Source organism: Tamandua tetradactyla, chromosome 5 (genome assembly GCF_023851605.1).
Source record: "Tamandua tetradactyla isolate mTamTet1 chromosome 5, mTamTet1.pri, whole genome shotgun sequence".
NCBI lineage: Eukaryota > Metazoa > Chordata > Mammalia > Pilosa > Myrmecophagidae > Tamandua > Tamandua tetradactyla.
This window is the reverse complement of record NC_135331.1, coordinates 186,645,989-186,790,167: the sequence shown is the minus strand read 5'-3', so window position 1 is coordinate 186,790,167 and position 144,179 is coordinate 186,645,989. Positions and strand designations below refer to the sequence as shown.

Here is a 144,179-nt window from a genome sequence, read left to right as displayed (position 1 = left end):
CCAGTGTGCCTGGAGGGGCCTGATGGATGGAGAGGACAGTGGCGAGAGCAGAGAGAGAACATGCCAGGTGTCCTAGTTTGCTAACTGCCAGATACGATATACCAGAAACAGAACAGCTTTTAAAAGGGGGGTTTATTAAGTTGCAAGTTTACATGTTTTAAGGCCATGAAAATGTCCAAATTAAAGCAAGTCTATAAAATTGTCCAGTCCAAAGCACCCAGGGAAAGATACCTTGGTTCTGGAAGGCCGATGAAATTCAGGGTTTCTCTCTCAACTGGAAAGGCACATGGCAGACATAGAGACGTCTGCCAGCAGAAATCTCTCCAGGCTTCCTGCTTCATGAAGTTCTCATGGGGGTGTTTTCCTTCTACGTCTCCAAAGGTCTCTGGCTGTGCAGGCTCTGGGCCTCGTGGCTCTGTTGCCATTCTCAAAAGGCACTCTTTCCAAAATGCTTCCTCTTTTAAAGGATTCAGTAAACTAATCAAGACCCACATGGAATGGGTGGCGTCCATCTCCGTCTATTCGAAAGTCAATACCCACAGTGGGGGAGTCACTTCTCCATGGAAATAATCTAATCAAGTTCCCAACATGCAGAGCTGAACAGGGTTTAAGAGAAGTGGTTGCTCTCACAGGATTGGATTAGGGTTAAGCCATTGCTTTTCTAGGGTACACAAATCCTTTCAAACCAGCACACCAGGTGAGGTAGGGCCTTGTAGTGCATGGTGAGGACGTCAAGGTCTCCTCTGAGCCAGGTGGGAGCTCCTGGAGGTTTTGAGCTTACCTTAAGCTCTGTAAGGATCACTCTTGCTTTTGTAGGGAACAGGAATACAGCAGAGAGACAAATGAGGAAACATTCAGTATTCAGGCAAGACCATGTTGATAGCAGGGCTCCAGAAAAGAGCAGGGAAGAACTGAGTAATGTAAGCTTGGGTTGGTGAGAGGGAGGCATATAGAGGCTAAGTGAGTTTTCTCATTTATTTTCCTTTTGATTGTGTCTAGCATGCATAGGAACAATGTAGAGATTTATAGTACGATGAGTACTTGAGTATCCATCATCCAGATTAAGATATAAAAACATCACCACTGCCTTAAAAGGCCCCAAGTTCCCTTCCTCAATCACATCTGTGTGCTGCTTCCTTGAGGTGACCAACGTCCCATCTTGTTTTCATCATTCTCTTGTTCTTTACAGACTTACCAGTGTTGTAACGGATCCCTGCACAATATATTGTCTAGTCTTGAAAAAGTCTGGAACAAGCACAAAACTAGCTGTGTAGGGAAAAAACAATACTGCCGGTGTTAGATAGCGGGTCCCCAGAGAAGATGAGGAACAGAATTGTGTGGTCACATCTGACTTCAGCTTCTGGGAAAGCTGACAAGACCCCCATCTGGCGAAGCCAGTAGGTAAGATCTTAAGTGACTCTTGAGAAGCATTGGGCAGTGATGCTGGCAAGCAGGATTGTGTTTGGGACTAGGATTGCGTTCTGTGTCCAGCAGGAAATTGGTAGAGGAGTGGGCTGGTCTTTATGTTCTGTGTCTACATGTGGGAGCTGGCCCTCTTCCAGCTCACTGGAGCAGGTCAGAGCAGACCTCTTCTATGGCATGAACTGGTCTAGGCTGCAGGCATGAAGTGGAGAGCAGGTACTCCAGACAAGCCAAGTATAAATAAGAGTCTGGGGAACTCACTCAAGCATTCTCAACTCATGATCCAAAGGCAGTCCGGTGGCAGCCACGGACTTGATGAAACCCTCAGCATGGATCTGTGTCCTCAGCCATGTCGCTCCAATGTGGACTGGCTGCTTTCTTTCCCTGCATCTAGCTGTCATCCTGGGATCTCCTTTCACCATCTTTCTTGGGTGTGTCTTCGTTATTATCCTGTTTCCCGTATCCCATGTTCTTCTGGATAGGAGCCATCATCATTATTTGTTGATACTCAATAATCCTTTAGGTGAGCCTAAATAATTTGCCACTTCTGATGCTCCTTATTCCCTCCTGTATCTTCATCTTTCCATTTGGAACCATTTTCCTTCGTCCCAGAGAACACCTTTCAGAATTCCTTTAGTCCATGTCTCCTGCCAGGGAACGCTCTCTGTTTTATCTTTTTTTTAAAAAAGCCTTTATCTTGACTTTAATCTGTACTGAGAATCAGCAGTAAGTTTTATTTTATTTTTTTAAATTTTCATGTGAGCATTACTGAATTGCTGTGGGCCTGTGGCCCTGCCTGAGCGGCTCTTTTGTGCCTTTCAGCCCTTCCGCATTCAGGCATCTGGCGCCACTGAGAACAAGGGGGCAGCATCTCCTCTCCATTCCCACTCTCTGTGCTCCTTGCACTGATCTGTATAAAGGAACTGCCCCCCAGATATCAGTTTTGGGGCCTTCTCTTCCTCTTGCCTCTGACCTCACTTCACATTCTCCTTACAGTGGTCTTGCTTTGCCCCTTCAGACCATGCTTGGCTCAGTTTCCTTGTCTGGACACGTGGCTGTCCCTCAGCTGTCACCTGAGTTCTTTCCCGACTCTGTTGCTCCCAGCAGCTCTGGACAACTCTCTCTCCTAGTTTGACTTGGACCCTAGAAGCCCTGACTTCAGAACAATTTCTGTAGGTACAACTTTTGGTGGGTTGATTAGAAAAGTTCAGACTCTGGTGATGACACATTTAATGGAAAAAGGATGAGAGAGGCTCTGGGGAGGTTGGGAAAATGCCATCATGATTTATCAAGGTAGAAATGTAAACATAATTTAACATACATATGCACAAAAACCTTGTATAAGTAGATGGGAACTTTATCTGAAATATTTAAGCTGTTTTCCTGTGTTTGGGGGTTAAGGAAATATTTGATGATTTTTAAGTCTCGCTGAAAAGAAGTAAAAAAGCTATTCTCAGAATAATCATATATGATTAGATTTTGAAACTTTATTGAATCATCAAAAGTATAAGATGAGTTGATTAATGGAAAGAAGTACCTCAAATCATTTCAAATTATTGCAAATGAAATAAAAATCTTGGTTTAAAACACAGTTTGTTCTACTCCCTTATATCTTGAGTAGTGTTATGATAATTGGTCATATAGTAGATTTTTGGGACTATTTGAATACTTTTAAGTGAAAGCAAATTTCTTTTTGAGAAAAGCATGCTATCAAGAAAGTAGCTTTTATAACAGGTTGTGAAAAAGAAGTTGCAACTCAAGCTGCAGCTCTGATTTTCTTTATTGGCCTAGAGCTCATTTCCCCTGGCTCTGAAATGGAGACACTCATTGTTGTAAAGGTATTTTGAGAGCCTTAAATAAAAGATAACTCTCAAAGTGCAAAGAATAACCAGATATTTTACGACAGGGTTCATGGTGATCTTATTTTGAAATTTGTGTTCTTTTTTCCAGCCTCATAGAGGAAACACCATCTGCAGCATTCATCCTGTCGTGATGAATTATAAGAAGGGATATGGAAATCAGCTCTGAATTTCCTTTTCTTCTGGTGTGTGGAAACCCCGTCTTTAATGTTATTGCCCTGTTGTTTTTGTGGTTTCCTTTCCTCTACGTCAGCTGCATTCGTGTGAAGGGTTTTTCTCCAAGATTGCCAGCATTTCTGAATTTTCAGCTGGCAAACTCTTCACATAAAGCAGAAGGCATCAAGGCAATTCTTTCCCCTCCAACTGAAAACTTGAGTGTGTCCTGGCACCTCATCACTGTCAGAGCCTCGGCAGAGAAGTCAGGCAACTGTCAGCAACTGTTGGCATGTCCTGAGGACGATGATGAAGGGAGGGAGAGGGGAGGTATGGGGGGGGGGGGTGGCGCGGAGTTCTTTCTAGGAATATTAAAGAAAAATTCTTTTCATGTAGTAGTTTCTGATAGATTAGAAAAAAGTTGCCCATGATTATCGGTGTGGAATTGCAAATGTCAGGCGAGCTGAGCAAAGGGGATGGATTTGGGGTGTTTCTCAAGTCAATAGATGAGGTCATTGAGGGCAGGGGGCTGGAGAAGCATCCATTGTGCCTGTGAAAGCTCAGTTGGACAAGTCTCCATGTAACTCCTGGCCTACCTGTGACCTGGGCAAGGCCTTGCAGCATTAGGGGCTTCAGTTTCTCTGCATGAGGAAGGCCCTGCCTGCTCCTCTGCATATTCCCTTATAACTTCAAACGAAGAAATTCTAATATTTCTAGCTTGGAATTTTTTTTTCCTGATTTGAATTAGAATCTCCCTCTTTTCTCCATGTCTCTCTCTTTCTTGATGAATTTCTTAGGAGATCAAGATTTTTATTATCTCTAGCCAATAAGAAAAAAAACTACTGAATAAAATACTATTTTTTACATTGTGTACAAGTCATGGCTACTCTTCAATTAAGGTGACTACTTCCTGTCTCTTCAGATGGCTTATTTTCCTCATTTGTCAATTTAATGATATTAAGTGATCAAATAAAAACCAATAGCTGGCATACGATGAATTGAGCTAAAGGAGATTTAACAAGATAAACTTTTCTCATCAGTATACTGATATGTAATTAGTACTTTTCTTTTTGGTGTGGGCAGATACCGGGAATCGAACCCAGGTCTCTGGCATGGCAGGCGAGAACTCTGCCCCTGAGCCACCATTGCCAGCCCAAGATAAACTTTTATCAGTGATAAGTTTAAGTTGTATCTAACTTAAACTTCAGATTAAATTCAGATTAAATCTAACTGAAAATGAGCATTCCTGAATGGTTCAATTACATTTTACTTCTAGTCTGGCCAGAGAGATGTATAAACTTTTCCTTGATTCCTCTCCAAACCCTGTCCACATAAGTCATAAAAGTATCAAAATCAAATAAGTATCATATAGGACTGACTCTGTAATGCAACGTGAAATGATGACATTTATAAGTTTTACATTCCATGTTCCTGCTATCTTTTAATGTTACATCAATATTTTTTAAATAATAAAGACCATATTGTTAAATGGATTATGTGTCTAGTTATTTTTATTAGGAAGGAATCAGAGGGATAAAAGATTGAAATCTGTATGTCCCCATTTACACCTATATGTTTAAAACAATAAGAAAAAAGGCTTAAACACTAGCTCGGGTAAGTCTTGGGGAGCTCTAGGAAACTTTCCCAGCTTTTTGAAATGGCAATAACTAAATCACAGTTAATATCTGTTCCTTCATGCCTGTATTAAAGTGTACCTCTGCGGGCAGAGCTATAAGGGAAAAAAAGATGAAGAAAATTTAATATAACTTATGGATGTAGTTTTTAAACCTTTTAAAAAATTACTTGTAGCTAGAATTCGGTCTTATTTGATTCTGCATCTTGGATATAACCTACCACAGAGATGGCTTCTAAGAAAGAGCAAGAGCAAGGCTCAGGGGTCCTGGGATAGGCAAACCAACTAAGCCATGTCACTGCTTTGGGCCTCAGTTTCCCAATTATAAAATGATTGCCGAGGCCCCTCCTGTACGCGCATTCTGAAATTCCTTCCTCATTTGGGAAACCATGCTGAGAGGCTGTTAAAAGCAAATTTGCTTTAAAAAGGTTATTTACGTTGCCTTGTTTAATACAGAACCAACAATAAATATGCACATTTATATAACATGTTCCAATAAGTCAAGGATCACCAACCTCAATTTCAAATGAGTGAATTGAGGCAAGAACAGCTAAGTGGCCTGACGAACCTCATTATAGCTAGTAATAGAATCATTTTCAAGAATTCAGGTCTCCAGATGTCCACCAAAATCATCTCTCTTCTTGAGCACTCACACAAATAAAAATACCTGGTCATTTCACTCCCTTATAATTTACCGTAAGAATCTCCCCTACCAGCTACCTACAGGTTTTAGGTACACTGCTGGTTGTTAGTTGGTCAAGACCCATGGATTGGGGTCCAGCCTGAGCGCCCTCAGAAGAAAGACGTACCTCTGTGAGGTATGTGTGTGTCTACGTGGCCTGGGTATGTTGTGGAGTCCTTGAAGTCCTGAGCAAAGGAGAAAGAGAGGTTATCATCTTCATAAATAGGCTCCTACCTACGTTTTGCAAAAGAAAGAGTGAAATTTCCAATCCTTGCTTCCTCAAAGCCATTTTGACTGACAGCTCTTGGCGGCCAAGGACACAATAAGGTCCTCAAGTTCATTACCACGTTGAGTCTCATAGTCCATTCCCCAAACGGCAGAGCCCGGGTCATATTCCTCGGGCTAATGGTGTAGACACAATAGGAGACTTCCAAATGTTTGTGGAGCTACCAAAACACTCTGTGCATTTTTCAAACACTGAAAATTACAAAACCCAAACTTCTTCTATAGCCAAAGGTTTTGATAGGAAAATTTTCTGGACTCTAAATTAGAGCTAAGATTTATCCTCCAGAGCTTTCAGTCTATTTTGACCACATTTTTTTCTATGCCCCCTTCTTCAACCCACATGGGGAAACTGATCAAACGTAATCCACACATGCCAGCTGGCCCACAGCTTCAGCTTCCCAGCAGCAATCCTAACCTCCCCAATTCACCAGGCCATCTCCCACTGCCCAAAGTGGGGCGATGTTATTGACTTGAGAAACACCCCAAATCCATCCCCTTTGCTCAGCTCGCCTGACATTTGCAATTCCACACCAATAATCATGGGCACCTTTTTTCTAATCTATCAGAAACTACTGCATGAAAAGAAGTTTTCTTTAATATTCCTAGAAAGAACTCCGCGCCCCCCCCCCCCATACTTCCCCTCTCCCTCCCCTCATCATGCATGGGTTTTCACGTGGAAGGGCAGCCAAATCCACTGCAGAGAAGGAATGGAACTGTCGATGGCCCGTGAGAAAAATAATTGCTTCTGGAAAGGGATTAAGGGTTTCTGTAGAACCCCTTATCTGTTTGCTTGGGGTGAACTGCCTGTTGTTAGGCAAAAGGTGGTCTGTGTTTGGGCACCATGATGGAGCCAGCTATGGAGAATATTGGCCCACAACTTGTCAGAGGCGGGCACAAGTCCTTCTCAATGCTGCCATAAATGGTAACTTTTATTCCAGTTATTTGAAGCTTTCTGGACTATAGCTGTTTGAAAGGGAGCCAGTTAAAGCAGCATTTGCTTGGACTTATTTCTACTGACAGAAAATGTGGTACATAGAAGAGCTATGCTATTTTTCTTAACTTTACTTTCTTTCTTGGCTACTTAGCTAGAATGAGGTTCTGGAAAATATTCTCCACATGCCGAAGGGTTGGAAAAATGTGTATGTGTGTTTGCATGTGTGTGTGTGTGTGTGCAAGAGAGAGAGAGGGAGAGAGGACTGGGGGGCGGGATGGGTGAGGAGAGAGACGGAGAAAGGGCCAGCTGCCCCTGGGTGTGTTAAATGGCAGTAAGCGTGGCTTGTTAAATAGACCAAACCTGCTAGGGTCAGCTTTGACACTGGCTTAGGTCTGCTCAGTAAATGTCATTGCAGTGACGTGGGTACTGCATAGCAGGTTCTGGAAGGTAAATCATGGGGGGCAGTGGTCAGCACTGTGTTATCCCCGTGGCAGGAGTCAGACTTCATCTCCTCTGGAGAGCTTGTCTCCCACAGTGCCGGCTGCAGCCACACCCAGAGGTCTGGCCTCTGCGAGGGCCACGGTTATTGGGGACAATAACAGCAGTGAAGATGGTCATTGTCAGAACAAGTGGACAGGGCAGCAAAGGTGACCGGTGACCCTGGCTTCTCGATGGTGACTCGAGGTAATAACAGAAGCAATTTTTGGTAAAGATTGACATGTCAGGTAAAACTTGCAGTAGGAATGTCAAGGAGTACAAGCGCTGCTTTCAATAAATAACCTTAGAAATGGAATGCGAGTGTTAGAAGTCTTATCATTTGAAAATTTTAATCATTTTAAAGAGAATTACTAGGTCCTTAGGCTTGAGGGCCACAAAACATTTTCATAGCTGTGTCATACACTTGGGTTGTAAGCAGTAGCACCAAAAACATTAAAAATGTCTATAAACTTGACTGAGCAAGTGATTCTAGGAATTTATTCTAAATAAATAATTAAGAATAAGTGCAGATGATTAACCACATGAATTGTTTTTGAAATTTGTTCATACTAGTTAAAAATCAGAATAAATTTAGCGCCCCAAACCAGGAATTTGCTAAATAAATACATTACGGTGGCCCACATCACACTTAGTCATTAAAAATGATGGGAGAGAAATAAATATATATATATTTACTTTGAAAGATTTCAAGTTCACAGAGAAGTTGAAAGAATGGGACAATGGATATGTTAACAAAACTTGCTACTCTCTCCATGCATCCACATTCTTCTCTTTTGCTAAGCCTTCCTGCAGTAGGGTATAGATTTCACAGCATCGCACCTGCCAGTCCCTCAGCGTGCCTTTCCCAAGAGCATGCCCTTCTCTTGCACCCCACCACCATCACAACAGCTCAGAAAATCATCATTAACCAATTCAATAACATCATCTTCAAACAGCCTACTCAAAATGTCCTAAAAATCCCTTTATAGCTTTTTTTAAAAATTCGGATCCGAATTCCATTGACGTTTCATTCATGGCATTGCTGTCATGTATCCTCAGCTCCCTCAATGCCCCGCATTCTGCAATAATGTGATTCCTCATGACTCGACGCAGGTGAACCTTTCCAGGGCACGTGCTGCACAGGGGCTGCGGGTGCATCACATCAAGAGGCTGCAAACAGCAGCTCCTTGTTCCTGGCAAAGCCAAGCTTCACCATTCGCCTAAGGGGGTGACTGCCAGCTCGCTTTATTTTAATGGAACGTCCTCCTCCCACTCAATGCAATAAGGTGGGGCGATATTTTGAGATGTAAATGCATATTTATCAATATGGAAAGTTGTTCATGCTCTATTAAATAGAGGTAGAAATGATGAACCGTAGGGATCTCAAATTTTTAAAATTATGCACACCTAGATCAAAGCCTGGAAGGGGCTAACCTTCTCAGGGGTTTACAGTAGTTGACAAGGTGGTGTGGTGTTAGGTGATTGCTTTAGTCTGCTAACGCTGCCAGAACACAGCACACCAGAGATGGATCGGCTTTTAATAAGGGGATTTATTTAGTTAATGATTTATAATTCTTCAGTGGAAAGGCAGCTAGCTTTCATCTGTGTTTCTCTGTCACACGGGAAGGCGCAGGGTGACATCTGCTTGCCTTCTCTCCTGGTTTCCAATGGCTTTCCCCAGGGCGATTCCTTTCTGTATCTCCAAAGTTTTGGGCTGAGCTGCAAGTGCTGAAATGAGGTATGCTGAGCTGCTTGGGCTGGACTGTGTTGAGCTCCCTTCTGACCTTTCTTTAAGAAGCCTCTGGCTAATTAAATTAAATGTCACTCATTGCTGAAGTCACTCCCTTTAGCCAACTGCAAATGCAATCAGCCATAGATGAATTTCACATGCTGATGATTTAAGTCCACAGAAACAGAAAGGGGCATCATCACCTGGCCAAGTAGACACCTGAACCTAACTCTCACAGTGATTTTTATTTTTCTCTTTATTTGATTATTTTTCTTAATTTTCCTATAATGGCTGTTTGCAATTCATATAATTTTAAAAGTTAATAATCTGGGTTGGGATGCAGCTGATGTTTTACAGTCTGACCATTTTAAATAGGTGAATATAGTATTTTTGTTCTCCTTTTATCCCTCCCTTCTCTGGTGAGGGATAAAAAGCACATTTACTGTTAAATGTACTGTCTGCATAGTTGGAGCTAGTTTTGTTTCTGTACCAGATCCTACTGGGCATATTTCCCTTGGAAGGAGCAGTTAAATTAATTTAGGAAGGAATGTGCTCATGACTTTTTTCTCCAGAATTTTAATATGTATATCTTAATAAGTCCAGTGTGCCTGTCACGTAATTTAAAATAAAGTCATTCCAGAATTCAAAGCACGAGTTTCTTCCTTGCACCAGAATAGTGTTAAAATGCCATAATTCTGCCCAATATTTATGCATTCTGCCCCGCCCCCCCCTCCATAAATGGCCTTGACCTCTTTGCAGATGTTCTCTGGCTCTTTCCGTGAGGAAGTAACCTCCGTGCAGCCTAGTTGTGGGGTTCTGATGAGTCAAGGACAGGGAACCTAGGCTCCTCTTCTCAGCTGACACACAAGTGTAAGCCAGGAGGTAGGGTCACCCAAGACCGGAAGTGTAGCACTCGGGGACAAGGCTCTCGGCAACATCACGGAGCTGAAGATGGCCACGTGACAGCCTCCTGCTTCCTCGTTATGGAAACCCAGCTGTTGCTGCTGGAGGCAAAGGCACTCCACGGAAGCCAACCAGGCAGGAGGCAATGAGATGTTGGGTTCTCTCCTTGGGGAGATCTTCATTTCACCTCTTGGAAGGCAGACAAGCTGGAGCAAAGGGAAACCCACACCTCGTAACTGATACATGGCACTGATGCCTGCTGCGAGATCAGGAGAATAGGGAGGGATGGAATTCTACATTCCATTATCTGGAAGCAGGATGTGAGGATTTAAAAGGGAGCTGCAGTAGATAATGAAAGACTAAAAATTACCCCCTGGAGCCACTGATATTTTCCCCTTAAAAGCAGAAAGAGCACCCTTTGCATATACTTGTAAGAATAAACCCTCTGGAATGTAATTAGGCAGCTTCTGGGCAAAATTGGCGAGTCGGTGGTGTGATTTTACGGTGCGTTGCTTCTTCTATTTTAAATCCCCACCAGCCCTGGCACCTGCTCTTCTTACTGTTGTGTTTCTTTCCATTTATACCCTTGAAATCAAGAAGTAAAACCACCCTGATAACCCATGTGGAATTGAAAGAATTCTAGACTAAGCATTGGACCTGAGTTCAAGTTTCAATTCTATCACATACTAGCTGGATGAACTTTTAACTTCTCTGAACCTCAGTTTTTTTTGTTTTTGTTTTCGTATGCTATATGGCGGGGTCATGTTTCATTCTTTTTCCATGTGACCATCTCCCCATTTGTTGAATCTTCTTTTGTATGTGTGTGGTGGGAGTGGGGGAGTGGGGAGGGGGAAGTGCATGGGCCGGGAATCAAACCTGGGTCTCCCACATGGCAGGTGAGAAGTCTACCACTGAACTCCCCTCACACCCCCTGAACTTCAGTTTCACCATCTGTAAATGGGAATCATCATCCAGTACTTAACGCAGGTCTTGACATAGAAGAAGAAAAGAGAAGGGATGGGAGCTAAGACGTCTTGAGCATCTCCTAAGTGCCAGGCTCTGCGCTCTGGGCTGTCTCAGTGCAAGCCCAGGTGTGGTTACCACCTGGACTCTGTAAAGCGTAGGCCCGCAGGTGGTCTGGTAGGCTGGGCCTCCCAGAAGCCTCAATTTGTTGAGGAGTTTATGAAATAAGTTCATTAAAAAGAACTTATTCCAGGAGAAGGGCAAGTTCTGTGGGCAAGCCTGGTTCTATCATAAGTTCTTACATAATAAGTGGGTAAGTGAGAAGTGTACATTAAAAAAACAAGACCATTTTCATTAAAACATTGTAGGAAACCTAGGCACAAACAGCACAGTTTTCACACCTTTGTGGAAAAACCTAACAGTAAAGAGAGAAGCATAGGCTTCTTGCTTTGTGGTAGTTTGTATTCAGGATTCCCACCATCAATTCCTTCCCTTCTGAAATGCCATCCCCTTGCTTGGAAATGGACTCTTTCCCTCCCTCCCCCTTGAATCTGGACTGGCCTTAGTGACTGGCTTGACCAATAAATAGAATGTGGCAGATGTGATGTCCAGAGATTCTGAGGATCGGTCATAAAAAGCCTTGCAGCTTCCATTTGGGTCTCTTGGAATGATTTCTCTTGAGCTGCCATGTAAGAAACCCACCTGCCTTGATACTGTCAGGATGAGAAGTCCCAGTCACATGGAGAAACCCAGGAGGATGAAGCTCCACATGGAGAGAGCTAGAAAGAGGTCAAGGGCCACTGAGGTACCGGCCATTCAAATGAAGAGTCATCACAGAAGAGGACCATCCCTTCCCAGCAACCCCACTGGGGTGCCATGGGGATGAGAAAGGAATCATCCAGCCAAGTCCTCCCCTAATAAAGGAAGGGAAGCCCGTGTGTGCATGCGTGCACCCACACACGCGCACGCACACACACTGGAAACTGTGTTTGAAAGCTGCTCTCTGAAAATACATAAAGCAAGTGTTAAATGCTATTTCTGTTAGATAACATAAAAAAGTTAAGGGTGGGAGTCTGGGGGTGTTAAGTTTGCACACTAAAGGGAGCAGACAGAAGGACTGTTATTCAGGCTAAACATCTTTTAGCCATGACCTTCTGGTTATGCTTGAGGCTTCCATGGGAAGACATTTCAAGCTAGGTCATGAAAAGGAGATGCCTTGGGAAGTTAGCATGAGCTCCCACATTGCTCCTTGGAGTTCAGACCAAGAAGATTTCGAGAGAACCCGGCTCCGTCATGTCCAGAATTGGTCCTGGCATTCCGGGTCCTGGGTTTATAGTGGAGTGGCTTTGGTGTACGGGACCCTGGGGCAATAGAAACATTCTTTATGTGCTGTTTTGGTTTTCTGAGCTGCTCAAGCAAATACTACTCCATGTGTTGGTTAAAATGATGGGAATTTATTAGCTATGGCTTTGAGGCTAAGAGAAAGTCCAAATAAAGGCATCATCAAGGCGATACTTTCTTCCCGGACTGGCATTCTGGGGCCAGCTGCCAGTGATCCTGGGTGCCTGGTCCCCCTACCACGTGGTACTGGACATAGCATCCTGTCCTGAGCCCTCTCGTCAATTCCGGGTTCCGCTGAATTTCAGCTTCTTGCGTCTTGTGGCTTTCTCCCTCTCTGTCTGAATGCCATCCCGCTTAGGAAGGCTCAGTAACAGTATCATGACCCATCCTGACTGGGGAGGGCCACAACTTAACTGAAGGAACCTCATCAAAAAGGCCTATTTATCATGGGTTTGCACCCGCAAGAATGGATTAAGTTTAAGAACATGTTTTGTTCTGGGGTACATACAGCTCCAACCCCCCACGTATACCTGCGACTTATTTCATTTGTTCAGAAGAAATGTTTCTTCATCAAGCAGGAGACCGGGCTGAATGTGAGGTCTGCTTCTGTGGGAGTCACAGTGAGAATGAAAACCATGCGGGAATGACTGAGTATAAAGAAGGACGTCAGGTCTTTTTGGCTAATGGCCATCAGGTCCTTTAGAGCAGACACAGCCGGCCAGCATCCGGTCACCTGTGACCTACGTGACAGCTGCCCTAGCTGACAGTGAGCTGACCCTCAGAAGGGGGGCCTGATGTTCCAGGGACTAGAGGATTCATGAAGTGATAATTCGGCTGCGACGTGCGAATTACAAGGGAGTGGCTGTGCTGGTGCTGAGTGGAAGCTGACCTGTCTGCAGATAGGGCGATACGTTTATTCCAGGGGTTCTGGAGAGGTTATCACAGCTCCACTCCATCACAGACTTACATCAGACGCCTTTTCAGGGAAACACCCTCTTGCCTGCTGGTTTCAGTGTGCAGGTACGCGAGTCCGAAAGCAGGAGACAGGTGGACACAAGGAGGGAATTATTCCTTGGCATATTTCTTATTTTTGACCGTGCCTTGCACTCTTGGGTGTGGCATATGTTGAATCACTTTTTTCTCATTAGCCCAGAAAATCATCACTCTTCGTTTGGGAGCCATTGTGCTCTATTTTTCTGTGGCTTTCGTTTTTTTAAAGTGCTTTTTTGCAAACTTGAAAACAATGTGTTTTCAGGCTCCAGGCTGTCTGCCCGCTTGGGAGGTCGCTCAGACACTGGCAGGAGGCATCCCTCACCTGCGCCGTGGGCTGCCATGCACACCCGCGCCAACGGGAGGTAACTGTAGAGCTTGCTTTTGTCCGCTGCGAAGAGCAGGAAACCAAAGGTAACAACTGCTTCCTGACAAGTTCAGCCCTCCCTTGCACTGAGTAGATCCTCGTTGGATTACTTCAACACTGAAGGGGAAAACAATCGCCAGCCTCTGTGGGCGTGCAGCTACTAGGATGCCATTTGAAACCTTCCAGGGCCTCTGGTGGGGCCTGGTTTTCACCTAAGTCCATCGCAGTGAAAGAGAATCTTCCTATAGGAAACCAGGAATTGAATATGTTCATCGTCAGAACGTGCAGGGGATTTTTTTAACAAGCACATGTTAATGAAATAAGGGCCAGTCAAAGCTGGAATTTCTCTTTATGCTCCGCGCTCCCGGGGTTGGTGCTTAGAGCCAGGGCAAGCTTGGGCACAGTCCTCGGCCCGGCCTTGAAGCTGCAGGCTGTGCCCCTCTGGGGCTCGGGCTCCCGGGGAGGGGGGCAGACAGAGTTGGGGCTGTGCGGCCCAGCTGAGAATGAAAAGGCCCCATGTGCTCTGTGCGCGGCGCCTCTGACAATTTGGGGCTGAAATGCAGATACAATGTCTGAACTGAGATGGAAGACTGAGGCTTCCTATAACAAGGAGATGGGCGACCCCTTGGGCATGCCAATGGAGTCCCGCGTGGGCAGGAGGGAGGTATAGAAAGGATGCAGGCACACTTTGCAGGGAAGGTCAAAGGGCAGGGCCTCCAATAAATCTACCATTAGGGTGATGTGCTGAGGTTACAGCTACAAAAATTCAAGGAAAGAAAATCAGAAAGCAGTTCGGGAGAACTGCATGAGAGAGTGCCAGGATTCTGAACTAATTGGCATGGCACCAGGTGGGGGATGCCATGCCACCTTCCCATAATCAAGCTCTCTCATTCCAGCATGTTCCACACGCATTTTAGGGAGGACAAAAATAGTTCTTCTGGAAGAAAAAGTGTGGGAGGAGATGAAAGATGAAGAAGGACAGGGAAGAAAAAAGGAAGCTGCATTAAATTCTGCCATTCAAGACTTAGAAGCAGAGTATGTGCACGAACTATATCTGAATCCATCTATCCAGCCCTCCTTCTTCACATCTGTACCTCTAGGGAAGAGAATAAGAGAGACCAAGACTTGCTGCTACATACCATCCTTTGAAAGTGCTTTGCTTTATTTTAACGCTTCCCAGATGATGCTTTAAAATATTCCTATGTGTCCCTTGAAAATGTAGCATTTCAGTTGTAAGGGGCAGGGGAAGAAGTGGATTCAGTCTGAGGGCAGGTCCTTCCAGCCAACAGCTCCTTTGCTGCCCGGGAGCTGTAAGGAGAAGGAGTCGAGGCGTGAGGGGCGCAGACACAGCTTTCCCGCTACTCTAATGCCCCGACTGGGTCTACCTTCGGTAAAACCCGGAGGGGAAACCATCCCTGCCAGCGTGTGTGGGTTGTAGGGATGAATAGAGAGCTTTTGTCTCTTCCGATGCCCGGCCGGTACCTTCCATCAGAATTGGGTTCACTAGAAGATGTAAAGCACCCACCCCCTACAACCACTCGTGCCTTCCTGAAGGATTATCTCACTGCTGCAGAGAAACGCCAGCAGACGGGGGCAGGCAGGCACCGGGCTCGTCCTCTGGGGGAGCAGTGGGGCTCTGTCAGGTTTCCAGCGTCCCGGGGAGGGAGACCCCATCTTTGCCGGGGAGGCCGAGCCCTCACCAGCAGCTGTCGCCCCGGGAAGCCTCCTCTGACACCCATCTCCAGTTTTCCCTTCTTCCGCTGGGCTGGGCTGCAGGTTGCTCCGGCCTCCTGCTGCATGCCCCGAGCCCCTTCCGTGTTGTTGGCGCTCCTTCCCACACCCGTCCTCAGCTCGGGAGCAGCCAGGCTGCTCTCTGGAATTCGCCCTACCCTCGCATCTCTCTGCATATGTGAACTTGGAGCGGACCGTCTAATCTTCAAAATAAATCCGGGTGTTTTTAAGAACTTGTTTTTGTATTTTTGTAATCTCCCCCACCCCCCAAAATAAAAAACACACACAAAACTAATTATCAGTTTCTCGGGTGCTTCCCTGGGGCTTCACCTCCACAGGTTAGCCACGTGGTGTACACGACAGTGACATATTAGCGTGCTCAGAGACTCATGCCACCAGGTAAAAAGTCAGCTTTAGGGGGAGCCTGCCATGGCACAGGGCGCACCGACGAGTTACAGCCTGGCCCAGTTCCTTCCTCCAGCAACCTGGGCAGATGACGTAACCTCACTGCCACTCAGTGTTCTCATCTGCAAAAGGGGACAGAAATCATACACACCTCACAGGGTTTCAGTGAGGATTGAGGTCACGCTGGGAAACTATAGCATGGTGTCTGGCATATGTAAACACTCAGACATGCCCTATGTTTGCCTAGAGTATATTCCTGAGAGTGGAAAAAGGGTTTACCAAAGTTATCTATAAGCATGCCCGTTGCAATATTGTTCATAACAGTAAAAAATTGGAAATAACCACCATTCCAACGGTAGGGGAGCAGAATCTGGAAATTTTTATTAATAGATTTCATTAACAAACAATTTAATTTACAAAGTCAGAGCACAAAGTTGAATAAATAGTGTGGTCGCAATTTCAAACATACATGTGTGTATATACACCTGCATATATATTCCACGCAAATATACAATATATACACATCACCAAAAAGATTAGCTGTAAATGCAACAAAATGTTAACAGTAACTCTTTAATGAATTATGTTGATTTTTTTCTTTAATCAATTATGTTATTACCAGATAATATTTTTAATTTTGCTGTTTCAGTTGATGGCACGTTTTACTATCTGGGGAGAAATGGCCTCTGTGAAATAAACTCAGATAATTTATGTTTTAAAAACAGTTACAATTTAGGTGGAAAATCCCATCAGCCTAAGCCTCTGGGAAACCCTGCTGCCCCACGCTGGGCGTTTAGGATACTTTCATACTCAGCCCAGGGGAGAGGCGGAGAACGTCGCTGAGTAGCGCTACCCATCCAAGGTAGCAGGTCTCACCCGGGCAGCCTCATGGGCTCCTGCGGCTTCCCAGCCCCTGAGCGTGCTCCTCTCTGCTCTCAGCACAGGCCCAGAGTCCCCTTCCTTGAGCAGGTCCGTCCTGTCACGCCCTCCGCAGACAGAAGAGAACTTATTTTATTGATTTCAAAATCAATGGCTCTGAATTTGAATTCTGACCTTGACACATGAGCATCTCAAGATGTGCGCATGGGGAATATTGTATTATACTATACAATAAAAAAAGTTAAAAATAAAAAAAATTGAAAATAAAAATAAATGGAAAAACCTAAACAGCACAGGGCTAGAGGTCAGGAGCCCTGGTCTGGTCTAAGGTCTGTCACTACTTTCCTGTGAGCTCATAGCCATGACCTCATGCCCATTAGTCCCTCCTGTCCTGCCCTGAGTCATTTGTCCTGAGACCGACAGTCTTCACTTAGGACAATGCTTTTTGTCATTTCCATAAGTTACCTATACCATTTTTTGCTATATTTTTCATTATTTGGCTCATATTTTCACTTAAGAAAATTTATATTAAAAGGAAACTTTATATTATTGCTATAAATAGGAAACTAATATCATAAATTGTTGCCTTGAATAGAATGATAACTATAATATTTATTATGATAAACATAAAACGATATAATAATTTTGTCTGGATATTGTTGTCTGGCAAAGGTTCTCAGTCTAAGGTCTGCACTTTTTTATTGAAAACAGAGATGTGTTCCAAGAGTGTTACAGACAAAAGAAAAAAGGGAAGCCCAGTCGCCTCCGACAAGCTCACAGTTGAGCGGCTTCTGATGTTCTTTCGGCCTGCCTTGCTGAGTATATTTAGATGACAGAAGCAGCATGCATGGTCAGGCCTGGGTCTCTTCTACATTTTGTCAAACCCTCAGGGCATCTGCTGGAGGCTCAAAGCAGCCAAAGCTCAGTCCCTACTGCAGTGTCCCAGTGGGTGCCTGGGAGCCACTGCCTTAGGCCACGGTCAGCCAGCTCCACCTCCCCTTCTCAGAGCAGGAGACAATGGACAAATTATGTTTTGCAAGTGGATTATTTTAAATAGCTGAGATGCCATATCTGATATGGACCATGGTTATGATATTTATATTATGGGCAATATCGCTTTTCTCCTTTTTAAATTATGGCCCTTTTCTCCTGCCAGACCTGAGGTGGCTGAAGGCGCCCTGTGCCTCCCGCGGTGGCTGAGTGCCCCAGCGTGCTTTGTCTGTCCCTCTGGCCTCGGGAACACCGGGCGGTTTCTATGGAGTCTTCTGTTTCCTTCGAGCGTCATGCTGGGTCCCTGCTGTTGACCACATTTTGAATGTTTTTCTAATGACTTTTCAACTACTTCCTTGAAAAACACGTTCATTTCTTAAATCATCTGTTGGTAATTAGGGTGAATACCTATTTGTCTTCTGTTATAAGACCTAGGCCAGGATTCTAGGAGCAGCAGTGTTCAAAGTCCCCTCTTCATGTGAAGCACTGCTCATTGGGAGGATTTTGGTATCACTTTGATTCTTCGAACTGGGCGATGCCTGGAAGTTGTGGATGATGATAATGGATATCTGATTTGCAGTTCCGCAGCAACCCACGGCAATAAGTAATTCGTCCAACAGACCCTAAGTGTCCACTTAGGACAGAGGCTCAGGATTTAAATATTAGTAGTGCATGGCCTCCTGCATGAAGTTCATTGGGAGGTAAAGTACAGTAATTTATTTGAACAATAGCCCTGTGAGGCTGGGTTTATTTTTCTCAGATATGAGTATTTTGGCTGGGAGGAGTTAAGTGGTATGCCAACATTTTCACAATCATAAATTACGCTTTTAGCTTTGGTCTGCCCATCTGTAAAATACTTCTGGTCGCTTTCTCATGGTGTCGTGCACCTTCTTCCTCGTAACCCAGCACAGCGGGGTCCTGGCAATCCCCTGGAAGGTGTAGGCTTGTCCCACACATGCAGAGGTGGGGCCCGAGGGTCACCAGGGGCATTAGGGCTGAACTGTATACACCCGGAAGAGCTGGAACCAAGCCCCTCCTGTAGTCTGCCTGGAGCACTGCCCGGAGCACTTCCTGGAGCACTGCCCAGAGCACTGCCCGGAGCACTGCCCGGAGCACTGCCTGGAGCACTGCCCGGAGCACTGCCCTGCCTCAGAGCCCGCTCATTCACCCTTGCATTTCTCTCTCTGGTCTTTTCCTCAGAACTTGAAAATGTGTAATCGCTGTCCCCACCCATGAGACAAGGGCACTGAGTTCCACGTAAATGGCGTGAGACCATCACTCATTTCCTATGGCTGTCTGGAATCCTAACCTTCAAAATCAGTTGAAATGAAGCAGCCTGTATCCTCTCTGTTCCGGGTTGCCCTGATCACCGTCCTTAAGGGGTGCGTTTGACCCGAGTCCTTCTCGAAGGACAGACCCCTACACAACGTCAGGCGGTACCAGCTCCACCAACTGTGGGGTGGGTGGGTGGTACCAGCACCTTGCTGGGGTGCCGCCTGGTGTACATGCTGCCCACCCCAATAATGCTCTCCGGAGGTGGGGGCGAGGTGGGGGTGCCCACCTGTTTACCGTAACCCCGGCCCAGCTCTTTCCAAGGTCCCCCCCCCAGCGGCTTGGCATCGCCGCGCATGCTCCGGGCACCCAGCTCAGGAAGGCTCCTGGCGCTGGGGGTGGGGTGGGGGAGGGGATGTGTTATGTTTGATTGGAGGAGTCTCAACCAACCCTGTCCATGAGCCCTAGTTTTAAAGCGTTGAAAGAAGGGACGCTCCCCCCACCCTTCACTCGTAAGCCTCTCCCTTTGAGGGTTGGGGATGGGTGGGCAGGGAGGGAAACTGAGTCACAGATGTGCCCGCCCGGTCCCTCCCATAGCTGGCGCTCCTCTCAGGCTGCTGCTGCTCCTGGGGGCTCCTGCTGCGGGCCGAGGGCACAGAGGCTGTCCCCACCCTGTGGCCATGCAGTCCCAAATGTACCTGAGGCCCACTTAGACTCCGCCTCCCTCTTGACTGCATGTTCCCACGTGGACAAGAAACTATTTATAACTACTTTGAGGGAAAATCACTTAATGGTAATGTCAGGGATCTAAACACTGTCACATGTGACTGAAATGGTGCCTCTGTGGGCAGAGAAGTGAAAGGAACTAAAGCATTCCTGAATTTCTGGACGATGAAATAATGATAGTAAAAAAAGTGGGCAGTTCTGCATTCCGTTCAAATGAGATTTCTGCTTAATGAGAATCTCAGTGAAAGCCCACATATCCTTACTGCCCACGAACAATTACACAGGAGATCGACAAGACATCTAAGCCCAATACTCTGATATCTACCGCCACTTACAATCTGTACAGTTCAGAGAGCAATGGAGAATGAAATGAATCACGGGGCAAAGTGAGGGAGGATGTTTTCACAACCTGCCCCCCAACCCCCACCCTGTGACCTGTTTTGGGAAATGGTCCTAAAGGATGCGCCGGGCGGACTGGGATGGTGTCAGCTCGTGCCGGGAGGGCGTGGATGAGAGGGACAGCTGTCCTTCGTGAGCAGGACTGAAGCTATTACCAGGCAGTTGCCAGTTGAAATGCTTTGGTGGCTACTCCTAAAGGCTCAGTATCCGTTCGGAAATGAATTGCATTTGACGTTGGCAGCAGGCATCGTGGAGCTCATGTGCATGACACTCCTTTGAGGGCGGTGATGTGCACGGCTGGGCTGCAGATGTGCTCAGACCTGCAGCTCCAGAGTGTAACTGGGCTGACCCAGTCCCTTACAGCCGGCTGATGGGAACCAATGACGGGGAATCAGGAAATGGGAGGGGTCTGAAACTCCCAGTGCGGGTGTGGGGAGGCTCCATCAGTATCCCCCAAAGTGTCTAGTAACGCCCAGTTTGTCCCACAGATGCTCTTATTTTGGCAGTAGCCTCCTATAATCATCTGTCATAATTTAAGCAATTATTCTGGGTTCAACACTGATTTTCCCTGAGAGCGTTTCAGTTATATTCCTTGTTTTGCTTCTTTGCCTTTTCTTCTCACTTTACAGGTTTATGGGTTCAGTGCCTCAGAAACTGTGAGCTTAATCCTGGGAGTGGAGATTGGAACGCTGTGCTTTAAATAGCATTTTTGGGACGTTCAGGTGATGGCTTCTTTCTAAGATGATCCTGTGGCATCATAATGCCAGGAGGCAAGTTGGGGGCTCTTTGGGGCTGCCAGACCCCTTTACTTGCCCGACAGGCACCACTTGTCCTTTCATAGAGTCTGTGTCTTCCCCAAAGGCAGCTGAGCTTCACTTGGCTTCCGTGTCCATCAGCTGACCACTACGGGTGTGTGTCCTGACCTTATTGGACTCTGTGTGTGTCTATTTTTGGTTTGAATTGCTGGACCGCTGTTGCATACTCAGAGTAGGGTGCTTTCAGTTAGCACAGTAATGAAGGCCCTCTAAAGAAACAGAACCAGTAGGATATTTATTTATTATAAGGAATTGGCTTACCTGACTGTGGGGACTGATAAGTCTGAATTCCATAGGATAAGTCACAGCTAGAAACTCCCATGAAGGAGATGTGGAAGTCTGGTAAGTCCTCAGGGAAAGCTAGGCAGCTGGAAATTCCAGCAAGAACCAATGCTGAAGTTGGGGCAGCAATTCTTCTGAACTTTGAAATCCTCAATTCCAGCTTTTAAAACCTTGAACTGATTTGATGAGGAGACTGCTCACATTACTGAGGGCAATCTCTTTTGCTGATTGCAGATGCAATCCACTGATTGTAGATGCAAATTCCATCTACAAAATGCCCTCACAGTAACAAGCAGGCCGGTGCTTGACCAAACAGCTGGACACCATACCCTAGCCATGTTGACAAGTGAAATTAACCATTAAAGTTAGTGCAGAGAATTTGAAAGACAGCTATGCCAAAACATCTCTACATATTGAACTGAACAGGAAAGCAAGCTATAAAGGTTTTGTTTTATGATAATCCTTTGCTTCAGTAACTGCAAACTGAGTTTGCAAACTTAGTGGTCATTCCATTAAGGAAAGTTTTGCAAAAATATAAATTGAATTCTTCTTCCTTTTTTGTTTGGATGGTTACAAAACATTGGCACAACTAGTGCTTTAGTTATTTGGGAAAAGTAAAGCCCCCCTTGTCTAAACTGATCTTCTCCGTGCTTGGAATACTTCACTTGTACATACTGATTCCGTCAAATAACCCAGCTAGTAATTCTGCATTAAAATCTTTGAAACATTGTAAACAAACAAAGAGAAAAAGGAAAAGGAAATTTTAAAAATGCTCTTTCCCTGCCAGTCCCCCCAACCCCAACACTACCAAAACCTTCCACAGCCTCAAGTTTGCTTTCCATTAAGACAGTGGTTAGACAGCAGCTGTTCAGTCTCTTAAGAGAATACACGATATGTTAATAAACATCATTTCAGAAATATGTTTTTTGTCCACTTTACTAGGAAGCATAATAATGAACTCTGCATGTTCGTTACACATTTTAACTCCAGGCACTGATTTTAATGAGGGCCCACTGCAATTGGTTCACTCCCTACCTAACAAATGGAAATGTTGGTTTTGTCTTTTCAGTTCCAGCCACCCCTGACTTGAAATTCTTTTCTGCAGTGTATTGTAAAATGCTCTTTGAAGTTCACGTGTCATCCACTGAAAACGGACACCCCAGTTCGGCCTGTACTGCTCCTGCCTCTAGCTGAGCTTAGTGTCCCAGTTTCTCTGGGGAATGTTCAAATCTGACAATACCCTTCCCTTATGGTATAGAAATCCATGCATACGGCTGTGTTTACCAGACAGTCTGAAATTCCATGGCAGCTCGCTTGCTGATTGTGCAGGGAATTCAATTTATAGAAAAATAGAGGGGTGATGATTTTAATAACGTCAAATGTCTTGAAAGGTATTTCCATAATGTCTCCTAAGACAACCACCCTTAGCTGGTGTGCATAACAGTTGGTGCAATTTCCCTTTCTTTATAGCACCAGACAGTGCTGGGGAAGGCAGGGAGGAGGCGGAGTGAGTCAAGAGAGTTGTTTGTGGAGGAACTGACATTTAAGGATGTCCCAATATATTTTTTGGAATTCTGTTTGAGAGCGCACAGAAGTAAACAGATATGTCCCATATGCTAATGTTGCATCTGGATATCTTAAAAGTTACAAGTAAAATGTTCTTTAGGAGGCCAGGTATGCGGATCCATAGTGTTGTATGGTTTTCAAGGTGCTTTTTACCTTTTTTATATGAATTTAATCCTCACAAGCTCATTCGGAAGTTGAGGCTAATATTTCTACTTTATAAACAACAACAGAGCATGGGTTGTGAAGGAGTACGACGTTGGGTACAGACCCTTGTCCTCTCATCTCATTTCACCTCCCCGAATGGGCTCAGCACAGCGATGGACTCATCATAAGTGTTCATTAATTACTTTCCCCACACTGTCTGTCCATCCTATCTTTACCAGCGGGAATATTGGCTTTGGGGAGAGGGATGGATTGTAAAGCTGAAACTCAGCACTATTTCCATATTAAATAATAAATGTTGTGGGTTTTCAGCTTGGTTCTGATGAAACTGGACTTGCAGAACATAAGGCTGAAATTAGCCATTGAAGAGAAGCAAACTGTAAGGCCCCAAGTAATTTGAGGGAAGTTGCTTTATTTGTTAATATTAATAATATCTTGACATATCATCAAAAGATGAGTCAAAAGATCTCATGACATATTTACTTTTTATATTATAAATTTATGTGAGTCTGTGATCCACCTAACTCTTGGGTCTCCAGTGGGTAAATTGGGCTGACCAGTCCCTTTCAGGTTGAAGGAGACCTGGAGAGTCACCTGGCCTTCCCCTTCAGTTTACAGAGAGAGGGCAAGTGGCTACTTCAAAATCAAGCAGATGAAACTGGACCTGAACTCAGAGCTTCAGTTTTGTCACATGACTTCCTAGCCCTGGACTAATGCACTTTCTGTTATTTATTGCAGGTACTTTGACTTACTTCCATGGGTTTAAAAGAAGTGGTTATATATTGGAATGTGTGGCCCTTATCTGGATCCTGATTCAAACAAACAACATTTTAAAATGATGAAATTTGAGAGACTATTGCAAATTAAACATTGAGCAGATATTAAGGAGTACTTCTTATCATTTTAGGTGTAGTCATGGTATTGTGGTTGTGTTATGAAAAATATAGAGCTTATCTTTAAGAAATCCGTAGTGAAGTATTAATGAATGACATGATATGATGCCTGGGATTTGTTTCAAATCATATAGAGGAGGGGGGGTGTGTACAGGAAAACAAGATTTGCTGTGAGTTGGTAATGGTTGAGTTGGGTGATGGGGGTTCATTATGCAGTTCTGTCCATTTTAACATTTGTTTGAAATTTTCCATAATTAAAGAAAAATATGTGTCTGGTTACATTTATGTGTACACTTGGTGTTTCCAGTGTCAGGGTGCCCATTTTGTCTTCTGATCTTGTGTGCACCAGCAAATTGTAAATTTTTATTCGTGCTTCTCCAATGAAACTGGCCTGCTTATTTCTGAAAGTTATTATGAATCATAGCATTGCACATGGAATTCCCTTTTTGTTCTGGATGTTAGAAAGCTTAGGACAACATTTCTGGCCTCCCACATTTGTTTATTCTTTCATCATTCAACAGAGCCGAGATGACACTGAAATGGACTTCTCTATTTTCTGCCAACTTTTCCATGAGCTGGAAATCTAGGAGAGTTCAGTTTGGAGGCTGTGTGGTGTAGTGATTAGAAATCACAGGAATTACACTGTGGGCCTGTAGCTCAGCTTTGCCACAAACTAGTTTGTTTTCCTGAGCCTCGGTGTAAGCCTCTGGGAAATGGGAATAATAATAGAACTCAGCTCAGAGACAAATGTGGGGATTAAATGAGATAGTACTTCTTTTCCCTTAGGAACAGGATCCAGTGCATGGAAAACTCTCAATACATTTTTGCTTTTATTATCAACTAAAAATTATTGACTGCCTGCTATATGCTAAATGCTAGGCTGGGAAGAGAGCTTTCAGTGGTGTGCTAGCTTTGCTTTGGATTTTTATCTTCATAAAAATGGTCACAATTTGGTTCTAATCCAATACTTTTTAACTTTATCTTGTTTATTAGATTTTATGTTATTTGTATAAGCCTTCATAAATTCTTTTCAGAATAAGATAGGTTATAAATAAAAATATTGCTTCTGGGCTTATGTTTCTGCTTAATTCTAGGCATATTCTAAGTAATAATTTGAGGGATAAAGCAATTGATAAACTGGTCACCTCCAGGTACCTGCATAATTTAAAATTCCAAACATAGTAATAGGAGAACCAAAGTTTATAGTCAACGAATGCTGGAATTTGAGAAAGAGAGAACTGCTGCGTTTCTAAATTAAAATTTCTCTCTTAGCTGGTACGTAACTCTCCCTGTTAGCCTTTGGGTTTCTTTATATTATCCATCTTTCCTATTTAATTTCTATCCTTCTTGTTTAATATCTCCTGCTTTTTAAAAAGTCACCAGGGAAATAAATGATGTCATTTTGCTATCAGACCTTTAATTTAACAAGGTTTGACCCACAGTTCTCAAGAATGGCTCCCACTAATATGGAGTCCAGTGGTGGATATTCTCTAGAGTGGTTGGTCCAGGACAGAAAGGGCATTCTCAGATACACCGTAGCTTATGCATGTATTTCTAGATTCTACCTAAATCACAGCTTGGTAGGCATGCTGTTTAAGAAAATAACTGAGGCACACCAAGGATCAATCAGTTGGACATCACATTGAAAAACTACCATTGGTTTAAAATGAGCAGATTTCAATAAAGCCCATAAACTAAGCAAACATCTAATTTCAAAAAGTAGATAATATATTGTATAAGCATCAAATGTCATGATTTTGATAAATGTACTATTGTAGTGTAAGAGAATGTTCTTGGTCTTAGGGAAAGGCCTACCAAAGGGTTAGGGGGAAAGGGACGCCATGTGTCCAACTTCCTCTCAAATGGTTTTGAGTAAGAGTGAAAAAGAGAGAGAGTGCTCAAATGGTGAAAAATGTAAAAATTGGTCAATCTGGATACAGAGTATATGGAAGTTCCTTGAATTATTTTTTTTGGGGGGTGCAACAATATCAAAAAAATATTTTTATTGAGATATTTTCACATACATACATCTATAGTATACAATCAGTGGCTCATCATATCATCACATAGTTGTGTTTTCATCACTATGATCATTTTTGGAACATCTGCATCACTCCAGAAAAGGAAATAAAAAAAAAAACTCATACCATCCCATACTCCTTACCCCTCCTTCTTATTGACCACTGGTATTTCAATCTATCCTTTTTTTTTTTTACTCCTTATTCTCCCCCATTATTTATTCATTTTTTGTCCTTATTTTTGACCCATCTGCCTTGACCTATTCTTGAAACTTTCTTGTTATGTTAAGACTATAAAAAGTAACTAAAGAATTCTTTACTAAAATGGTGAGATATTTTTGGGAATGACATTTCACTCTAGAGATATATTTCTCCCCCAACTTGTAGTCACGGTTAAAGATTTGCTTCTCTGCCACAGTCAGAAGAAAATGCCTATTAACACTATAGCATATTCTGACTGGTGGTTGGGATTCTATGAAAACACATGCAAATGATCAAAAGAATCAGCGCAGTCTTGGAAGTTAAAGTGCCAGTGAAAGATTGACTGCGGTGATTCAAGCCTTGTTGAAGTGATGGTAGCTCCTTTATGCACCCTCATTTAGACATGTCCTTAATCTTTAGCTACATGGCTGTGGCTGTGAACCCCTTGTAAACAGGACTCCTTGGAGCTATTATCTTTGAGTTAAGGTGTGGCCCGACTGTGTGAGGGTAGGTTCTGATTCATATTCCTGGAGGGCTTTTCAAGACAAGAAACCAGAAGCCAGGGATTGAAGAAGCCCATGCCCGAAGAAGCCGGAAGTCAGCAGAAACAGGAAGGGCAGATCCTAGGAGACAAAGATGGCCACATGACAAGAGGCAGACATGCAAGCTCAGGGACCCCAAGGCTGGCTGCCATACCAGAATGTGGCAGATTGCAGGTGAAAGCAAGCCTTGCCATTTTCCTGATTTTAAACTTCTTCTGGTCTCAAAACTGCGAACCAACAAATTCCCGTTGTTTAAACCAACCCATTGTGTGGTATTAGGGATAGCAACCTGGCGTACTAAGACAGCTCCATATATGAAATAAGAATCTATTATGTGTAATGCACTATAAGAAAAATGAACGAAAAGAATAACACACAGTTCCTGTGATCAGGTTTCCTGTGTTCTAACAGAGATATAAGATGAAACATCTAAGGAACCATAAGACCAAATATAGTGGTTTGAGGACTGCTAGTCCTGGAGCTGGTGAGTTCAGCTCAGTCCCTGATTAGCCATGTGACCTCAGGAAACTTCTCCACCCTTCCTAGACTGCCATTCTCTCATCTGAGTATGAGAGTTTGCTCTCCAGCCTCTAACTTCAGATTGTACTTTCTATAATTACACTATAAAAAGCCATCTCTCGAGTGGTGGTAATGCTTAGCAATTTGTTATATATGTGAAATAATTTCTCTACTAGTCTTATACACTATATGAAATTATTTCTGAAATTTAAAAATGATAGGTTAGGCTCCTAAGGTATTTCGCAACCTTTACTCAAGCAGATTAGAAAACTCTTTGAGTTTGTATTTTTAGCTCATTCTGACATTCAAGCCCTGAGTCATTCCATTTGAAAACAACATTGTTTTTTAAATGTTAGAATATGAAATAGTCCTAACGCATATCTGCAATGATTGAATAAGCTGTTAATATAACATTAACGCAAATAAAATGAGGTGCATGTTATCATAACCCTAGAGTACGGAGAGAATTTAAAAATTCAATTGAGAAGAGTCGGAAGCTCCCATGAGAGGTGACATTAATTAAAAGCTTATGCACCTATCACTGCTGTCTAATTCCAGAATGTTTTCATCACCCCAAAGAAACCCATACTCCTTGGTAGTCAGTTGCCCTCCCCCTCCCTCCTCTCAAGTCGCCTGGAACTCGAGAACCCGAGGGAGAGAACCCCTCCTCTCCCAGGAACAAAAAGGGAGTTGGTAAAACATGCCTTATAATTGCTAGTTCTTTGTGTTACAGATTATGAACTTAGGTTTTGTTGATTTTCACCATATAGAGAGGCCCCCTTCAAGAAATTCTGATCTGTGAAAATCCCTACTTACAAAGCACATCCATTCCAGAATGATCATTTTCTTGACGAGATCTGTTTAAGCAGCCAGCCCTGTAAGCACATGAAAAGTATGAGCTGATTTCTCCAAATGTGTTTACTATTCAAAGTGAAGTCTATAGTAATACGTTGTTGAAGAGCCCCCCCAAAATCAAGCAAGTAAAAATACTGTTTTTGAAGAATCCCTTCAAAACTTAGAGATGCTAAAATACAGAATTTCTTAGAAAATTAATTCTATGGAAAGTCTCAAGTGGCAAAATGTTAGGTCCACAGTCCCTTAGAGGTTATTCTGAAATACAAAAAGCTTGGAAAACTTATTTTTCTCCCAGTTCGTTTGATGGCAAAACTTGAGCTGACATAGTGAGTAGTAAAAAACTTGATTTGAACTCATGTGCGTCTATCCATCGTCTATTTATCCCTCTTGATGTTGAATATTTGTGCTTTGTACTGCAAAATATTAATGTGTTTGATTATAAAGAGCTGTGCCAGACTCCGCTGGAGTGTTATATATTATTTAGCAGTTTACACATACAGCTTTTCTAAATAAAAACAACTCTGAATTTTGAAATACACGTGGTCACACGGATTTCAGATGAGCAATTGGGGACAATAATATTTGTAGCTAGTTCTTTGAGCTGACATTTAATACTCCATTTATATAGGTTTGTTTTTAAATAGTCGTTCATATTAATGCTGTAGGGTCTTGTTTGTTTAGGTATTTCTCCTTTTGCATCTTTTAGTTTCCTGATCTATAAGTTTTCTTCTTTAACCTGTTAATAGGGCAGAAAACACAGATTGATTTACAGATATTCAACCCCTCTCACATCTCAGGAATAAATCCCACCTAGTCATGGGGTAGAATTCTTCGTATATATTGCTGAATTCTATTTGCTAATTTATATATTTTTCGCATGGGCAGGCACCGGGAAGCAAACTATTTGCTAATATTTTGTTAAGGATTTTTGTATATATATTCTTGCAGGATATCAGTCTGTAGTTTTCTTTTTTGTACAGTCTTTTTCCTTTTTTTGCATCACTGTAATATTAGCTTCTTAAAACGAATTGGGAAGTGTTCCCTTCTCTCTTCTATCTGTAGAAGAAATTGTATAGACTTCGTGTCAATTCATTTGGGCCTAGATATTTCTTTTCTGGGAGTAACTGAATTGTAAATTCCATTTCCTTATTAGTTATGCGACTATTCAAATTACCTATTTCATTTGTGTGACTTCTGTTAGTTTGTCCTTTTCAAAGAACTGGTCTACTTCATCTAAGTTGTCAAATTCACGTGCAGAGTTGTTTGTAGTATTTACTTATTATCTTTTAGAGCCTACAGGGTCTGTGGTGATGTACTCGGTTTCAGTCCCAACTCTGGTGATTTGTGACTTCTCTCTCGCTTTTTGTTTTTGGCCACTCTTTCTGGTGGTTTGTCAATCTTATTGGCTGGCTCTTTTCAAAGAAGCAGCTTTTTGTTTTATTGATTTTCTCCATTGATTTTCTGTTTTCATTTTCATTGATTTCTGCTTGGACTTTTATTATTTCCTTCCTTCTGGTTACTTTGGGCATATTTTGTCCTCCTTTTAGAGGTTCTTTAGCTGGGAGCTCAGATTGTCAATTGAAACGTTCCTTCTCATCTAATGCAATCATTTAGTGCTATAAATGTCCCTCTCAGCACTCTTTTAGCTATGCCCTACAAATTTTGATGTATTTTGATATGCTGTGATATATTATTACTTAGTTCAGTGAATCTTTTGAGATACCCTCTTTTCCTCTTCGAACTGTCTCCACTCTTTTTTTTTTTTTGTAATTGGGCAATTTAGTGGTTTTTAATATATTCACAAAGTTGTGCAACCATCACCATAGTCTAATTCCAGAATATTCTCATTACTCCAAAAGAACTCCTCTACCCAATAGCAGTCATTCCCCTTTCCCCTTTCCCGTGGCCCTGGCAAGCACTAATCTACCTTCTTTCTCGAGGATTTGCCTACTGTCTACACTTCATATAAACAGAATCATATAAGATGTGGCCTTTTGTGGCTGCCTTCTTTCATTCAGCATGTTTTTAAGATTCGTTCACCTTGCAGCATTTATCAGTACTGCATTCCCTTTTTATATGGCTGAATTATATTCCATTGTATGAATAGACCACTTTTTAAAACCCATTTACCAGTTAATGGATATTTGGGTTGTATCCGCTTTATGGCAATTATAAACGATGGTACTATGAACATTCCTGTATATGAATGTGTTTTTTGTATGTGAAAGTAAGGTGGTGTCACTTGCTTTGCTGTAGAAGTCTGGGTTATGGTGTTGATTTATATGGCTCTTTTTAGCCTGAAATCTTCCCTCCTTGTTGCCCCATCACCCATGTGGGTGATGGGCATCTGGGTAAAGGATGATACATTTGAAGAAAATATCTTACTTTTTATCCCCCCACTCTGGGCATTAGGCTACTGATTCTAAGTTTTGTTTATTTCTATTTGATTCAGATTAGTTTCTTGAAGGGATCCTTTTAATTCAGGACTTAAATAATGATCTTTGAATGAAGACACCAACTCTATGCAAAGAAGTGACTAAATTTACTAAATAATTAACTAAATGATACTAGCAATCATTTAATAATAACATTTAATAGTACTTCTTGCTACATGGGACTTGTATGGGTTCTGTCCCAAAGGTTTGGTCTCTCTGCCTCTCCCCAAAACACTGTGGAACCATTATTGGGTGTTGAGCAGGCCAATGATTTAATGGAAATCATCACTTCCTAGGAATAAAATCTGGCAATTGTACAATAAAGAGATGGAATGGAAGAGAGACTGGACCCAGGAAGATCTGTTTAAAAACGTTACAGGAGCGAAGTGCTTTATAACTTCCTGGTGCTGGCAGGAAAAGCAAGTTTGAAAAATAACATAAAAAGATATCTGATGGTAGAATCAAAGGAGCTTGATAATTTGATGAATTATCTGTAACTTGGGATGAAGAAACATGGAGTGTTAGTAATGGATTTATTCAAAACTTACCTCTTCTCGGGGGGCTAATTCATGAACGCTGCTGGCTCTGCTTTTGCCTGTTCTTTGCTGCTTTCCACTCAGTTCATGAGGGTGCCACATGCCATGATGTGTTGCTGCCTTCACAAAATGTCAAGTCCTCTCATGCTTACGTGCAGTTACTTCTAAACTAGTCTGTTGGCTCCTCAAAGGCAGATGTCATTTTGCTCATTTCTTTGTTTCATAGACTCTAATTCTATTCTTCTACCCACAACAGAATTTCATAAATATTTCTGACTGATGAAGTGACCCACAGGGAAAAAGAGAGTGGAAGAGAGGGAAAACTGCTGCAAGACAGGGTGATTCAGGGAAACAGGATTTTCCTGTTTCCTTCTGATGGCAACAGTAGAAGTATTCAAAGAAGACTCCTCGCGTGAATTGGATTTGTCTAGAACAGACCACCCCGACATTTTATCAAGTCTGGTCAGTGTTCCAGGGGGCTTTATCTTCAGGCTACAGCCTTGTGCATGACTCTCGGCCAGAGGCCTCCCACCGCCTTCATTAATACACAGGCAGCACACGCACAGGCACACGCGTGCATACAAACACGCACACGCACGTGCACACTCACACACCAATCGGTAAAAAAAATAAAAGACCAAAAGGGAAAAATCTACATCAAGGAAAGGAGATTGTTTATGTTTCAGTTTTTCAGCATCTGCAGCTGTCATCTGTTTTTAGTTTGGTCATTTTTATTAAGGCAAAGTGGCACATGCTGTTGTAGGAACAGTTCCAGCTCACGCTCCCCGGCAGGTCACCGGGTGCCCCTGGTGTGATGAGACATGATATGTTTCCTGCCAGTGGTTGAGGATGAGGGAAAACTCCACTCAGCATCAATTTCTAGTTCAGCACGGAAACAGACAAGCCACGGGCAGACACGTGAAAAGCAGAGAACAATTACTCCATTTAAAGAGTTGGCCCATTAATCTCATAAATGATTATCACGCATTCATAATCCCTCGTGGTGATTTTCATTTACTAGGACAGTTAGATAGCTGGCCTGCTAGCTGGAAGCTTGGCCTTTGCATTGTGTCCTCCACTTGTGGTCCATCCGCACGGCCAATCAGCTCCCCCATGACGCAGTTAGCCTCTGGGACCAAGCTGCCTGGCTTGGCAAGTCTAGCCTGCAGTCAGAGGAGAAAACAAGCTAACAGTCCACACTGCTTCCAAAGCAGTCATCCTGAGCCTCATTACACCAGCTAAGTGAATGGCTGCAGTGATCTGGAAGTGAAGCCTGGCTATTGGAACTCGGTCCCCGGCAAACTCTGGGACAGATTCACTTTTTCATATCCTTCAAGGGAAGTAGTCAAGGCAGTATACGTGGTCCTTCTCTTAAGGACATCTCATTGGACATTAGTGAAGGAAAAAGTAATGTTCCAAACACATTCTCCAAGAGTCAAAATGGTGACTGATCTCACTGACTTTGAGAGTGACCATGACGCCTACTCAACTCTGAGAAAATGAGGAGAAAGCAAGATGGGGTGTGAGACCGGAGATTCCTAGAAATTTGGCACCTTCTCTCAGTGCCTCCCAGGTCATATGGCCGCATAACATTGTCAGAAGATGGGCAGTAAGGGACCCAGACAGAGACCAGCAGGGGCCCTTTAAAGGCAAGGGGTCTGGCCAGGACGGATGGATTGGCAGCTTGGCCTGAGTTGCTTCCCCTTAAAAGTCAGTAGAAGCCCTCTCGAAAGCATCTGAGAAATTGTACCACAGCCCTTCCATTGCTGCTATGATAATGAGCTCCAGAAAATTTTTGGAGGCCAAATGCTGAAGCTCTTCTAGACTTACCACACACCGCTTCCATCCTCAGGTTGAAGACTATGACGCCATTGTCTCCCTGAAACTCACAGCAGCATGCCTAACATGCTTGCCTGACGTTGCTGTCTCTGTAGGTCACTAATTCATTTGGCCATGGGCAAAAGCTTAATTTCTGAACTTCAATCCTTCTCTGCAACTCATGGGAAAAAGACTGTCCTTCTGGAGGGAGGGAAACAATGAGGGTTAAGTCTTGGCTGCACATGGCTGTACTGTAGACACAAGAATATGTGGATGGTGTACACCTTGGTAATCTCAGCCCTCTTCAAAGTTGCTGTACCCAATCCCTGGCTGCAGGGAGTAGCAGCTGCTGATGGCTCAAAGCTGGTGCACTCATTGGGAACTGCCTTTATCAACAAAGAACTGTCTCATACATGATTACACCCCCTTCCAAGGGGTGACCTGTAACCAACAATTCACTTCTGCAGGGATCTACAGATCCCCCTTGTTTCATTTTGGGACAGCTCTGACAGGCCCTCCTAGCTCTAAGGTCACCACAGAATTTGCTGGAGTTCAGTTATAACCATATGTGCGTCAGCCTGTCCCTCTGTACATTCCTAACGTCTACACTATTTGACACGTGTATCTCTCGACAGCCTTCTTAAATAAATCTGCAGGTAATGTTCCATTCCAAAGTTGAAGACAGTTGATGCCAGGAATGACTGTAAGAAGTAAACTCTGAGAAATGAATCATTTGCAGGCTGGATGGCAGAGTACTTCATTACTTCTTGAAGGTGGAATACAGATAGCCCCTGCCATGCTATACTGGTGCCATTATTAAAACTTTAGCTGGTGGTAAACTGGGTTGGGATATTGGTGGAAAGGGGCACACTGGTGCTTGAGAAGTATGAGGGAAACTGTAAGTATAGTTGTTGAGGTTTGAATCATGTCCCCTATAAAGAAATGCTCACCTATGAGTGTGAACCCATTTTAACTAGGACCTTTGAAGGTGTTGTATTAGTTAAGCTGTAGACTGATTTGTGCATAGATCCCCCCAAATCCTATTTAAATGAGGCCAGATTGAATCAGGGTGGGCCTTAAAACATATGGCTGGAGTCCTTGCAGGGCAGAGGAGGTTCAGATGCTGTCAGAAAAAGCCACTGTAGGAGACCTAGGAGAGATCACAGTAAGATGAAGATCGAGATGGAGAACAAGGATGGTGGTAAACCAGCCCTACGCACGGCCAACTCAGGGAGAAAGCATGGCCTGAGGAGACCTTAATTTTGGACTTCAGGCCTCAAAAACCATGAGATAGTAAATTCCTGCTCTTTAAGCCAACCAATTATGTGTTATTTATCATAGTGGCCCTGGCATACTAAGACACAGAGGGACTATTGTTGAGCACGTTGATTCATCAAGGAGAGACAATAGCAGGCTCAGCATGGTTAATTACAACGAAAGCTGAATGAACCTGGAGGGCCTCCTTGGCAGCATTTAGGGAGCCCTGATCTCTTTCAGCTGTGGGGCGGACAGAGCGGACAACCAGGCTCAGGATGTTATCATCAGAGCAGTGGAACTGCTGAGGTTGAAGTCACATCCTGGCAGTTCTTCTGAGCCAAGGTTAAGGACCCAGGTAGGAAGAGAGTGGAATCCTAAGACTCAGACTGGGCAGTTGTGAACTTTGAAATTTCCAATTCCCTTAAGTCTGCTGGCCTTAAGAAAAAGTGACCTATTCCCCCTTGTTAAAAGATTATGACTCTTCTCTCCTTGAAGATCATGTAGTAGTTTCTATAATGAGGGCAATGTTTGTCCCACTCAAGATTACCCTCTGTTCCCTTCCTTCGATCAGATAAATAACAAGGATCAAGTCTTGGCATAGCTTGACCGAGTATGTGCTGGGCCTACTAAGAGAGGAGAGGGACTTTATGCCAAAGGAGCTGAATGGCCTGGCTTATACATACCAGCAGAGGTGGGCGAAATGTGTGTGGGCCTGGTTCCTATGGCAGACCAAGGAGCAGCATCAAGTTGGGTAAGAGATTTATTAATGCAGGAGCACTCTCCTTTGATACTGTATTAACACCCTGGCGAGGACTCCAGGAAACAGGGCTCACATGGTGCAAGCTCTTGGAAGCTTGGGGAACATAACAGTCCATACTGAGGAAAGCAGAAATGACAGAACTTTCCTGGCAGATGGTGAAGAGGTCAAAGATTCAGGATACCGGGCATGTTAGAGCAGATATACTATGTAAGGCTAAAAACCCCACTAGCTGACTCTGCTCCATCAAGGGCCTGTAGGACTCTGTGGTTCCTAATAAGGAATGTGCCTGGGAAAGGAGCACTGGCAGTCTTGGGAAGACCAGTTGGCCCTTGACCTTGTAGGCCAGGGCTGATGGTAGGAGGTGCTGGGCTCTCTGACCACAATGGGGCTGATAGGATCTCAAGATACTGGCAGTGCCTAACAATCAAGCTGGTAGGCACAGTCATCACAGTGAACAGCAAGAGTGCACTGGAGGTCCCAGGTCCAACCCCAGAGAGCTGTGTAGATGCATAGTCAGAAGACAAATGACAGCTGCCCCACTGAAAGTTTCCGGACCTGACCTAGACCTCAGATCTGGAACCCACTGAGCAAAGGAGAGGCTAGCACCTATGAAGAAGGACCCTGCCACCTCGTGGCAGGTGTATTTAGTAGTAATCCCCCCAGTCTTGCCCCAAAGGAACTTATGGTTATTTCTTTGAGTGCATTAGGGGAGAGGAGAATACGCTCTACGTCTTTCAAGAATTAATGGTGACCGGGTCTGAATTGGCATAGACACTCGATCCAAAGAGTCATCATATCCCTCCCTTAGAGCGATGGCCACATATACATCAGGTAATAAGGCATTAAGTCTCAGAGCCATTCACAGTGGGTCCACTCAGTCTGTGGACCTACCTGATGGTCTTTTCTGTTGTCCCTGGGGTATATAAATGGAGTGAACATACCAGGTATCTAGAAGAACCTGATGTTAGTTTACTGGCCTGTGGGTAAAAACTATTGCAGTGGGAAATGCCAAGTGGAAGCTTCTGAAACTGCCCCCTACAAAGCCTGACAAAGACAATCAATCTAGAACAATAATGCATCCCAGGGAAAATAGCAGAGATTAACAACCCCCTTAAAGATAGGAAGAAAGCATAAATGGTGGCCTCTGACATTTCCCAATTTAATTCAGCAGCCTGGCCTCTATAAAAATCAGATGTATTAACCAAGTCGTAGCCTCCTGCAATTGTCCCTTGCAGTTACCTCATGTGGTATGTCGGCTAAAACAACCACAAATCTGGCAAATATGCTGTTTTCCAGGTATCAGAAAGGAGTATTACATGCAATTCATATTCATGTAGAATAGACAGCAGGACATATTTACAGTGTAGCCTCTGGACTATGTTAATTCCTTCACTCTCTGTCTGAAAGGGCATGAACTGTCTGGAAATTCCTCGGTGCATCTCACTGGTCCTATATATTGATGAAATACTGCTGATTGGAAAGGATCAGCAAGAAGTGGCAAGTGTGTCGGAGTCCAAACCAGAGGATGATTGACAAACTGTATGAAGGGTCAGCGCTCTGCAGGATCAATGAAATTTTTTAGGAGACCAGGGTTCTGGGGTATGTTGGGACATCTCCCTTAAAATAAGGGTGAATTGTTGCATCTTACACCTCCCACCGTTTTATAAGAAGCATAAAATTCACTAGGCCTCTTGGGTTCTGGAAACAGCAAATTCCACACTTGGAATACATCTCGGCCCATTTACTGAGGATAGGAAAGGTTGCCAGATTTGAATGGGGCTTAGAGCAGGAAAGGGCTCTGCAGCAGTTTTGGGCCACTTGATTTAAGAGTCTGTGGTACTCGAAGTAATTAACCGTGGTGGGAAATGATGCCATGTAGCATTTACGGCAAATGCAGCAGGAGAATTGCAGTGTAGACCTACAGGGTTGTGAAGCAAGGCCATGCTGTCCAACATTAGAAAAGCAGCTCCCGGCTTGCTATTGTGCCTGGGGAGAAAGGAAGCAACTGACCGTGGGGCTCAAGTGACATGCAGGCAGTGGGGCTCCTCACGAGTAGGACTCTGTTCCCATCACTGTTGCCAGTCCTCCCTCACAGCTCACTGATATGGTGGCCTGAAGCTGGAGGGGATTTTATGACCAAGTGCAGAAAAGGAAGAGACCAAACACAGTTGAGAGTCGGCTTGGGTCTGCTGGTAAATGTAACACTGGTCTCAGCTCCTGTCAACATTTATCCAATAGTCATAATGTAAAGGATCCTGGGAAGAGGGAAGAACGGGGATATGGGAAGTTATCAGGAGTACAATCCCAGAGCCTCCCCATCCAAGTCTTCTGAAAACCCTCCTGGGGCAGGGGATTTACTACGCATTTTGAGAACATTGTCTGTTGCATCTTAGGAGGTGGGCTTAACTATACCCACATGGTAAAGAAGTGATGGTCAAGAGAAGAGATCCCATCTGCTTCCTACCCCGCCGCACTGTCTCCTCAAAGCCGCTCACTTTACAGCATTGCCCAGTGGCCCACTGAGGGTGGAGCCGTCGGGGCTCTTCAAAAGGAAGTGTGGGGTATTGCACCCTAAAGCTGTATAAGGCACATGGAAGAGAGGGAGCGGCTCTTCCTGAGCCGTAACTTTAATAAAGGTAATCATATCAGAAAACGGGATTTGGGGATGGGGGTGAAGGACAGGGAATAATCTCCAGGGTTCTTCAGCTGAACAGAAACAGTGTAGTTTCTTGCTGCTGCATCTGTTGACTGCACAGGGAAGGAGTAACTGTGAGAATCTTAATTTCGGACGTAGGGTCCCTAAAGGTTCCACCATCATTTCCTTCTCTGTTTTTACTGCATCAAAGCTGATGGGCAATATGTCCCTGAGTGACATGTGTGCGGAGAGCTGCTGCAGGATCTGGAGAGAAAGGTGTTTTGTTTTGTTCTGTGACTTATAGCATGCAAAGGAACTGGGAAGAGACTTGGGGAGACAGAGACAGGGAGAAAGAGAGAGAAAAGGAGAGATGCAAAGAGAAATAGAGAGACCTACAGACAGAGACACACACTGGAGAGGAAGGAGGGAGGGGAGAGGAGCGGAGCCGAGAGAGGAGGGGAGGAAAAGAGAGGAGACCTAGTAGAGAGGCGTCCCCCCCATCCCCGTGCCAATGGGCATGCGCTGCTGCTGGGGCAGTTGGCCCGCTCGGGGCGCGCAGCAGCCGCAAGAGAGCTGTGGCCAGGGGCCGGTGGGGGCGGCTGCGGGGCGGGCGGGCTGCGGGGGCGGGGGGGGGGTCTGGCTGCGGGGTGGGCGCTGCGCGGGAGAGGGGCCGGCAGCAGTGGGAAGTCCTGAAGCGAATGAAAAAGATTTAGGATTACAGGGACACCCGTATGAGACATTCCCTATTTAAGTAAAACGAGGGCGTCTGTCCGTCCGTCCCCCTCCAGGCACCTTCTTTTGGTGGATTCGGATAATGGTCTCCTTCTCCTTTGCTCCGCATCTGTCCCGGGACAGCTTCCTTCTCTGCGGTCGCCTCTCGCTCCTCCCTCCACCCGGGCTTCGGCTGCCCCTGCCGCTCCTCGAACAACCCCCCTTGCTTTGTCCCCAAAGTCGTGCTACGACCAGGGCTTAACGTGTGACAGATCTCATCAAAGGTTTGGGAAAGAGGAGAGGAATCCTAGAGGAGGCAATAATCTGCCGCCCCTCAGCGCCCGCTGTGTGCCCCCCGCCAGCTGCGCGGGCCGCCGCCTCTCCCCTGACCTCCCCTGATGCTCCCGGGTTCTCCTGGCCTGGCGTGCGTTTCCGTCCCTGCAGCCTCCGCCACCGCAGGAGCTCGGTCCAGCACCACGCCGGCTCTCGCTGCGGCGGACTCGGGGGCTGCAGCCCCGCTTCCACCCCCCGCAGCCTCTGCTTCCAACCCCGCAGCCCGGCTTCCACCCCCGCAGCCCGAATTCCACCCCCGCAGCCCCCTTTTCCACCCCCGCAGCCCCCGCTTCCACCCCCGCAGCCCCCGGCTTCCACCCCCGCAGCCCCCTTTTCCACCCCCGCAGCCTCTGCTTCCACCCCCGCAGCCCCCGTTTCCACCCCCGCAGCCCCCGCTTCCACCCCCGCAGCCCCCGCTTCCACCCCCGCAGCCCCGCTTCCACCCCCCGCAGTCCCCGCTTCCACTCCCGCAGCCCCCGCTTCCACCCCCGCAGCCCCCTTTTCCACCCCCGCAGCCCCACTTCCAACCCCGCAGCCCCCGCTTCCAACCCCGCAGCCCCCACTTCCAACCCCGCAGCCCAGCTTCCACCCCCCCCCCGCAGCCCCGCTTCCACCCCCGCAGCTCGGATTCCACCCCCGCAACCCCGCTTTCACCCCCGCAGCCCCGCTTCCACGCCCCGCAGCCCCCGCTTCCACCCCCGCAGCCCCCGCTTCCACCCCCGCAACCCCACTTCCACCCCCGCAACCCGGATTCCACCCCCGCAGCCCGGATTCCACCCCCGCAGCCCCGCTTCCACCCCCGCAGCCCGGATTCCACCCCCGCAACCCCGTTTTCACCCCCGCAGCCCCGCTTCCACCCCCCGCAGCCCCCGCTTCCAACCCCGCAGCCCCCGCTTCCAACCCCGCAGCCCCCACTTCCAACCCCGCAGCCCAGCTTCCACCCCCCCCCCCCCAGCCCCCGCTTCCAACCCCGCAGCCCCCGCTTCCACCCCCGCAGCCCCCGCTTCCACCCCCGCAACCCCACTTCCACCCCCGCAACCCGGATTCCACCCCCGCAGCCCGGATTCCACCCCCGCAGCCCCCACTTCCAACCCCGCAGCCCAGCTTCCACCCCCCCCCCCCCGCAGCCCCCGTTTCCAACCCCGCAGCCCCGCTTCCACCCCCCCGCAGCCCCGCTTCCACCCCCGCCCCCCCCACAGCCCCCGCTCCCTAACTCGGTGTGGAGCGGGAGCCCGGGAGTTCTCACTTGCCGTCTCTGTCCCCGGGGCACTGCATCCTCAGGCTCCTCAGGATCATTTCTGTAGCCCTACGCTGGGGGCATCTGCTCAAGCCTTTGATACAGACTCTTCCCCTAGAAAAGTCCAGAAAAAATTAAAAAATGTCTATGAGATTGTTCATTGTAGTATAGGTTGTGAGGGGAAAAATGTAGAAAAGAATTTGTGCATTCACAGGGGAAGAATTGACTAGATTTCAGACCTTAAGTATGACAAATTACTTTCCAGCTGTTCAAAAAAAAGAAAGAGTAACTTCTGTTAGCTTAACTTAAGCAATTATGAAAAATCAATTTATTTACAAAAAGGTGGAATATGCCCCCTTTCTCTCTTCTTACAAATATAGACCATGAAACCAAATGACAATAATAGGGAGATTGGACTAAATATTCTCTAACAACCTTTCATCTCAAGTTTTATTATTCTGAGAATATGTATTTACATGTGATGCTTAAATAAGATTTTTAAAATATAAAGTGCCTACAATCACTTAGGGAATATATTAAACCCTTACAACATGCAACTCTTATCCCCAAATTTAATTGTGACCTATTGCTTCTTATCTTCTTGTTTGTTGTTGTGTTTGAAAATGCTTATTGGTTTAAAAGGATTAGTGAAAATTTAATAGTATCTCTAGAAACTTCCTAAACGGATATATACTGAGAAACATCACTCTTTCTTCACTTGTTTGCTATCTAATTGAGCACATGAATATATATGGCATTTAATAATCTTTATCAGCCAGCAAATTAACCACCCAATATTCCAGTGATCCAGGTGGGGGTAAGGTAGAAAGAGGTGACTCCTGACCCCTCTGCCAGGACTGAGTGCTCCACTAATCCTGTTTGGTGGTCTTATCTCAGCAGGGCTAGAGTTGTCACCTGCTTGCTTGCTCATCTCCCTCTCCTCCCACCCAGGACCACTGAGTTTAACAGACGAATAAATGAGCGTGAAGAGACAGAGGGTCTTTCGGGAGCATATCTGTCAATGATGGACGTTGATCTGTCAATGAGCGCTGTTGACCCTTTGCTACGCATCCTTTAGCCAACAGATGGCCCTGCCTCAATCTAACACGAACCTATGGAAATCCCAGGTGTAATACGGACGCAAGGCCAGGACGCATGGAGCCTTTAGTCTTACCGTATATCCCAAAATGCAAGGTTTGCCTCTTTAAGAAACCAAATTAGCTTTCAGGTCAAGACAAGAGTCTACTTATTCCAGGGAAGCAGTAATTCAGTAATAGTTGTCCTGGTGGCCTAAAAAAGTCAATGCTGCATCCAAAGATGCCTGATTTACTCCTGGGGTGTAATTTATGTACTGGGAAAATCTGATGTGGTGAGTCTGTTCTGGGAGGCTCAGAAGCAGTTCAAAAACTGAGAATTCCGCCTATGACCTACGAATATGTAGCAAAGATGCAACTCCACTCGAAACGAAAATAACAAAGCTTCCACATTGTGGAAAAGATTATTTGGTGCATTTTAATTCCTCTTTCATTTTGCAAGCCTTGATCTGGGCAAGAGAGTTTCCCTAACACGAGTTCGCTGCCAACCTAACAATCCATCCCCACAATATCTACTGTAACTCAATCGCCGTGTGACAGTCGCTGAAGAAGGAACTGATAGCAACGGTCCCTACGAGACGCCTCTTTACTTCTAGAGCACAGGCCCTTTCCCTTCATTCGTTCTCTTGTCGGGTTTGTTTTCAGTCTGTCCAGCGAATGTTAGAGATTTTGAGTTAAATGTGTATTGACACTCAGGTGGGGAAGCTTCTCATTTCTCACCTCTCCAAAAATGACTGAGAAAGTACAAGCCAAGAGCATGAGATGTTGCAGTTTGTCTTCAGGAGTCTTCCTTCTGGGACAGCTACATGCAGGCGCGCACATGCGCACACACACGCACCACCCCAGCCGACCCTTCCCTCGTTCAGCCTTGATCTAGTATTGGGAAGCTTTGTTAGCCAGTGGGCAGTGTCTTTTGAATTAGGGGTTATAGAGCGGCATGTAAAAGAAATCGAGTGGGAGGTGCCTGCTCTCAGAATGCCTAAAATCAAATGGCTCCATATCCCATAATCGTTTCCTTCTCTCTTTTGAAGACTTTAAGACTTTTTTTTTGTCTGTTTGTTTGTTTGTCTTTTTTTCTTTTTCCTTTTCTTTTTTTTTTACTACTATTATTATTTTTAATTTTTTCTCTATATTAACATTCTATATCTTTTTCTGTTGTTTTGCTAGTTCTTTTCCTAAATCGATGCAAATGTACTAAGAAATGATGATCATGCATCTATGTGATGAAGTTAAGAATTACTGATTGCATATGTAGAATGGAATGATTTCTAAATGTTGTGTTAATTTCTTTTTTTCTTTAATTAATAAAAACAAAAAAGGCAGAGCCAGGACTCAAGGGCAGTGCTGTCTGGTCCCCAAGGGTTTGTGCTTGCCCACTAGACCACCCCGCCCGTCCTCCCAGCACAGTTATGTCCATCACTTAATCTTTCCCAGACTGCCCACATGCACCCCCCTTACTTATGCCCAGGCCTTGCCTTGGGACCGCACTGTGATTTTCTGGGTTTAGGAAGATAAGGATGCCTGACAATCATGGACTAGGTACCGGTATTAACTTATGTACCCATAGCAGACTATGAGGTAGGTGCTGTTATTGTTGACATGCTACAGTGAGGAAACTGACACCCAGAGAGGCTGAGTTACTTGCCCAAGGTCACACCAATGTCAAAGTAGAGCTGGGTCTTGCATCCTTGCAGCCCAGTTGTAGAATCTATAGCACCACCACCATGCCACCCCAGTGCCTCTACACAGATGCCCACAGGGTCCCAAGGACTTTAGGGTTCCTCAAAATAATGTCAGCCTGTTACCAAAGGGCAAAAAGGAGCCTCGCCCTCTCTGTTCAGCCATGACCCCACCAGGAAGGCAAAAAAAAAAAAAAAAAAAAGAATAGTCACTCAGCTGTCCTCCTCGCTTTCCTGGGTCTGCCTTGGGGGACAGTGAGATGATCACATCTTATTTCTCATTAGGAAAATGTGAATGGGCTGAGAAACCTTTATAGTGTGAATTAGCATTACGTGTTTGAACCACATAGACAGTCATGTGGCCTTGGGACCGTGGGCTTGGAGAACAGGAAATTTTGACCAGGAGGGCCAATAAGGGGAATTGGTAACCATTATTTAAAAATTTTTATGTAATCTAGAAAAGCTCAAATTAAGCTCCTCTTGTGTTTTGCCACCGGGCTATTTCTGAAAAAGTGGACTTCCAAGCCAGGTAGTTCTCCATTTGGAGTAGTCAACAGTACTTAGAGAACAGAAGCCAGGTCTTATGCACCATGTCTCCAGCTGGCAAGCGGGGTGCTCCAGGCAGGATGGTGGGGCACAGGAGTCAGGGACATACAGGACCAGTGACAACGAGCAGGAGGCTGCATCGAGGCTTGAGGTGTCCAGCCCTTAAAATATCTTAGAAGTGCATAAACCAAGGTGTCTGCTTCTTCCCCCATTAGCTGCAGAATATATGTGCTGTTTCTACACCTCCTACTCCATTTTTTCTTTGGCTTGTTTGCACTGGGACACTGCGTTCCAATTTTTCCATCTCCTAGAAAGGTCAGAGGATGAGTCCCATAATTCTTTGCTTCCTTTTTGGTGCTTGGCATGTAGTAGGTATTTGTTGATTAAATAAGTAATTTACCACGTAAAATTCAGAGATAGCTCTGGATAGTCGGAGCTCTGAGACCTTCTATAGCTCTAAGACACTCATACCCTCCCGTGAAAGGGCGGAAAGTTAGTCTCAGTTGATTGTAAACCTCTGCATACCTTTTCCTTTCTTTACTAACACTTGCTGGTTAGTGACTGTGCTTTCAGTTAGTAAGAAGGCAGGCTTAGGGGTGGGTGAGCCTGCCACATTTAGGGTTGTTGAATATTGCAAACTGCTTTGAGTTCAAAAAGCCCAGAGCATGCTTGGCAAAGCACTTTTCCCTCAATGTTTTAAGAGCATGTGGACTTAGAAGGAAATTTAATCTGCATGTTCATTTACACGTAACTCATCAAAACATTTTAATTGGCCCTTTGAAGTCTGGAGAGGCCTTTCAATCCATTTTATAGAAGATTTTCAAGCTTTTCTGGGGTTTTCATGGGAAGCTGGGTTTGGCCAAGACCAAGTTTCCTGAATTCTAGACCCCCCAATTATTTCATATTGATCTGAATCTCATATCCCATATTCCATGGTTTCTGTTTTTATACCAACACATTCTTTCATTTTAAAAATTGATTTTGATCTTTAAATTTTATGGGTAGAGGGACAAAAATTGAAGCTTGAAAGGAAAATAAAAACGTTATGAGCTTTTGATAAAAAAGCTGGACACAGTCAACCTTCTATGGCAAGCAAATGGAGGACAGTGCAGCACGGGCGATCAAACTGGCCATAAGGAAAAGAAGAGAAATTATTTCCTTTGGTCTGGGGATGACTAGTGTCTCTATTATCTGATGAACATGCCCAGAACCATTTGTTTTGTTTTAGCTAACTCCATCAGATAATGATGCATTCTGGCAGAGTGGCATGGCCATATTTGCAGGTTGGCTAGGAGGATGTGGCAGTGGCAGAGAATGGATCTGAGATGGGGCTGATTTAGATGGCTAATGCAGTGCTCTGGGAGACAAGGTAGAAACACAGCCACAGATTTGCAGGAAAGTGAAATTAGCAGGACGGAAGGACTGGGCTGGTGGTAGCGTTAGTAGTTGTGGGAGGGAATGTGGGGGGAAGTAGGTTGGGTATGAGAGAGAGAGATGGTGAAGTCAACTATAAAAATGCTGCCTCTGACTTCTGAACTGAGCTGTAAAGAAGACATTGAGTTTATAATTCTGAAACTAAGGGAGGATCCGGGTTGGAAAAAAAAAGGTCAGTTACCAAGTTCATAGCTGGGTAAGTCATAGATAAGAGGTGGACTCATTTGCGAAGGTTAGTAGATCAAGTCAGTAATTTTGAAGAATCAGTAAAGGACGTATGCTGGGGGTGTGATGTAAAGGAAAGGAGGGTTTCTTAGACTGGTAGAGATATAAGCATATTTTTAGTTTGAAGAATAAGAGACTATAGAAAAGGAAAGGTATGAAGATTTAGGATTGGAATGGAATTTCCCAAAGAAAGATGGTAGGGACAGGTTGAAGGACTGGGTCAAGGCTAGATGGAGTTTCAGTCTATAAGAGCGCTTATTCACTGAACCCAGAGGGATGGACAGGAATGAAGAGAAAGATGGAGAATTTTAAGGTGAATGTATGTGGATATGTGAGTGTGCATGCTTTAATTTTCTCAAGAAGTAATGGATAATGTGATTGGTCAACAGTTAGAAATGCCAGAATGCTTGAAATATGAGAAAGCTTGAGAGTAGTGAGTGGTAAATATATAGAAATGAAATAAAACATACATGAAATATTTGCTCAGAGAAATGAGTGGCAGTTGGCCCAGAACAGATTAAAAATCTTGAGTTAGTCATTTGCAGTGATCCTCAGTTGCATATGGCAAGAAATAAATCAAGGCTTAAGTAAAAAAGAATTCTTATAGGGTCGCAGGGTTGGACATCAGTGGTACCTTCAGGATATGTCACTCCCTGCTTTCCTTTTAGTTTTCTTCGTTCTAAGGCAAGTAATCCTGTAGAGCAGCAACAGATCTAACGTACATTCTATTTGAAAGGATAAGATTGACCTTGAGGTGCTGGCATTTTAGGTTTCTGATGTGCAACCCTTTGAGGGCTAACACATTTCAGGGTCACCCTGTGAACGGTTAATTTAAGTAAGGTTGGGATGGAAGTAGTATAGATGAAAGAGGCAAGGAAGGTGGGGCCAGGGTTGGGAATCATCACAAAGACACTATCAGGATAATCCTGGAGGTGGGGAAAGGAGACTTAGAACTGGATGCCAGAGTTTTCAGTGACTGGGAGTGGCTGGGAGGTTGTTCGATGATCATAAGAAGGAAAAATGGTTCATGCCACAAACAGATGGTACAAGCAGGTAGCTGGGTTTTCCCTCAGTGAAGACAAGGATGAAGTTTGGAGGAACATCGGAAATGAGGAAAATGCTGACTTTCAGGTGACAGAAACCCAAACACAATCAGCTCAGATTAAGAGGAACTGATGCTATAAGTGGTCTGTTGGGGGGAGACTGCAGGTGGAGCTGTCCCTAGAGTGATGGTCAGTGACATCATCCCCCAATGTCACTCCCTTTCTCTACCACCTATTGGCATCGCTTCACCTTTCGGCTTCTGTTCTGAGTGACAGGACACCTTTAGTGCCATCCCTATTAGCACCAATGTGAAAAAACTCAAGGGAGACTTCCAGGACAGCCCATTCTAACTGGGCCAATGATATGGGGAAAGTGTATTGGTTGAGCTGGGATCGAGAGCCCAGGTCCAGAGCAATCTCTGTGCTGGGGAGGTAGGACCTGTAAGACTTTCAGATTAAGAGCTCAATTTGTATCAAAACTACACAGTCAGCTTCACTGCACCGCTTTAACCCCCTTCCAGCCACATGGGGCTCCCTGCTCTTCCATGAAGATGTCAAGCATGCTTGGGATGAGTATCTTTTTTCCTGCAGTTGCACCAGAAATGTATTCCCTCCAGAGCCCTGCTGACTTCCTCTCTCACTTACGGCTCTGTTCACATAGCACCTCTGAAGAAGGGTCTTCCCAAATGGCTCCCCTCCCCATCTAATCTCTAGCCTCTTCAGTCTGTTTCTTCATAACTTTTGTTTGACATATTTTTATTCTTTTATATTGCCATATTCAATAGAATGTAAGCCCTGTGGGAACAGGGACTTTTGTCTGTTTGGTTTATTGCTGTACCTTCAGCGCCCTGAATACTGTCTCAACATGGGACCACTCTGCGGTGAGATTTAAACTCCTGGACTTGCTTTCCCCACAGCCGGCCAAGAACCGCATCCTTGCTTGGCTTCCCCCACTTCTCCATCCTGCCTGTTTTAGTTGCCCATAGCTGCTACAGCAAAGCTAAACCGGTTAGTTTAAACAACAGGAATTTATTGGCTCACAGTTTTGGAGGCTAGACGTCCAATATCAAGGTATCACCAAACCATACTTTCTCTCGGAGTCTGTAGCATTCAAGTGACAGCTTGCTGGCAATCCCCAGGGTTCCTTGGCTTGTCAGTGCATCTCTATCTCTGTCACTTGTCACTCCTCTGGCTTCTGTCTACATGTGAGACTTCAGCCATGTTCGATTGTGGCCCACCCTCATTCAGTTGGGCACATCTTTTCAAAGATTCTATTGACAAATGGATTCAAGCACACAAGGCTGGGGGTTGGGCCTTGATTTCATTTTTGTGAGGGACATGACCCAATCCCTAAAACTGCCTCCCTCCCTCCCTTACAATATTTTCCTGAGAATATCCCCACAATAAATCATGTACAACTGAACTCTTATCCGAGGAACTGCTTCAAGGGAAACTGACTTAAGACACTTGTATTCAAGTTACTTGCTTTATGTATTATCTACTGAAAACTTTGAAATGGGATCTTCTACCCAGTAAATAAGTACACAGTAAATTGTCATAGAATAAATGATGTGGATGTGCAGCCTCTTCTTGAACCATAAGGTTGAGAATCTGGTAGGGGAGGGAATATACTGGAAGATGATGGTAATGTTAGCCTGGGCAAACCAAATAATCTAATTCTCTGACAGACCCTCCCTCCTGGTCCATTAGAACACGGGAAATTGAAGAGAAGCATCTACTTTAGCAGTTTTTGGAAGGGGAACCCAGTTTTGGTTGAGACAAAGAAGGGGAGGAAATGAACATCCAATAAAGATATAAAGAATATAGATGGCATTGCTTATTTTAGCAGAGGGAACCTAAAGAGAAGAATAGGAAGGTTTGGAAGATCAAAGGAAAAATAGGGGTGAGGGGAGGAGGCAGAGAACAGTGTGGAGAGGAGAGTTTGAAGAGGAGGGGCTCCCGGAGGGTGTCATGTTTTGGGTGGTAACAACACACGACAGTGAGGAGATGATATTCCAAATGGTGTTGATGCTGGCCGGGTTGCTTTCGATTTGGCCTCATTGGGGCTGGGCTGGGCTGGGCTAGGCTGGCAGTGGAACAGTCCTGGCACAGTGGTGACCAGCAGTCCTGGCCTCCTAGCGTCTGGTGTCTGCTCACAGTTTCAGGCACAGCCTGAGAAGCAGATTCTTACAAGAGTGGGATGATAGTACTGGGGTGGGGGGTTTGAAAAGCTTGCATCTGGGTAGAGTTTTAGTAGACTTTGCCTCATATGTGTATTAAATATAGAAAGTCAAATAGGAATTTGAAATAGTGTTGACAGTGTTAAATACAAGTGATTATCAATCTTCCAAATGAAGGGATCAGGTTGCCACAAGCCAGAACTTTTTTTTTAACATGGGCAAGCACCGGGAATCGAACCCAGATCTCTGGCATGGCAAGCAAGAACTCTGCCACTAAGCCATCATGGCCTGTCCCTGAAATTTTTTACTTTGAATCTAGGATTTACTTCAGGAAGCCAACAAAATTTCTAATAATGTATGCACATTTTGTGTGTACGTGTTTTTCTGCCTATTTTGGGGAGAAGACCCCTAGCTTTCATAACATTCTTAGAGGCTTTCAAGATTCCAAATGATTAACATCCATTGTTACTTCAGCAAATGAACAGAGCTCCCTTCTGGTTCTTTGAAATATTTAATGTTAGTCCTGTCTCTCTGGCTGGTTAGCTAATATCAACATCTGTAGGAGCCTTTCCTTGTTATAGGGTATTATTTTGTGCAGGAAATTATTAAATCATTGTGCATCCCTTCCTCATCAATAGCTTGACGACAGGGAGAAGCATTTTGTGAAAGTGTGGGTAATGAGTAGAAGATTATTTTAAATTTCCTAGTAGCTAATACTAAATAAAGGCTAATACTAAAATAAAGCAGGTTACTGTACTCTTGTCTTTTTCCCTAAATGGAGATTCAGAAAGAGGGATTCAATTGTATATCCTTTATTGAAGGAGCATTGTCAGGAACCCCTTGTAAGAGAGGGTACATGGCATGATGAAAGAGAGTCGGAGATGAACAAGGATGTGGTGCTTGGACTGATTGTGGGTAGAGTGAGCTCAGGAGATTTTATCTTCCATCAGAGTTCTTGCTCCTTGAGGCAAAGGGGCCAGGTTTTGGTATCTTTATATTAGTCAGTTATTGGACACTTGTTGGTAGGTTAGGAGGGTAAGATAGGGGTGTGATGGTGGTGATGGTGGTGGTGGAAGTAATGGAGATGGTGGTGGTGGTGGTGGTGGTGATATAGATGGTGGTGATGGTGGTAATGGTGGTGATGATGGAGGTGATAGAGATGGTGGTGGTGATAGAGATGATGGTGGTGATGATAGAGATGATGGTGGTAATGATAGAGATGATGGTGGTGATGGTGCTGATGGTGGTAATGGTGGTGATAGAGATGGTGGTGGTGATAGAGATGATGGTGGTGATGATAGAGATGATGGTGGTGATGGTGCTGATGGTGGTGGTGGTGATGCTGGTGGTGGTGGTGAAGGTGATGGTGGTGGTGGTGGTGAAGGTGATGGTGGTGGTGGTGGTGGTGATGGTGGTGATGGTGATGATGGAGGTGATGGTGGTGATGGTGGTGGTGATGGAGGTGGTGGTGATGGTGGTGATGGTGGGGATGGTGGTGGTGATGGAGGTGGTGCTAATGGTGGTGATGGTGGTTGTGGTGATGGAGGTGGTGGTGATGGTGGTGATGGAGGTGGTGGAGGTGGTGGTGATGGTGGTGATGGTGCTGATGGTGGTGATGGTGGTTGTGGTGATGGAGGTGGTGGTGATGGTGGTGATGGTGGTACTGATGGTGGTTGTGGTGATGGAGGTGGTGGTGATGGTGGTGATGGTGGTGCTGATGGTGGTGGTGGTGGTGATGGAGGTGGTGGTGATGGTGGTGATGGTGGTTGTGGTGATGAGGTGGTGGTGATGGTGGTGATGGTGCTGGTGATGGTGGTGGTGATGGAGGTGGTGGTGGTGGGTCATGACAGTTGCTTTAGTTTCTTAGGGCTGCCATAACAAAGTACAACAATCTAGGTAGCATAAAACAATATAAGTTTGTTGTCTCACAGTTCCTGGAGGCAATAAGACTAAAAGGAAGTTTCTGGCAAGGCTTCTAGTGGATGGCTTGCCAGCAATTTATGGTGTTCTTTAGCTTGTGTCATAGTTCAGTTCTTGCTTCCATCACATGGCCATGTTTTCTCTGTCTGTGTCCAGTTCTCCCTTTCTTATAAGAATACCAGTTGTTTTGGTTTGCTAAAGCTGCCAGAATGCAATATACTAGAAATGGTTTGACTTTTACCATGGAGGTTTATTAACTTACAATTTACAGTTCTTAGGTCCAGAAAATGTCCAATTCAAGGCATCAAGAGGATGTTAAAGAAAGGCTGCCAGCATCTGAGACAACTCCGTAACATGGGAAGGCACATGACCTGCATCTGCTGGTCCTTCTCTACTGGCTTTCATTGCTTTCATGTCTGGCTTCAGTGGCTTCCTCTCTCAGCTTCTGTGGGTCCTTTCTGAGCTCTCTGGGAATTTTCTGTCCTTTGTCCTGTCATAAAGGACTCCGGTAAAAGGATTAAGACCTACTGTGAATGAGATGGGTCTTACCTCAATTGAAATAACCTAAATAAAATGTCCCACCCTCAGTGGGCCTGCACTGACAGGAATGGATTAAAAGAATATGGCCTTTTCTGGGTACATAACAGTTTCAAACTACCACACTAGTATATTGGGTTAATCCAGTTTGGCCTCTTCTTACCTAATAATGTCTTCAAAAATTGTTTCCATATGGGATCACATTCACAGAACCTGGGGTTAGCATTTAAACATGTCTTTTGCGGAGAGACGTAATAATTCAGACCCTAAAAGTGGCGATGATAGTGACGGTGGAGACCATGGCAGTGATGGCAGTGATGGTGGCGGTGGTGGTGGTGGTGGTGGTGTAACCACTCAAGGTTAATTAGTGAAATGGATCCGGTCAGCCAAAGACAAGGCTCTGGAGATCCTTACATTTGTAAACCATTAACCCTGTGGCAGATTGAGTTATGTGCCTTGGAAAAAGAAGTTATGTACCTTAGAAAAAAAGTATTGTTAATCCATTCCTCTGGGTGTAATATATAGGACCTTTTGAACACATTGTTTTTAATTAAGATGTGGATAGCAGAATCAGATTGAGTCTTAATTCTATTACTGGAAGAGTAGAACCAGAAGATGTCAGTGGGAACCTAGAAGAGAAAAGAGAGGACACTGCCATGTGATGGGAAATCCAAGGAGCTCAAGGACTGCAAACTAACTGGAATGCTTCCAACCCTGGGAGAAAGTGAACCTTCCAGCCTCTGAAACTATAAGACAATAAATTCCTATTGTTAAGTCAATCCATTGTGTAGTATTTGTCATAGCAGATGGGAAACTAAGATAGTTTTTGGTACTGGGAGTGGGGTGCTGCTGTTATAAATACCTATAAATGTGGAAACAGCCTTGGAATGGGTGGTAAGTACAGCCTGGAAGAATTATGAGGTGCCTGGTAGAGAAAGTGTAGATTGCTTTGAAGAGACTGTTAATGGAAATATAGATGTTAAACGTACTTCCAGTGAAGCCTTCCTTATAAGGAAGTGATGAAGGTGTTTATTGGAAACTCAAGGAAATGTGATCCTTGTTTTAAAGTAGCAGAGAATTTGGCTGACTATGCACTAGAGTTTTGGAAAGAAATTGGAACTTGTGTGATGAACTTGGGTATTGAGCTGAGATTTCCAAGCTAAGTGTGGAAAGTGTAGCCTGGTTTCTTCTTGCAGTTTATAGTACCATGGAAGTGGAAAGAAATTAGCTGAGGATTGAACTGTTAGGCACAAAGAAATCAGCAACTGATGATTTGGAAAATTTTCAGGCTATCCAGATAGTGCACCCTAAGACTAGGCCAGAAGTGACTCTGTCAGAGCCTTCCCTGAGCTTCTGAGAAGTGAGTTCCCAGGGAACAGGGCTTTTTGTAAGGGTTTAATTGAGCAACCCATTTGCTAAAGAGGGTGTGTGTGTTTTCATTTGTTAAAGCTACCAGAATGCAATATACCAGAAACAATGACTTTTAAAAATGGAATTTATTAAGTTGTAAGTTTACAGTTCTAAGGCCGTGAAAATGGCCAAATTAACGCACCAACAAGAGGTTACACCATTCAAGAAAGGCTGATGCCATTAGAAGATGTCTGTCAGCTGCGAAGCCACATGGCTTGTATCTGCTGGGGTCTCTGGCTTCTGGACACCTGTCTCAGGTGTCGACATCTGCTAGCTTTCTCTTCTTATTTCATAAGGCTTCCCCAGGGGCATTTTCCTTCTGCATCTCCAAAAGTCTCTGTCATTGTGGGCTCTGTTGGCTCTAAAGTTTTTTCTAAGATGGTTCCTTCTTAAAGGACTCCAGTAAGCAACGCAACTTGAATGGGTTGAGACACATCTCCATGGAAACCACAATTGGATAGGCCACATCTCCATGGAAACAATCGAAAAAGATCCCACCAGCAATACTGAATGAGGATTAAAGAACATGACTTTTCTGGGGGTACCTCATAGTGTCAAACCAGCACAGTGTGGCTGAGCATAGATCTGGACAGCCATTGCAGAGGAGGTCAAAACTGGAAATGCAGTTATCCAGAAAGGATGTGTGGAAAATCCTTTTGTCTAATGGTTTGGATTTCTTTGGACTAAGAACAAAGCCAACAAGTTTTCTGCAAAATTTGTATGAGCAGAAGCATTACCATCCTGGACTAGAAGGGGTGAATTGAAGGAAGAGTGACCATGAAGGGTAGAGTCATGGAAGTAGAGGTCAAGAGAGAGGACCCTTTCACATGTGTGGAAAAGAGGGACCCACCTCTATAATTGGAGGAGACAGACCATTTGCCCAGCCTGGGCGTTTGGGGGCGAGGTGGCTCCTGCCCCTGAGGAGATATTGGTTGCCACTTCAAGCTTGGAGTGGGTGGAACTTGGGCCCCAGCTTTTGAGCAGAATGTGGCCACTGTGTGAGCACTTGGGAAGGGTGGGACGGGCTACTCCATCAGAGAACAAAGCATCAAGCCACAGGTGGCTCTCAGGCCTTGAGATCTAATGAAGTTTCTCCTGCTGCATTTCTGTCTAGCTTGGGATCCATGATCTGCTTTCCTTCCAATTTCTCCAAAATGAGAATACCGATCCTTTACTTTATGACTGGAGGCTTTATAAAGACATAGCTACAGAGTAGAACAGAAGATGTCAGTGGGAACCTAGACGAGAAAGCAGCACCCCACTCCCAGTACCAAAACTATCTTAGTTTCCCATCTCCTCCATCATTATATTTTGAAAGCAAATAATTTGTTTTCTAGGTTTCACAGGTCCCTTAGACAGAGACAGATTTTGCCCCAGGAAGGCCAATATGCATAACTGATTTTGATGAGACTTTGGACTGAAGTTGAAATGACTTAAGGCTTTTGGGATATTGTGATGGGATGAGTGTATTTTTGCATGTGAAAAGTCTTTTGGGGGGTTGAGAGAGGGCAGACTCTGGTAGTTTGAATTATGTACTCCAGAAAAAAAAAACATGTTTTTAATCTTAATCCAATTCCCATGGGTGTAACACTATTGTAAATAGGACCTCTTGGAAGTGTTATTTTCAATTAAGGTGTGGCCGACTGAAACAGGGTGGGTTTAATCCTGTTACTGGAGGCCTTATGAGAAAGCCATGGAGAAGAGCCAGAAGCTCTAAGACGGCTGGAATCCAGATGAGAAAGGAGAGGACATTGCCTCCTTAGGGGAAAATTCAGAACCCAAGGATGGCCTGCCAGCCAGAACGCTACCGCCCTTGGAAGGTAGAAAGCCTTCAGCTTTCGAAATCGTGAGCCAATAAATTCCTGTTGTTAAATCAGAGTGCTGTGTGCTATTTATCATAGCAGCCTGGGAAACTAGGACAATTACATATTTTGTATTCTTTGCTTTGGGTAGTAGGTCTTGGAAATCTGGTGTGCAGCTCCTCTCAACCTACATTAATCACCTCTCAAATGCTGCATGGCCACTTGTGGCTAGTGGCTTGCATTGGACAGCAAAAATGATAGCCCATTTTCATTAGAAATTTTAACTTGTAATCTGCTTCTGTGGTTTTTCTGTTTTTCTCCTTTTTTTGTCTCAGTTCTCCAACTTTGTTTAATAGGTGGAAATGCACTCCTCATATAACCATGTGCAATAATAATGAGGAGGCCTGCAGAGGCAGATGAGGGCACCCAAGAGTCTTTGGTGAATGCCTGCAAAATGCAAAAGAGAAGCAGACTATCTTTTAAAGAATAATTTATGGTTTTGATAAATATGCATCAAGAGTCCCCTGTCACCAAAGATAAGTCTCTTCCCAGTTATTGCCAATGTTGAAGCATTCAGACGTTTCAAGTGCACACTGGGTCTCCTACTCTTTATTTTAGCCATTCCACTAGCCTGGAGGTAGTGGGGCAGGCAAGTCTGAGGACTTGACTGTACAGGGAAGCAAACCAAGGGGAAACTGTGGAAAGTTGGTTCCAATTATTCTGAGGTTAGCAAGAGTTTTAGCCTCATTCCTGCCTAGAGGCCGGGTGCTAAAACTTATGTAATGCAAATGAAAAACTAATGAAAACAATTTACATATATAGGGCTTCCATGTAAAATGCTTTCGCATGTATTTTCTCTTCCCATCTTTGTCTTGGAGTCCAGAGGTAGGGAGGACTTGTCCCATCTCTCCCCGTTCTACAGGTCATTGTGGTCAGTGACTTCAATAGGTCATTGTGGTCAGTGCAGAACCTGGACTTGAGCAAGAGTCTGCTGACTGTTACCTGGCCAATCCAGGTGGTTCTGAGAGATGGAGAAAGCAAGACGTCGAATCACTTTTACAGTTATATGATATCAAGTCTTTTCCGACATCTTTTTTCACGGTAAACTGTGAGTAGAAAGCCATTCCACCACTTTGAATCTGTTATACATAAATTTGAAATTCAAATTTGGAAATTTGAAAAATTCTGGGCCTTATGTTGCTGCAGAAATTTTACCCAGGTGTTTCTCTTTTCTGAATTTACCAAAGGCACTGGATTGTGACTCAGCCTGCCCTCAGCAGGACCTACCATTCTCACTTGAGTCTGTGGATCCAGCAACATGTACACAAGGTGAATGGGGACCCAGTGCACCATTTCATTCTTTTAGGCTGTGTGCTAATGCTGGGTGAGGTCAGTCTCCTCTAGACCAAGACTTTTAAACCCAGAAGGATGAGGCAGTACCAAATTTTCAAAGACAAACATAAGACCATCAGTTGGCTTTTGAATATCATATAACTTGCAGGATACCAGTTAAATGAATTAGTTGATACTGAGAAAGTTTCAAAATTCCTGTGTCTCAACTCTTACTGCATGTTAGAAACACTTCAGGAACTGTTAAAAATACATACTGATTCCCAGGTCCATCTCGTGGAGATTCTGATTTAATTGATCTGCTCTGGGCATTTTTGTCTCAGGTGATTTTAACATGATACTGGAGTTGAGAAACATTGTGGTGTTTTAAAATATATATATATATATATCAAGTAAAGTAAATTTTTTACTTACATCCATGTAAAATGTTAAGGATTCCTCTAAAAATCAGACTTCATTTAAAAAATGCAATTTATCTTCTCTTTAGGAAACCTGAAACAGTACCTCTCCCTGTGCACCAACCCTCATCCCATCCCATCCCCACAAAAAAAATCTTGCCATTTTCTTGTAGGGTTTTCCGTTTCTTCAGATTGTCAAGGTCCCATTATCACACATTCACTACTTTGACTTTATCTTCCCCCATTTCAAACCCCATATTGGTGTGTGCTTTTGAGTGGTTTTTTCTTTTCCTTATTGCCAGCTTTTTGAAGGTAAACATCACCTGCAACTTTTAAGCAACAGTTGGGCTGGTAAAACTGATTTCTTGACCCTCAAGAATCACTTTCCTTTTTCAGTTTTCATATTTTTCTACTCTTTCCTACTATTGTCCTATTCTAGTCTTCACTTCAAATACCAACTTTCTTCGTAAAATCTGCCGCATAAGGCCTCCCAGTGCTGCACATATCCAGACTCAACCATGTACACAGACTAGAAGGTGAATGGCATTCCCTAGAAGTTTGTTTGCACGACCTGTACTAAAATAGACTTTTACTATTCCTTCCACATTAGTCTTCACGGATTTATCAAAAGACCCTGTTTCCTAAAGCCATGGCATCATTTTTGCATTCCCACCAGCAGTATATGAGAGTTCTGGTTCCTTCACATTTTCACCAGTACTTGATATAGTCAGTCTTTCTAATTTCAACCCTTTTAATAGGTGTGTAGTGGAATCGTGTTGTGATTTTAATCAGCGTTTCCCTAATGACTAACGATGTTGTGTATCTTTCTATGTGCTTATCTGCCATCCATAAATCTTTGGTGAAGTGTCTGTTCAAATCTTTTGCCCAAGTTTTAAATTGGGTTGTTTTTATTACTTTAGAACTGCATTTTGAAATAAATATACATATACATAATATATGTGCATATATACATATGTTTTATATGTAATACACTTTTGTCTCCTCTCCAACTTATAAATTCTTAGAACAAGAAAATTCCTTGAGAAAAGAGGACACATCTTAAATATGTAAATCCATGGCATCGAGTTGAGATGCAAACACTTGATCAATACTTCTTAAGCCTCTCATGGTGATGAAGACAGTCCATATGCCTCTCTTACATATTTGGAGACTATGTTATACAGAGTTGAATATTTTTAAACATTAAGATAATGGAGTAACCTCATTTTATATGAAGAGTTTGTATGCAAAAGCATATATCATATACTTTGCAACAGAAATACTTTTAACATTTTTAGAGAATGAAAATTTGGTAGTTTCCCCCAAGGGTCAAATCAGGGAGCAATCTATTTAGAGTATCAATTTAATATTTCCAATGGAATGTCTTTGTAGACCATGTTATGTAATAAACATACGATTTTGAAATCACTAAGATCTGCTTACCAAATGCAGAAAGTGTTAGTTGGCTACATTGGAAAAGGGTAGAAAGTTATTCTGAAACTAACTTTAAGAAATTGAGGGCAATTGGCAACCCAAACTGAGCTACCTTCCATAGCCTAGTGCCCTTGGGAATAAATATCATTTAAAAAGTGAATAAGAATAATATTTTGAGCCATTAAACTGGTTGTAGTAGCTCTGTGGGTGTTGGTTGACTCAATCATGTGCAAATTGGTTGCATTAACTCCTATACAGCTGTGAGAAAAGATTATCCTATTGGATAAAATCATAACACATGCAGAATTGTGGCATTTAACACTAGCCCTGTTAATTTGAGCTCAGTTTCATGTTTAGATGTAATGGACAATTTCCAGCAGGTCACTTGCCTTGATGGATTTCCCAGATCTTCTTCACTCTTTGTTGGGCTGTCAGCTAAACAAACCCAGAAGTTCCACTCAAAGAACCACCCACGAAGATACGTCTGCTTTGTTTTATGCCCTGCCCACCTACTCTGGTGTATCATAATCAGAGATCTTTCTGGTTGCAATTTTTTGTTCAATTTGAAACAGTTTCATTAGTGCATCATACAATCCAACCTAAGTAAATAGACATACCTTCACCACCATAATCTATATGAAGACATTTTCTTTTCTTCCATGTTCCTGTTACAATTTTAAGTCTATTTCCTTTATCTCACCTTCAGGGCCCAGTTATTTCATTCTGCCTAATGACAGAGCTTCATAAATGAACTCCTAGACTGGCAAATACATCATTGAGTGCTCCACCTATTTATAAAACAGATCTACTCTGTTGAAGCTCTCTTATTTTTCATATTTGGGATTCTTTCTTTGTGTTTCTCTGTTGTTTGAACAATACGTTAAACTATCAGACTCTTATAATAACCATCACTACCACCATCCAACGGCAATTCATGGAGTGCTTACCAGGTCCCAGACATTTTGAACATGTTATCTTTAATCTTAAAAGTAATCTTGTCAGATGGGTTTTAATTCACTTATTTTACAGATCAGTAAACTGAATTTGCCAGTTTTACATTAAAATATGGAAAAATAGTGTAAGCACCACCATCATTATCATTAATAAATTTTAAACAAGTTCGTGGCACATAAGAGAAGATAGCGTAACTGTATGCGTAAAATATGAAATGGAGACTAAAAGCTTTAAGGTCATTGGAAGTCTCTACAACCTGTTGAAGAATCAAGCATTTCATAATCTATTATTACACATTTTTCTTCTTGATAAAGAGAGAGAAGGATTTTTACTTACATACATAGACCCCCAAAGTTTTGTTATTTGCTTCTTTTGCCTTGAAACTGAATAAGTATTATGTTTTTATATTGATGCTGTATTATTTTTCAAAATTCACTAGCAAATATTATTTCATTTTATTTATTGCATTTGGAAAATGACCGGTTAGAAGGCTTACAGTCATCTCATTCAGTCACAAGGGCAGCTTCGTGAAGTTAAGGATTAGTGTTTGAACCATGCCCATCAAAAAAGACATGTTCAGGTCCCAACCCTGGTCCTGTGGGTGTGAACCCATCTGTAAATAGGACTTTGAAGATTTTATTAGTTAAGGTGTGCCCAAACCTAATTAGGGAAGGCCTTGATAGAATACGGCTGAATCCTTATAAGCAAAGGAAATTGGACAGGGAAGAGAAAGTCGGACTAAGGTCAACCAGACTAAAGAGTAACGGATGATATTGACTATTTTAAAACTTCCACTTCTGTGTGAGACCAAAGGAAGAGATGTTTATTTGGTGCAAAGTCTATATTTTTGGTAGCGCACTATCTAATCTATCTTGAATGGTCTGCTGATTTGAACCCCATAATCACACGGAACCTTGAATAGGAAGTGAGATCTTGTTGGTTTGCACAGGTTGGTGTGATGCTCTGATACATCCCAGAGTAAGCTGGGCAGAAGATTTAAAAGTATTTGCAAAGTCCCTTTGAAAGACGGGGGAAAGGGTGGAAATATTAAACTGCCCCCTCCGGGGGAAGACTTGATATTCTCACAGTCATTAAGGTCTGCCAGTTTGTTGGGCCAGGTCTCACTCTTGGGGCTTGCCCTTATGAAATTTATTCCTACAAAGGAGAGGCTAAGCTTACTTTTCATTATGCTTAAGAGCTACCCCCCAGAAAACCTCTTTTGCTCAGATGTGGCTTCTCTCTGTCTCTAAGTCAACTCGGCACGCAAACTCACTGCTCTCTCTCCTACGTGGAACATGACTCCCAGGGGTGTAAACCTCTCTGGCAACGTGGGACAGGACTCACAGGGATGAGCCGGGACCCAGCATCATGGGATTGAGAAAACTTTCTTGACCAAATGGGGGAAGAGAGAGATGAGACAAAATAAAGTTTCAGTGGCTGAGAAATTTTAACTAGAACCAAGAGTTCATTCTGGAGATAATTCTTCCGCAGTATACAGATATCCCCTTTCAGTTTTTGGTGTATTGGAGTAGCTAGAAGGAAATACCTGAAACTGTTGAACTGTAATCCTATAGCCTTGATTCTTGAAGATGACTGATTAACTATAGAGCTTTTAAAGTGTGAATAGGTGAGTGTGAAAACCTTGTGACTGACAATCCCTTTATCCAGTGTTTGGACAGATGAGTAAGAAAAGAAAGACAGAAAAATAAATAAATAATGGGGGGGCATTTATTTAATTAAAAATAAATAAATTTATTTATTTTTGATTTTTGTTAGTTTATATTTTTTATTAATCCACATGCAATTGCTTGTCTTCTGGTTTGTTGAAGCAGTAATTCAGACAGCACTCGCCACAGTAATGGCTGTCAAAGTGGCTGGCCATAAAAACTTCAGCACCACGTTCATCTGAAGGGCACTCTTGATGAAGGTGACTAATTTTGTCATTTTCATTCACCTTATGGTATTTCAGGACAACCAGCTTAACCTTCTTTCCTTCATGCTTATTCTTCTTGGGAGTTGTGTAAGACTTCTTCTTTTTCTTAGCACTACCACGAAGTCTCCATACAAGATGTTGTAGTCCGACAAGGTACATCCATCTTCCAGTTGCTTGCCAGCAAAAATCAGTTGCTGCTGATCAGGAGAAATTCCTTCCTTTTCCTGGATCTTGGCTTTTACATTTTCTACTGTATCTGAGGGCTCAGCCTCAAGAGTAATAGTCTTTCCCGTCAGGGAAAATCTGCTTCTTGGTGGCAGTACCACTGCAGATGGCAGATTGGAAAGGAAGAACCTTCACTTTTATTTTCACTTTTTTTTGTAGTAATGAAAATGTTTTTGTAGTACTGAAAATGTTCAAAAATCAGTTGTGATGATGAATGCATAGCTATATGATACTATGAACACTAATCGTACAATTTGGATGATTATATATTGTATACCCAGAAAAGCCATGTTCTTTAATCCTGATTCAATATTGTAGGGTGGGATCTTTTTTATTAAATTGTTTCCATGGAGATGTGACCCATCTAGATGTGGGTGGGACCTTTTGACCTGGTGGTTCCATGGAGATGCATCTCCACCCATTCAAGGTGGGTCTTAATCTGCCTACTGGAGTCCTTTAAGAGGGAACCATTTTGGAAAAAGCTTCAGAGCTGACACAGACAGAGACATTTAAAGATGCAGAAAGAAAACACCCCCAAGGAAGCCATTTGAAATGAGAAACCAGGAGAGAAAGCTAGTAGACCTTTCCATGTTCTTTCCCAGCTGACAGAGAAACCCTGAACCTCATCAGCTTTTCTTGAGTCAAGGATCTTTCTCTGGATGCCTTAGTTTGGACATTTTTATGGCCTTAGAACTGTAAATGTGTAACCTAATAAATCTCCTTTATAATCTCATTTCTATATATTTTATTTGCAGCAGCATGAAAAAACTAAAACAGATTTTGGTACCAAGAATGGAGTACTGCAGTTTGCAAATAGCAAACACGTTGGAACAGCTTTTTAAATGGATAAGGAGAAGATTCTGGAAGAGTTGTGATAACTTGATAGAGAATGCCTAGAATGCTTTGAAGAGGTTGTTGGTAGAAATGTGGACTCTAAAGATATTTCTGGTAAGGCCTTAGATAGAAATGATGCATGTGTTATTGCAAACTGGAAAGAAGGTGATCCTTATTTTAAAGTGGCAGAGAATTTGCTAAATTGTGTCCTGATTTTGCATGGAAGGTAGAATTTAAAAGTGGTGACTCAGGGTACTTAGCTGAAGAGATTTCCAAACTGAATGTGAAAATGCAGCCTGGCTTCTCCTTGCAGCTTATAGCAAAATGCAAGAAGAAAGAGATAAGCTGACAACTGAGGTCTTGGGTATAAAGAAACCAGAAATTGGTGGTCTGAAAAATTTTGGGCTGCCAGAATGGGAGACCCCAAAGAATAGTGTCCCACATGATGATTTAACCAAACATGGAACCAGTTAGCTATTTCAGAAAAAGCCGCGACTGGAAATAGAGTTATCCAGAAAGGATTTGTGGAAAGTCCTATTGTCTGATGAGTCTGATCCCAGTATACTGCACAGAAAACCAATAAGAGTGTTATGGAATCTGTATAAACAGAATCACTGCCAATCTGGATTAAAAGGGACAGAAAAGGGGCAAATTGAAGGAAAAATAAACTTCAAAGACAGAACCATGGAAGCTAAGGTCTGAAGCCAAGAAAACTTAGGCCAGAACAGTGGACCCACCCATGCTCTTGGAGAGGGTGAGTTTGTCCTGAAGGCAGAGGGTGGACTTTCTGCTTGATGTTCAGGAAGAGTTTTGGTGCCCTAGGCTTCAGAGAGGGTGGAGCACCTTCCTTGGGGACTGGGGAGAGTCTTTCTGCTGCCCCATTGTTCTAAGGAGGTTAAGCATATGCCTCAAAGATGGCAGAGAGCCAGGTGCTGCCCTGATGCCTGAACAAGGTGAGGCGAAGAAATAAGGTGGTCTTCTCAATGTCCCCCAGGGTTGCAACCCTCACCCCAGTGTTTGGAGAGAGCAGGACCTCTGCTCATGCTCAACCCCCTCAGTTACAAGTTCATGGTTCAAAGGTCATAAAAATATCCAAACTAAGGCATCCAGATAAAGATACCTTGATTCAAGGAAGGCATATGTCTGTCACATGGGGTAGCATGTGCCTGATATCTGCTGATCCTTGTTCTCAGTTCTGTTGCTTCCAGCTTCTGATGCCAGTGATTTCCTCTCTAAGTATCTGTGGGCCTTTACTTAGCTCCTCCAGGACACCAGTCTGGGTTCTGGCTTGCGTAGCATCTCATGGGAGGGCACATGGTGATGTCTGCTGGGCTCTGCATCACCAGCCTTCCATGCCCATGCTCTGCTCTCTCTGTCAGCCTCCAATCATCTCCATATGTCTGCGTCTCTGTCGGTGCTGAAGCAACTGTGTCTCCTGGAGCTTCTACATTTCCAAATATCCATGTCTGTGTCTCCATCTCTGTTGGCTCTGAGCGTTCTTCAAAATGTTTCCTCTTTTAAAGGGTTCCAGTAAACTAATCAAGGCCCACAATGAATGGGAGATGTAACTTAATAAAGTCTCTTTTCAAAAACTGTTCCATTTCTCTTATATTGCATTCCAGCAACATTAAACAAACTAATAGAGTTAATATATACTAAATCTCAATAAAATTGCATTTAAAAAACATTTATTTATTGGGCAAATAAATTCCCATTGTTTAACCTGATCCATTTCATGTTATTTGAATTGAACAGCCTAGGAAACTAAAATACCTCTTTTTTACTTCCTTTCATTGATAAGAAACAGAGTCCTAAGTTGAACGCTGAAACCAGTGGAGAAGAGGAGCTCCAACTGTTGATTTTTAATAACCATCTTAGTTGAATATTGAGTACATTTTCTATATAGTAAGAGACAATTGGTGGGCAAAAGGAAGCCAAATTGAATAATTCAGCCCTAATTAAAGAAGGAAGGGTGGGACGTAGCTCTAGCTTTGATTATGGAAAACTTTGTGATGGAGATTATTATAGTCAACCCTTGATGTGCAGTTGTGTTTTAGAAGACATGATCAATTTAAAAATAAAAACATAAACCACTCATACTTTATAAAAACTGTTTTTTTTTTTCCAAATAAGTATTTAGGTAAAATGCACAAGTAGGTGCAAGTTTTAATCCCAATATGAAGTTCTGGCAGCAGTTAAGTCACCCATGATAACTTGGTGCATGATGCCATTTTTAATTTATGTGGTTTTAAAAAACCTTTGACAAGATACATCAGAAGGAAAAAGACCACATAAGAGCAAAGAATGAAGCACATTCCCTCTTTGGGCATCACTCTGCCTCCAGATCTCTAAAGCCTGAATTTGGGGGGAGTGGGCAGGGCCGTGACTGATTCCCTTCGCAGGGAATCTGAGTGGGGAGATCCAACCTCCAAGGTTTCTGGTTCCGAAGAAAGGACTTGAGGGCTCTAACAGCCCCCTCATGATACTTTTCTTGCATAGTTTCTCCCTGGATCCCTTTATCCAGGTTGTCATTTTTACTCTCCCTAGACCTGATTGACGATTTCAATGATTTCTTCGCAGTAATCCTTGGGTCCTGGCTCTGATCAGCAGAATGGATATTTGTTTCATTTTTCAGATAGGCCCTTGATTGATTCCTGTTTTCCAGCCTCCATATTTTGCATTTTTTCTAAAAAAAAACAGTATTTGCCTTATGCTGTATCAATCCTGTAATTGATCCAAGCCCTTTCATATTTTATATTACTGCTGAAATCAATGCTAGTATTGTTTGCTCTGTTCAAGAAAAATGTATGTCTCTTCTGAGTGACTGTCAATTCCTCAATGCAGCTGAAATCCTTGTGTTCACAAAGGAACATTCCATCTGGACAGACAAATACTCATTTGTATCTATGCACTATCCTGATTTGAAAATCCAGTGTCCAAAATTCAATATTGAAAAATTCCACACCTGCCATGTGGGAGACCCGGGTTCAATTCCCGGTCCATTCACTTCCTCCAATTAACAAACAAACAAGCAAAACAAACAAACAAACAAATCAATAAAAGGTGCTGTAATAACAGGATACTCACATGGAAAAATAATGAAATGCGACCCTGCCATATGGCGGAACAACAACAACAAAATTCCAGTTTCCCAAAGTAGAAGATTTATAGATCTAATCATTGGCAGTATCACTTCTCCACTGGTGCTTCTTTATGCTTTTGTTTAAAATTGTGTTCCATTTGAGTATAAATTTTCTTAAAAGAAGCCAGCACCATGAAACAATGTTTAATAAATGCAACCGGTTGGCACAATCATTGCCTTTTGGTACTAATAGTAGAAGATATGTCCTATAGATGGAAACTGATATAGAATCAGAATTACAGAATAAGAAGGAATTTTTGAGCATCTGGTTTTACATTCTTACTTTTCATATGAAGAAACTAGGATCAAAGATATTAAGTGTCTTGTTATTTCTCATTCTTTTGGCTAAGAATAGAGAAGAAAGTTGCTGGAGTTTATGTAGCTATTAGCATAGAGCTGAAATTAGAACCAGTTCCATCCGCCATGCCACGTCTACCCCTTCACAGGCAATGGAGTCATTAGGCATGGATGGGTTCGTGAGTCAGATGTGTTATTTTACACAAGCAGAAAGTGAAGGCGGGGATGGGAAAGGCTGGGTGTGCAAACTGTAGGGCAAAGGGGTAGATTATTATATCTCTTGCCTTCTTTTGTTGTCAATAAAATCGATTGTTGAATTCACTTAAAGGAACATCTTGTCTACATTTAGCAAATTGGGTGATTAAAGATTATGTAAAGCTGTCTGTTCATGTAAAAGTTATCTAGGTTCAAGTTTATCCTCACATTGAAACCCTGTTAATTTTCCTGAAAAGTATACTGAAGTTACAGAACTTTTCTATTTCCTTTCCCTGAACTGATCTAAGAGGTAGCAGAAGTGAAGTTACCCTAGACAACTGATTAACAAGAACCATTTTGCTAATAAACTAATCCTTTGACAACTCCAAAAACTTAGTATTGGGAGGAAGGACAATGGCTGCCCAAAGAGGACACAAACCCCCGACGGTGCCCGCCATCTCCAGCGCAGGTTTGCCGGGCGCTCGCTTCACTTATCGAAGCCCCATTTGAACTTCACGTGCTTGGGGACTTCAAAACGAATGTCAGTCTTCCCACCAGCATTCCCAGACTCCCTTTCAGTCCCTTCTGCTGTCCCTGTGAGTGGGAAGCTCATCAGCCTCTCGGGTCATTTGCCGGGATAGCAGTAACGAGGGGCAAAACTATCAGGCCTTCAACAGCGTCCAAGTTCAAGTGAAGACAAGATCACCCGAACAAAATCACACAGAGCATCTAGAACCACCTCAGCGAAAGCGCTCCTTTGGATTGGTTTTACGCCTAGAAGCACCAGGGCTTTCATAAATATAAAAGAATAAAACCAGGCTTCAGGACATTAAGTAGAAATATTGGGGGGAAAATTTTAACCGAAAATAATTATGCCTCATTTAGATCTCATGAGCTGTTGCTGTTTGACAAGGCAGTTGCAGTTTTTAGTCATGGCCAAGGGGGAGCTGTACGCACTTTCCAGGGTAGAGCTGAAGTTAAATACTGACCTACTGCTGTAAGTAATGCATTAGCCAGCCCTTCCTTTGATGGAAAAAGTACCTACATAGAATCCTTTAAAACCTCTCCAGGGTGTATTTGGGGGTGGGGGGAGTTGGGGGGGGGGGGAGAGACGGGAAGGGGGCAGGATGGGCCTTGCATATGTGTGTATGTTTAGGACACAAGTCGACAAGGGAAAGGACAGCTCTTACCTGCAGTAGTCTGTGTTGTAGTTAAGACTGAGATGCTCACTATCCCTATGCGGTCTCAAATAAATTGGTATTACAATGAGGCTTTTAAAAACTGTTTCCATATAAATGAAAAAAAGGGACAATTTTTAAAAACATCATAAGTAAGTACAGTTGCCAGGAAAAGTGGCAGTTGCCAGGAAAAGTGGCAGATGCCAAGTTAAAATTGAATTTCAGATAAACAAGAAAAAATTTTTAGAAGTCTGTCTTAAATATTGCATGAGACATACTAAAAAATTACCAGTGTTTACCTGAAGTTCATACGGACTGGGTGTTCTGAATTTTATTTGCTCAATCTGGCAACTCTGTGATGAAGTAAATATATGGAAGCCCATTCCTTCAATATCACTTAGTCACTGATTGAGTAGAGTTTGGCTGTGCTATTTAAAAGGAAGGGAGTTATTTCAACAACAAACAGTTCAGGGAGTTACGATCTGCTGTTGTGTCAACACCAAAAAAGCCTATGTGCCTGATTTTGCTTCTGTCTTGTTTTGTTTTATTGAAGAGTACAATCCAAAAGTTTTGCAGTTACATGCATTCATTTTGAGGGAGGTTGTCACAATTTAGCTATTCTCTTCTCCGTGGAGACAAAAGCTTTAAGAAATTAGGACCATGTTTGAGTTCTAGATACAAAGCAGTATGCTTCTCAGCAAAATGCAGTGTATTGTTTCAAGCTGATTCCCCCCTCCCCTTTTCCTGGGGAGAGAAGTACAGCGTCTTAAACTAAAGCGCACTTCAGCCTTCCCCCTGTGCTTGTCTGGTGCCAGCAGCCACAACACAAGACTTTCATCTGGGCACCAAAGTATGGGAGTTTGGGGGACCGAGATGGGGAGAAAGAAGGGCAAGCCAAACGCAAAAAGGGAAACAAACAAACAACAAAGACAAATGGGATGGGATGGGCAGAAGGAGAAATAGCTTATCTTTCAAGTATCCCGTCAACCACTGCTGGGCTGCGAAATGCAAAGCCCTTCACAGTTTTCCGCCCTTATATATATTTTTTGTTGCTGCCACTTCCCATGCTGGGAAGATTCTTGTCATCCCTCACATATTTTATCCACAGAAGAGGCTGCCCTGCCCTGCGCTTGGTGATTGAGGCTGTGCCCTGGTGTGCCACTCGGCCGGCCGTTCCCAAGGCTGGCTAGCCTGGGAAAAGCTGCATGGACACGTTCCAAAATCAGCATTACATGCATTATTGTTCTTACTCTCCCTGATTAGAGCACACACAATGAAAACAACAGCGACAGCCTCATTTTCTAACCCTCCTCCCAGCACCAGGCAGGGCTCAGTCTGTTTTTCTTTCTCTGGGGGATAGTTAACTGCTTCAGTGCTGGGGGCACCTCAGACCTCACTGCAGCCGCCCTGCAGGCCCCCCTGTGATTCGGGGAGGCCTGGGGACGCAGGGGGGAAGCAGGCGGGCTCGCCCTCCTGGAAATGTGGGCAACAGTTCATGCAGGAGGCGAGAAGCCCGGGCGGCGCGTGGGGCTGCTGGCCCGCTGCGGCCCCCCTTCCCCCCGCCCGCTGCGGACCGAGTTGGGTCTGGCTCCCTCGGGTTCTCGTGTGTGAAGTGCGGACAGATGTAAAGAGGTGGGGGGCCTGTTATTTTAACTCTTAGAGCCACAAAGTCTGTCAGCCTTAAAGCTGACTGGGTGTACTTGTTCAGTCTCAGTTGTCCATAGGAAACTCTTCTCAACCTTCTTTGGAACTGTTGAATAAAATCTTTGTCAACTTTTGCAAGTATGTAGGGAAATTGGGTGCGGAATGGCAGTTTTTACTTTAAAAGCGACGGGGCAAATTCAAGCTCTGCTACAGTAAGTATTACAGTGAAAAATTTGCTACGAAAATGAAAAGAAAAGAAAGACTTCTGACATGCAACTCATAACCTCTTTATTGAAAATAATGGCAGACACCTGGCATTCTGGTACAAATAGAGGGTTTGGATGCTGCCCTGGCGTATGCTGACCTGTGATTGACCTTAATTGAAGGGAGTGAGTAGACGGGGGTAGAGAAGGCTGCCGGGTATGCGTCACTACTTCCAAAGCTATGTACAGCTAACTCCTCAAGAAGATCCAAGTATCTGAGACTGGGCCTGGGCTGAAGAAACGTGTCCTTTGTTTAATCTTTGAAGCGCCGGTTGTCAGCGTTGGTTACCTGTTTGTCTGTGCACCTGGAAGAGCACAGAGATAGCTCAGCAATACGATTGGCAAAGTACAGCACAGGACCCTTTTCTGGAAGAATTAGGGCTTTTAAGACGCAACAGCAGGGTGTGAAACCCCTTTGGACTAGGGGCCCCTGTGCGCCAGCAGATCAGCACCCAGGAAGCTGGCCTGGTGTACAAACATCCCTGCCTAATTCGAGGTCACTCAGTTCAGTTTTGGGGACTGGAGCTTTTGTAATACGTAGGAGAGGTCAGTCGAGTGAAACCATCAAGTGCCTACTCCATGCCAGGCACCCGGCAGGGCCCTCTGTGAGGTATAGATTTGTAGGCCAGCTCCTCCTTCGGGAGCTCACCATTTAGACAGAGGCCTGACATCCGTGCCCAGGCGACCTCAACAAAGCTCAAAGCAGCGCAGAGGGGCCGGGCCTCTTGGGGCTAAGGGGGCAGCATGTTTGGAAGGCAGGAGTCACCTACAGCATGAGGTATTCCACAGAGGCTGACTGCCACGAGAAATGGTAGAAGTATGGATGAGTCTACTTTTTCGTTTTTGCTTATTGACCCACCCCTTCCCTGTGCCCTCTATTTCCTTTACGTTCCCTATGCAGCATTGAAATTTACTGATTATAGTGGTCACCCATAATTTTTTAACACACGCAAGGATACCGGTCTTTTTCCTATCAAAAAATCTAAAGATATTTGCTATCTCATGCATTCTTCTGAACCTGACAAGGATTCTCACTCTCAGAGAATAATTTTAGCAGACACAATTTTAGGTAGAATTTAAGGGGTTGCTGTTTAGAAACAGACGTCTTTCAATGTGGATTGGGCTTTTCTATTTTATTTTTAAAATGTTGGTTGCAAGTTTTCAATACACATAAATAGAAAGTAAACAAAAAGCTAATAATTCTCATTATTTTAAGTTCTACATCATCTTGGATATGAGATAGAAGCTTTTGGATTTTATTTGACGAGGAATGGGTGCATATTTTTCCTTTTTTATTTTGAGGATTTATTAAATGAAGGAACAAAGAAACAAATTGACGGAACCGCTTCCTTGGCCTGTTCCAAGTTTTATATGTACCCACTTAATTTAATAGATTTTTTTTGTTAGCGTATATTGTACTGTGAAAAGTAGACTTCAGATTTACTGCATGACTGTGCTTATTTTTCTCTAAGATAATAAAATGTGACTGTATTGCCTAATTAGAATATAGAGAAGAAAAGTGAGGGATTATGGAAAAATTAGTGACATGAGAACCCTAATTATGTCACTCTTTGAGGCTGATATAGAACACGACAATAAACTAGTAATCAAACCTAGTAATCTTTATTTGGGCTCTCCTATAACTCATATTCTTGAGCTCCTGCACAACTATTATTAGTCTGCAGCAGTATTGCACTCAATCAGAGTCACAACTCTAGAGGACAAGGACTTGACTGCCCCTGTGGAGACACAGGCATTATTTCTGTTTCTGGTGTCTGGCCTGAGACCCAAACATTATGTACATTTCATGGCCCACCTGTGGGGATTCATCATGAAGGTGCCTTCAGCCCCGTCAAAGAGATGAAAGGTAAATGTTTACCTCTGAGTCACTATCCTTGACTTTGAAGTGCTTTTAGGACATGAAACAAATAGAGAATGAACCCTAAGCAGAGCTGACTCTTAGAAATGCAGGGCTGCCCTGCTGATATGCAAATTATCCACTCAGAGGCTGGATGTCACTGGATGTCACTGGACGCCACTTAAAAAAAAAGGATCCGCTAGATTACTAATTTGAAATCCCACTGTCATTGGTTGGTCCACAGGAACTGCAGCTTCCTTCCTCTTCCTTCTTTTTCTTTTCTCTCCTTCCTCCACATGAGGCCAGAAGCGTGTCCCAGCTGCGATTAAACTGTTAACCAATTTCTGATAAATGGCCTTCTGGCATCCGTGCATCATGTTCCAGAAGGGGATTCCTTTTCTTCTGTTAAATTATTGGCCAATAATTTGATTAGTGGGTCAACTATGATGATCTTAGGTGCCCCAAGAAATAAAAAAACCAAAAAACAATAAAAAGGAAATAAACAAAAATCCCAAATCAACAACAACAACAACAAAAACTGAATTGTGTTACTAGCCCGAGGCATGCTTTCTCTTACCAGCCATAAAAATCTGTTCCTTTTATAAGTAACGTTTATTCCTTCAAACACAGGAGACAGCTAAAGGGTCATTTTATGAGTTGTTTTTCTGCTCTGCAACCTTCGGTAATTGTTGGTTGGAATGAATTAAACTGTTTCCATTATTACATTATATCACTAGTGTTTCTTTCCTGGAAATAGAACCTCTTGCTGGTGCTGACACTATTAGCTCAAGTTAACCCTTTTTGGAATCGTGTTTAAGCAGCGCCGGTGTGGAAACTTCCCTCAACCGCACCCTCAGCGCCCCGGCTGGTTCCAACCACAGCAGAGCTGTCAGAGTTGTGAGGGCACACGCCAGCGAGGGCACTGCCACCGAGCCAGAGGCTGGCTGTGGGACGGGCTGCATCACCTGGTGACTCTGGGGCCATCAGCCACTTTCTCACCATCCCACCTCCAGAGCTGATGGGAAGAGCATATGAACTAATGGATGAGAGTGCTTTTGAAGTGTACTGACATTTTAGCTGTGAAATTTTTTCCCTCGCACAGAAACTCTGCAAAGAGGAGGTTTACTATTGAACCAAATGGTGTATGGTGAGTGATACTTGTGCAGGTTGGTTTGCTTGTTTATATTCACTTCTGCTTTAGACATTCCCTTATAAGCCATTTAAGAGGGGGTTGTTTCCAAAAAATAAAAACAAAAAACCCCTAACATTCAAACCTCAGTACTACACCTCAAAAACAAGCCAGTGTCTTATCCATTGGGGATCGGGCTGCCAGGCTGGAATTTGCCATCAAATTGCCAGCTAACTTGTAGGTAAAATGAGGGAGGTGGAGAAAGCCTCTTAGGATAGTTTCCAACTTTAACATTCTGTAATTTAATGACTTCAGTATTCTTGCATCAGTACTCCATCTTAAGACCACGATGCTATTTTTGCTTCTCTAACCCAGTGACATACCCTATACGGATCCTACACCAAAACCCAAAGGCGGGCAGCAGAGGGGGCGGGCAGCCTGTTGGGCACGGGGATTCCTCCGGCCGATCCCCACCGTATCCGGGTGGAGGGTACAGCAGTCTCTTCAATGCTCGGGGTCCTTCCTCCTCTCAGGCGTCCCCCAGCAGGTCTGCCAGAGGTTTCAGAGCCCACATCTGACCCTCACACCCTGTACGGGACCCTCTCTCCCTGCCTTGCTGCAGCTTCTCCCCTGTAGACCCCAGCGCACCTGGCACACTCAATGGCACCTCTCTGGGGAAGCCATTCCTGAGACCTCAGCGAGCATTAGCCATTTTCTGCACTGCATCACCATCTAGCTCACGTTCATTCCTAGTTTTGCGCCTGCCGTTGAATTAGAACAAGCATGTGTCCCTACCAGACAGAACTGCTTAAGGGCTGGGGTAGACCCCATTTCCCTACATTAGGGCCTTCTTGTCAATTCCCAGGTGCTGAGCACATAGTAGGTGCTCATGAAACATTGTGGCAAATTGAGTTAAATAACTGCTTATTGTCAAGGAACTGAGAACGGCAGTCAGGTTCAAATGAGTTTTTTTTTTTGAATTAATGAAATGTGGGCCCTGCTGCACAGCTCGCTGGTGGCCCTGGGCAGCCCTGAGGCACACAGCTGGGTTGTTGCAACTTGCTGCAGAGTCCCCGCCTGCCCCCGGCCGCGTGCTGTGGGCCTGTGGAAGGCAGCCAGGCCCAGGCTGGCGGGCACCCGAGCACACGTGGGTTAAGTTTCATCGCCATGGCGGGGAGGCAGCCTCTGTAACTGTCCCCTCCCGCGGGCGGCCTTGCCGCCCAGGGCGGATTCTGGCCGGGCGGCCTTAGAGACGGGCAGCTTTTGTTTGAGCTGCCCCCAGCACACCGGGAAGCTGCCTTGGAAATGAGCCTAAGCTCACGTTGCAGGACTGCGAGCTGTAAATGATCAACCACGCTAATGCGCACGGTAAACCCCTGGGGGAAGACAGCCCGAAACCGGGTTGTCCTTAACTTGATGCGCTCGCTTCTGTTCCCGCTTTCCATCAGGCCCTTTTTCCTTCTGCTGGAGAATTCGGGGACGTGTAAAGCTCTAGGCTGGGGCAGGGGAGGAAAGGAAGGCCTGGGACTTGGACACTGGCGGGGATGGTGGAGGAGAAAGCCCGCTTGCCTCTGGGAGAACGGCAGTGATGGAAGGAGCCGGGGTTGGTGCAGAGCCAGGCTTTTAGCTTTCCAAGGATCGTAGGGTGCGTGAGATGCCCTGGTTGAGATCCCTGTTCTCTGAAGGGCAGGTGGAAATACACAGTTCTCACTCTTCCTATCGTGAACATGAGCATCTGAACCCCACTCTGCAGGGCTCCCCCTGGTACCACTGCCTGAGGAGTGCTGAGTGCATCGCCTGCATTGAGAGATGACGACCCATCTCTCATCCCTCCGTGCCATGCACTCAGCATTGCTCACACCCGATCTTGTGCAATAACTTTTTTTCTTTACCTTCTTAAAAACTTCAGTTCTTTATTTTTTTTCTCTTTAAAAACTATTTAAATAGTTTTATTGAGATATCTTCACACACATACAGTTCAAAGTACACAATCGTCATCATATAGTTGTATATTCAAAGCCATGATCCTTTCGAACATTTGCGTCACTCCAAAAAAAGACAAAGAAAAACTCATACAGCCCATGCCCTTTACCCCCCCTCACTTAACGCTAGTATTTCAATCTACCCCAATTTTCTTACCCCATCCCCCTTATTATTTACTTATTTATTATCCCAATTTTTTTTACTCATCTGTCCATACCCAGGATGAAAGGGGCATCAGACACAAGGTTTTCACAATCACACGGTCACATTGTAAATCTATATAGTTATACAATTGTCTCTAAGAATCAGGGCTACTAGAGAACAATTCAACAAACTGTTCTATTTTAAACCAAATTCTACCAATAGAATTCCTTCTACCTATTCTAATAAACTAAAAACCAAAAAGGGTTATCTATGTAATACGTAAAATTACCTCCAGGATAGCCCCTCAACTCTGAAATCTCTCAGCCACCAAAACTTTATTTTGTCTCATTTCTCTCTACTCCCTTTTGGTCAAGAAGGTTTCCCAATCCTTTGATGCTGGGTCCCAGCTCATCCCTGTGAGTCCTGTCACACGTTGTCAGGGAGATTCACACCCCTGGGAGTCATTGCCAGGTAGTGGGGAGCACGTGAGAACTGTCAGGACTGGAGAACTTGGAGCATGAACATTGCAGGTATGAATCGTCATCATCCAAGAACTGGTCATTAAAAAGGGGCTAGGTAACAATATTGATTTTGGAGGAGAATCCCAATAGATGAAAGAGCACCTATGCTATCTCCATGATTATTTTAAAACTGTTTGCAAAGCCCCAACCATCTCACTAAGGAAAGAAGTGGCATTCCTGAGGGAACCCCATTCAGGGAGCGGCGATGTTGAATCTGGGGAATTAACACCAATCCTGGTGCTATCCACCCCCGTAGCAGCCCCGCATGCCTCTGCTCACTCAAGTCTGAAAGTCTATACAATAAGAATTGCCAAGCGCCCTTTAAAAGGGGTGCGAAGGAGGAGCTGAGGGAATGGCAGTAAAGGTTCTTATCAAAGGCAAATGCAAACAAACAAACCCAAACTCGCACACACACTCACAGTTGGGTGTCCAAGGACCTACCCACATCGAGATGGAAAGCCAGAGTAATCGATGCCTTTATCCTATTACTGCCCATGACAATTGCACAGTCTTCAGAAGCAGTGTTCAGAGAATAACCAGGCTTTGTAAATATAAAACTAATCACAGTAGATAAATGGATTGTTAGAGGGATATGCTATCCTCTAGCTTAGAATATATACTCCACCTTACACGTACTGACTTTATAAAGGGACAATTTGTTGAAAAGTTCTATTATAAAGGGTTAAGTCTTATTATAAAGGGTTAAGAGAAACAGCACACTTGAGAGCCCGTTTCTAAAAGTTTTCTGCCAAGGAAATGAAAGATACGGGCAAGGAACACTGCCCAAAGCCCAGTCTTAAATCTCTTCTCAGGTGGTCGGCATGGCTGCCCGTTTACAGATGACATTTCCCAGCTAACAAAGCTGACAAGTTCCCACGGGCTCAGGTACCCACATGCCATTTCCTTCCTGTTCCAAAATGCCCACGCCTGATTGCCTGTCACCCCCAGAAAGCTGTGCCAGTGTGTTGGGAGGCAGCTGGTCCAAAGGAACCTATGAGTCCATCCCAGGAAATGTTAAAAATGTTGCAAATATTAGCTGTGGGCCAACCTTAGTAGTGCTGGACATTTAGTCTGGGAAAGGAGCCAAGATTTTGTGAGCTTATACAAACATTTTAGTCTTGAAAAATTGATCTGCCTACCTTGCATGAACAGGTTTTCTCCCAAGAATGACTGCGATATTTTGGTTTGATGGAACTGAAGTGGTTTTTTGGGGGGGGGGGGGGAGATTTTACTATTTAGCCCTTTTGGATTTAGTATTATAACCAAAACATAATGCACAGGAATGTATAAATTTTTCATAAGAAAACCAAACTGGTTTTCATTGTCCAGAAAGATTATTTTATCTCTAAAATTGGGCCAGAAGGCATTTGCCAGTTTTTACTCTACTGAAATTAATTTAACATTTTCAATGAATTATAATGCAAGCATTATATTCAGGAAGAATACAAATATGCATTAGGATTCTCAGGGATTCTGAACAGGTATGAATGATTGTAAAGCTAAAACAGTATATTGTTAGCACAGTGTGTATTGCATGTAATTCACACTCATTTGGACATATGCAGGTCATGTTTTCGGTAACAAACACAATATGTGTTTATATAGCATATAGCTAACCTAATACCCTTGTCACTGAGATCTCGTTTCTCTGCAAACCATGGAAATATGGTTTTTCAAAGAAGGCCTTCCAGAATTCAGTGTCGAATCTAGTAAAAACTAGGGGATGAGACTTACAGTAAAGAATTTCTCAAATTGTGTTCTTTGGGATATAAATACAATATTCCACGGCAAAGCTTTGTAGAACTGAAGTCTAAACACATTTCCTTACAATTGGACTATTCAGAGACTTTAAAATGCAAATGTTCAATTGAATTTTTTGAAGGAGGATCATCCTGGAAGATAATGAACACTTGAGTCAGATTTTGGGGTATACTATTATAGTGGAAAGTGCAGTATAGTTGAGGTGAGACGATTCAAGTTTATGATCTGATTATATTATTTACTTAAAGTGTGACTTTGAAAAAGGTGCTGAATTCTAAAATGAGTAGTTTGGAAGGAATGGCCGATAGTGTTTTTTCCTTTAGCATGTTATGTTAGGTTTCTATACAAGGGCTAGGTCTCATTTTCTTAATTCTTTGGAGATAGTGCTTTCCACTCAGCAGGCCTTTGATAAATATTGATTAAATTGAATATTCACTTTTAATTTTGGGGAATCATTAATTCAGCCAAACACTTATCATCTGTGTTAATTGAGCAAGTCATTTCTTATCCTTGAACCTCCGTTTCCCTGTTTATAAAATTTAGATATTTGATTGCTGGGTTTCAAGGCATTTCATTATTAGCATTAATATTAATATTTCTGGGGGCTCATGGGCCTTTCTTCATAGGCAACCTTATGCAGATGTCCAGGGCAGAAAGTGGATAAAAAGGGCCATGGCCATGGTGGAGTGCCTGGGGATGGCACCAACTATCTCCATCCTCTCCAGTCGGGCCACCCTAACTTTTATCCTTGTCCTGGAACCTCTAGGGCTTCTCTAGAGCTTAATTTGAGCAATTTTTATATAGTGAATCTCTGGTCTTTAAGGTCAAACATCTTAGATTTTTTTCTGGATTACTCTTAATGCTGAGACTGATAAGTTTTGGGGGAAATAGAAATGTGCACCCTCTCCCTGTCTGGAAAGAATTTATTCTTCCAGTGAAGGAACCCCGGTCTGAAACAAACACAACAGAATCAAGCATTTACAAAACTAAAACACTAGCTCCAATTTTGGCTTCAGTAACATATTGAAAATCAAAAAAGATATATTTATTTCCTTATGTGTAAATGATTTAAACCCCACAAGAAATCTCTATCTTTGGAATAATTGTTATGGCTGGGACTGAAATAATTATTGTACTTTGTCATGGTTTAATAGTCCCTCATCACTATAATTCATATAGCCAAAATCAGAACATGTAACTCTTTGACATAGATTCATAAAACTGAAAGAAGAGATGTTTATTAATTATCAATACATATAAAGGTGGCCAAAATTTATCTTGGCATTTCAATTAATATCTGGTGAAATGTGAGTGAAAGAAATACACTTGGAGAACAAAGAACTGCTGAGAAATCACCAAGAAACATTTCAGTGTCATTTTTACAAGAGACTAAAAGTCTTTCCTTCTGGCACTTATATTTTAGAAAGACTCTGGGTTGGACTCAGCCTCTGGGAAGAAGATGAGCTCTTGGAGAGTCAAATGTCACGGATATTGCCGCAAGAGCATTGGTGCCTGAAGGCAAGAGCCAACGGCTCCCTTCTTCCACTCCCAGATACTGGGGAAATCACCTCCTGTGTTTACAGGGCCTTTATCTTCCAGGCAGGCTGGTTGCAACACTGAAACCACCAACTTCAAGTCTAGTTTTTTCATCTGCAAATGACTTCGAAGTTATTTTAGTAGCTTGTTGATTTAGAAAACAAGTGGTAGAGAGACTACTCTGGAGGCTACTCTGATGCAAACTTCAGCAAGGTATTGTTATTTACCATGGTTTGCCAACGCCCAAGCAAAACCATTTCTGCCAGTCTTAAAGAACACCTAGGGCTCTATCTGAGATTCTACAAAGGTTCCATGCACTAGGGTAACTTTCTAGAAACCCACAACCTCCTAATGGGTTCCTAGGACAGATAAGTCCCGAACCCTAGAGGGACCAACCTCTACAGAACATCAACCAGTTCCATCCCCCATCTAGTTTTATCGGCAGCCCCTTTCAACATGAAAACCATTAGAATGGGTAGAGGCTGTGCAAAGGTGGCTCAGTGGTGGAATTCTCATCTGAAATGCCTGAGACCTGGTTCAATTTTCGGAGTCTGCACCTGCAAAAACAAAAAACAAAAAACAAATCAGAGTAGGCATAGCCCAAATACCCCTAAAGATTGGGAGAAAGATCATAAGAGAAATGGAATTTTAACAGAGAAGATAAGATTTAACAAAGGAGTATGACTGCTGACTTGTTATATCGATATTTCTTTTAGTCTCCAGTGTTTTGGAGCAACTAGAAGGAAAAATCTAAAATTGTGGAACTATAATCCACACCAAACTCTGAAATCTGTTCTATAACTAATTGTGATTGTGTGCTTTGAAATTTATTGCCTTTCTGGATATATGCTTTTCTTCGCAGTAAAAAATAAAATAAAATAAAAAACAAGTGGTAGAGTGCTTTGCAGATCATGCTATTTCCATGTGAATATCTGTGCCGGTGACACTGGGGATTGGCTCTGTGCCCAGAGAGGGGCATTATTACTGGCTCCCTGTGGCATCCTGGGGAAAAGGCTTCATTCTACAGTCATGAGCCTGGATCGCTTTAAAAGGGAAAGTCCTGGATAGGGAAGCCAGCAAACACAGAAAGCGTGCAGATGCCTCTAAACTGAGGGATGGACAAAACAAAACCTTTCTAGGTTTCAGATTAAGGGAGAAAGGGAAAGGTAAAATATTATAATCTCAGAAGGAAACCAAATTGTGCAATCGTAATTTTTAATGTTGATGCACCACCAACAACAACAAAAATCTGGAGCTTATTTTTTTGTGGTGAAGAGGTGATGTGTTAGCTGTATGGTGCTTTCTTGAAAGCACGATGTGGGGGATTTAGAATACAAGAGGAGAATTACGAACCTTTCAATAATCTCCACATTTCACCCAGTGTTAGTAAATTGTGTCAATTTCTGGGTTTTACAACTTGAGGGAAGCATGGAGAATTTGGAGTGTCTTTAAAGATGATTAAGAGAATGGAAAATACGTCTTTGAAGAAAGGACTGAGGGTATGGACACAAATTGAAAGGAAAGTGAAATAAAGACCTTTGAATATGAACATATTTAAATAATTTTAGAGTCTTCATTTCAGTTTGTTGCATCAGATTATTTTATGCAGAATTTCCTTTAACTAGAAGGTCACTAATATTTTATAACACTTCTATAACCAAAATGTGAATAGCCAAACACAGCAAATGAGTCAAAGTTAGTTCTAGAGGTACCCAGCAAAGCTTTGTAATAACTACCTATGTAGAATACAGAACTTGTAACTTTCCAGTTGATGAAAATTGAAGAGCTTTTTATAGCATATGATGTGTTTGATGGTTAAGTCTGCTATTCTCTAATTGCACCCTGCCCTACTCAAATATTGCATCAGGTTAACTTCTCTGAGTCACTAGCAATCTGTGACAGACAAATAAAGGAATAATTCACAAATTTACTTTAAAAACATGATCTGTAAAATAGGTTAGGAATAATTGAGCTCTAAGAATTAGTAAAGGGAGGCAGGCACCCAATAGAATTAAAACCAGCTTTCTATGGATTTATGCAGTACAGCGCAAAGGGATGAGGTGTCATTTATTGGTAAGCATCTGGATGTGAATTTTGTTTCTCGGTCCTTGGCCTTGACCAGGTTGCTTAACCTTGGCATTGTCATCTCTAAAGTAAGGACGACTATATTATGTATCTCCATATTCATATCCTTAAGATCATTCTTGGTAAATGAGAAGAGAACTGTAAGAATTGAATGTGACAATTCATTTAAAATATTTGAACAATTCCTGGCATGCAGTAAACTCATTTAAAAAGTAAGGCATTATTTCCTGGACCATACACTCCCCCCCCCCCAAAAAAAACCCAAAAACTCAGTAATGCATTATTATTACTCTGTGAGCAATAATCTAACGCAGTGCCTGGCACTTAGTGGGCCCTCAAAGTATTTGTTGAATCTGAATCTAATAGAACAGACTAAAAAGAAGATGTGGGATTCTTCAATGTAGAAATGTGAGTATTAAAGGGAAACATGTTAGAAATTTATAAAATCTTGATGGGAACTTTTAGAATAATTAATCATCAATTTGCCAAATCCCGCCGTACATCTTAAAGTGGAAAGAGATAATGATTAGGTGAATAAAAGAAAAATTGCATGTAGCACTTATTAAAATTGAAGCCTCATTATCCCAAAACATAGTAGAAGATAAAATTATAAATAGATTCTGGAAGGCTCAATAAGAGATAGACTCATGCCAGGCTACCAGAAGCCAGAGAAGTCCTGGTGGCGGCCGCAGCCATGGATGGAAGCCGTGCCCTCCGGTCTCATCCTGCCACCCTCATGGCGAGGCCGTCCCCTTTGGCTTTTGACCGTGGGGGCTCACCATGCCTGTTGCGGGTGTGACACATCACCTCAGGCCTCTCCTCCCCTAGACTGGCAGACTGAAATTCCAGGGGGTGTTTCATGAGAATTCTTTGCATATTGACTACTAAGTGGATGCTTTTCAAATATAAAAGGGCAAGCAACCTTTGGCAGCTGGCCACTCATCCAGTTTGATATAAGTTGGCCTTCTGAATCTAAATATGTTAAGAAGACAAGGGTAGGAAAGTGGAGGTATCAAAAAGCCTTCCTCAAAGAAAGAGAAACGTGAGCTTAAAGAAGACACTGAAATATGACAACCAGCAACATAAGCAGGAAGTCCGAGGCTCCTCCCAGCCCCAGTTCATTATTTGAGTGCATATTTTCATCACAGATCCACACTATGTCTCAGACCAAACAGTCACCTTAAGTTGGAAGAAACAGAGAGAGACTAAAAGAAGAAAGTTGAGGACTGTGGGTTCACGTCCTTTCAGCAGAAATGCTAATCACTTTGATAACAACACTTGAGGGTTGGCAAGCAAGGAGGATCGAAGCATCTGGCAATGGAGCGAATTTGCTCCTTTAAACCTACACCGAGAACTACAGAAAATCTACATTGGAAACTGGGTTCCCAGGAGCCGCTGGCCTCGTTCCTGCAGGCCTGGGAAAGAGGGAGCAAAGCCGTGGCTGGTGCCTGGGGGCTTCCAGATTTCAACGGGGAGATTCTCCTGCAGGCCCTGGGTGGGGCACGATGGCCGCTGTGCCCCTGGCAGCTGCCGCCCCCCACGGCCACGACAGAGAGAGCCGAGCGTCGGGCTGACAGCAGACCACTGCCAGCCCTCCCCGTCAATCGTTTACTTTCTGGTTGGCTTCCAGGCCTTGTCCAGGTGCTATTAGGACTCCTTCATTAGAGTTTCAGGTCGCCGGGAGACAGGCCAGGGCATCCTACAGCCGGATGGAGTGAGCCTCCGCCGCGATGCGGAAACCCGGGGAAGTGAGTTAAGCTCAGCCAGACGCGCGGCGCCGCGCTGCCTCGCAGCAGATAGAATGAAGTAGAATAATAGAAGCTTTCCTGCCATTCTGCACGTTAGGCTGAATTCCGGTCAGCGTTCCAGTTGAGTTTCTGGAGGCGTTTTCTGGCTAGCCCCCGTTGCAGGCTGTCATTCAGGGGAAGGGGCTGCAGTGCCTGGGCGCCCTCCTGCAGGAAGGCAGATTAAGGGCAAGCGCACCCATTTGGTGGGTGAGTGCAGAAGAGGTGCCTACTTGAGCTCCCAGGGAAGTGACGGCCTGGTGGGTTTAGACCTGGCACGCGCACGTCAGCCCAGGACTTGCCTTTCCACCCGCATCTGCTGAACTTCTGCGGAGAAGGAAAGAAAGGCCTCTGCCCGATGGCCGCCGCCTCCACCCACCCGGGAGCTTCTGTCCTGGCCAGATAAGCTTTCGGCCTGCCTGCCTGAAGCCAGGCTCATTCTTCTCACAATCGATTCTGATTCGGGGCCCTAAAAATTCAGATGACCTCAGCTCAGTATAAATCAGTAGCTTGAGAAACTTTTCCTTTATGGGATTAATGGTAAAATGCAGTTGTTGAGGAGGATGGAGTAGCTACAGAAGTCAGTGCAAAGCAGGGAAACTTCCTATTTCTGGAAACTGATAGAAGTAAGTGTCAGGAGGGCAAAGCTGTGCTAATGCTTGGCTACCTTTTCACTTCTCGGGTTTCCATACTGCACACGAAGACAGCAGAGTACCAGAACAATCCTCAGCACGTGCAGGAGTGAAGCATGACAATGCCCTGAGAGCGTGGGGTGCTAGGAGTTTCTTTGCAGCTGGCCTTGGGTGTTGGCAGGAAGATTGGCTCTAAGCAGAGGAGAAAGCCAGCTGCTGCCTTTGGGGTGGAGGCGTCCCTTCACGTCCCACTTGCTCCGTCCCAGAGGCCTGCTCAGGGCCAGCTCACAGGGCACAGTGTCAGCAGACAAAGGACTCTGGGCTGTTGGCTTTCAGTGGACAGGGAATGACCGTATAGGTCTAGGAAGGATCGGTGTGTGTTCTGTCAGCTCAGGGCCTGGCAGAGCCACCGACACGGTGCAGATGGTCAACTAATATTACTGAATGATGGGTGAGTGGAGAAGCAGCCTCAGACTGCGGCCATGCATCACTGGACACTTAAAAGAAAGAATAAATCAAACAACAGAATATCCCCAGATACCTGGAGAGTTGACATTTAAAGTTTATGCAACCTTAAAGATCTCTTCCAGTGCTAAAATTGTGTGACTTCTTTTGAAACGATAGCTGGTGCTGTCTTCTCAGGAGAGATTTTTATGCCTTCTGCGGTCATTCTTCCCAGGGACTTAGAAAAGTGCTCTGGCCTTAGAAGATGGGGAGAATTTGGAATGGCATGAGCAGCAGGGCTTTACTGAGTTACGATCTTATTTGAAGAAATTAATCTGCTGGACATTCCAGGCAGTATGAGAGAGCTTTGTCGTGGGGCTGGCCTGCGTCTGCAGGGGTGGTGTGCTCTGGTGGTGCATGAGGAGTGCCAGAAGCAAGAGGTCTCCAAATGCAGCTCCCGTGCCCAGGGGTGTTCACGGTAGACCATGGGCACAGTGCAGAGGACGGGGACAGCACATAGTGTGGCCTGGGCTTCCCGAGCAGCTGGCCCCTGCTGGGCATGCACAGTCCCCAGCCACCCAATACTCAGGGCCCTGCACCCTATCACAATCCAAAATCACAGCCACAGAGGGCTGAGAGCATCGATCTTTGGTCAGGTACATATTTCTGGGCATTTGGAACTCTGTTGGATAAATTAAAAATATCACTCCTTGATTATGGCTGGGGTTATATGTTTATTTGGGGGTGGGGGGTGGCGGTGAGGGGGCAATGGGCAGGGGTACCTTTATAAAGACCGAAAACCAGCAAGACATTTTGAACATTAAGCATCAGTGACAAAGTACCACTTTGATGAGTTAAGAGTAAGAGAATCGGAACCAGACACATTACATTCCCCTTGAAATACATACAGGATTAGAAATTAAGAGCAGCCATGCGAGGCATTTATACTTTGTGGAGCCAAAACATATGAAACAACAAACTCACTATTCAACACTTAGGCGACAGTTCATCCACCTCTCGATTTCAGATTCTAACTTGGCTGCATGAATAGGTGGAAAGTTCTGTGTGTGGGAAATAATAAAAATGTTCACTGGATTCCAAAGCAGACCAAGGGAAAAATCCTTACAACGTGCACTTGATTGACTTACATAGGTAAGTTACCATGAAATGCCACAGAAAATATTTATCAGGTTATAAGTAGGCAGATGGGAACAGTTGCATATCTGCCTACATTCAGGCTGGCTCAGGCACTTCATTAGAGACACTTGATCATGTCTGACAGATCTTAATAGGCACTTAAAATGCGCGCACACGCAGAGGCATCCGCAGGGGCATTCTGACCCTGAGGTGTTGACCAGCCCTTTGGAGAGTTGCTTTTCTTAGTGATTACTCACTGCCACCTGACCCTGACACCAGGGAGGGCTGAGCCTCAGGCGCTCGGAGAATGCGGTCCCAGCACTCCGCCGCCCTCCAGCTTCCACGCACAGGCGGCAGAACAAACAAACACTGGACTCCAATTTTATGCCTACTAGACTCGCTGGTGTTCCTGAAACGGGGTTGGCTCTGTTTATTTACTCGCTGTTCCACAGGGCTCCCTTGGGAATGTTGGAGGCAAAGATTCTGGATTCCCAGACAGTCTGCAAAGAGGAAGTGATGGCTTCACAGAAACACTATCATCCTTCTTTATTTCTTCTCTTCTTCATGCCCCAAAATGTGGCTCAGTCCGGGGCCCTTCTGACAGCAGCATCGGGCTGGTGCCAAGTGCCAATTCCACTCCTAGCCATAGATCTAAGAGAATTGAAAACTGGGACTGGAGCAAACATTTGTACACCAGTGTTCATAGCAACAGTATTCCAAAAGATGGAAGCAACCCACATGTCCATCAACAGAAAGATGAATTAACAAAATGTGGTGTGTAAACACAATGGAATATTATTTAGCCTTAAGAGGAAAGGAAATGCTGATACATGCTACAAAACGTGAATGAGACTTGAAGACAGGATGTCGAGCAAAATAAGTCGTACACTAAGCTCAAACACTGAATGATTTCTTAGTCGAAACACTTAGAATAAGGAAATTTATAGACACAGAAGGCAAAAGAGTGGTTACTAAGGGCAGGTGGAGGGTGGGATGGGGAGATATTGCTTTATGGGTATGGATTTCTGTTTGGGAAGATGGAAAATTTCTAAAAATAGACAGCAGCGAAGGTTACACAACATTGTTAGTGTACCAAATGTCATAGAATTGTACACTTAAAATGGCTAAAATGATTTCCACGTTATGTATATTTTACTATAAAAAAAGAAAAAAATACTGTGTCAAGGAGAGTAGTATGAGTGCTGGCTTGAATTCAAATTTTGGCTCTGCCATTTGGTATCTGAACTTGAGGACTCATCTTTCAAACCCCAGTTTTCTCATCTAGGAACTGAGCATAAAAACATGCCCTCAAGGGTTGGTGGTGAGAGAACGTAAGAAACCACCTGGTCTTTTTCCCGTGGTCACCAAACATTGTTGGCCAACCTCATCATCATACCCCACCGCTGAGTCCCTGACACAAAGCTGGCGGAGCCTAAAGTCACCCTGAACTCAGTCCCATCTGTGACTGCACATCAACCTGCTTATTTTCCTAGTAGTCAAGTTTTAGAATCTGAAGTCAGATGAAATCCACTGGGTCATTTAAAAGGAAAGTAAGAATGTGAAGTTATTAATGTCTAGATTTAAATTTTGAATGAATTTTGTCTTTAAGTACCATGTGTAAAATACCACTTTAGACAGGAGAGATTTTTAACAGAGCTTCCTGGCATCTCATCATGGAGAGATTCTAGCACCATCATGGAGCATATTTGCTGAAATGTGATTATCCTAATAATATATATATATTTGGAATGAAGAGTGAGACGGGACATTCTTAAGAAATAATGTTGAAAGTAAAATTAAATTGCTGTTTTCAGTATGCTTCCAACATATGTATGTGGCAAGAAGTAAAGGAATTAATAGAATTCAAATGTTAGACATTAGGGGAAAAGGGAGTTGGCAGTACGCTCACACTTTACATTTATTGTATTAAACCCTCATAATGCTCTCGCTACGTGTGCTAGTTTGAAAGTGTTGTAAACCACAGATGTATCAGTATCCTTTAATACTGGTTCAGTATTTTAAGGTGAAACCCTTTGATCAGATTGTCTCCATAAAGATGTGACATACCCAACTGTGAGTGTGACCTTTTGATTAGATGGAGCTGTGACTCCGCCCATTCAAGGCGGGTCTTGATTAGTTTACTGAAGTCCTTTAAAAGGGGAAACATTTTGAAGAAACCTCAGATGCAGAAGCTTGGAGAACAGTTCCTTCAGAGCTGACAGAGACACAGATGTTTGGAGATGTTTGGAGTGCTGACAGAGAGAGCAGATGCCTAGACACTGGCAGAGTCCAGCAGATGTTACCACGCGCCTTCCCATGAGATGCTAAACAAGCCAGAACTCAGAGTTGTGTGCTGGAAAATCTAAGTGAAGGCCCACAGATGCTTATAGAGGGAACCACTGGTATCAGAAGCTGTAAGCAACAGAACCAGGAACAAGAACCAGCAGATGCCAACCACATGCCTTCCCAGTTGACAGAGGTGTCGCAGATGGCATCAGCCCTTCTTGAGTGAAGGTAACTTCCTGTTGGAACTTAATTTGGACATTTTTACAGCTTTACATCTGTAAACTTGTAAAGTAATAAATTTCCTTTACAAAAGCTATTAAATTTCTGATATATTTCATTCTGGCAGCTTTAACAAGCAAATACAGTATGTATTGCCATCAGGCTACAGAGGTGAGCACTAAGCCTCTAAGAGGTATGGTTACCTGCCCAAAGTCATGCACAATGAATTCTCAAGGAGAGGGGTAGAGCTTGTTGGAGCTCAGAATAGTAATGGATTTGGAGGTAGGCTTTTATAAATATATCAGATCTGTAACTGACAGCTCAGCACCTGTGACTTATAGTCTGGGAGATCATTGGTCCAAATACTGGAAAAAATGCATCTAGAGTCTTACATGGGAAACCGGCAGTGCACTGTCCATGTGTGCTATAAGCCAACCAGCTACAGAGCCAGGGCTAAGACCTCCGTCCAGCTACTGCTCTCAGGCCTGGTTTGTCTTGTCTGAGTTTCCCCTGGGGTTTGGCCAAACCCAGGTAGCCAGGAATGATGACAGGGATGGAGGCTCTGGAGCCAGATCTCCTGGGTTCAGAACCTGTCTATAAGAGTAGCTGTGGACCCAGGACAAGATTCTACTGCTTTCGTTTCCTTGGCTGCTCATGCAAATACCAAGCAATGGGTCAGCGTAAACAATGGGAATTTATCGGCTCACAGTTTGGAGATGAAGAAAAAGTCCAAATGAAGGCGTCCTCAAGGCAGTGTTTCTTCCCAGTGACTGGCCCTCTGGGCTGGCTGCCAGCAACCTTGGTCCTTGGCTTCTCTCTCAGCAATGCACATGGGGGCCTCTGTTGGCCTCTCTGTTCTCTTCCAGGTTCTGCTGAAATTAGCTTCTTACTTCTTGTGGCTTTCTCTTTATCTGTCTGTATTTCATTCCTCTTATAAAGGACTTCAGTAATGGGATTATGACCCATTCCGATTGGTTGTGGGCCATGTCTTAACTGAAGAAATCTCATTAGAAGTTTCTACTTATAATGTTACACCCACAGGAATGGGTTAAGCTTATAAACATGTTTTTCTAGGGTACTTACAGCTCCAAACTACCATACCTACCCTCTCTGTGCATGTTTCCTTATCTTTGAAATGGGGATAATAAGGGTATCTTCCTCAGAAAGAATTTCAGGATTAGCTGAATTAATGCATATAAAGTGTTTAAATGTTTCCTAACTCATAGTAAATCCTCAAAACATGTTGAATATTATTCTATACCAATTGTTAGAGATTTATCACACATCACGTATAGTAAATGCTTGTGTTTTGATGTTTCTAATGATCAAAATGCATGTATACCAACAAATTAAATTCATTTTACATGTAAATTTTACAATTTATAATGCATATAAAATTCTAAACATTAAGCAAAAAAAACATGATAGGAACAATTTTCAAACACACCTACATATAAAACCATATATTTAAATTTTTAACAAAACCATAACATTTCCTTAGTCTTCCTTGGCATTTATGACTCTTGGCTTGACTTTTAGCTCAACTTGTCTGTGGAAAGCTATAATAGGTTGCTTAGACGTTCAAAAGTTGTGGCTTGTTGCAGGCAGACCTTGGAGTTAGCTTTAGGTTCTGTTCACTCCAGGCCAGATGGTTTTGTACATCTTTTTTCTGAGGGAAACAGTAACTGAGGAGGATCTTCCAACATGGCAGTGCCAACCCTCTACCCCCTCCACACTTCCTCCCAGATACCAGCCACAAGTGAACTGTAGGACTAAAACCAATCAGCCAGTCAGCCAATCAGCCAACCAGCCAGTCAGCCAGCCAGCGAACCAACTGATGCAGCGCTGCTGGGAAGTGACTTGGTATGTGGAACACATGTGGTTGAGTTACCTTTACACATAGCTGTCCACCAAGAGGATAGAAAGAATTCTGGCACTAGAGGTATGGTTAAGAATTTTCAGTGTTGCTCATCGCTGTCTGAATTCTATATTATTATTATTTATCAAAATAACCACCTTTGATCAACAAGCTACTCTTACACAAGCTTTAGCTAGACATTGCTACTATCATAACCTGTCAAATCTCAACCAAAACCATTTCTGCTAATCCTAAAGAACACCTAAGGTTCTGTCTGAGATTCTACAAAGGTTCCATGTACTAAGATTACTTTCCAGAAACCTACAACCTACAGATGGGTTCATAGGCCAGGTAAGCCCTGAAATGTAGAGGGGCCAGCCTCTCCAGAACATCAGCTGGTTCCATCCCCCATCCTATATTATTGACCATTAGAATGGGCATAGCCCAAATAATGCTAAAGAATGGGAGAAAGATCAAAGGAGATGGTGGCGTTATACAGAGAAGGTAGGGTTTAACAAATGAATATGATTGTTGAATCATTATATTGATATTTCTTCTAATCTTCAGTGTCTTGGAATAGCTAACAATAAAAACCTAAAATTGTGTAATTGTTTAAGAAATCCCTGGTTTAAGGATTTCCAATATTGTGATGGAATTAATGCATTTTGTATATGGGAAAAACATGTCTTTTTTAGGGTCCAGAAGGTGGAATGTGCCTGTTTGAAAGGATGTGTGTACCCTAGAAAAGCCATGTTTTAATCCTAATCCCATTTTGTAAAGGCAGCTGTTTCTTCTAATCCATATTCAGTACTGTATATTTGAAACTGTAATTAGATCATCTCCCTGGAGATGTGACTCAATGAAGAGTGGTTGTTAAGTTGGATTAGGTGGAGACCAGTCTCCACCCATGTGGATGGGTCTTGGTTAATTTACTGGAATCCTATAAAAGAGGAAACATTTTGGAGAATGCAAGATATTCTGAGAAAGCAGAGAATGACATAGCCACGAGAAGCAGAGTCCACCAGCCAGCAACCTTTGGAGATGAAGAAGAAAAATGCCTCATGGGGAGCTTCATGAAACAGGAAACCAGGAGAGAAAGCTAACAGATGATGCTGTGTTTGCCATGTGCCTTTCTACTTGAGAGAGAAACCCTGAACTTAATTGGCCTTCTTGAACCAAGGTATCTTTACCTGGATGCCTTAGATTGGACATTTCTATCGAATTGCTTTAATTGGGACATTTCCACTATAAGCTGTTAACTTGCAATTTATTAAACATCCCCTTTTAAAAGCTGTTCTGTTTCTGGTATATTGCATTCCAGCAGCTAGCAAACTAGAACACTACTTCAGCATTCAAATTTGAAATCTTTGCCAAGAGGGGAAGAAAATACCTCTCCAGAATTTGCAAGCGCAAGTTGCTTTAAAAATGTAAGATTCAAAGGCTCCCAGGGGGCTTTCAGCCCTCCAACACGCTTTCCGAGATGTTCCACGTTGGACTGGGAGCCTGAGTGAGGTGTGTTCTTTATAGTATGTCCAGACCCACGCACGCCGTGCCCCCTTTCTCAGACTGGTCTCAGTCACGGGGACATTTATCAACAAGTTTCCTTTCCTCAGTTGCCTCGTGAGTATAGATAGACCCCATAGAAGGAGCTGTGAGTGTGAGGGAACAATGGATTGGCAGATTTTTCCTTAATTGCATCTTTCATAAAAGGAAGAACCTATTTGAAAGAGACTCTTCCGATCTTGGGAGTGAGGCATCAAGTTCCCCGCAGGCTGATGAAAGGGCCTGCATCATCCAAACAGCCTCCCCTGGAGAAATCGCTTGAGCAGCCCATATAAAAGCAACAGTGGAAAGGTGCAAAAGTCATTATCAGGAGAAAAAGGAAGCAATCAGCAACACTTGACACAAATTATTACCATGAAATTACACTCTCAGCTTGAGATAAGTGTCCTGGATCTGCTAAAGCCATATACACCTTCCTGGCTTCAGTGTGACTGAGGGAAGTTTTCCTTGCTGGTTTACTTATTAAGTGTCAGACCTGCGGTGAACTGTGAGATTAGAGCAAAGGGTGGGGTGCTGCCCACTTCTTCCCAGATTGCAGTTTAAGACTTGAGTACTTGTGCAGAGAACCTTTCAATTATTCACTTGGACAAGGTGCTACAACCTTTTTGGAAGAAATGGAAAACCTACTGAGCTGACTGAGCTTCATTCAGAACTGGTTTTGAGAAGGAAAAAGCCCCAGGCTTTTTCTTGTGTGGGTGTTCGCTGCCCCCTTGAGATATCCCTCCACAGCTGGCTCAGCCAACGTCTTCTGTAAAAGTCTCCTGGATCCTTCCCAGGAGGAGGTACCTCTCCAGATGCACTCCCCCAGATTGAACATTTCTTGTGACCTGGCTTAGTTTAGGTCCCCTCATCCTCTCTGGCCTCTCCTCTGGAATCGATTTTTCCAAATGTTCTTGATGCCCAGTGGCTCAGACCGTGGTGCTGTTGTCTTCTCCACCTACCATCGGTGAAGCCCCAGATCATGGAGCTGCAGGCTGCTCTAGGAGCTCATCTCCTGCACCCCTTCCTCCCGCCCACTCCCACCCCATCCCCAGCACCAACCACTGCCTTCCTGGTGAAGTCGTGGCACCTCTGCCCCTTAGGAAGCCCCAGCTCTCTGCAGCGTATTTTTCAGTTTTGAGCCTCTGGTCTCTCCACTGCTGGACTCGAACCCAGGGCTACCCCTGTTGTGCTGCCTCCCACAGCCTATACCATGGCCCTGGGCCCTCACCACATGGAGGCAAGGTGGGCTTCTCGGGTAGGCTCTCGCTCCTCCCGGGGCCTCTGGCACGTGCCCAACACTCTTCCAGGCTATTTGTCTCCTGGATGCATCGTTCCAGCTCTGAATTGCCAGCCCAGAGGTAGAGCTTTGGGACTCGATGTCTTCTCTGAGAATCACTTAGAAGTTTATTAAAAATAATTCTCCATTTGGTTTCCCTTTTTGCCTTCTTGCATAAATCACCAGGGAAATCTGAGAAAAAAGTAGATTGTTTTTTGCTTCCTTTTTGAGACTTTGAGTTGAATAATTGTGGCTTTTCACTTTTGCCGAGTAGTGGGGAGAGGAGGATATATGGCCCCTGATGAAGTCAGACTCATTGGACTATGGAGATTTTTTTAAAGATGCAAAGCATAAAATTAATGAATCCTGATGACACTGTAATAGGGGCTCTTCTTATTTATACTCTCAAAAATCTTAGAATTATGAAATGTTAGCATTGAGAAGGAAAGTAGAAGTTGAGAGTCTAATCTCAAATCAAAGATTAGACATGCCATCTACGTGTATTTGAAGTGCTGTTATCTTGTCTTTTCAACCTTGCAGGACCACGGCCATGTACAGAGAGTCCCTCAGAATTAGGGGGCCCAGAATGGATCTGTGTCTGGGACTTGTCTTTTTTTTTTTTTGTATGCTGTATGGTGGGGGTCACATTTCATTCTTTTTCTACATGACTATTCCATTGTTCCAGCACCATTTATTTAAAAACTTGGGTTTTTTTTGGAAGTACCTGGGCTGGGAATCCAAGCCGGGTGTTGACCATGGCAGGTGAGAATTCTCCCACTGATCTAGCCTTGCACCCCCTGTGTCTTGCTGCTCACGTAGGCATATTTTATACCTTGTGGCTCACTTGGGCATGTTTCTTGCTATTGAGCCAGCCCTGACGGCAGAGCCCTTTGGGGGCTCACCAAGACCAGGTGTGAGTCATCAATCTCACTGTTATCAATTGACAGTGCTGACAGGCCGGCGACAAACATCCTGAAGCTTGCCTTGAACACCTAGTTACCCAGCGACACGATTCATCAGTGCATCTCATGTCTGACCAGGGGTCAGTGTCATGCAGGTGCATCTCTTACACCAGCAAAGTAGCTCGGGTCAATTCCAGACTGGCTAGAACTTACCTTCACAGTGTATGGAATGGAATGGTCACTCAGAGGTGGTCAGACTAGGGCAATGTTTCCTGGGTCCTGGACACTATCATGCTCCACGTATTTAAAAATATTCTTCAAGATTCTGCTTTCAGAAGAAATCACTGACACCCCCTCCTGTAGGTTTAGACTCAGGGTGAGCCCACCTTGTTGAGGAAGGCAGTCTAGCCAAGACTTTATTTCCCCAGCTGGTGGGGTCTCCAGTTGGTCTTGTCCAGCAATCGGAGAGATTGGCGTGATCCTCAGGAAGCCTCATGTCTACTGAGAGTACATTGGCCTTAACTCTGGCCTCATCTCACCCTTGGCTTTTATTCCTTGCCCAGTCCTCAGGAGTCCCTTCTTGACTGAGCCCCTGGTTTAAGTGACTGGGTCCTAATGTTCCAAGATGTTCTTGGCAGCCCTATTTCCTAATCCATCAATATAGCCCGGGACCCTGCTGAGAATAAACTTTTCTCCCGAATTGGCCCTTAGTGCCTACTTGAAGGGGTGCTGTCCTCTTTCCAGTCCCCAAGGTCAGTTCTCCTTGGATGGTCTCATTGTGCCTGCCACACCCAGCTGTCCTCGTGAGATCACCCTTCTGCCCTTAACCAACCCCATTCTGTGTCCCTCCCTCTTACCACTGACTCTTTTCAATAAGACCCCAATTTGCTTCATGTTTGAGCAAGCCTGGATTAAAATAATTCAAGCAGGAATAATCCCTCAGAAGGAAAGCTAAATTGATCTTGCAAAACAGTTGAAAAACAATCTTAGAATTTTAGAACTAGAAGTGTTTTTAAAGATCACCTACCTGATGGTTTTTAAGGATTTTCTTTCTTTTTTTTCTTCTTTTTTTAAGTACCTTAGCCCTTTCTTCTTCTAAATGGAATATTGCATGAAAGTTCATGTGAAATAAATCAGGGTGTGTCTGCTCACAGGAGGGGGTACATAGGTATTACATTCAGATTATACAGACCATTTGAGAGCCCCTCCTGCTTCCTCCTATGGGTCCCGTGAGCCACCCCTAGGGAACCCCTGGGGTATAGTTTGAGAATTACTGACCTGTTCCCAAGATGTCTTAATTGAAAACCACAGATGTTAGAGACTGCTAAGGTTACACAGCCAGTTACTGCTCATTCCGTTGTAGCCTCCTGAATCCTGAGATTCTTGCACTGTATTTGAGCCTTTTAGAGGGCAGAAGAGCAGAAGCTCCAGGTAGCCAAATCTACACAACTTATTTCTTTATACTCCATTAAATTCGAGTTAAGTGCTTTTTTGGTTTTTTTAGCACCCACTGTGCACACTGCGCTAGTGCTGCAAGAGAGGCAAAGGGGACCGAGACCCAGGCCTGCCTCCCGGAAGAGCATGCACTGACAGGCACATCCCTAACTATAAAGCCAGGTGGTGTATTAGGTGGTTTCCATGGGGATGTGTCTCCACGCATTCAAGGTGGGGTTGCTTACTGGAGCACTTTAAGAGGGAATCGTTTTGGAAAACGCTTTAGAACTAACAGAACCAATAGAGCCCACACAGCCAGAGGTTTTCATTGATGCAGAAAGAATATGCCCCGGGGAACCCTTATGAAATGAGGAGAGAAAGCAGATGCCTGCCACATGCCTTCCCAGCTGACAGAGGGGTTCTGGATGGCACCACCTTTATGATTGAAGGTAACCTCTTGCTGGTGCCTTAATTTGGACATTTTAATGACCTTAGAACTGCGAATTTGTAACTTAATAAATTCCCTTTTTAAAAGACATTCCAAGGTGCACGGGTGGCTCAGTGCAAATGCTCACCTTCCATGTGGGAAATGGGTTCGATTCCTGGACCATGCACCTCCCCCCAAAAAACAATAAAAAGCCATTCCAGGAGTGCATGGGTGATTCAGTGGTAGACGCTCACCTTCCATGTGGGAGTTCCATTCCCGGACAGTGCACCCTCCCTACCCAAAAAAACAAAACAGAAGCAAAAAAACCATTTCGTTTCTGGTATATTGTATACTGGCAGTTTAGAAACTAAAACAGATTTAAAGAAGGGGACACCATGTTTGAGGGTGAGGGCAACAAGGAAATCCTCAGACATGGCCTGGTGTGTGAAGCTGACCTTGTGCGGTTAGGAAGGGGAGGCAGTGCAGTGCGGGGAGTGGCATGAGCTGGGACCCCAGGCTGCCCAGGAGCGCTGTGCGGTCCTCTTAGAACTCCCGGGCAGCAGTGGGATGGCACTCGGGATGCATGGCCTGAGGCTGATTCCATCCTAGTTTTAAAAACCACTGGGAAAAACAACAACAACATTGAATTCAGGCAATAACTTGATTACAGGCTAATTTCACCCCATTCTCCTATTCCCTTCCCTCCATGCCTTTAAATAGTTAATGTGTAGATGTTGTCTCTAGGACTAGACTGAGTCATCATAAATTCTTCATTTGCATGGGATGAATCACAAAAATCTCTTTGTGAAAAACAGGGCCCTCTCATTGGCTGTGCAGCTGTGCCTTATACAAAGCCGGTACCATCTTACCGGTTTTCCTGATCCTTCCTAAGACTTCCCTTCCAAAGGCAGGCAACTCCTAATTTTATCATACACAGACATAAAGGGTGAAAATATTACTTCTTACAGGCCAGGTTAAGTACCCATACTGCTTTTTTACTTTTTCCTTTTTTTTTTTTTTGCAAAGTTGCATTTGTTTTTACATTCAATCAAATCATTGTCAAATAGTCATTTTCACTACTCTTGGTTGGATATTTCTAGCCTTCCTAATTTTGAGAGAGGGGTAAAACTTCAGTGAAAGCAACAACTCCAATACTTATAGCACCGATGTGTCGCTACGGCTTCTGGGTGTTGACCGAAGGAGGTGAACTCAGTGCCTTTCGATCAGTTTCCACACGTGGGCTGGGATCCGCATTGTAGCCTCTGGGGGAGTGCCTGGAGAACAGATGGCAAAGGGAAATGGACTTCGCTTTTGGGAGGCTGCCAGGCGACCATCACTGCAAGAGAAATCTGATCCCAGGACCTGGGGTGATATGCTCTGTTGGTCAGGGCGGCTGGCCACAGGTCAGGTCACGGGGGCCACCTTACAGAGGGGGCGGTGCTGAAGCTGGGTTTGAAGGATGAGTGTGATTTCATCGGGAAAAGGAGGAGGAGGCCTCCCAGGCAGAATGTGGGCCCAGGCTGGCAAGCACCGGGTGCCGGCACCGCTGGGGAAGAGCAGGGAGCCTGGAGAGGCGGTGAGGGATGGTGGGGGGGTGGAAGGGGAGGACGCTGGTTTGGAACTGTTGATTGAGCCAGTAGAGTCTGACTGTGGATAATCTCCATATATTTGAAGGTAGCTTGTTTCCACATTTATTTGTTCATTGACTTACAGAAGTAATGCATATTAACTGAAAAATTGATATTTCCCTTAAGTTTAATTATTTTGTAAGGTGAGTGGGCAAAAATGTAAAGGTTGACACTCACCGTCTTATCTCCTTAGGTCAGTGCAGCACCCAGGTTTGGTTGGTTTAACCCAGAAAAATTGCACACAGTACACCTGGCTTTGTAAGAAATCCTCACAATGTCATCTCTAACTGAAATAGTAGAGCCAACAGATGAAGGCTGAGTAGCATTAGGTAGGAAGGGATTGCCAGATTTGTGGATATTTGGAACTAAATGTGTACAAATAAGCTCTTATCAGAGAGCCATTATTACACCATCTTAAATAGCTAATAAAGCAATTAAAATACATTTTATATCTAATTAAGTACAGAATAAATATTCTCTAGTTCTTAAATAGATAATAAAGCAATTAAATACATTTTTTATCTAATTAAGTACAGAATAAATATTCTGTAGTTCTGTACCAACAATTCCCATGTTGTGGGAAGAAACCATATGTTTATCTGAAATTATTTGAATATAAACATGGTACTGAACTATCTTTGTCTTTTTTAGATATTTTACTAAAATTAAATAATTGTGTTGAAATTGTCCCTAAATAGTCCTCCTTTATTATTTGGTGACAGCCACAAAAAGGAGATAAGAATCCATTTAAAAACACAGAGAAATAGACTCTAAAAAATCATTTAAATAATTTCAGCAAGAAATACTGAATTTTCTTTCAGTTCTTTTAACTGTGACATACTATAGTTCAAATCCCTTTCCACCCAATTTTCTTTAGGTCGTGCTAGAGATTGGGGACAAGGACCTTGTGTCCGCTCTAACAAGAACAGGGCATCTGTCACTCCCTGCCTTTCTCTTCTCTATGCTAAAGAACGCCAGTTCATACTGACCAGTTGCTTAATTATGACTTTTGCTCCCAGTCATCTCCCTCCACGACTGATGTACAAGCCGATAGGTGTTTTGTACAAGTGAAGAAACTGAGTCAGAGCAGCAGTTCACCCTATACAACGCAGTCCCACAAATCTCTTTGAAGAACCAAAGTTTGTCTTTTGACTCTCAAAGCCCTACGCATTGACAGTTCCTGAGAATCTTGGACTATGGGATAAAGTGTGGGAATTTCAAAATCAGTTTGTTAAAAGTCCCATTAGATTAGATATTTTCTTAGACCCCAGCCAACCAGGATAAAATAAACATTAAAAGGAATAATCCATATTCTGTAGCATATTTAAATAGCTCAAGGACAATGCTTCATGCTACCTTTCTCCCCTCCTGTTGCCATGCCCCACAGGTGTTAGATATTCTCTAGCATGGTGTGGCTATTTTTTAAAAGGATGATGTAGTGATGGTGTCCCTCCAAAAGATATGTCTACCTCCTAATCCCCAGAGCTGTGGATGTGACCTTCCTTGGGAAAAAAGATTTTGCAGATGTAACTAAGTTAAAGATCTTGAGATGAAATCATCCTGATGGTCTAATTAATCCATTGACAAATGTCTTTAAAAGAGATAAAAGACCCTGCCCGATTTTCTGTAAACCTACAACTGCTGAGACAGACAGAGAGAGAGAGAGGGAGAGAGAGAGAGACCATATGAAGACAAAGGCTGAGATTGGAGTGGGGCTGCCATAAGCCAAGGACACCTGCAACCATCAAAAGCTGGAAGAGGCAGGAAGAATTCCTCTCTAGACCCTTTGGAGGGGGCTTGGCTTGCTGACACCTTGATTTTGGACTTGTGGCCTCCGGAACAGTGAGAGAATACATTTCTGCTGTTTTAAGTCACCCAGATTGTGGCTCTTTGTCTTAGGAAACTAATGCAGATATTAGCATGATTTATAAACAAATCTTGGAATAGCGAATTTGCACACACTGCAGGATCATGGAGAGCCACAGAGGGCGGCTAAAGGTCCTGAGACTTTACTCCTGTGAGGTACCAGGTGACTCTCAAATGCTCTGGCCTTGGGCTGTGCCGTGTAGTGTGGTTGGCAGAGGAGGAGGCACACAAGAAGATCCATTCCTAGTCCTTAAAGCCCTGATGGTGGAAGATACTTCTCCTCAGGTCAGTAGGATCTGAACCAAGGAGCAGAATTTAAAGGCTGCCCCATCTCATTCCAGCTCCCGTAACAGGTTTTGTGCCTCCCAGCTCATTCCACCAGGCAGCGTTTCTAATTCCTCTTCTTACATTTGACTCCAAAATATGATTGTGAGATCTTTTCCAAGTTCTTGCCTGGCTGTGGCAGCCAAGGTCAGAGCTATTAGGGAATGAGGGATTTTGTGTACCTAGAAATACCGGACAATGGCCATACTCTTGTTTCTGTGACACCGAGAGAAACAAGATGGCAGAGTCGGCGTTCCATCCCCTTGCTTGGAGCTGGAGGGTGGGGTGAAGGCGAGGAAGAGGTAGAGGAAGCACACTTAGGGAGGAGGAGAAGGGGCTGGGAAACAAGCCCAGGACTGGTATCTGGGGGTGGGAGAACCAATACCTCTTTTGTTGTCAGGGGAGCCCTGGGCACAAAGGGTGAGTTTGAGTTTCACTCCTGGTCAGCTCAGGGCACTTGGAAAGGCAGTTTGCAGCCAGCTTCACTGACCGACTCCAGAGTAATTAAATCACTACATTAGGCCACTGACCATGAAAGCAGAAAAATAAAAGCACACCAAAAGAAGACAACAAAAGCCTTACATTTGTATCTAATTATGTAATTTGGATGTTTACTGTTCCATATAATAATTATGTGGTTCATATTTGATCGTGATGGAGCTTCTCTAATTGGTTAAAAGTTTTACCCATTCTTCTCGTGGGACAAAACTTGGTTTTATTTAGTCATTTTTCATTCAGGCATGCAAGGCTTCCATGCCATCTGACTTTGTTTTATTCTGGCTGGGGTTTTGGTGACTTCTGTGGTACTTTTCAGTTTTATTTCCTCCCTTCAGTGCTGTCTTTAACTGTGGACAGCCAGTTACCTGAGAAGGGAGTATTTCATAGTTTCCCATTTTTTAATGGGATCCAACATAAATCGTGTTCCTCAGAGTCCACGCTGCTTAATAGGTGCCACGACAGAACAGTCTCCTGAGACTGCAGAGGAGAGGTGGCCACGGCATTGCGTCGTGAGCACTCCATTTCTTCTCCTCCATCACTCTGGTTTGCGCTCCCCACAGCTTTTGCTCTTCAGCACCATGGACCCATTCCCCAGTTGGAGATTCCCCAGGCTCTTTATTTCTTTTCCTCACTACCTCCTTTCTCCTCCTTATTTTTCATTCACCTATTTGCATTGTGCCATTTTACAGATTAATTCCAACTGTCATCAGGATGAAGCTTTGGTGGAAAGAAAACATGGTCAAAGGAAAAGCAGCTGCAGTTTTTCATTACCCTATCTACAGATGGTAGGGAGACCGTGCTGAGATGCAGGCCTGCAAGAGTTCACATTCAGCTGTGGGATTAGGTGTTATTTTGAATAAACACAAGTTTGGTGCGTGGGGGTGGGGTGGGGTGGATATATTGAGGATGCCTCATAGTCTAAGGTGGGACAAAGATTGCTGCCTTTATATCAGGCATCGGGAAAGGGGGGGTCAACCAGGTGGAACTGGGCGCCAATAGTCTAGTCATACAACAGGCCATTTCTCCTGGGAGAAAGCGCTGACAAAAAATTACTTCGGGGAGGCAGGAACTTCTGTCCAATCAGAAGATGTGCGAACCGCAGAGGCAGGGGGAGTCTACCTTCTCCCGCTCACCTGGGAGCCAGGTGGGGCTGCATTGAGGTGGGGAGGGGACAGGTGGGAGCAGGTTCAGGTGCAGCTGCCAAGTAGAGAACGGTGGGATTCCTGAGGCCAGCACTGGTGTGTAGGAGGCAGAGAGCAGGGCTGTGCTAATACCCTGCTCAGTGCCCTTGCAGCCCTTGCACCAAATAACGACCCTGCCTGAAGTGTCAAGAGCATCCAGGCTGAGAAGCCCTGACTTAAAGGCATTGTTCCTCTCCCAAATAATGGATGCACAGTAAACACCAGCTTTTCTGAAGACATCCACCCCTCTCTTGGTATGGAGTCATCTGGTCAAAAGAAGGGGATTACTGTACGCTTAGGCAGGCCAGAGAAGAGGGCACACATGGGCCAACATCATCAGAGGAAGCCAGTTTCTGCAGTGATCACATTCTCCAGTGCGCACCTTCGAGGGCCCGAGGGAGAAATTGAAGCATTCATGCGCCTTGTTTGAACCCAATTAGCAGGTAGTGGGCAAAGCGGTGTGGTAAGTGCAGCAAAGGATGCAAAAGTTTGGACACATGATGGTTAAGAAGACAGAAACTGCCCCTGACACCTAGAACCCCACAGTTCATGGGCTAGGAAAAGCCAGCCACATGAGAACCTGCAACGGGGGAGGCCAGGATGGAGGACACAGCAGAGGGAGCACACGCCCTGAACTTCAGGTCCAGGGTAGACACAGTGAAGAAGGGAGAAGATGCACAAATGGACAAGCTGTGCTTAGCTACTCCAGGAGGGTTGCAGCAGTTCGTTGAGATCAGTAACAAACCAGGCAGAGTATGGAGGGCTGGAATGCACACAAAAGCTCTTTTTATCATATCTCTGAGGATATTGATAGATTTTTCTCCCTACTTATCACATTTATCGGAAATATGTTTTGTAATTATTGCAATTTCTTTTTAATGGACTAAGATGCACTTTGTAGCACCTGTTTTAGTACCATTTTCATGCCTGCTTCATGCCCTTACTCTCTGTCTTCTCATTTCTAGCCTTTATAGAATTTTAATAATATAATGGATTGTGATGTTTTCAGCATTATGTTTTGCTGAATAAAATGTTCTGGCCCTTAGTGTGTTGGAAATACATCTAAGGAAATTTATTTATATACAAGGGAAAGCAAAACTAGGAAATACCTTTGGAAACAAAAGTAATGTCATGCAGGGAGGTTTCATATGTGACTCTTCATTCAGGTAGATGTTTTTTTTTTTTTAATGTGGAAATAAGACATTTTTTACATTTAAAATCCAACTACTGAGCCAAATCTGCTGGGTTTCTAAAACAGAATGATAAAGTAAGATAGGCCTTTTGAAATCATTTAGTTGAACCTCCTGATTTTATAGAGGACAAAAATGAAAAACAGAGAGGCCAAGTGACTTGGACAAAATCACCAGTTATTTACTAGCAGAGTCAGAACTAGGAACCATTGTTCCAGACGATCCTTCTTTCAATAGATTCACATTATTAGAAGGTTGGACTCTTCTAGCAAAAGAATATCTAATAGTTGTTATCTTGGAAAGTTAAAGTTATGAGTAAAAACTTTAAAAATGAGGAAAAAAATTAGCCTATTTCTACACTGTGCAAAAATTTAAGACCCCCATGGATGTATTATTCTTTCGGAGACATGCATATTTCTGAGGTCAGTCAGTCAACAAACATTGTTGATAGTGCTTTTGATATTAATCTTCCATATCTTCTTCACCAGTTAGAAAATGAAAAGTATGTATTAAGGATACATATATATATTATATTTCTAAAAATATATTTTTAAGATATGTATTATATTGTATCCTTAAATGCATATATTTTTTTCCAATTGTCAAATCCTTACGTAATCCATGTTTAATAAAAACATCAATCTGCTCAACTCATTGGAGAACCCTAAGTACCTATCTGAAAGCTAACCTACTTCCTACTTGCCTGTTCAACTTCTCACCCCTTCAGTATCTTCACTGAAAAATCTCAACTTGTCGTGACCTCAGGGCTCTCTGTAAATAGTTTTCTGTGCTGCTGTAACGAATGAACGACAACTGGGTGGCTTAAAACAAAAACATTTATTTTCTGACCAAGTTTGAAACGAAGGTGCTGGCAGGGCCGTGTCCCTCGGAAGCCATGGGGGAGCATCCTTCCTTGCCTCTTCAGCTTCTCAGGGCATCCACTGCACTCCAACCTCACTTCAACCTTCTCTCTGTGTCTCTGCGTCTTCTCTTTTGTCTCTCCTAAGGACACTTGTCATTGGATTGAGGGTGCAGCCAAATAATCTGGGATGATTTCACCTCAAGTTCCTTAACTAAAATACATCTGCAAAGACTCTTTTTCCAAATAAATCACATTCTGGGAAGGAGGGTGTGGACATCTCTTTGGGGGAGGCCACTATTCACCCCTTTGAACAAGCTACTGTTGGCCAACTGTGCAAGTTCTCTCTTCTACAGCTGGTGGGACCGAGTCCCTGGCCTTCCCGGGACGAGGGCTCTCGGGGAATGTGGGACTTTCCGTGCAGAAAGTGGGAGAGAAATCCTCTTCTTATGACCCTACAATGGTGGACCACACTCCAGTAGAGAAAAGAGCCCAAATGGCCCCCACCTCGGCGTCTCAGAAGCCCTCCTCACAGGCTGTGGGGATGATGTCAAGACGGAGGAAGCAAGTACCTCTGAGAAACGGTGGATTGGTCCCTGTGGTCCCTTCTCCACCTTCTCTCCAGCTCTGGTCACTTGGCCCAGAGGTCACAGTGTGAGCAGCAACAGAGCTGCCCCCGGCTCCGCCCCCTGAAGAGTTCATCGCAGCTGAGGACAATGACAGGGGAGTCTGGCGTTCATTCACTGTGCATAGGCCTGAGTGCTCCCTACCTCAGTCTCATCACTTCTGACTTCAGAGGACAAGATAATCCTGCTTTCAAACCAGCTCTGTAAGTCTCAGGCTTCACCCATTGGAGGCTGCATCTTGTTGCATTTTTAACCGCATTTTATTCTCTGCTGAAAAAGATAAGACTCTGTGGGAAAACAGCTTCTGTGCGTCAGGTTAAAGGCAGTAAATTTAAAAACAAAGAAACGTGAATGAAATGATGGCAGGAGAACCTGACTGTAAGGATGAAATGCCCAGACTTTGTACTTTTGTCACAGTTAGATTCATTTCATCTCTCATTCACACCGATTTTGCACCTTTCATGATTAAAAATTTTAATCACTTATTTCAATGATTTCCAAAAGAATTTTTTGATTGTTGCCGCATAAAATTGTAATGGTTCTAAAAATGTGTATACAGTTTTGGTTGCTGTTGTTGTATGAAAACCTTTTTCTTATTATATACTCCGGAGAATCAATTTCCATTCATTCATTCCATCTTGATTTATTTATGTGTTTTTGAGTACTGCTTTGTATACTTTTCTTGGTGGCTGCTCTCTGTATTACAATATACATATGTAACTTAACACAGTTTACTGGTATTTACATTTTACTACTTCTAGTAAAGTGTAGAAAGCTTCATTTAGATCCCTTTACCTTCCCCAGTATTTAAATGTAATTGTCTTTATTTCATTTACATACATTGAACACCACATCAGATAGTATTATAAGTTTTGCTTCAAACTCCAAACATGTTATAAGAAACTCATGAGAAGGTTAGTTTATTATATTTGCTCATTTTGCCTTTTACCTTTTTTCCCCCATTCCTTGTCCCTTCTGTAGAGAGACATCCTTTAGCCATTCTTTAAGTGTGTGTTTCTAACAACAAAATCTCAGAGAATGTATCTACTTCCCCTTTATTCATGAAGGTTGTTTTTCCTGATATAGAATCTGTGGTTGACAGTTCTTTCATTTCTTGCAAAATATCATGCCACATCAGAACTTCTGGCCCTTATGTTTTCAGAGGAGAATTCCACTGCCATTTGAATTAATGGTTCCCTATGAATAATGCAGTGTTCCCTTCTACTGCTTTCAAGAATTTGTCTTTAGTTTTCAAAGTTTAAGTACGCTATGTCTCACTGTGGATTTCTTTGAGTTTGTCCTATTTTGGGTTCACTCAGCTTCTTGAATGTTTAGGGTTATGTCTTTCACCAAAAATTGGGAAGTTGTAGCCATTATTTCTTTGAATATTTTTTCAGCTCCACTCTCTTCTCTCCTCCTCGAACTCCTATGATACACCTGGGTTTTTTCAGTCTATTTTCACTCTAATGTTCAAGATGGGTAAATTCCTAGTCTATACTCAAGCTTATTGATTCTATCTTCTGTCATCTCTATTCTACCATTGAACCCATCTAGGAGGATTTTTATTTCTGTTTTTTTTCTCTCCAGTTATTTCCAATTCTTCTTTGTAATTTCTATTTCTTTGCTGAGATTTTCTTCCTTTTTTTTTCATTTCTTTAAGGAGAAATGATGGCTTCTTTAATATCCTTGTCAGGTAATTCCAATATCTAGTTTATTTCTTTTTTGGCATCTACTGATTGTCTTTTCTCATGCAAGTTGTAATTTTCCTGGTTCTTGGTATGAAAAGTGATTTTTATTGTATCAGGTATTATATTATGAAACTTTGTATTTATTTAATCTTCTTTATGTGGAAGGCAGTACCCCTGTTCAGGTGTAGCTTAAGGTAAGTGTGTATGTTGACATTTATACTGAGCCTCGCTGACATCACCCTGGCAAAAGTGGAGAAATTATTCATGCTGCTTTGAGCAGACATGTAGGGTGGAGGTTTAGCTCCCTCCATGTCCTGTTGACACTTTACTTATTCCCTCTAATGTGATATTAGCTCAGTGTGCCTCGCCCTGCTAATCCTAGGGGAGGGAGGTGATGGGGGAAGTGGAGAACCGAGTAGTGCCACTTCCTCCCACCTCTTTCCATCTCACTGAAGCCTGAGGGGGGTGGAGGTTCTGCTGTCTACTGGATGCTTCTGACACAAAGGAGGAAGGAGAGGCCAGAGTGCAGACTAGCCTTGCCTCATGCTACCTCCACCTCATTCTGTCCCATTGATATTGGGCATGTGGAGGACCAATTCCCAGGGAGACCTGCTATCACATCACCTTAGAAAATCCCATTCATGCTGAGTAGGAGTAGAGTGCAGCTGGGCCCCATTTATTCTACCCTGGCGGGGCAATCAGAGCATCACCTGCTTTTGTCAAGGGCAGAATGAAAGATTTGGTCTCTGCTTGGTCTTGGTGTAGGAATCCGAGCATCCCATTCATTTGTATATTTAGGTGGGATTTATTGGAATAACTCCTAGATATTGTAGAAAGCACATGAGATCAGTCAGGAATCAAGAAAAAGTTGGATCCCTGCCCTAATGGACCTTGCCGGGAGACCAGTATTAAACAAATGAATTCACAAACAAATATTTAAATCAGGTAAAATGCTGAGAGGAATTACAAAGGAGTCAGATAGTTAGAGGAGTCTTAGCAACACAACACTTTTAGGTCTCAAGTGAGTAGGGATTGGCTTGGTGAAAGGTGTACCCAGGAGAAAGAAAGATTATCTGGGGAGAAGCTGTGGGTCAGGAAGACTGGGCACCAGGGCAGCACTGCCCAGTGGGAATATGAAGCATACATAGGTTTATATGTAGCTTTAAATTTTGTAGTAATCACCACAAAAAGTAAAAAGGAACAAATGAAGTTAATTTTAATAATATATTTTATTTAACCCCAAATGTCTCAAAAAATGTCATCATTTCAGCATATGGTCCACATAAACCATTAATGAACTATTTTGCATTGTTGTTTTCATACTAAGCCTCCTAAATCTGACATGTATAAATACATTTCAGTTGCTCAATGGCATATGTGACTAGGGGCTACCATATTGGACAGCACAGTTCTGTCAGACTGAACTATGTGGACTTGGTGCAGAAGGTCATAAAGAGCAAAGGGTGCGGAAAGTGTGGGCTTAAATCAAGGCTCCAGAATAATAGTTCCTGTGACAGTGAGGTGGTTGGAGATGGAAGAGACTGAGCATGGGAGGGTTGCACCAGACAGTTGCAATATGCCAGGTGATGGATGTTGAGGCAGCGAGTATGAGAAGAGAGTAGTTTGAAGCAATACTTGAAAGAAAGAATCACTTGAATCCACATGGGTCAGAGCTTGATTCATCGTGGCGATGGCGTAGGGTTCTAGCATTAGCATATTTCTAATCAATGCTGGGCATAGAGGAGCAAGGGCAGGTTGGAGTGAGGGGATGTTTGGTTTAGACAAGTTGAGATCGAGGTACCTGCAGACCATCCTGGTAGCAAGACCTCAGCAGAAAGAGACGATGATTGGAGCTCACCCTTAAGGAGAGTATCACAATGGGGAGAGGAGACCTCCATACTGGGCCACTTCTCCACATATCCCCAGTTTAGTTCTAATTGCTCAGCAGACACAGAATAAAAGAATCGACTCCAAAATCTTAGCTTCATGAAATGAAGCAGCTATGAAGGACTAAAAAAGAAGTATTTAAATACAAGGTAGACACTCATTTAACTGGCATTTGTGTAGAGAAGCAACAAAAAGGAAGAGCTCATTCATTCCTCAGTCTTTCCCTACTCATGATACAAAGGCTGACGAAGAAGAGGTTACGTACCAAGCGTGGCTGTCTTCTGTTTCCCAGCAGGTCCTGCTGTTTTGCTCATTCATGCCTCTGCCTCCACTTAGTCACAGCGCACAGTGGTCATAGATATAAGCAAACTCTTGTAGCCTTGGCTTTTTAGGAGGGAAAAAGTGGTATTTGGAAAATGAATGTGAGATTCTGAATGATGAGCTGCCAGGAGTTCATAGAACCTGGTATGCATCATGTTTAACTCTGTTACTTGGGACAAGAGCCAGGAAATAGTAATAGTGTACATTTAGTTCTCAGAGCACTATAAAGTACTTATGATTATTTACTTTTTAGAGATAAGGAAGCTACGTTCACAAAAGTTAGGTAACTTGCTTGAGATCACAGAGTCAGGAGGTGTCAGAGAACCCAGATCTGGACCGAGTCCCAGCTGACACCAAAGCTGACACTCTTTATGCTACTCTGTGCTCTGTAAACCTGCCTGGGGACCACTTACCCTCTGAGAATCAACTGTGCCAGGCAAGATAGAGCATCATGTGGGTGTGTGGGATTGATGATATGTGGGTAACAGCAGTAAGAAGGTCGGTAGGCTCTGAGAGCTAACCCTCAAGGTGAAGAGTCTTGAAAAAAAGGTGGAAGGGGAAGGAAGGGATGGTTTTAGTGCCTGGCGTAGGCAGAAGGTTTCACTGGTGAAAAATAAATCATTCCTGGAGCACTGAGGCTTGCTGGCTGAAGGATGCTCCACCTGGTACCTATTGAAATAGTCTCCCAACAATCTGCAGGAAAAAAATATGCCCATTTCCTCTAGGACAGGGAAGAAGAGCAGAGCGGGAAGGAGCTGTAAGAAAACTGAAGGAGGGGTCACTTGATTGGAAAAGCTAGTTAAAGAACTGCAACCAGTTCCAAGGGGGAGAACTCACCACTACAAAGACAGCCATAGCCATGTGACCTTGGTAAGTTACTTAGCCAACCTAAGGAAGGCCCAATTTCCTTACTTGTAAAAAGGGAATTACAAGACTGACACTGTATGGTGGTTGCTATGATTAAACGAGATAATGTACATGACAACCTGATACATGGTCATGCGCAATAAAAATTAATCCCCTTTCACTCTTGCCTTTCTTCCATTCTTCTTCTTTGGTGGGCACTGGTGTGGAACAGGGCGAGGGCTGGAACCTAGCAGGCGCTCAGTGTATAGGTACTGAATGAACGTGCGAGATGCGGCTCCAACCAAACAATAACTAATGTGGTGATAAGACAGAGACATTTAAAAACAGGCATTGCATAAAGGGGGCTGGTTCAAGACCTGGGCCCCAGGCCTGTGCTCCGTGACCACCTCCAAAAAAAGGGACCATACATTCTTGCTAAAACTTTTATTTTTATTGCAAACACATTGTGTAGCTAAGCCTGATATGTGTTAATAAATAGCAACAAGACCCACCTCCATTCTTGGCTTGCCAGACCAAGGGATACTTAAAAAGGAAAGGGAAGAGTAGACTGAGAACTCACTTTGCCGCCGCTGTACGGCACACACTTCTTTTTTAAACCCATGTGCCCATACTTGACCTCTTGCTTCCCTGTTTCACCTGGACCGCTGTAACAGCTCTGTGACAAGGGCATCTAATCACTTCTAGCATGCGACAACATTTGGTTCAGATTCCCTTATCAGCAGTACCTTTTCTCCTCTCCTATTTGCCCCACCGCCACCTTAAAGGCGCCCTGGAAGGGAATGCCAAGATCAGTGACACGTCCACCACTTCTTCAAACACTTCATGGAGAAAATCTTTCAGAGATGTGATTGTGTGGGGCCCTAGACCTGGCAAATACCTGTCAACAAGACCTTTGTGTCTGCTAAAGGAATTCATTCCAGTGACACTGCTTGGCCCTTAGGGGATATTTTATTGTTAGAAAAAAGGTCTTTAGACAATATGCAATTGTGGGTTTTCTTATGGTGTTAAAACAAATTCAGCTAAACTTAATTTTATTTAAGTTTAAATATTTTATTTAAATATTTTATTTAAACTTATATAAATGAAATTAAATATAACGGCTTTTGGCCATTATAAATCAGTGAATTTAAATAATTTGAGATTTCCATTTTGGTTTCTCTTGGTAGCCTGTGTAAAGGAGCTTTCAGTTTAATTTTTGAAAAGTTGATGTTTTTGGTTTTGGAAAATATGTAGACAGTATTATAGCAACTGCTGAATGGGTTGCATATATTCCGTGCATTTTATTATATATGAGTAACATGAAATTAAGTCATTTCAAGCTGGTATTTTTATACTTCTCACCGTCATCACCTCATTAGTGCTCAGAACTTTCAGCTCCAACTGGAATGAAACATTAAGCTCGGCTTTTCATTGACACTCAAGGAGAGGCTTTAAGCTGCTGAAAAGGTTGCCTTTTAAAATAAAAATTACTTCCAGATTTCTGTAGGACTCTGACTACAAAAATATTTAAAAATATACCAGATTATTGCATGGGAAAAGAGATAAAATTCCTGTTTGTTGACCTTTGAGTTCTCTATGATTTATTTGAAAAAGTATCCCTTCTTTGAAAGTCTAAGCTATTTTCTAAACCTCCATGTAAATCCACATCGTTGGACTCTCAGTAATAGGAGTAGAGGCTACTATTTGGCTCTGCGCCCATATATATATATATATTTTTTGACATCCGTTGCCTGTTGTAATTCTTATTACCAACCCTAGAGTAGGTACTATTATCTCATTTTGGAGTTGACAGAGTGATGTAATTAAGCCAAGGCCACAAGAGTTGGAGTAGACATCCAAACGGGGGTCCCTCTGACTCCGAAGTGTGTTTTCATAATCACAAGCTCCTCTTGACCCTTAAATATTGTCGCTCAACTGGGGGTGTCATTTGATGAGAAGTCTAAAATATCATTTTTAAGTCCCAGGTGATCATTCCTCGAGGCAGTGCATTCAAGCCTTATCCCATACTGTGGTATGTCCTGCTTGCACTGGCTAATCTATAGCTTGTTGTACATACTCTGGATGTAAATCTATGCTAGACCCACTGAAAGGAAATAATAACTACTGTTTATTGAACCCCCACTCCATGTGCTATACACTGTACTAGGTCCTTCGCATACATGATCTCATGTAATATGCACGACAGCTCACCAAAAAGTCCTGAAGGGATGTACAGTCTGGTAGGAGAGACGAGGCACATATTGGCATGCACAAAATAGCAGTTAAAAGAAGAGTTAGCTGACAATATGCAGCACCATCAAGCAGCATATGATTAATTTCCAAATGAATCCTGTCAACAACACATGTCCTGGGTTCAGAGGAGGGCGTGAATGTTCTGGGCTGGCCTGGGCTGTTTCAGACTCATTCATATGCCTGTCTTAACTGTAGAAAATGGCAACGTTTACTTCCATTTGCTAAACTACAGAACATGAGATGTAGAATCTCCCTTGAGGAGCCATTGTGTAGTTTTTGGCTTATAGGTAGAATACCTCCTTATATCTTATTCCTTATACAGCCCATGATAATTTATGCAGCCAGTCGTTTACATGGTTATTTACATCCCTCCATTTGATTGGTGGATCAACTGTGAGCGAGTCAGACCAAGGTGTGTTATCTCCATTCCCCAGATGAGGACTCGATGCTCCCAGACACTCCATGATTTGCTCTGGCCCTGCAATACAGGAAGGTTCTGGAAGCCTCCGGCGTTTTCTCCTACATGCTGCTTGTCTGCAGTGCCCCGCCTACCTGTAAAGAACCTGAATTTGTGGTCGCCTTCCTGACCCGAGAACTTTGTTCACTGCTGGTATCGGAATTTCCATGTCACAACTGAAACACTTCCTTGGGAATAAATATGGAATAAAGTTTCTTCATTTTGTGGATAGGAAGTAGTACTAATGACAGAGATCCCAGAAATGAATCCTGTCAGTCACTGACTTGGAGTTGTCGGGCTGTAACCTAGGGCCACAAGCTCGGTGATTAAAACAACAGGAATTCATTGTCTCCCAGTTCTGGGGACTGGAAGCTGGAATCAAGGTGAGAGGGCCCTGATCCGCCTGAGGCTGTAGGAAGAGTCGGACTTCTGATGGTGGCTGGTTGGCACTTCATTCAGTGCTTCAGCCATCACACAGCATTCTCTCCTCATCTCTCTATGTTCAAATTTCCTTTTCTTATAGGGACATCAATTTTGCCTCATCTTAGCAAGTATCATCTTCAAAGACCCTATTTCCAAAGATCAGTTACCACACCAGGCATTGTATCTTTGGGGGGAATCAAGCCAAGCCTTAACAGTCACTGATGACAGCAGTCACCCACTTTGTCACAGGTGTGATCGCCAGTGCTTCTCTGTCCAGGTGAGGCGAGCGATGCTGGCTGCTTTTCCACAGGTGCTCATTAGTTTAGCTAAGGATGAGTTCAGCACTGATAAGTTATCATTCCCACCCCCCACCCCACCCCCATTGGATGCAATGTAAGCCTCCAAACATTTGCAGATGGGCCTGGTTGGAAGTTATTCTTTTGCCCACACCTGAGCTGGCCTTTGTGGGATTCAGTAAGCAGGAATTTAAAGACCATACTGAGTCCTTTGCAGACCAATACCATGGGCAGGAAGCCAGGGAGTCAAGGGGGTTCAGTGGCAAAGAACACAGGCTTTTGCAGCAGAGTAATTGGGAGCATGCAAAGGTCTCTAGCCTTTCTACGGAACTGTGTCTGAAGAGGACGGCTTTCAGTTTGGACATGGCTTCTCTTCGCCATATCCCGGTGATAGTCTGCTGTGATGGAAAGTAAAGAAAAGACCCCCCACCAGATCAAGCCTGGTGCCAAGTAAGCTATCCTTCCCCTTCCTCTAACAGGCTTTGACCAATCCCACCAGGAAGAACTTAAAAATGCGGAGGCAAAGCTATAGCTGAAATAACTGCCCAAACTTAAGAGTTGGTTGAAGACAAACTGGTTCTCTAATTTTCTTTTGATATAGGTAATGGTCATTTTTCAAAGAGATGCTTGGTAGGCAACAGGTGCTTTTATGTGCAGCCCACACTCAACCACACTTTTCTTTTGGGTCAGGTCCATCTTACACGGGGGGTAAGAGTCCACTTAGAGTCTGGGGAAGCAGGACTGTGTAGAGGTTAAGAGCACTGTAGCAATTTGCAAGACTGTGGCAAGTTCCTAAACTCTCTGGCTCCCAGTTTTTTTCTTATCCATAAGATGGGACTGTAGTCAAACCTTACCTGCTAGGGTTGTGTGAAGACTAAAAGGCTATGTAAGAAAAGACTTCACTTGCCAGGGCTGCTGTAACAAATACCACGGACTGGCTGACTTAAACAATAGGAATTTATTGTCTCACCCTTTTGCAGACTAGAAGTCCAAAATCAAGGTCTTGGCAGGCCAGACTTTTCTGAAGTTTATAGTTTCCATGGGTGGCTCAGTCTCTGCTTCTGATACATGGAAATCTGTCTCCTTCTGTCTCCATTTCTGGCTCCTACTATTGTGTCCACATTTCTTTTGCTTATAAGGACTCCAGTCATATTGAATTAAGGTTCTCCCTGATTTGGTTTTTTAAATAGGATCTTTGAAGATCCTATTTACAAATGAGTTCACACCTACAGGACTGGTGGTTATGGGGACTGTTCTAGTTTGCTAGCTGCCGGAATGCAACACACCAGAGACAGATTGGCTTTTAATAAAAGGGGATTTATTTTGTTAGTTCTTCAGAGTAAAGGCAGCTAACTTCCAACCGAGGTTCTTTCTTACATAGGAAGGTACAGGGTGATCTCTGCTGGCCTTCTCTCCAGGCATCTGTGTTCCAACAACTTTCCCTGGGGCGATTTCTTTCTGCATCTCCAAAGGCCTGGGCTGAGCTGCGAGTGCTGAGATGAGGTATGCTGAGCTGCTTGGGCTGTGCTACCTTGCGGTCTCTCATGTAAGCACCAGCCAATTAAGTCAAACATCATTCACTGCAGCAGGCACACCTCCTAGCCGACTGCAGATGTAATCAGCAACAGATGAGGTTCACATGCCATTGGCTCATGTCCACAGCAACAGAACTAGGTGCCTTCACCTGGCCAAGTTGACAACTGAATCTAACTAGCACAGGGGCCATGATTCAACCTGTGTCTTAGTCTCCCAGGTGCTGAAATAAATACCATGCAATGGCCTTTACTGGTATAAACCCAATGTTTATATAATAGGTTAGTGTAAACAAGGGGAATTTATTGGCTCACAGTTTTAAGGTTAGGAGAAGCCCTAAATCAATGCTTTCTCCCCAAAGACATAGTATTCTGGAGCTGGCTGCTGATGATCCTTGGCTTTTGGCTTTTCTTTCACATGGCAGTGTACATGACACCACTTCTCCATTCTCTTTCAGGCCCCTCTGACTTCCAGCTTCTGTCTGCTCCCCGTGGCTTTCTCTTTGTGCCCAATTTCCTTTGCTTATAAGGACTTCAGCCATATTGGACTAAGCCCCCCTTATTTAGTTTGGACACACCTTAACCAAAAACATCTTTAAAGGTCCTGTTTACAAGTGGGTTCACACCCACAGGGTCAGGGGTTGGGACCTGATCACGTCTTTCATGGGGGACATGATTCAGTTCCCAACAAGACAACTTGGAACAGGGCTTGGCACCAGAGAAAGTGCTCAAGGCATTTTAGCTGTTCTTAGAGAGTTACAATAATTTCTTTTTCTTTTTTTACTCTTCTTACTTTTCATATATTTAAAAAGGGTCTCTCTAATTCTTTAGCTTATTTTTATAGCTATTATAATATGTTACGTAGAATTGCTTGAATTTTTATTTAATTTCCACCAAAAGGTAAGTTGAGTTTTGTGCGTTTCTCATGGCGGGGGGAAGGGGCATTAATGGTTTAAACAAAAGCAAGGCTTTGTATTTAAAAGATATTTCCAAAATGTTGAATTCTGTGTCTTAGACTCTTGTGTACCACTTGCTTTACTTAAGTAATTGAAATAAAGCGATATTTTAACTCTGTGTAAATGATTCATTTTATTAATTTCAACTTTTATACTCCATTTTCCGAAATCTGCACTTTGTGGAGTGCAGGGTTCATTTAGAGGGACTTCACCGGTAGTTGCAACTCTGACGGGTGTCCTCCACTCTCACCCTCACTCCCACTCACCAGGCAGGGTGATGCAGCAGCTGCTACTGGTGTGTTTATGTTCAGGGGTATAATTGCGCCCTGTCATTTTGCAAGAAAGGCTGGGAGCAGAGTTCCTGAGACAACCAGCTTCAGTGGATAATTTGCAGGCCCTGCATCAGCGAGCATGCCAGGATTGCATGGGTTTGTTAGCAGGCAGCAGGAGGCAGAGAAAGGCCAAGAGCCTGAGTGGGGAATCCCCCCTTTGCTTTCCGAACCTGCACTGCTTCCTTCGGGGAAGCTGGAAACTTGGGAGGGGAAAAAAGCGGAGTCAGAGCCAAGTCCTCTTTTGTTTGAGAGATATTTTTCCTTCCTTGAGATACTAAAGTAAAATGAAAAAACAAACTTCTTTTTTTTCTTGGGGTTTTCATGTTCCATCTTTGTCTTACGTGATTTGACTATCAAAATGCAAAAGGGGATGTGGGTTTTCAGGGAAATTTTCCAAGCATCACAAGAACGCACATATGCCCCTCCAGCAGGAAGTGCTGGAGTCTAAGTCTTTTTGCACTGTATTTTAAATATATCAGGGAGTAGCTGTGAGCTTTTGTGTTCTATCCGTGTGACATCCTCCTTCCCAAAATCATATGGGATTATAATAATAATCCTGTTTCTTTGCAGGAGGAAAATGTAACGCAGAGCACATGCCAATTTATAATGTCATGTGTCCTCTAGGGTTCTCTAGAGAAACAGAGTCAGTAGGAGATATCTGTAAATAGAAAATTTATAAAAGTGTCTCACATAACCATGGACTCCACATGTCCAAGGTCTGTAGGGCAGGCCACAAGCTGGCCGCTCCAGCGAAGGTCCTCAGTGAACTTTTAGGAGAGGCTGGCTGGCTGACGCAGGAAGAGAGCCTGTCTGCTTTGAATCCTCCTTCAAAGCCTTCCGGCGAGTAGGAAGCCTTCACTCATTGCAGAAGACACTCCCCTTAGTTGCAATCAGCTGTGGATACAGCTGATGCAATCATGATTTAAGTCCATGAAATGTCCTCGTTGCAACAGACAGGCCAGCGCTTGCCCGACCAGACAGCCAGGCACCACCACCTGGCCGAGGTGACACGTGAACCTGACCGTGACCCCTCACTTTTACTGTTTGCATTCACAGATGCTCACCTGGCAGTACTGGTGGTGATGGACTGACTACACAGCCAGGAGGGGTGTGGGCAGGGAACGACTAAAACTGAAATTCGAAAACTCAGTGAAAGTGAATTTCCGGTGCTGCTGATGGTGATGCACTTAAAAATCTGCGGGTGGAGAATTCGTGGATAAACCTATGGGGAAAATAATCTGGCCACATAAATGAAGAACTCTGAAAATAAGCAAGAACTTTGATTATAATTCAACTTCTAAGAAATTATTTTAAGGAAATGATCAGAACCAGGGACAAATATTTATATATTAAAAAAATAATCACAATAATATTTATAAAAGCCAAATGATAGAAACTGTCTAAATAAATGTTCAAAAATAAGGAAGCAGTAAAGTATATTACAACTGATCTATTTGAGGCGATATTATGGAGCCATTCAAAATTTTGTTAATAAAGGATTTCACTGAAATGCAAGAATTCTCATGACAAAAAGAAGTATGTGTGTGTGTGTGTGTGTGTGTGTGTGTGTGTGTGTGTGTGTGTGTGTTTAATGCAGTATCATTTCAATGATGCCAAAAAATGTGTGGAAAAAAGAATAGTTATATCTGGGCATGGGAATCTGAGTTCCCACATCCACATTCCCACATTCAGACCAATAGGATTTCTTTTTTCATACAATAAGCTCAATTTTATGAGAAAGAAATAAATCACAAGGAACTAAGTTAACAGGAGGAATTTGTTTAGAAGTGCATGTCCCAGGGTAGATCTATGGGGGAACGAGTTTGTTCTCCCGGCTCTCTTAAAACGCCACATTTAATGGTGACCCCCAGGCACGTTGCATACTGACGTGCCTTCTCAATCAAGAATGATTGTGCTCAGTGTGAGTTTAATATGGGGTGAACACATTGTCCTCTAATTCTCTGAAAATTGTGGTCTATTTATGGGATATACATGGCTTTCGTGTTTAAGTAGAACATCCAATTAACCAGAACTCTGTCTTCTCCCATTTTTATGGGTAATCTGGGACATACAATCTTGTGGCTGCAAGTTTTATTCACTTCAGGAAATTTTTAAAAATTTATACTAATAATTCCTTGATTAGTGCCTCTTACTTGGCCCCAAACAGACTCCCACAAGAGAAGGTCTACATTTAAATGATGAGAACAAAGCTGTTTCCAAGCTTCTTTGGGCAACTTGAAATATTGACTTGCACCAAGCGAAGGGGCAATTTCTACCATCAGTACATGGGGCTGTAAGAAGAAAGCTGAGACACAAGACAGATGACCGGTGCACTTCACTGCCTCTCTGCTCGAGCCCCTCCTGTGACAGAAGCTTCCCAGGGCTACCAATGGAAGACTGGTCTTTCTCCAGAAGTGAGAGGCTCCTTCTCATACTCTAGGTGCCATATGTTTTGAGTTGATGTCCATAGTTGAAAGGTTTCGCGAAGTGGCCACAGCACTTCACTTGTAGATGGGCCTTTGGACTAGCTTCTGAAGAATGCACTCCCACAGCCGTTCTAGGCATTGTAATACCTTCTACTACAGTTAGTGATACGTACTTCCATGTGGCCTTGGAGAAAATATGAGTTCTGCATTGCAATAGGCTGCCAAAAATGTTCTCCATCAAACCAGCAGCTTCATTTCATATGGCACAGTTTTGAGCCCCATAGGAAGGACTCCCAAGCTTTCTAGACTCAGGTATTTCAAGAATCCCTTTTTTCAACCAGGGAGACAACATCTGATTCCAGGTGACTCTCAATGACTCGTGGCTTTTACTCCATTGACACTTTGCATGAGGCTGGATAAATCATTTGGGGTCTCTGCTAATTGCTAATGACAGGGGTCCTTGTCACTAACTTCCTCTGGGAGAAGAGGGGTTCTCAGTTTAGACATTTTAATATTTTACTGAATGTCTTATGACTAGCATATTAGCTCCTGGGGGGGGGGGGAGTGAGTCTTGGGAGAGTTGATGGCAGCTCTCATATTTGAGTTGGAGGGATGTGGGCCCCAGAATCAAGGAGTGAACCAGTAGATATTCTGTGCACAGATCATTGAATGCATAAATGGATAAGCATAAATGAGATGAGAAAAATGATAGAACCACAGTCGCTATATGAGTAATGTATAAAGTACAAATTGATAGTCTGAGAAAATTAAGACAATTATAAGTCTTAATTATAAGTGCAATTATTTTGAGTGAGTGAGATATTTTAAATGAGGCAGCAGTGGGGAGACTAGAGTCAGGTCCTCAAGGAATATACTAGGTTGACGTTTTGGAGTTTTTGCTTGTTGGGAGAGAAGTATCTGTTTATTGGGACAGATGAATGCAAAAGTACCTCTACAATACAAAGTGTGTCCCTCTGGTTGTGCTGAGGCCTTTCCAGTCACGTGCACAATAAGGAATGCACACTTACTCAATAAAACTCCAGCACAAGGAGGCTGTCACAGATTCTTTTGAGAACTCATTCTACCATTCTGCCATTTGTCAATAATGTAGCTTTTCTTAATACAGGAAATAGAAATTGATTCCTCCCTCAATTGAGTTTCTACTGCACTTTTTTTGTTTTTGTTCATTCATTCATTTGTTCATTCTATAAGTGTTTATGGACTATTTATTCTGTCCTAGACATGGTGCTCAGTGCTGGGAAAACAGAAAATACAGGACCCCTGACTCTGAGAATCTTAGTGTTGAGGGAATACAAGTAAATAGGCAATTAAAATATAGTGTTTCTACAGTATCTTTAGTGTATGCATTTATTAGACGTCTGTTTCTATTTATTTTGATGACTTAATCTGAGCTATGTGAAAGCACAGAGACGGGACATCATATATCTTTGATTCCCTAGCATCTGGGATCCATCTTATGTGCACATTTATTGAATTTAATTTAACTGAGTAAAATCTAGTATATGATAGATCTAGAAGTAATATCCAGTACTTATTTTTTTCTCATAGTATCATGGAACTCAAATATTTTGGAAAAATACTATATACACTGAGTTCAAACTGATCCAGCCTTGAGTCAAAATGTCTCAAGGCTGGATCAGTTTTATTTTATTGTAAGGGAGTAGTGTTAAATAATGGAAAAGTCTTGGAGTTTGTACTCAGAAGATCTGGATTTCAGTTCCTGTGTAAGTGACATCTTTTCTGAGACCCAATCTCCTTATTTCTAAAGTGAGGCCATAAACAAAACCACAGAAGCTTTCAAATGATTAGATAACATACACTGTGGTGGTCTGGAACTATATGTACCCCAGAAGAATATGTTCCTAAACTTAGTCCATTCCTGTAGGTGTGAACCCATTTTAAGTAGGACCTTTCAGTGAGGCTACTTCAGTTAAGGTGTGACCCACCTCACTCACCATGGGTCTTAAACTTATCACTGGAGTCCTTTCTAAGCAGAATGAATTCAGACAGAGAGAAAATAAAAGCTATAGATGATGCAGCCAGAAGCTGAAATCAATGGGTTTGGGAGAGACCACCATGTGAAGGTCATGTGACAAACTAAGGACCAAGGATTTACAGCAGAAAACTCCACAACGACAATCTTCAGGAAGAAAATATTGCCTTGAAGGTACCTTGATTTAGTCTTTCTCTTAGCCTCAGAACCATAAGCATACCCCAACTTAACGATTGCCAACTTTCCTGTCCCAGAGCTCTGGACTCTCTCTTTTCAGTTCTGGGACTCTGTTGAGCAGAGAAATCAATCCCAGAGTTGATGCAGTCCCCCTCTCAGGCCAGGAAGGCTCTAATTATGCAGTGATTAGATGGATTTAATAATTATTCCATCCAACAGATCAGCAATTGCTATGATTCCTAAGCATGATTTTACATTAATAATTTGCAGTGTATTTAGTGTTTGTACTTGAATAAAGTAAGCTGATAATTAAAAAACAAAAACATGAGAAAATAAATTCCCTTTGTTTAAGCTGACTCATTGCATGATATTTGCTTGAGCAGCTACAGAAACTAAAATGTGCATGAAAATTGTTTTGTAAACTAGAAAATGAGGTAAAATATTAGTGGTGAATCACAGGGTCAATTAGTCAAACTAACAGGCATTGTGGTAGGCAGTTATTACTATTTACGTTTTCTGTTCATCCTTGCTTCCTTGGTGTGCTGGTTTGAAACTGTTGTGTAGCCCAGGAAAACCATGTTCTTTAATCCTGAACTGATATTGTAGGATGGGATGTTTTTTGTTAAGTTGTTTCCATGGAGATGTGTCTCCACCCATTCAAGGTGGGGTTGCTTACTAGAGTCCTTTAAGGGGGAACCATTTTGGAAAAAGCTTCAGGAGCGACAGAGCCAACAAGAAGAACTAGACATTTGGAAATGCAGAAAGAAAACATCCCCTGGAGAAGCTTGAAATCAGCAGCCAAAAACCCTGGCAGACATCAGCCATGTGCCTTCCCAGCTGACAGAGGTGTTCTGGACTCATCAGCCTTCCTTGGGTCAAAGTATCTCTCTCTGGATGCCTTAATTTGGACATTTTTACAGCTTTAATACTGTAAACTTGTAACTTGATAAACTCCCTTTTTATTAGCCATTACATTTCTGGTATATTGTATTCTGGTAGCTTTAACAAACTAAAATACTTGGGGGAACTGCCATTCCATGGGATTTTGTTGTTCCTTCTCCATATGCCATCCCAGCACAGTGCCACCACTGAGGCTGGGCCAATAGGCTCTGTCTCAGGGAATCGGAATTGAGAGCAGAGACCCAGATATTGAAGGGCTTTGGAGCCATGGTAGTACCCCAGAGAAGCCACAGGGTCCCATGTATGATGTCTGAGCTACCCTGGATGCCATGCTTCCTGAGACCTAGGGTTAGCCTTTCCTTCAAATCTCTGAGCTGCCTGCCATCTTTCCCTACCAACTTCTCTTTTGCTTAAGCTAGTCACAGTCAGCTTTTGGTTTCTTCCAAAAAAATGTAATAGATTAAATTCTTTCCCAGGTTGATTTTAATTAATTTTAAGATATATTCTCGGGAGTGTTGCCATGTATATACAATGCTATAGAGCTATGCTTTCTGTTTCTGAAAAGCTCAGTCTCCTTTGAACCCATGTTTCCCAACCCTTCTTGGGGGACAGCTGGAAATCATATTACTCTCATGACCACACATCAGTACTTCTCTATGGAAGCACATGAATCCCATGGAATACTTGGAATTCCCAGCAGTGGTTCACAGGAAGGCTGCGAAGTTCTGTACTGCTCCTCAACATTGGTTATCTCCTCTCCTGCTCTAGCTCCCTCCCTTGTTGATGTCTTTTTTTTTTTACTGTCAATGGCAAAAGAGGCAGCCAGGCTAGTGGTGCCTTAGCAAAACTGGAGCCATGGCCCTGAAACATATAAATGCATGGGATGATGTATCAGCAAATCAAGGTAATTATTATTCAAGGTCAAGTGAGTGTTACAGAGAATAAGTCCCTGGGAATTCCCCTGTAGCTTGGGTTATAACCTGGGGGAGCCTTCTTGGAAGATTTGGGGCTTCTACTGCTTATCAGAAGACACACTAGGTTTGGATAGACAGAGAAGAGTGAGATGGAGTATATAGGAAGTGGAAAGGCAAAGATGTTGAGGAACTAATGAGTAAAGATTTTTGTTAGCACAACCTGAAAAGGAGGGAAGGATTTCTATGGATCCACTAAGCTTACCAACCATAAGTACTCACCTGGGTGAAGCACCTAGGCTAGCCTGCAAGTGTGCAGGTGTGGGGGATATTGAGTTCCTCAGTCTTTGATAAGGCCTGGAGAGGGCTGGGACTGGAGAGCCCCAGGAACAGCCACCACTACCTGGGGGCTTTGACCATTTATTCTAGAGTGCCAGGCACATATCATTTTCTACATGACCCATGAATGAAAAAGGTAGGGAAGCATGACTAGACAGCTAGTAGAAGATGAGATGTGATAAGCAGCATAGGAGAAATTGATTGCCAAGGTAAATAATTGATATTTTTTTGAGGTCAGTGAAGAGCTACTGAAGGACTTTGATTGACACAAGATTGACTTTGCCATAGGGACATGAACTCTTAGACCTGAGAGGGACCCAAATAAAAATCACATGCCCTCAATTGGGCAGGAGGAAGGAAAAGAAGGAAAGGTTATGGATATAATAGTGCCATTTGGAGGTTTGGTTTTTTTTTTTAAGTGCATCCTCCTCTCCCATTGCAGGTTCTGATACATCTGATAGGAACAGTGATGGCAAATGGCATCTTATGACAAGGTCTTTCTCCAGGTGAAGAGTTTGGTTTCTGCCAACTAGACACAGGTTTTCCCAGATATGTAGACCAACAAATATGCGGATAGTCTACCCAACTTTCCCTTTCCATTGGGTGGTGGCATCAGTTAGTCACCACCTCAGATTCCTTTGAGTATGACAATCTGATACTGATTCTTGTTTCTCTGACCTATTATAATTGTTTCCTCCAATGCTCTATGGCAGGATTCCATTACTGCCATTGAAATCAGGAAGCTCAATTCCATAGCAGCATCCCCCACCCCTATCTCTGACTTAGAGATGTCCTTGCACTTCTGCAGAGCTTTCTAAAGACAGTTACACTTTTCTCACCTGGACATTTCTTAACTGGGGGAATATCATATGGGCTTTCCTGAGTGGGGGTGGGGAGAGGACAGGGGTGGGACAGTGACTGGACAGACTGTACATAATAGATCTGCTCCATCATCACCTCCCTAAGTTTTTGGATTCCTTCTTCTTCCAAGAGAAATTCTGAAAACTCAATCTCATTTACTGGTTCAATTAACCAGCTAAGGAAACTGTGCTGCAGCAGTGGCTATTAGAAATGTCTAGAGTGATTTAAAAGTCCCTGATGCTCAAGCTATACTCCCAGAAGAATTAAATCAGATTCTCTGAGGTTGTCCCCAGCATTATCAGTATTTTTTAAAGGTGGTTCCAATGTGCTGCTATGGTAGAGAACCACGTTGGTAAGTCTATGTAAGCATATCCATATCAATACATTCAGCCCTACCCAGCTTAATAGTTTGTGCTCCATGGTCTAATTTATTACTCTCCATGTGTTTTAGTTTCCTAGGCTGCTCAAGAAAACACCGTGTGGTGGGTTGACTTTAACAATGAGAATTTATTCAGTCACAGTTTTGAGACCAGGAAAATGTCCAAATCAAGGCTTCAACAAAGTGATGCTTTATCCCCAAGGCTGTGGTGTTCTGGAGCTGGCTGCCAGTGACCTTTGGTTCCTCGGTCACATGGCAAGGCACATGGCAGCATCTTCTAGCCTCTTTCTCCTCTTCAGGATTCTGTTTCAGCTTCTTGCTTCCTGCAGTTTTCTCTCACCTTGTCTGGATTTTACTACTTTTATAAAGGATCCAGTAACAGGTTTAAGACCTATCCTGATAGGGCCAGGTTACACCTTAATTGAAGTAACATCATCAAAAGCTCCTATTTAAAATGGTTTCACACCTATAGAAATGAATCAAATTTAAGATCATGTTTGTCTGGGATACTACAGCTTCAAATCACCACACTCCACTCTCTAGACCTCCAGAAGGCATGTTCTTTCTATATGCAAAATAAATTCTTTCTATCGCAACATCTCAAAAACTTTAAGTCATTTCAGAAACAACGCTCAGTACAAAGTCTTAACAAATTTGGGTATAGGTATGGTCTGTCCTGGGGCACAATTATCCTGTGTCTGTGGACCTGTGAAACCTAGAGAACAACAAACTTCGGATATACAACGGAAGGACAAATACAAATATTCTCATTCCTCTAAGGAGAAATTGGAAGGAAAACAAGGGTCATAGGTTCCAAACAATTCCAAAACCCTGAAGGGCATACTCCGTTCGATTTCAAGAGTCATCTACGGAATGATATTTTGTTCTCCGGACCTGTTGAACCCCTTCCAGTGCTTGTCCACTCCTTGAATGCTGGGGTGAAGGCTCCAGCCTCTCTACGCATCAGAATGGTGGCCAAGCTTTCTGTAATTGTGAGGCACAGGGTCCATCCTCTCAGAGCACTGGGTGGCAGCATTCTTACTGAAAAATGGAGCCAAAAGCCTGCCCTTTCCAAGCACCAGGGCAAACTAACCTTTTCTACCCACATGTGTGGGCTTGCTCTCTTGCATTGAGAAGATGTCTTTGGTCCAAATCTCAGCTTCCACGGTTCTGCCCTTGAAGTGATTTTTTCTTTGATGTGTCCCTTCTCTGTCCTGTTCAGTCCAGGCTGGCAGTGGTTATGTTCATACAGATCACACAAAACCCTTGTCAGTTTTGCATGTAGTTCACAGAGGTCCAGTCCATCAGTCAAAAGAACTTTCTACAGATCCTTTCTGGTCAACTGCATTTCTAATCCTGACTTCCGGAAAAATAGCTAACTGGTTCCATGTTCTGTTAAACCCCTCACATGTAGCCCTATCCTCTGGGGACTCACTCTTTGGAAACTCAGAATTTTCCAAACCAATAAGTTCTAGTTTCTTTGTACCCAGGAGTTCAGTTCTCAGCTTATCCATTTCCTCTTGCATTTTACTACAAGCTGTGAGGAGAACTAGGCTGCACTTTCCACACTTAACATGGAGATCTCCTCAGCTAAATATCCAGGTTCTTTACTCTCATGTACCACTTTCTATCTGACATCAGAATTTATTTTGCCAAGTTCTCTGTCATTGTAAAACAAAGATTGTCTTTCCTCTGGTTTCCAATAACACTCTCCATTTCCTTCTAAAGCGTCACTGGAAGTACCTTTAGCATTCATATTTCTGCCAACAATCTCTTCAAAGCAATGCGGAACTTTTCTATCAAGTGCCTCACAATTCTTCCAGTTACCACCTGTTCTAGTTTGCTAGCTGCCGGAAAACAACACACCAGAGATGGATTGGCTTTTAATAAAAGGGGATTTAGTTCATAAGTTCTTCAGAGGAAAGGCAGCTCACTTTCAACTGAGGTTCTTTCTTATGTTGGAAGGCACAGGATGATCTCTCCTGGCCTTCTCTCCAGGCCTCTGGGTTCCAACAACTTTCCCCAGGGTGATTTCTTTCTGCATCTCCAAAGGCCTGGGCTGAGCTGCGAGTGCTGAGATGGGGTATGCTGAGCTGCTTAGGCTGTGCTACATTGAGTCTCTCATTTAAGCACTAGCCAGTTAAATCAAACATCATTCATTGCAGCAGGCACGCCTCCTAGCTGACAGTGGATGTAATCAACAACAGATGAGGTTCACATGCCATCAGCTCATGTCCACAGCAATAGAACTAAGCACCTTCACCTAGCCAAGTTGGCAAAAAAAGTGTCCACCCCTTGTCACTTGGCAACTATATGCATCACCTTAAATGATATTAAAGTGGCACAAATTCTCTTCTGGCTGTGGACCTATGAATCTCAAAACAGGTTATCTGGTGCCAATATGCAAAGGAGGGATAGTCACAGGATACATATACCATTTCCATAGGAAGGAAGGAACACAGGGGTCACAGGACCCAAGCAGTTTCAAAAACCCGCAGGGCAAAGTCCATTAGATTTCAAAGTTTGACAGTAATTTATCCTCGGGGCTTTAGAAAGTGGCAGTTCCATCCTTTCCAAGGGCCTAAGCAGAGGCCTGCCTCTCTCTGAATGCAACCTTGGGGGACATTGGGGAAACCACCTTTTTCTCGGCTCCACCCTCTCCAAGCATTGGGGCTGTACCTGGACTCTCTGCCATCTTCGGGGCACATGCTCAACCCCACCATGTGGTGGCAGCCAGGCTCTCCCCAACCCCCAAGGAATGTGCTTCACCCTCTCCAAGGCCTGAGGTGGCATGACTTTTCCACTGCAATGAGGTGGAAGGCCCATCTCTGCCTTTGGGGCAAACTCACCCTCTCCATAGGCTTGGGTGGGTCCGCTCTCCTGGTCTGAAGCTTCTTGACTTCAGACCTCAGCCACCATGGTTTTGCCTTTGAAATTATTTTTCATCCAATGTGTCCCTTCTCTGAGCCCCCCAGTCTAGACTGGCAGCATCTCTGTTTATACAGGTCCCACAGCACTCTCATCGGCTTTCAATGCAGTAACGTTGAATCATGCCCATCAGTCATAAAGAGTTTCCACAAATCCTTCCTGGATAACTCCATGTCCAATCCTGGCTTTCTCTGAAGTGGCTGGCTGGTTCCACATTTGGTTAAATACTCACAGGGGGCTCTTTTCTCTGGGGTCTCCCTTTCTGGAAGCCCAGAATTTTCCAGAATATCAATTTCTAGTTTCTTTGTACCCAAGAGTTCAGTTCTCAGCTTATCTCTCTCCTATCTTATTTCACTATAAGCTGTGAGGAAAAACCAGGCTGCACTTTCAGCATTTAATTTGGAGATCTCTTCTGTTAAATATCCAAGTTCATCGCTTTTAAAATCTGCCTTCCAGCCAAAGCCATTAGTCAATTTGGCCAGATTGTCTGCTATTTTAAAACAAGGATCACCTTCCTTCCAGTCTGTAATAGCACACTCCTCATGTCTGTCTAGAGCCTGGTCAGAGGTATCTTTAAGGTCCATGTTTCTACCAACAGTCTCTCCAAAGCATTCTAGGCCTTCTCTATCAGCCTTCTCACAACTCCTCCAGATTCTTCCCCTTATCCATTTAAAAAGCCATTCCAGGAGACTCAGAGAGAGCAGAGAATGCTGCAGCACCATGAAACAGAGAGTCCACCAGCCAGTGACCTTTGGCGATGAAGAAGGAAAATGCCTCCCGGGGAGCTTCATGAAACAGGAAGCCAGGAGACCAAGCTAGCAGATGACACCATATTCGCCATGTGCCTGTCCAGCCGAGAGAGAAGCCCTGACCGTGTTTGCCATGTGCCTTCTCACTTGAGAGAGAAACCCTGAACTTCATCGGCCTTCTTGAACCAAGGTATCTTCCCCTGGATGCCTTTGATTAGACATTTCTATAGACTTGTTTTAATTGGGACATTTTCTCAGCCTTAGAACTGTAAACAAGCAACTTATTAAATTCCCCTTTTGAAAAGCCAAAAAAAAAAAAAAACAGATAAATGGGACCTCCTCAAAATTAAATACTTTGGGCTTCAATGGACTTTGTCAAGAAAATAAAAAGACAGCCAATTCAATGGGAGAAAATATTTGGATACCACAATTTTGATAAGGGTTTAATATCCAGAATATTATGAAGAAATCCTACAGCTCAATAATAAAAAGACAAACAACTTAAGAAAAAAATGGGCAAAAGATTTGAATAGATATTTTTCCAAAGAAGTACAAATGGCTAAAAAACACATGAAAATGTGCTTAACGTCTCTAGCTATTAGGGAATGGGAATGAAAACTACAATGAGATACCATTTCACACCTAGCAGAATGACCACTATTGAAAAAACAGAAAATTACAAGGGTTAGAGGGATGTGAAGAAATAGAAACACTCATTCACTGCAAAAAAAAAAAGCCATTCCAACATGTTTGTTATTTGCAAACCACAGCAACACCCCACTCTGTACCAAAATCTGTTCTAGTTTGCTAGCTGCTGGAATGCAACACACTAGAGATGGATTGGCTTTCAATAAAAGGGGATGTATTTCGTTAGTTCTTCAGAGGAAAGGCAGCTAACTTTCCACTGAGCTTCTTTCTTACTGGGAAGGCACAGGGTGATCTCTGCTGGCCTTCTCTCCAGGCCTTTGGGTTCCAACAACTTTCTCCAGGGTGATTTCTTTCTGTATCTCCAAAGGCCTGGGCTGAGCCCCACACCCTAAATCTCTCATTCACTAACCCTGGGATAGGGCCCATGTATTTGCATTTCTAACAAGTTCTCAGGTGGTGCTGATTCTGTTGATCAGGTGACCACACTTAAAGAACTAGGATCCCTTAGGATTAGTGTGTGAGGTCTGAACAGGGAAGGAAGGAAGGGATGCTTGTGGTGACATGGAGTTAGGAACCCTAACAAGTCTTAAATCTGTTGCTGCTGTGAAGCCAATGCACATTGGACCTTTTGATGAGGTTACATCAGATAAGATGTGACCTAACTGAATCAGGAGGGTTCTTAATCCTAATACTGAGGCCTTATAGAGAAGGCCGAGAGAGAGAAGCCACAGAGAACAGCCAGAGTCTGGAAGTCATCGGGACACAGAGAAGAAGGTGAAGACACCACCAGGTGCATTGCCCGGTGACAGAAAAGCCTTGGAAACCCAGAGAGTGCCCAACCACGGGAGGAAGCAAACCTTCTAGCTGCTGAAGCTGTGAGCCAATAAATCTCTGTTGTTAAGCCAACCCATTGTATGGTATTTGTTTTAGCAGCCAGGGAGCTAAAACATTGCCCAACAGGAGGGGGAAGCAGGGAAGAGATACCTGAATTTCTCTCTCCTCCCTTGCTCCCATCTCTGTACCTCCCATTGGCTGTCAGGAAGCAGCTGGCAAGGGAATCAATGATAAAGTCCAGAGGGCTCAGCCTCCCCAGTGGCGGCTCAGAGCCAAGAATGGATTTAGATAGTGAGGCAAAGGGAAACTAAGTGGCAGGTTGGGCCATTCTGACATGTGCCCTCTACCCCTGCTTCTCTTGATAGCCACTTAACCTAGTTTATCCTTTCAAATTCAATATTTCCTGTAACTTGCCCAAAGTCAAACAAAGGGCTGGTTGTGGAGCCAGCACCAGGATCGGGTCTTTTGACTCTAAACATTGAGTCTGGAAGCACCATGGGAAATACACTGGGAGCTGTGTTTACCTGTGTGTGCTGGGAGTAGTGGCAGGAGGCTACTACTACTTTTGACTCTAAACACTGAGTCTGGAAGCAGGGGAAACAGTTCAAAGCTTGTTTCAAGATTCTAGATATGAGCTATAAAGCACAGGACCAGCATGGAGTCCATCAGGGTAGAGATGAAGGAATAAATGGTGAAGACCCTTGAAAGGAAGAAATGCTGTGGTTTCCTGAGTGAGGGGAAAGAGGCATCAAAGTTTAGCCCAGGTGGAGAAAGCTGAAGAGTGGGCTTGGGGACACATATGGGGAAGTAATCTCAGATTTAAAAGTGTCAATTCTTTCAATGGAAGTACAGAGATACAGCAGCCAGCCAAATGGCTCTTCCTGGTGCAGGCCCCGCTGCCTTGCCTTCATCTCGGCACCAATTGGACAGCTGCACACTGTGCAGGGACAGCTGGCTGGGGCTCTGGCAAAGGGAACACCACAAAGGTGAGCAGCTCCCACAAGACCAGGCCGTGGTGTTGACTTCAGTACACCAGGGCATGGCCAGAGCTGCCTGGGCTTGGGGGACAGGTGGCACCTTCTGGGGCCTTTGGAGCCTGCCCTCTGAAATGGGGTAGTCATATCTACCTTTTTATTGTTAGTTTTAGTTTTCTAACCCACAAAACTAGCTTGCCATAATTTACAAGAGTGACTCCAAGACAAATCAATAAAATATTGACACCCCCTTTCCCAGTCCATGGAACAGCAGGGTTTTCTACTTGGATTGCATTGGATAGTGCCAAATCCATGTCCAGCTGGAACCTCAGCATATGGCCTTATTTGCAAAATGGATCTCTGCAGATGTCACTAAGGTAAGGTTCAAGAGGAGATCATCCTGGACCCTGATGTTTCCTAAATCCAATGGGAACAGTCTTCTGAGAGACAGAAAAGGAGCAGACACCGGAACCCAGAGAAAAAAGCCATGGGAGGATGGAGGCAGAGACTCGAGAGACGCATCGACAAGCCAAGATCACCAAGTGGTCACAGCAACTCCAGAAGCTCAGGGAGGGACATGCAAGAGACTGTCCCTCAAGGCCTCTAGACTAGAAGGAACCACCCTGTCGGCACCTCGACTTCACATGTTTGGCCTCCTCAACTGCGAGGGGAAACATTTCTGTTTTATACCGCCGTGTTTGTGTAAAACAGCCCTAGAAACTGAAGTCACGGTTTTTACAGGAAAAGCACAAAATAAATAAAAGAAGAATCTGTTAAATTTAGTTGTGAGAGAGTGCCTCAAAAAAAGGCACCATCACTACTGTGAGAGGAAGTGGCAGCTTTAGTCAAGTATATTTTCCCTTCCTACTACAGTTAGAGTCAATAATGCTCTCTTTCTAAGGTATGCTTACATGACTCTTTTTATATAGAAATGGGTCATTTTACCTGATCAAACATTCTTAGATATTTTGGATCACTTGGAATTTTCAAGAAGCAGGGAAATCTTAGCATTTATCCATGGGAAAAATTTTCAGCAGTGAACCTTATCATTTTATAGTGTTTATTCTCAAGGGAGAGATTGGAAATACCAATGTTTGACCTATTTTAAAGTGAGATTAGTCTTTATACTCAAAATGCAAATGCAGAGGCAATTCCTGCCCTCAGCAGGAAGAGTCATATTAAGACATTCTTTTTTTTCTCACTTCCCACATCTTTTCCATTTATTTTTAAGCTTCTCCAAATAGGAACACTAGGTCCTCGAGGTAAGCCCAAAATTGAATCTAAGATGATTGCAGTATATCTCCTGGAGTTTTCTAGCACCTAAACAAGTAGGTCAGTGGCTGTTTGCTAGTTCTGCATTGTTGAGTGAAACAATTACCACTGAAAAATGAGAAGTGATAAGCAAGGTGACCCACATTCTGCAATTGTCAGACCATGTTTATATTAAAAAAACATGACTCAAAAAGGACTCTTAGCCAGCAGAGTGGCTGGGTTTGATGGCAACTGCTGCATGAAACAACTTCAAGTGTTATCTCAGTAAATGCACTCAGCAACTCGGACGTATGTAACAAATTCCTGTTTCACAGATGATGAAAATGAGGGTCCAAAGAAGTTGAATACTTGCCAAGCTTGCGGAGCTGGGAGGTGGTCGCCTTGGGCCTGGACCGAGTCTGCTGGATACCCCAGTCAGGTCTCATTCCGTGCAATTGCACCGCTGCCTCGAGTGTGCAAAAGCATTCTGAAAAATGGTCAAGATCTAGAAATGTGAGTTCCTGCTGAAATGAGGGTGGGCAATGCATGATCCCAAAAGTAGGTGATAAGAAACAAATCAGAATTAGCCTGATAGAGTAATGGCTGACTGAGCTTTATGACAAGGTAGCACAGGACAGGCTCACAATATCATCACACAGCTGTGCATTCATCACCCAAGATCATTTTTTAGAATACTTGCATCACTTCACAAAAAGAAACAAAAAGAAAAAAGAAAAAAACTCATACATCCCACACCCCACACCCCTTCCTCTCATTGATCACTAGTATTTCAATCTACCCAATTTATTTTACCCCTTATCCCTCCTATTATTATTATTTATTTTTATCCACATTGTTTATTCATCTGTCCATACCCTGGTTAAAAGGAGCATCAGACACAAGGTTTTCACAATCCCATAGTCACTTTGTAAAAGCTATATAGTTACACAATTGTCTTCAAGAATCTAGGCTACTGGAATACGGCTGTACAGTTTCAGGTACTTCCTTCTATCCACTCCAATATACCATAAACTAAAAAGGAATATCTATATAATGCATAAGAATAACCTCCAGGATAACCTCTCAACTCTGTATGAAATCTCTCAGCCACTGAAACTTTATCTCATTTCTCTCTTCCCCCTTTTGGTCAAGAAGGGTATCTCAATCTCATGATGCCAGGTCCTGGCTCATCCTGGGGGTCCCATCCCATGTTGCCAGGGAGATTTACACATCTGGGAGTCATGTCCCGTGTAGGAGGGAGGGCAGTGAGGTCACCTGCCAAGTTGGCTTACAGAGAGAGAGGCTACATCTGAGAAACAAAAGAGGATCTTTGGGAGTGACTCTTAAGCCTAATTTTTAAGTAGGCTTAGCCCATCCTTTGCAGAAATAAGTTTCATAGGGGTGAACCCCAGGATCGAGGGCTCAGCCTATTGATTTGGTTGTCCCCACTGCTTGTGAGAATATCAGGAATTCTCCGAATAGGGAAGTTGAATATTTCCACCTCTTTCCCCATTCTGCCAAGGGGACTTTGCAAATACTTCTTTATTCACTACCCATATCACTCTGGGATATATCAGGGCATCACACTAACCTGGACAAACCAACAAAATCTCATACCGTATTCAAGATTCCAAGTACTTATGGAGTTCACATAACCATACAAGTTAAATTAGATAATGTACTTCCCAAAATATAAATTTTGCACCAAATAAACATCTCTCCCTTTGGTATCACACAGAAGTTGAAGTTTCAAAATATGGGTGAGATCATCCTTTACCCTGTATTCTAACCTACCTTAGTCCTATCCAGATTAGCTTCCTTCATATCTCTAATTGAAGTCTCATCCCTCTTTCAACTTTTTAGTTTCTGTATGGGGTACTGCTGACTTCCATAACTTCAGAGCTCCAACTCAGAGTCTCAGGTGTCACATAAATACCTGAAGTTTCTGGGAATGTCCAGGTTATATACAAACAGTTCAGAATCTCAGAATTTAGAAATAACAGTTACAACTCCTGAATGTATTTGAAGCTGTAAAGGCTTACAATTCTGGATCCTTTACAATAGGCCCCAACTTGATAACCCATGCTTTAGACTTTAGTTCACCAAGTTTTTATATTATAGCTTGTCCATGTGAGTGAAGTACGGTAATATTGTCTTTTTGTTCCTGACATTTCATTCAACACACAGTCCTTAAGGTTCATTCACCGATTTGCATGCCTCACAACTTCATTCCTTCTTGGGGCCTCTCAGTAATCCGTTGTATGTAAACACCACCTTTCCCCCTTCCATTCCTCAGTCTTCATGCCCTTAGGCCACCTCCAGCCATTGTGAATCTCAAACACTGCTGCCGTAATTTGTTAGTTTTTGGAATGGTTTCCCATAGGACATGAACTGTAGGATGGGACAGTAAGAAATGGGAGCAAGGAAAATACATTTTGATATTCCGGAAGGGGGACAGAAAGTTTCAGAGAAAAAACTTGCCCCCGGCTGGGAGGACAAAGTAGGGGTGCACAGTGAGAGACCTCTGCTGCTTCAGGAGTAGGAATTAGAGGGAGGGCGGGGGGGGGGGGGGTCGGGAAGGGCCACCCAGGACTTCCTTCCTTCCTCTGTTAGAATTTTGACCTAAAGCTGGCTCTGGATCCAGGTTGGGGTACAGGGAGAGGGAAAATCTGACTGCGAGCAGAGTGTCCCCCTTACTTTGGAAATAAATTGAAGACCTGGGGGCTTTGGCCGTCCCTGGAAGGGAACCCCAGCAGCCAGTAGTCTGGTGGCCATGACAGAAGGTCTGTCGGACCGGAGGACGGAGAAGGGCTGGTCCACAGTGGGGTGCCCCCTGGTTCACAGTGGGGCGCCTCCCCAACCCCTGCTGGGAGTGAAATGGGAAGCCTGAGACAGCAGGAGACGACTATCCTGAAAAGGAACACTCAGAGATGGCGTTCAATGCCTACACTCAAAAGAAAGAGCTCTGCTGCGGTGTGGGGAGGGAGGACAGAAAGCCGGGAGAGCCCCTGGGGCTGCACGAGGTGCCCCCACCCCTCCCCCTCCCCCCTCCCCAGGCACGACTGCTTGACCCCCCACTCGACCGGGGCACCTCGCCGGGGGCCGGATTCCAGTGTCAGTCCCACTCTCCAGCCGGGGGGCGGGGCAGATTCCACCTCCTCGGATGAGCCTCCAGGGCCCGGGGCCGCGCGGGGGAAGGCGCAGGCCCGGATTCCGGAGTCCAGAGAATTTGAATGAGGGTCCGGGGCGAGGCCCGTTAAATCCTGTGCAGCTTGTGGTCTTCGCTTCCCACCCGCGGAGGCAGGGACTCTTTCCTGTTCCGAGCAGCTGGGACGGTCTGTCTCCCCGGTGGCCTGGAGTATAAACACCGCGCGCCCAGAGGAAGGCGGATCCCCGCCGGTGCTACCCGCTACCCGCCCAGTCTCCTCTGCCGCGGAGCTCTAAATGCTGTGGGTCTTTCCTTAATAATAGTTTTAAACGGGCCACGGTACCTGCCCTCACCTGGACCACATAATGAAATTGGTTGGCGCCTCTAGGGCAGCAGGGCCTCGACTTACCTTCCCGCGCTGTGATGTGCTGGTGCAAGTTTTCCGGGTCTCATCCCAGGACCTGTCTTTCACCTTGAGAACATGATCTTAGTGATTCCCTATATTCTTTGTGTGTGCGCATATAAATGTAACTTGATAAAAGTTACATTTATATAAGTTAAATATAGTTATATATGTAACTTGATAAAAGTTACATTTTATATAAGTCAAAATAGATACATTGAGGAAAATGAACTATCTTGGAAAGGAGATGTTGCAATAACTGGTTGGAAATCCTGCAATGGGAAATCCTGCACTTGCAAGATTCATCCTCAGCAGCGTGGAGAAGGAGGGCTGATGAGGGCTTGGGACGCAGCCTCAGGCTTATTCTCGAGCCGGTGGTGGAAAACCCATTTCTCAGAGTTACTCTCATTTCACAGGTTTTTCTTACAACTCTTCTTCCACGTAAGTAAGTATAAAGTGATCAAAATAACCAGCTCCCAAATAATGTCACCGCCGTCTCTAAGGGATGGAGAGACCTTGCTTCCTGTGACGTAAAGAGGCCCCCTAAATCTAAGAAGGAGCCAGTGAAAGGTCTGAATCGGAAATCGTTTAGACTGGGCCACTGACTGCTTTAACAACGTCGAGTTATTTGCATGGTTATGGGATTGCCTTTTTTATCATGTTCTGAAAAGTGATGTATCCACCCAGATTTTTGTATTTCCAATGGTTCCGACACTTCTGACTCCTGCAAGAAGCCAGCATCGAAGCCTCATATGAATAAAGTGTTGCTTTATTATAGAAGTTAAATGAAGAAATAATAACAGTAATTTTTTATAAAGGAAATCACATTTATTTTTGCTTCTTACTGTCCTTTTCCATTTTGTAAATTGTTAAAGAGTGACTGAAACATACACACAAGTAGACAGGGCACTATACTGAAATCTTTGTTGCTATTATGCCCAGCCTCAACCGTAATCAACTCCTCACCAGTCTTGTTCAGATAAATCTCCCCATGTCTTCTCTCTCATTATGAAGCAGAATTCAGAATCATTTCATTTCATCCTTAAATGTTTCTTTATGTTCTCAAGCTTGTTTAAATCCAAGTACAGAGAAACAATTTAATCCCAGCAATAAAAGGAGCTTTGAAAAATACCCTCCTTTGAAATAAAAATCTCTCTCCAACTTTTTTTAAGAATGCCTCTCTCTCTCTCTCTCTCTTTTTTAATAGAATGTCCTTTTAACATGATTTTTAAGAATCTGATTTTTCTTGGGGGTGGGGGGGGGAGGGGGGAGCCCATCCCTGAAAAGAATTTCATGTATTTTAGTTTGCTTTTGCCCCTAAGTAGTAGCATCTGCTATTTTTTTGAATTGTAAACGGGGCTGGTGCATGTTTTAATTGTGTCACATGATTAGCAGCTTTTGCAGTGTGGGGTGGCACAGGCTTTAATGAAAAACACAGTGTTATTCAAAAAAAAAGGGAACTGGATATTTTTTGATTATATTTGTGCTTCATAACTTTCTACTTCTTTAACAGAAACCTAGACATTTACATGTTCCTGGAAACAAAATTGCCCTTTAAAACTTGAAATAAACAATTTCTTTGAAGACCCACCCTTAGTGTCATAACGAGGGAGAAAAGTGTAATGAAAGGAACCAGCAAAAACCATGCAAGTTTTCTGGAACCAATGCTACCAAAATCAAAACACAATCTGCTAGGTGACAGTAAACAAAATGCGTTTTTGCAAGGCACCTCTTATGAAAACAAGCTGAAGTTGTTTGGCAAATATTGTTCAGTTGACTTTGCTGGAGTTGCACTAGAAAACAATATCCTGGGTTATAAAAGGGAAGTCACCTGTTACTGGCTAGTCCTGGGATGGGACATGGGGCACAGGGCTCCTCCCATCCACATTTGGAAATCAAAGCATAACACTCAGCATTCGCATCTCATAGGTAAAATTAAACGTGCCATACTTCCCTCTCCCCCAGGCCAGCTACCCTGTCTCGCTTCCTTCTTCCTTAGCTCAGGAAAAGAACCCAGGATCTGAGCCCCTGTGAGCACTACCAAGGAACCGCGTCGCGGTTTACCTGCCGCTGCCCTGCAGGCTGGCTGGACGCGTGCTGGTCAAAAGGGCCAGCAGGCCGGCTGCTGAGTGCAACCACGAGGAAATCCATGCTGAATGGGGTTGGCTCAGCGTCCTTGCAATCCGCACCCAGTTTTGGATCCCTGCTTAGCTCCGCTTTGAGGAAGACTCGGATTATTGCTTAGTTCATTTAAAAGCAGCAAGGACACGTCAACAAGCGAGAGGGCGAATGGCACGTGCCAGCCTCCTTGGTGGAGACGGTTATCAGCGCCGCGGGACGTCACCAGCCTCCCGGGCACGCGCGTCCCTTGAGACAGCGCCTGCGGACGGACTGGCAAGGAGCTGGCCCTGCTACTGAGCTGCTTCCTTCCCTCGGCGACAAGCACACGCCGCTCCCACGGGCCGCCGCGCTGTTCCCGGCACACGCGCACCGCGGGCACCCACTCCCAGGCCGACACCAGGACTGCGCTTAGAAAGATAAACAACGTCCCTCGGTGCCGCAGGGAGGAAGTGGCAGAGACACAGGAAACAGGGAGAGCGTTTTTCTTACACAAATAAGCCCCGGGAGCAGCAGGCCAGGAAAACAAAGGTGAAGCAGGGCCCTCGGGAGAGACCCTGGTGACCCCAGTGGACATGGGGTATTGGGGCTGTGGCAGCAGAGCAGGCGCGGAGAAAACCTGCGAGTACACCAACCCTCTGAAGTCGGAGCCTCGCAGGGCTCCCCGAGGAGCCTCTCAGCTGCCCCGAGCCACCCAGCAGGGACCCCTCGTGGACCCCACGTGCAGACCTGGCCTTGGAACCAGGGTTTCTCTCCGCATTGCCCGTGCAGGACTTCTCCTGCCCGAAGCTTGACCTTCTGGCCTCCCTGACGCGGTCACCCCCTTCCCCACCCTTCCTGGTTCGGGAGCTGGTTTCACTGGGGTGGACCTTGCCTCTGTGGCTCCCTCCTCTGCTGCCCGCAGTGCCTGGTGACAGCCTCCTTCAGAACCCGCCCTCACCCTGTGATGGCCACTTGGTTAGGTGCTGCTCGCCTGTCCCTGTGACCCGGGACTGTAGCGCAGGTGCTCAGGAGAGGCATGCTCTCATGCGGTTCTTGAGCTTCTCCCCAGACCAGCTCCCGGGGGCACCGTCCTGCTCCTGGGCTTCTGAGGCTGTCCCCTCCCTGGCGACCCTTCTTGGCCACAGAATGCACAGGGCCTGATTCTGTGATTTCCCCTTAGAATCCCCTTAAATGTCGCACGGTTTCCCAAAAGATAGATGGAGATTTGAAGAAACTGCTCTCAGAGCAAAAGGAAGGGCTAGTTGAGTCCAAGAACAGGGTCACTCCTGCCCAGGCTTTCACTGTGGGGATACTCTCAGCTTAAATTATGATGAAATCCTATTTAGCAGATACGATTTGACATGTCTCCCTTATATTTTGTGATTCCCTTTAATTTTGCTCTACTGTTCAGTGATATCCACACATCCATACAGCTTTGTGAAGGGAGGTTTCGGAAGGAAGGGAAGGATGGGGCAGCAAATGGAGATGAGGTCTGCTCCATAAATCCCCCCCTCCCCCAGGCATCGGAGGAGAAATTTTGTGTTGGGGTCCTCAGGGCAGGCAGCCAGGTGAGGGGGGCCATAGTGACACAGGAAGGAGCTCTGCCCAGGGACCAGAAGGCAACTGCAGGACTTGACAGCTGACCCAAGATAGAGGGAAGAGACCTGCAGGGGACAGAATAAATGGCCTTTGGAGTCAGAAATTAATTGCTTTATGGGTGTCCCTCTTATTAAATCACAAGCTCCATGAGGACAGGGACTGTGTCTGGAATTGTATTCAATTAATGCTGGTTGAGCAATTGAATAAATATATTTATAACACTTTTGATTTTTAAAAATTAGTTTCTTTTTTATCCATTTATTTCACTCAATCATGACTCAAAACAACTGAGTAGAATGACTCAATCATTTTACAAATCTAAGACCACATTGACTGGTCTCTGAGCAGAGTGCTGGGCTGGCACTGAGAATGATGTGGGGCCAACAGAAATAAATGAAGCTTCCCTATTAGGTAATGCTTCCCTGTGGTAGTTTCCCAAACTTAGAGTTTGCCTGCAGGATTCACCTCTGTAAAAAGTCATTTTCATTCAACATGCTGAAAACCAGGCCCTGTACATGCTGCTCATAATTAACTGTACTTATCAAAGACTTCCCTGTTTCTCCCAGTTGGAATTATCTCTCTTTCCTTGTCCTTCCAAACGATACTTAGGATACTTAAAGAATTTTATGTAATGTATCTCTCAGGCTCTCAGAGTGCCAAAAATAATGCCTTGTTCGGTAGAATTAAAGTGAAATTCTGAAGTTATGGTTCATCTCTATAGCCATTATGGTGGAGAAGAGCATAGATTTGATGTAAATTGATGAACATAGCACCATTTTCTCAATATCTAGAAAGTTAGTATTACCTCTTGGTCTCGGGCAAAGATTTATAGGATGGGAATTTTGAGACTAGAAGGTAAGTTGAAGACTGTCTACATGAATTTCTCATTTTATAAATAAGAAGAGAAGACAGAGGAGGACTTAGAAACTACTTAGACTTCAGCTTACCTACTCAAGAGTTGGCTGTTCTCAGGCAACTCCACCCAATGGCTTCTGTGTTTTCTCAGCATCTGCCTTACTTACCTCCAAGGATTTTTAAGGCATTACAGTTACGAAGGTGCTCTGAAAAGTTTAAGGGGCCACACAAATGCAATGCTTCTAGAAAACTATGTGGATTATAGTTCAATTTTCTAGTACCTGGGAAGAGGCTTCAGAGAAAACAAATCATGGCTATTTTTTAAACAAGATAATACATGTAAAGTTCTTAGCATGGTCCCAGACCCCCAGTGAGGGCTCAGTGAGTATTTGCTACAATGATGATGATTACCCATCCTGGGAAATACAAGCATTTCAGAGACCCACATGGGCCCTTGAGAATTACCCTGTCTTGCTTTATACTAAAACTCAAGATGTGTGTGGATGGGATACTTTTACTTTGATTCATACGACAATTCAAGATGCAATACTATCAGATTGAATGAGTAAAACTCATGCATTAAGATTCAGAAATAATCCCAGAAAGAAAATTGCTTATATTTTATTGCCGAACAAGTTGCTATCTTTCTTTATCAATATAATTCAGCTAAAGTACCTTGGGTTGAAACTTTATTTTTAAGGCCCAGATCTAAAATGATACTGTATGACCCAATGGCTTCCATTTCATAATTGAAACACATTGGAGGGTACAGATGATTAAAAAACACCCTAATTAACGCTCACATTTCAATTGTGGGAGTAAAAAGATGAACTAATTTGTATCAAATGGTTGAAGCTTCAAGGAACAAATTCCATAATAAAAATACACATATCAAACATTTTGGGAAGAGGTTTCCACCAATTTTTTTCTTAACACAGCGCCTGCTGAATGGGAATATATTCTCTTGGTTCTCCCTGATTAGGGAAATAAAAAGGTCATTTGAATGTGCGATCATTAAAGTGACTCTAAAGGGGAATGACAAATGTCTCTGGCCACCGCTGCCCATTCTACAATTTTCCTCCCCCATTGTTGTTTTTCCTGTTCTTATCCCATGGGCTGGTGTTTCTTCAGAATTCCTCTATTTCTCACAGTGCTTCTAATTTAGTATTTGATCTCAATTGGATTTTCCTTTAAACAGATCAAAACTGAATGAGATGCCTTAGGAGGAAGTGAACTCCATCACTGGGTATTTAGTTGGATGCTAGCTGGCTGGAGGCTGAGGGTGCTGAAGAAAGCACCCTTTGCGACAAAGAAAAGGGGGGCTGCAGGTTGCGTTCCAGAGTAAGTGTTGGCAGGGTGAGGCTGGAACCAGCCTCAGGCCAGGTTCTCCCACTAGTAAACACTTAATTGAGATTTTTCTTTCATCCTGTTTTTACCACTTCCTCCATTTATCCACCCCAGTTCTCTGACCATGACCTCTGCTTTCCCAAAACAGCAACTATATCCCTGAAGGACTTCTCTTGCAAAGTCCCTTGAAAACTCCAGACTGTTTTGTTTATACCTAACTAGAGGCAGACTAGGGACACTCCAGATACACTCAGCCTGCACAGAAAAAGCTCCCCATATTCCTGTGCACACATCTCGAGATGTAAGTGACCAAGTGAATGGGTTCAAAAGGCTAAGAAAACTGATTGAAATGGTCAAATGCACAGCAGGGCATTCTCGTCTTTCTGCTCTCAGCCTTACTCTGACCTGCAAACCACACTGTGGTTAAGTGGGTCACAGGAGAGGCTCCTGGGTGGCTGAGCCAACCTCAGAAGGAGACACTGTGGCGCTCTGACCCAAAGGCATCGTTTTCCATTACACAAGTGAGAGGCTCTAAGACTGGAAAGGGGCACTGACATTGGAAGGGGCCTGATTTTACAACCCTGGACAAAAAAACTCAAAGCTCTCTGCTCTTAGTCTTTCTTCATCTCCTCTCCACCACATTTCTTTTAAAAAAGCAACAAACCCTGGCTGGTTATCACTTATGCTCCACCCCATTCTTCTAAGTCAGCTTTTGTGTAGGAAAATAGAGGACTGTTTTCATTGCCTTATCAGCGTCCCAGGAAGAGGGAAAGGAGCGTCTGGCCTGCTATCTGCACCTTGAAATGCTGAAAGCAGGCTCCGTGGGCGAGGCACTGCACTGCAGACCCAGAGAGCGTCTGCAAGGACCAGGGAAAGAGGACAGAGGAGAGGCTTAGCTGAAAACATAATAGCCCTGGGGTGGGCTGCTGCAAACAGGAAGGGCGTGGGCGGGGTCTGAATACAGCTGCTTTCTGCTCAGGCCGCCCATTCACACAGCCTTTGATCAGCTGGCGAAATGGCATTTTGTGCCCTGAGATAAATGCCTGGTCAGAGGGTGTGGGTAGCTGTAGAAGGGGATAAGGATTAAAGATGAAGGCACTTTATAGCCTGGCCTTAAGGTCGTGCCTTTCAAACCTGGGGTGAGGGAGGTGCTGGGTGCAAGGGAACAGAAAGCTTTCCCAGGAAGATTTTCATTCAGTCATCTAACATCGGCTTCACACCCGTTAAGCCCAAAGCACTGTGCTAGATGCTATGGGAGATGCAATAGTGAAAATTACAATACGCAGTCAGTGCCTGCAAACTGTTTCTAATCTAAATACAGTGGATCCCCAGGGTGGGAAGGTTACTTGGGATTTTGGAAACTGGCAGGTGTGATGGCAAGATGTGGTGCAGTTTGTGAAGCCCTATCCATTCTCCCTGGCCATGGGTCAGAGGCTCCCTGCCCCTGCCCAGCCCCCCTGCAGGCGAGGATGACTGTGGAGGAGGAGTTTAAGCTCTGGACATGTGCACTGGATGGAGGCAGATGGACAAAACCAAGGAAGACTGCTTGGTCTAATAGGAAAGCTAAGACAGATCCAAATATACAAAAACAAAAATGGACAACCTGAACCTTCAAATAAACACAAAGTGCTACTGCCACAGGGGAGAGGGAGCTCTTGAATACTGAGGGTTGAGAGGAGAGGTCCCTTCCAGCGGACGGAGGAGGTGACAGCGGTGACGGTGCATGGGCCAGGAGGTTTCACAGAAGTCGTGATCCTTGGAGAGGCCTTAAAGGAAGGCTGAGGTGAAATGTAGATGTATGATGATGGGCAAGGGGTGGCAGGGAAGGACAGGAAGTGTGGAATGAACTTTTGAAGCAAATGAAATGTCACAAATAGATGGCAGAGGCAGGGGTGGACACCACAGTAAGAGAGAGCTCAGTTTGGCTGGAGAATGGGTGTGCCCACACAATGGGAGAGAAGGCTGGAAAGGAAAGTGGAGTCATTCTCTAAAGGGTTTGCCTGCCAACTAAGGACTTCACACCTGATATCAGGCCATAACTGGTGGAGATTTTATCCTTTCACCAATCACTTGCCAGCATGGGCTCTCCCACAGCTTCGAGAACATTCCATGGAAGATCCGATGTAATGTCCTGACTCTGGGCTGTACCCAAAATTTAAGGGCAACCCACCACAATAAATGGCCCAGATCCTTCTTGGCCAAGTTTTCTTAATCATTTGTTAATTTATAAAATTATAAATGTATTAACTTTTAAAACAAATATCCCATGAGGGCATACTTCCTGCTGGGCATTGGAGGATATAGCATTGAACAAAAAACACAGACTCCCAAAGAGCTGACATTCCAATGGGAGAGAAGCAGGCAACAGACAGCTGTGGCCAGACAGGGTCATGAAGAATAATCCAGAAAAAGAAAATAAGGAGAGAGAGGTGGTTGGCGGGTTATATAGGGTGATGGCAAAAGCCATCTCTAATAACTGAGGGAAACATGACAGAAGTGAGGGAAAAGTAATCCAGGTTGAGGGATCAGTCCTGGGGAGTTTGGCCCTTTCTACCGTGGGCGCAAGGAGGAAGGATGTTGCTAAGTCACTTACGATGGGTAGAGAGGGACAGACGAGGGGGTCAGGGGACGGAAAAGGGGAACCCAGTGCTGTAGGCTGGACCTGCAACAATTCATACCACCTTTGAGGAAGTTTTGCCCCTTGGTGGCCAATTCTGGGTGTTGTTTTATGTGACTGCATCAGGATGGAGGCAAACAACGTTTAACAAAAGTATCTCCACAAGCCCTGATTTGGGAGCGCAATGCTGGATTAGGAAAAGAAGGGAGTTTTGGAAGGAGACTATAAATTTTAAAAAGATGTCCGAATATGGGGAAAGACCTTCCTATATGTCAGCTCCTTGTCAATCCGAAAGCCTGCTCTGAGGCCCCGAGGAGACTAGCATCCCCTGGCCTGTTGTCCACGACTCACTCGGAACAACTGTGAACGTCAGCAATTTCATTGGCAGATGAGTTTCCTGCTAAAACACTGCAAAACATATTTCTCCATGCCCTTCATTTGCCTGCTGCTTCCTCAAACCCCAGTGTAACCAGAAAGGTTCAAAAAAGTATGGGTAATGGAAAAAAGGACGCATGTGGAAAAATTGGTAAGCATAGTCAGTCTCATTCTTGGTACGTAACGTGTTCCTGAAAATGAGACAGTTCGAACCCTAGTCATGCCCATTTCCTGAAAGCTAAACTACAAAAACTCCCTAATTTTTAAAGAAAAATGTACACAATTCAAGGGCTGTTAATGTTAATTTTGCTTGATAGTGATTCCTCTCATCATTAATCAACCTTTTAAAAATATTTTTATTTCATTTAAAAAAAATAACAAGGGAAATATAAGATAATATGGCTTTAAAGCTTTTCTCTAGTCTTGTCTTCGTAACAACATTTCCTGGAGTCCAATCCTACCTGGATGACCTCTTTTTAAAGATATGATCACTCTTACTTGAACCCATTTTCCTGGATTGCTGAGGTGCTCTTGTATTTTGGCCCCTGTTGGATCTCAACCATTCATGCTTTGGACCTCTAAAACAGTCAGAAAATGATTAATGGATAGATGAGTTATTAAGCTATATGATCACCAAACAGGGCATTTTAAACTAGAGAAGGAAACTGATTCCAAACAGCCTTGAGTTTGTTCTGTTTGGATCCCTGAAATTAAACATGCACACGTGTATATGAACATACATACATACTGACTTGCATGCATACATATTTACTTACATACACGCAGGCATAAATCTCTAGAAACTATAGCTTCTTTTTGTTAACTTTTTTTTTCTAACAAATCTCCTGCAAAATGCTTTAACGATCTCTTTGCTTCTTTAAAGAGTAACAGAAAGCCTGTCCGGGGCTGAGGGTTCTGCCTCTGGCTTAGGGAGCCAGCTGCCTGAGGCCAGGAACTTAGGGGTGACCATTGGCCCAGGGCCACCTCTGCTCCCCTAGTGCAACAGCAGACAGAGGAGTCCTGGGGAGCAGTGCCTCTTTCTTCAGCCACCATGTAGCTCTGAGAAGCCAGTGGGTAACCTCATCTCCCCAGCCTCTGCCTCAGCTCTGAAAGGGGGATACCAACTGCTCCTTCCTGCTGTTAGCTGAGGCTCAAATGAGACACTCCATGGGCCAGGCCTCATAACTCCTGATACATCTGTGCCTAAGGCATGTTAGTTCCCTTTTCTCTCTTCTTCAAACAAGATGTGAGCAAAGCTCAGTTGCTCTGGCCATAGGACTAAACTCTGGTCTCAGACCCACTTGGCATAGGAATACAAGATAGTCAACAATTTTGGAATGAGCTGTGAAATCATATGAAATTCCACCTTCTTAAAACCAGCACTAATTCACTCAGTGTCAGTCAGTGTCTGCCAGACTCTGTGCCAAGCTCCGGAGATGCAATCCCCAACAAAATTCATTCTGCATCTTAAAGAAGTCGAGCTCAGGGGAAAGCCCATGCACATAGATAAGGATTACTGCGAGGATTACTTGCTGTGAAACTGGCAAGGAAGATGGAGGATGGAAGAAGCACTGCAGGAGGAGACATTCTTAATAGGGTCACTCGATGGTTCAGATGAAGGTGTGGCTCAAGGGACATATTAGAGCCAGCCCTGTTTTTAAACACCTTCATCTAGAAGCCTACTGAAGACCATTTTAACAACTACTGGTGACTCTTTACCAGCTAACTTGAAAAAACTAATCTGACTTGATCATTAGGCATCATCTTATTCCTTTAGATTATTTTTTACCTGGAACTCTGTTTTACCAATAAAATCACCATTTTTCAGCAGCTCTTCCAATAATCGTGTCCAAAAATAAAAGCGCCCAGATACTGAGTTCACTTAGCTTCTTCACGAGCACCGACTACCATCAGTTTGGTGCCCCAAGATACCAGGACTGTAACCGAGGGTCCAAGCACTACAAACACATATGAACAAGCTCGCTGATGAGACACACACGGACCCAACTCTGTACCTTTGGTGCATTCTGATTTCAGTCACAAGTGGTTATCTAGAACTCACTCAGATGTATTCATTTTGAATAAGGAATGAGTATTAAGTGTGTATGTGGGCATTGCACAATACTGGACCGTCCTTTGTTGCATGTCATTGTAATGAGCTGTGAACTGCAACTGGGTTTGCATAGTGCCATAACACACAAGTCAAGAGTGAAAAGTTCAACCTGCTGATTTTGTCACCTTCATATTGTCAAGCCAATGACTTTTATTATTTTCATCTAACGTCCACCAAAATGGATAGGTGTTTTGGTGGGTGTCAGGGTAAGTGTTCCATCTGGCTTGTGTTGCTTTTGTTACAGCTTGACTCCTTGAAGATCAATCTCACAAAAGGAAACCAGCCTGGGTACTTGCACAGACTGGGACAATTACTCTTAATATCAATATTCACTTGCCAAAACTCAAAACTCCAAGGGGCACAGAGTAGGGTGCCAGCGCGGCAGCTCCCAGCTCCTTTGCCATTCGAGTTCTCCTCGAATGGGGCAATGTGGGGTTCACTGGCTTCGTCATCACGTGGGGGAAGGTAAGCACTGTCTTCCCGTAAGGCAGAGCCAACTGCTGGCTTCCTTTCTTCTCTGGGGAATGTTTTGTTTCCATTTGATGGCTAAGTAATTCTGTTAGGCAGACTGTCTCTTGCCTCAGGAACCAACTAGAAAAGGCTGTAGGGAAGTGTATGGAAGTAATCCTTTCCAGAAAGTCCAGGGACAGCCTCAGCTGCTCAATCTCTAGTCGCTTGGTTTGCAGGGTCCCAAAAACCCCTTGTTGGGATCAGAGCTGTGTATCTCTGGTCAATTTGTTCATTATTCCTTGTGAGCAGTGTGTGTGTGTGTGTGTGTGTGTGTGTGTGTGTGTGGCTGCAACAGTGTCAGTGTATGTAAGGGGTTAACATTAAGCTCTCACATTCATTGTATTCAATCTGCCCTTTGAAAATGTCCACACCTTTCACATTTATAGAAAGTATGCTAGTTAGTTAATTTATCCTTTAATTTACAATTGTTTGTTTTGAAATTTCATTTTATATAGGAAATAGACATAATTACTAATAAATATAACTTTAATGATCTTGGGAACCTTAGCAAAAAGTTCCCTGGATGTTACAAATCCTCCTTGTAGGATATCCTCTTTCTTATCTGGAGTTGAAAGTCAGGATTAATCCAGATAATTAAGGCACTCTTTCTACAAGTCACTGTGCAAGCTCTTCAAAATTAAACTCTGGATTTAATTTTGAAGAGGAAAATTCTGCTCTTCTGCTTGAAAGTTTCCTTTCTTTTCTTACTAAAATAACAGTGTCAATGGTAAAAGTAAAAAGAGAATCACAGGTAATTGTTGTGTTTTCCAAAGGTGTTTCTAAAAGTCAAAGACAGTGGGATTCTCCCATTTATTACAACATGAAAACATGATGTTAGGATATAATTTTGGATCAACTGATTGTTAATAATCATCAGTAATTTGACGAGTCATTCAACATCCCAAAGAAGCTGCAGTAGTATATATAAAACAAAAGCTTTTGATTCTTTCTATTAAATTATCCACTTAAAAAGCCCTAACCTTAGTATAGGCTGCATATCTGAGCTTGAGTGAACACACACAAACGACACAGAGTTAATCAGCTTTGTAGATTCTGAAAGGAGGAAACTGTTCTGCAGTTTGCATTACTGAAGGTTTCTCACCCTTCCCTTCTGCTTTCTAAGGCATGGAGCGACAAGGCTTCTTCCCAGGCAGTTAGACGTGCTATAAAAAGTAACATCAGCCATGGGGATTATAAAGGGGGAAAGGATATGCCATAAACAGGGATAAACATCTTCCTTTATCCAAAGCTGTCAGATCCATTTAAGCAGATACCTGCTTCTTGTCCCCACAACAGCCCCTCTTTCCTGTCCAGGAACCAATGAAGCAGGGCTTTTTCCTCCTAAGTGACCCATCGGGAGAGGCTTAGATAAGGCACAAAGTTACCCTCGATAGATTTAAACCCCCCTGTCTCTGGGACAAAGTGGGAAAGCTCGACTTTTGTTACCACTTTATCGAGGAGAAAAAAAAAATCCCAAGGAAAAAATCCACTGTACAAAGCCTACATTGTCTGCTGAGAAACCCTGATCCTTAACTATCGTCTCCAGTCTTATTCATGCAACAGAGATGGTTTTTCAGAGGCTCAGCAAAATCATCAGCAGGGCAGCCATCATGCTCTGGGTCTATTTGGTTAATACACACTCTCCAACTCTCCGTTTTCTAGCAGAAAGAGAGTGAAAACTCTTAAGCAGCTTCCTTTAAATAAAAAGTCACTGAAGGAAGGGTATAATGTTCATTTCTGAATAGGAAAGTCCTCTTATTGTAAAAATGCTCTGATATAATAAGGAATGTACTTTATTCCAAGCTTATTATATATATTATTTATATACATATATTATGGATGGATATAGTATGTAGATATTATGTATATATAGTATATGTAATACACATTATTACTTCAATCCCTTTATATATGAACAAGCATAACTCCTTGCCGTGATGGCCTTTTCTGACCAACCCCAAATTCCACTAGATTTTAAATGATAAACAATGCTTTCAGCTCCTGGGGAAGGTGTTTCTGTTATAAACATTTTCCTTCCTCCATGGAATGGCTTATCTACATAACATGACCTGCTTTTCTTTTACCCAAGCTGCCATATCACCATAATTAGTCAGCTTTGTAAATCAGACCACAAAAGCTATTTTCTGGTCGCTTTTGGATTAATC

The 144,179-nt window shown here is 43.6% G+C and overlaps 1 pseudogene; it reads right to left on the bottom strand.

Moving 5' to 3' along the window:
* Nucleotides 1-59,510: 59,510 nt before the first annotated feature.
* LOC143683413 (ubiquitin-ribosomal protein eS31 fusion protein pseudogene) lies at nt 59,511-132,649 on the bottom strand (annotated as a pseudogene).
* Between the last annotated feature and the right edge of the window lie 11,530 nt (nt 132,650-144,179).